The following is a 144,179-nucleotide window of genomic DNA, read 5'->3' as shown; positions in this document are numbered from 1 at the left end:
GCCCCATGTGTAGTAAAGTGACCCTGTACAAAGTGCCTAACGTAGCCCAGAATAACCCCACCTCGGGGTAGGCCTCCTGTGTGACCCACACTTGCTGCCCAATGAGTTAATGGGGAACATGGAGGACATGACAAACAATCACCATCCTACCCTTACAAGCCTACACTATATTAGGACTTTATCAGGAAGCATTGCATCTGTGTGATTAAGATTTGACAGAAGTATCTTTTCCCTGAATGATGGTCTGCAAGCTAGGCTAGTTAGGGACAGGGGTCTCAGTGAACAGATTTCACTTCTCTGCCCTGGAAGTAGTATGCAGCACCACAGTCAGGCAATAGCTGCTTCCATTGGAGCCTAATCATTTAAGTGTTTTCCTTTGTGTCAGATGGTTAGTATGTTATGGCAATACTCAGGAATTTCCCAGCAAAAGAATGCCATGTCAGACAGCTGAGCCTGTTACACATTCCCAGCAGAGGCATACCTCTGAAAAGTACCCAAAAAATTATAATGAAATAAACGAGGTTGTGTGTTTCTGATTAAAAAGGCCACATCCCTAATAAGGATAGAGAAAGAAATCTCCCCTCAGAAAAATTGGGACTTTTTAGGCTCAATGAATGTACAAAGGTCAAATATAATAGTATTAAATATTTTGTATTTGTTAGTATAAAAAAGGATTTAAAATGAAATAACAGTATAAAACATACATACAAAAGACATGAAAAATGTGGTCTGTGGCCACAAGGCAAAAAAAATCAAACACTAAATGTGGTCTGGTCTGTCTCCGCTCACTGTGCAGAGACAAACCCGTTGGATTCCCACTCTCCTCTATGGGAAGATTGGATGAAAACGGACCGCCTGTCAGTTTTCATCCAATCCACCAGATGAATGAAAAATAGGGTCATCATCTGTCTGGATTTCACAGATAGGATCGGATGGCAGCGGGAGTCAGCGGACATGTCACCACTGACATCCACCGATCCATATAAGTGAATGGAGGCTCCGATCAAGTCCGCCTGAGAAACTGACAGGCGGACCTGGTGAAAAAAGTGTAAATAAAAAAACAAAAAAACATTTTTTAAATAATTTATTAGACAGCTCCGGTGTTCTTCTCTTCTTCCGTCTTGGGGGGGTCTTCTCGCTGGACTCCTCCGCTATCTTCTGCTCTTTTACTAGCGGAGGAGCCCGGCTTTCTTCTTTCTCGTCGCCACCGCTGTCCGAGGATCTTCTTCTGACATGTGACATCACCCAGTGACCCCGCCCCTTGACCCTATATAAGCCGCCGCACAACGCATCCCTGCCATTGCAGCCAGAGAGAGCGTTGTGTCAACATCGCAAGGAAGAAGAAGAGAAGAAGGCGGCGGCGACAGGAGACCGGGCCAACGCTAGTAAAAGAGCTATAAGAAGATAGCGGAGGCCCGGCAGAAGAACCAAAGAGCAGGACAAAACCCCAGAAGAGCGGGACAAGACCCCGAAGTCAGAAGAAGACGGCGGTGGTGCCGACAACGAAGAAGAAAGCCGGGCTCCTCCGATAGTAAAAGAGCTAGTAAAAGAGCAAAAGATAGTGGAGAAGTCTGGAGAAGACCCCCCCAAGACGGAAGAAGAGAAGACCACCGGAGCTGTCTAATAAATTATTTTAAAAGCTTATGTTGTTTTTTTATTTACACTTTTTTCACCAGGTGAATGGGTAGGGGTACATTGTACTCCATACTCATTCACATAAGGTGGGGGGCGGGTATCTGGGGGCCCCCTTATTAAAGGGGCTCCCAGATTCTGATAAGCCCCGGCCCGCAGACCCCAACAACCAACGGCCAGGGTTGTCAGGAAGAGGCCCTTGTCCTCATTAACATGGGGACAAGTTGCTTTGGGGTAGGGGGGCCGCAGGGCCGCCCTTCCCCCAAAGCACCCCCCTATGTTGAGGGCATGCGGCCTGGTACTGCTCAGGAGGGGGGCGCTATCTCGTCCCCACCCCCTTTCCTGACCGGCCGGGCTGCGTGCTCGGATAAGGGTCTGCTATGGACTTTGGGGGGACCCCCACGACATTTTTTCGGCGCAGGGCTTCTCCTTTAAATCCATACCAGATGTCGGGGCTAGCAAGGTGTCAATCTCGCTGATGGAGGTGGCAACATTGATTTCCTTCGCTAGTCCCGGCTACCTGGAGCCACGTTCAAAATAAACAGACTTTTCTCCATGTGTAGGCAAGTCCGTTCATTTCAAAAGTCCGGCAGACTCCCGCCATAGTCCGCCGGGTTGTCCACCGGACCTAGCCCACCGGAAAAGTCCGGTCGTGTGTGGGCAGGTCCACTCATTCGAAAAGTCCAGCAGTCCTCAGCTGCAAAGTCCGCCGGATAGTCCGATCGTGTGTATACGGCATAAGTGTAACAATATGGTTGCATTTAATGAAGGTGCAACATTTTGCAGGGTAAACCTGTCCACATAGACCATCCTCCGCACCACTGTCTCTCACCGCCGTCAGTCTGCAATCGTTACCGGGAAGACTACACTGCAGTAGAGCGATCTGAAAGCAAGGTTTGAAGCTCTTGTGGACAAAAGCGTGGAAGGGATTACATTGATGGCGGTGCAAAGAACGGTCTATGTGGACAGCTTTACCCTGGATGCCTGCATACTTAGATGTGCCTCTTTTAATCATAAACCATGTGAGTTGCTAAATGTTGTATTAACCACTTTAAGACTTGGTTTATTTTTCAAACTTGTTGTTTACAAGTTAAAATCATTTTTTTTTGCTAGAAAATTACTTAGAACCCCCAAATATGGTGTCATACCATATTTGCGCAGCGGTCTTAAAAGCGCACCTTTTTTGTAAAAAATGCACTCCTTTGAATTAAAAAAAATAAGACAACAGGAAAGTTAGCCCAATTTTTTATATGGTGAAATATGATGTTACACCGAGTAAATTGATGCCCAACATGTCGCGCTTCAATGTTGCGCCCGCTCGTAGAATGGCAACAAACTTTTACCCTTAAAAATCTCCATATGCAACGTTTAACAAATTCTACAGGTTTCATGTTTTGAGTGACAGAGGAGGTCTATAGCTACAATTATTGTTCTCGCTCTAACGATCGTGGCGTTACCTCACATGTGTGGTTTGAACACCGTTTTCATATGTGGACACTACTCACGCGTGCATTCGCTTCTGCATGCGAGCTCGGCAGGAAGGGGTGCATTTAAAATTGTAAAAAAATGTTCTGGGGGGCGTGGCTAGCCGGCGCAGTGGATGGATGCTCACTGAGAGAGCTCCTCTCTGCCGCGGGGCATCGGAGGCAAAAACAGCGGAGGAAAGCCTTGTTTTTCGGCAAAAAGTGATCCAGGAGGTAGGGGAGCCCCTAAGGATGCCACAAAAGAAAAGAAAAGGAGGGGGTAAGCCGGCTAAATTACCAGATTATTTCTAGCACAACGGCGGGGCGCTGGGCAAGATGGTGGCGGCGCACGAGGGAGCAACACTCACAGCTCACGCGGCCAGACAGATCCAGCTGCAGCATGGCCATCTGTTCGCCCACATCATCCCTCTGAAAGAATCGCCAGCACCCCGCCGCCCTCTGCATCCTCCAGCCCTGCCAAAAGTAAGCCAAGACTGGACATTACAGATGGAGAAGAGTAGGAGGTAAGCCTCGATTCCTCACTGGAGGACACTAGGGAATTGCAGGACTCTCTGTCTGACTTTCCTACTGCCAATGCCCCGGTGATGGACACTACTTTAATTGACATGTTAATATCCCTCCGTTCTACACTACATGCTGATATACAAGCCCTGACTAAGCATTTTAAATCTGAACTCTCCACAGTAAATAGAGTGTCGCATGTGAAATCAAAAATGGGTGAATTTGCTGCCACATTCAATGATCTGGTTGATGCTCACAATGATAGGACAAAATTATGCAAATTAAACTGAAACTGGCACATTTGGAGGACAGATCTAAGAGGAACAATGTAAAAATCAGGGGAATTCCTGAATCAGTTAAACCTCCAGATCTAAAAAATCATTTCCTGCAAATTTTAAAAGCGGTCCTCCCTGATGCACCCCAGGAGGACCTTGTGGTGGATCGCATCCACAGGCTCCCAAAACCCAAACATGTGGCAGCGCATCTCCCCAGGGACACAATCGCTAGAATTCATTTCTATCAAATTAAGGACCAATTCATGGCGACAACCAGACGCAAAGATATGTTGCCCCAGGAACTGCAGGAGCTATCATTCTTTGCGGATCTGTCAGCTATCACCATGCAACAGCGCAGGCAGTTATCAACTATCACCAAGCTCCTAAATAATCATCGCATCACTTATCGCTGGATTTATCCAGCGAGATTACAAATCCTGAAAGATGATGACACCCATCTTGTTTCCACCTTAAGAGAAGGCCTACGTCTTATGCGGAATTGGCAACTTATCAGATGAATCAGATCAAGGATGAACATTGCATCTCATCTTATCCAGGCCGCAGATACGAGCAAGTTAGACTTACCAGTTTATGCAATTTTTTGCCTCTGATGTTCCTCCAGGGGAACGCATAGCCTCAAACCGTTTATTTTTGAAGTTTTTTGTTTCTACGTTTTCTAAAGTATTGTTAACCCCCACTATAAGAGCGGTAATTTTCACCTCACAGATTCAAGAAAGAATAGCTAGTGTTCTACGTTTCTGGATTACATCCGTATTTGTTTCACAACTTTCTTTTGGGTCTTGTTTTTCCTTTTTGTTTTCTACCCCCTCTGTGACCCCCTTGTACCTAACACAAAACAGTTGTCCTTTTTGAATAGAATTTGGAAAAAGATATCTAAAGTCAGACAAGTTATAATGTGTGGTGATTTCAATGCAGTTCCAGATGGGGAAATGGATCTATCCCACTAGGTGAAAAAGCAACAAGATGCCAGCACGCATCCGAAAAAGATTTTACGTTCTACTCTAACGCTCACCAGAGCTATTCTCGCATAGATATGTTTTTAGTGGATAAGTTTATTTTACAGCAGATAACTAGTTCAAAGGTACATTATATTACCTGGTCGGACCATGCTCCGGTTTCCATCAAGGTGGGGGATCGACACATGGAAACGAGAGCTAATAGATGGAGAAACGACGTTTATACGTTATCTCAACCTAGTAACAAAAAACTTATTGAAGAGGCCCTTAAAGAATTCTTTGCTCTCAATTCCTCATCGGTGAGCGATCCCTTCACTTTGTGGAACTCGCACAAGGCCTTTGTCAGAGGGTTACTCATACAAATGAGCAGTAAAATTAAAAAACAAAGGTCCGAAAAACTCAATAGTCTACTAGAGAGAATTAAACACCTAGAGTCCACTAACAAGCAAAAGTCCACTCAGTCCATTAGAGACTCTCTTTACGAAACAAGGCAGGAACTCAGGACCCACTTGATAATGCAGCATGATCGCCACATTAGATCCTTAAAAGCCCAATCCTATCGATACGGGAATAAGGCGGGGAAGCTCTTAGCTTAACTTAGCTTAGCTCTAACCTTTTCTATCCCAAGTATTTGACAAAGCCAAGTCCACAGCAAAGTTTCCTGAAGAAATGTTTAGCACAACGATCATTACCCTCCCTAAACCAGGCAAGAAGCTAACACCCCACAAAATTTTAGGCCAATTTCCCTCTTGAATGTTGACATGAAGTTACACGCTAAATTGATTGCAAATAGATTATCGATCCTACTCCCTAAATTGATAGATTTTGACCAGGTGGGTTTTGTGCTGGGCCAACAAACAACAGATGCTACCAGGAGGATGGTGAACCTTATGCATTTGGTGGAGCAGAGGAAAGAGCCTTCTCTGCTTCTTTCATTGGACACAGAGAAGGCTTTTGATAGGGTTCATTGGGGATATCTTCGGGGAGTATTGATGAAATTTGGTTTGGAGGGCCCAATACAGAACGCTATCCTGGCACTTTACTCGTCGCCATCAGCCTTAGTTTATACTGAAGTTTTATTTTCTAAATCATTCCGTATTACTAATGGAACCCAACAAGGGTGCCCCCTGTCCCCTATTATCTTTGCATTATTAATGGAGCCCCTGGCGGAAAAAATTTGAGAAGGTCCACATATAACAGGTATTAGGGTCAAAGAGGGCCATTATAAAATATCATTGTTTGCGGACAATGTTATTTTGTCAGTATCCAACCCAAGAACCTCCTTACAAGCCGTACATGAAGTACTAGGTCAATTCAGTAGGGTTTCTTACTATAAAATTAATACCACTAAATCAAACATCCTAGGAATGCATACAAATAAACAAACTGAATCATTGCTTAGAAGAGAATTTCCATACCCTTGGGCAATTTCCCATATTACCTACCTCAGAGTTAATCTAACCTTCCCCTTAACAAATTTATTTGAAAGTAATTACACTCCGTTGATACATAGACTCCAGCAGGACATCAAACTTAAAAAGTTCTATCTTTCTAGGTCGGGTCAAGCTGCAGCATATAAAATGTTTATAATTCCTAAAATTATCTATTATTTCAGGTCATTGCCTATCCTACTACCAAATTATTTTTTCTCTTCAGCACAAAAGCAACTAGCAAATTTCGTCTGGGCAGGGCAGAGACTGAGATACTCACCTACTATGCAGTACAGACGTAAGTCGACAGGTGGGCTGCGTCTGCCGGTAGTGAAAGACTATTATAAAGCGGTAATCCTGGACCAGCTAAACAATTGGTTTATTAAATCCACAGCTAAACCCTGGTGTCGAATGGAAATGGAATGGCTGAACTGCTCCCAACCCTTGGCATTCCTTATGGTAACCAGTCTAGTTAATCATAGTATATTTCAGGTGCATCCTACTATACAGGCGGCCGTCTGGGCGTGGAAAGAGCTTAGGGTTGATGGCAATGTCTTCTAACCAACGAAAAATATCCCTATACCTTTGGAGTCCATCAAATGGATAATTCCCAACATTAGGCTTAACAAATGGATAGATTACAATATTTTGACGCTAGCTGACATAGTTAAGGAGGACAGTATACACCCATTTGCAGTACTTCAACAAAAATGTAATATCCCAGACTCTGAATTCTTGACTTATACGCAACTGGCCTCATATTTTCTTGCTATTAAAATCCCAATCTGTGAAAAAGTATGAACGTTCATTCAATCATGCTCAACTACACTTAAGGGCATTTCATTAATTTACCAGACACTGAACTCAAAGGATGCTTTTATCAAGTCTAAACCACTTTTAAAATGGGAAACAGAGATTGGCAAGGTGTATACCGATCTTCAGTGGAAGACTGCAATTAAACACAACTACATCCACTCTAGATGTTCAAATTATGAAGAATTAATGCAAAAGATTTTATTGAAATGGTACTATACTCCATATATTACCTCTAAATTTTCCACTGAAAACTCCAACCTGTGTTGGAGAAGTTGCGGAAGAGTAGGAACTCTAATACACATGTTGTGGGCGTGTCCAAAATTGCAGTCTTTCTGGTCGGGGGTTTACCGGCTAATTGCGAAGGTTGTAGGCCAGGAAGTGCAACCCAGCTTGGAACAAGCTGTTTTGGGGTTGAACTTAGGCGAAATGTCAGCACAGTTTAGATCAGTGGTTTCACACATTCTATTAGCGGTGAGATCTTTGGTTGTAAGTAGATGGAAGTCCTCAGAGGTACCAGCAGTCAGGGATATTTTATTTAGACTGGATGTAATTACAGAATATGAACGAATTTTAGCTTACAGAGATGGTAATCTAATCAAGTACGAAAATAATTGGTCTCCATGGAAGCCAGGTTACAACTAGTGCCGCCAGTAGGCCACGAATCCCTTGCCTTTATTCCTTTAATTTTTTTTCTTTTATGTAATTATTGTTTGTTATTCTTATGTTTCACATTATTTCTTGACCCTATGGTTTCCGAGCCCCATTGGCTCAATTATATTTTCTGTTGGAAATCAGATTTCTACCTTGAATGTATCCAGCTAAAATTTAACTCATGCAGTTTATGATGGATGTAGGACAATGTGACCATGCATTGTAATTTGCTTTGTTCAATGTATTTAAACACCTCAGGTGGCACTGTATAGAAATTTCCATTATTCGCACGGGAATTGTATTGAAATATCATCTGGATACTTTTCTACTGTGTATTTTTGAATACTGTTTAATAAAAAAGATTGAAACATAAAAAAAATGTTCTTGTTTATTTTACCTTTTATTTAAAAATTTTACATTGTTCTTTTAAAAAGATAGGACCTCTTAAATATAATATTTTGGATCAAAAAGCCCTCAGATCTTATATTTACAATAAAATGCAATAAAAAATACTTTTTATGTCATTTGAAAAAAATAAAAATAAATGTTGCTTTAAGAGCTATGGATGGAAGTGATGTTTTGACGTTGCTTCTGCCCTGCAATGGTATGGAGATGGTTGGGGCCATCTTCCCCTCACTCAGCTCCATACCTAACAGGGAGAAGGACACAGGCAGTGGAGAGCTGCGGTTGGGGGGGCACTCCCGCCGCCAATGATCCGCCACTGAGACCACTTTTATTGGAAAGGTGACCGCCCACTGAAGAAGAGGATACCGGGGTGATGGTAGCTAGCTGCTGCCATAAAAATTATATCCCTTTTCAAGCAGCCGATGTATAACAACAGCAGGCGGTCTGGAAGTGGTTATATGTAACCATGTTGCTACACTCTCTTCTCTTTTATACTCAGTTGTGACATGAGGCTACTTGTATATCAAGACATCTCTTGTATATCAAGTCCAAATTTATTTTAAAAAAAACTTAGTGACAGTAGACTTACCGGTAACATTATTTCTAAGAGCCTTTCAGGACAGCCTTTGAGAAACCATAGCTCTTAAGGTTGCCACCTGTCCCGGATTCACCCGGACAATTCGAGTTTGGAATCGTGTTCGGGGTTTCAAACTGCCTGAAACCCGGACACATTATTCAGACTGGACTCTGGCCTCCCAAGCAGGGTTTCTGGCTGCAGTTGTCTAAGCTGAGAGTGTCTGTTACACTCTGTTTCACACTGCCCAAAGCCAGCACTAACAGTTCCCCCCACATACAGATGGGAGAGGAGAGAGGGCTCGATGTGCTCTTCTTCCTCCCGCCCCTACCCTTCTGTGTCTGCCCACACTTCAATCCCCAGGGCTATGCCTCAGAAAAGGGACGTGGGGGGCTGGAAATTTCAAGTCCAGCAGCCTCAGATACATCTGGGTAAGAGGTGCTGACTGCCAAGAGTGAGCTCACCATCCATCCCTGTCTGTGACTGAAGTCTGCCCCCTTCTCGCTCCTGCCTCTGAGTGAGTACACTAAGGTAATCAGGGTTCTTAGAGCAGCCCTGCATCAGAGTTCCCCTTTACACCGGAGGCCACAGTGTTCCCCCTTACATCAAAGTCCTCATCGTGCATTAGAGTACCCAGAATCCCCCCTTAAATCATGGTTCCCAGAGCATCCCTTATGTTAGAGTCCCCAGAGTTCTCCCTTACAACAGAGTCTGCAGTGTCCCACCTTACAGTGAAAGGGAACTCTGCAGATTCAGATGTAAAAGGGGAACTCTGAGGATTCAGTTGTAAAAGGGGAACTCTGCGGATTCAGATGTAAAAGGGGTACTCTGTGGACTCTGATGTAAAGGGGGACTTTTGTGATTAACTTCATATTATTAGAAATGTTATTTAATTGCAAATATATGTATAGTTTATACTATAAAAAAAATTCCTGTGCACCGCTAAAGTGTTTTTATTGGACTTGAAGAAAAGGTGGCAGCCTTAGTAGCTATGCCCATTTTCCAGGAAACACTTGCAGCCTTTAAAATCCCTCCTCTTCGACCATAGCCTCAGTTATTGCATGGCCTCCGACATGCTGGAAAACAAAGCACAGAAACCACCAAACAGCCATGACAGATGCTTAAGACACTTTTAAGAACAACAGGGAGGGTAATAACTTCTGTCCTGAAAGGCTCTTAGAAATACAGTCACCGGTAAGTCTAACTAAGGTTTTCCCAAATCGCCTTTCAGGACAGCCTTGGAGCGGATAACCGAGAAACTTACCCTAGGGTGGGACTACTGCCTGCAGTATCTTCCTACCAAAGGCCTGATCTGCAGATGACAATAGGTCCAGCCCATAGTCCTGGAGGAACGTAGAGAAGTTGGACCAGGTAGCAGCCTTGCATATTTGTTCAGGCGTAGCACCAGTCCTTTCGGCTCAGGAAACTGCAGTCGATCTTGTAAAGTGCGCCGCAATACCTGAAGGGGGCACTTCTCCCTTAACCGTGTAGGCTTCTATGATTGCCCATTTAAGCCACCTTCCCAGTGTGCTCTTAGAAGCATTTTGCCCTTTGCGGGGTCCCGAAAAGATTATAAAAAGTGCATTTGACTTCCTAAACGTTTTAGTCACGATTAGCTATTGTAACAGGCATCTTCTTACATCCAATCTATGGAAAGCTTCCTCTCTTGGATTGGCTGGTGCCGAAGAGAAGGTGGGTAATACTATCTCCTGTAAATAATGAAAAGGTGTAGCAACCTTGGGAAGGAACGCTGGGTCATTCTAAGGATCACCCAATCTAGGAATATCATTAAAGAGGGTTCCGTGACTGCAAAAGCCTGCAGCTCACTGATTCTTCGGGCTGACGTGATAGCCACCCAAAAAATTGTCTTTAGGAATAAATTCCTTAAGGACGCCTCCTGTAAGTGTTTGAAAGGAGCCTCCATGAATCCTTGCAACACAATAGACAAATCCTATCTGGGAAAAAACTTAAGGATCACCGGCCTGTTTCGTGTGAGGGCCCTGAAAAGTCTAGAAATTAAAATTTATTTTGATAAAGTTTATCATGCAACCCCTACTCCATTTCATCATGGAGGAATTCCAAAACTGAAATCATATTCTTGACCGGGAAACCCTTGTGCTCCGTACACATGATCAGATTTTCCGACAACAAATGTTGGATGTGAGGCTTGTTGGCAAAAATGCGACCGTGTGTATGCGCCATCAAACATTTGTTGGCAGACTTTCCGCCAACAAATTTTGGCTTGCAGGTTCTCAAATTTTCTGCCAACAAAACTTTGTTGTCCGACGCACAAAAGTTCACGCAAGCCCGAAATTAAGCAGACTGGCTACTGTACTGGCTATTGTACTTCCTCTTTCTTGGCATGTTGAACGTCTTGTCACTACATTCCCACGTTTGTAATTGTTGGCCAATATTTGTGTGCCTGTGTGTATGCAAGACAAGTTGGAGCCAACAACCTTCAAACAAAATTCCATGGTTTTGTTGTCGGAAAGTCCGATCGTGTGTACGGGGCATTAGAACAGCACCAGGAATTAAACGTCTTCCATACTTTCATATAGATACATGTCATTTCTTTCCTACAAGAGAGAAGGGTGGCCTACGTGCTTCTCTGACAACCCCTTGGCCCTTAGGAGATCCTCCTCAGAAACCAGGCTGTCAACTGTAGACGATCCGTTTCCAGGTGGCTCAGTGTCTCCTGTGTTAGCAAATCTTTCCTGGATGGTAGTTTCCAGGGGGGCTTTGCGGCTAAATTTAGCAGAGTTGCAAACCAGGGTCTCTTTGGCCAGAAGGTGTTGACCAGGATCAGATCCATGCTCTCTTCCCTGAATTTCTTGAGGACCAGTGCAATCAGTTGGAAAGGGGGGAAAGCGTAGCACAGCTGGTAGTCCCCAAGAATAGGCAAAAGCATCTAGCCCTATGGCCTGATCTTCCCTGTGAAGTGAGAAAAACTTTGGCACTTTTGCATTCTGCTGGTTTGCAAATAGGTCTACTTGAGGCTGACGCCATGCTTCTGTGACCATCAGGAAGACATTCTGGTTCAGACTCCATTCTGCTTCTAATACCTTCATTCTGCTTAGCAGATCTGCTAGAACAGTGATGGCGAACCTTGGCACCCCAGATGTTTTGGAACCACGTTTCCCATGATGCTCAACTATAGTGCAGAGTGCATGAGCATCATAGGAAATGTAGTTCCAAAACATGTGGGGTGACAAGGTTCGCCATCACTGTGCTAGAAGGTTCTGGAATCCCTTTAGGTGTATTGCTGTTAGCGAATCCATGTTCAGCTCTGCCCGGGTGAGTAACTGCCTGGCAAACTTGCTCCTTGTTCCTCCCTATTTCAATACATAGGCCTGTTTCAATACATAGGTTGTTGAAAATATAGGAGCCCTAGAAAGATGGCCTTCAGTTCCTGCCAGTTTGTTGACTTCCGGGCCTCTACTTTGGTCCAGGAATTCTGCGTGGTCTGGCCATCTGGGTGGGCTCCCCAGCCCCAAACACTTTCGTCCGTCATTAGACGTTTGTCCAGGGGAAAATCTCAGGAGAGACCTTTCCTTAGATTGGTTGGATCACACCACCAGAAAGCCCTCCTCATGTTTGAGGTGATCTTGATCTGTTTCTCTAGGCTTCTGGTATGACCATTGCTGAAGGATGTCCATCTGAAGTGGTCTAGATTGTAGCATGGTCCACTGTATAGCAGGTATAGACATGGTGAGCTTTCCTAGGGATGCCATTGCCATCCTTATGCGGCGTACACATGATCAAACAATCGGGTGGAAAAGTCTGGCAAACTCAAGTCCGCCAGACAATTCCCCCGTGTATAGCCTCCGGTGGACTTTTTTTACCCGAAAGTATTTTTGCACTCCAATCTTCCCGCCGGACTCGCATTTCGGCGGACAATCCGGCCGTTGGTATGCCAGTCTGCCGTACTTTTGAAATGAGTGGACTTTTCCTGCGCGGAGAAAAGTCCGCTCATTTTGAGCGTGTCTCCAGGTAGACGGGGCTAGCGAAGGAGGTGTCGCTGGCCCCGTCACCTGGTATGGACTTAAAGGGGAACCCCAACGCCGAAAAAATCGGCGTGGGGGTCCCCCCAGGTCCACATCAGACCCTTGTCCGAGCAAGCTACCCGGCCGGCCAGGAAAGGGGGGGATGAGCGAGCACCCCCCCTCCTGAGCCGTACCAGGCCGCGTGCCCTCAACATGGGGGGGTGCCGCGCAGCCCCCCCACCCCAAAGCACCTTGTCCCCGTGTTGATGAGAACAAGGGCCTCTTCCCAACAACCTCGGCCGTTGGTTGTCGGGGTCTGCGTGCGGGGGGGCTTATCGGAATCCAGGAGCCCCCTTTAATAAGGGGGCCCCCGGATACCGGCCCCCCACCCTATGTGAATGAGTATGGGTTAAAATAGTTTATTGCACAGCTCCAGGGGTCTTCCGTCTTCGGGGGGTCTTCTCAACGGACTCCTCCGCTATCTTCTGCTAGCTCTTTTGCTAGCAGAGGAGCCCGGCTTTCTTCTTCGTCGCCGCCCTCTTCTTCCGACTTCGGTGGTCTTGTCCCCCTCTTCGATTCTTCTTTCCGGGCCACCACGCCTTCTTCTAGCTCTTTTACAGGCGGTGGCCCGGTCGTCGCATTCTCCATCTTCTGTTCTTCTCTCTCTTCTCTTCTCTCTCTTCTCTTCTCATCCCTGATTCCGATAAGCCCCCTGCCCGCAGATCCCGACAACCAACGGCCAGGGTTGTCGGGAAGAGGCCCTTGTCCTCATCAACATGGGGACAAGGTGCTTTGGGGTGGGGGGCCACGCGGCCCCCCTTCCCCAAGGCACCCCCCCATGTTGAGGGCATGCGGCCTGGTATGGCTCAGGTGGGGGGCGTGCTCGCTCGTCCCCCCCTTTCCTGGCCGGCCGGGTAGCATGCTCGGACAAGGGTCTGATGTGGACCTGGGGGGGGGACCCCCACACCGATTTTTTCGGCGTTGGGGTTTCCCTTTAAGTCCATACCAGGTAGCGGGGCCAGCGACGTCTCCTTCGCGGGCCCCGCCTACCTGGAGATGCGCTCAAAATGAGCAGACTTTCCTCCGCGTGTGTGGGCGGGTCTGTTCATTTCAAAAGTACGGCAGATAGTCCGGTGGACTTAGTACGCCGTATTAGTCCGCTGAAAAAGTGCCGTGTATGGGCAAGTAGCCGTTCGGAAAGTCCGGTGGACAGTCCGCCGGATAGTCCGCTACGTGTGTACGTGGCATAACTGTCACTGAGAGGTTGGATTGGATCTTATCTACCTTCTCCTGTGGGAGGGAAAACTTCTGGAGCACTGAGTTTATTGTGTACCCCAAGAACTGCATTTCCTGTGCTGGGGACAAATTTTATTTTTCTAAGTAAGGAGCGAATCTAGGCTTCTGAGGTGAGTCTGAGTAACCTGTAGATTTGCCAACATCTGGCTCTTGGAGTCTGCAAAAAGTAACAGATCGTCTAGGTAAGGTACAATAGATATTGCCTTTCATTTCGGTGGTTCCAGTGCTTCTGTCATCACTTTTATAAAGATTCTGGGCAAGGATGATAGTCCGAATGGTAGAGCTCTGAACTGGAGATGCCATAGAGAACTCCCCAGATTGACAGCGAGTCAGAGAAATCGTTGGGAAGCTTGGGCTATCGTAATGTGCAGATAAGCATCCCTCAGGTCCAGAAATGCCACAAAGCACTTCGGGGGACAACAATTTTGTGATTGAATAAATTGTCTCTGTCCGAAAATGCTTGTATTGTACTGACTTGTTCAAAATCTTCAGATTTAGTATCAGTCAATACGTTCCAGAAGGTTTCTTCACTAAGAAGTGTGAGTAGAAACCCCATCCTTCTTGATGTTTGGGGACTTCAATAATGACTTCCTGCTGTATCAGGACCTTTCTCCTTGTCTTTTGGAAGATTGGTGACAAAATATCTGCTTGGAGGGGTTTCCAAGAATTGCAAGCTGTAACCCTGAGTGATGATACTGTTTATGAAGGGACTTGATGTTGTCCTCTCCCATTGTGGGAGGAAAGAAGAATACCTTCCCCCCACTAGAATGAGATTGTCACTTACTCTTGGCGGGCTGATCAGGGGGGTCTGAAGAGTACCCCACCCCTTCCCTTGCCCCTCTGAGAGTATCTGTTCTTCTGGTCCTGGTCTCTACCTTTGTGGGGCTGCTGAACAGCACGAAAATTCTTCTTAGGAGGCGGTTTCTTTTTTTTTTTTTAAACGGAAAATAGGCTGTTTCTTTTTAGAGGGAAAAGCTTTAATTTTGTTGGCCATCCTATCCAGAACTGTCTCAAGGTCTGGGCCAAAGAGTAAGTCGCCTGAGGAGCGTAAATCGCACAACTTTATTTTGGATGCCGTATCCCCTGTCCAAGTTTTTAGGCAGATAGCACGCCTAGCTGAGTTCACCAGTGCTGAAGACATCGTGGACATTTTTACTGACTCTGCAGATGCGTCAGCCATAAGCCGCGTACACACGGGCGGACTGTATGGCCAACTTAGTCCGTCGAAACACATTTCAGCGGACAGTCCGCTCGTGTGTGGGCTTCAGCGGACTTTTTCAGCGTGCAGTCTGGCGTACTAAGTATTTCGGAATTTCCGTAATACTGTCCGTCATACTTTGGTTTCAGCGGACAATCCGCTCGTCAGTAGGCTAGTTCGACGGACTAAGAATGGCGCATGCTCAGAAAGGATTTACACGGCGAAAGGTTGCATTGCTGTGTATTGGACTTCCTATTTCTAGTCCCGTCGTACGTGCTGTACACGTCATCGCGCAAGCTTTCGACGGACTGTTTGTGCATCCGTGTGTGGTCAAGTCCGTTCATTCGAAAGTATGACGGACTGTCCGTCAGATTGTATGACGGACTAAGTAGGCCATACAATCCGCCCGTGTGTACGCGGCTTCATACTTCACCACTTTCAACATGAGTGGAAAGGATTCTTGTAAGTCTTTTCTTGACGCACCAGCCTCCATGTGCCCCTTAAGCTTTTCTAACCAATATTCTAGGTTCCTGGCCACTACTGTGGAAGCCATAGCGGGTTTGAGGCTGATAAGGTGGAATCCCATGCTTTTTTCAGAGTGGAATCTGCCCTCTTGTCCATTGCATATATTAATATACCCATATCCTCGAATGCCAAATCCGTGCGACGAGATACTTTGAAAGCTGCGTTCACTCTGGGTTTCTTGTTCCACACCTCGGCCTCCTTTTGTTCAAAAGGGAACCTTCTTTTGAGGGTTTTAGAAAAAAAAAGAAGGACCCCTCTCTGGATCTTTCCACTCTTTTTTGATTGTGTCGGAAAGAACCCTGTGAACTGGAAACACCTTGTGTTGGATTCATCCAAACCTTGGTACATCTTGTCATGCACAGACAGTTGTACTTTCTCCTCTGGGATCTCAAGAGTAGTGTAGATTGCTTTAAGGAGATCATCTACATACACTTGTATCTGGATGCTTTGCTATCATCTTCCTCTTCTTCCTCATCCCAATCCTTGAGGGAAAGAAGCATACTTGCACCCTCTTCCTCTGAGTCATTAATCTCCGCTGCTTTAGAGGTGGACGCCCAAGGACTGGATGGGATGTATTGGGAGTCAGATTGGGTTGCTGGATTTTTGACTGAGACCTGACTGAACATAAAAGGAGTTATTTACTAAAGGCAAATCAACCTTGCACGACAAATGCACTTTGAAGTGCAGTCACTGTAGATCTGAGGGGGACATGTAAGGAAAATAAAAAAAAGCATTTTAGCTTGCACATGATTGGATGATAAAATCAGCATATTCCCCTCATTTCAGATCTTGCCCTCAGAACTACAGCGACTGCACTTCCAAGTGCACTTGTAGTACAGAGTAGACTTGCCTTTAGTAAATCAACCCCAACCTGGCTGCAAGTTCTCTTACAGAAGAAAACAGATCTTTACATTGTTGCAACATTTTTTTCCTCTACAAGATCTTCTGTGTAGGTTCTGCACATAGGCTTTGGCCAAGAATCTCTGAGGGGATTTTTGCACAAAGGGCACTTCTGAATTGGAGGGGGAGGTTTAGCTTTCGCTGATGTCTTAACTTATAATAAAGCATACAAACACACCCTATGCATCATCTACCTACAGGGAGATATACATAAATATATATATATATATATATATATATATATATATATATGAGTGTGACAACCCCCACACCTGACACAAATGGGGAAACCTGAAAAAGTGCACCAGACCAGCCGACAGACCCCTTGTCCAGACTGCATGGCCTGTGCGGAGTCACCTCTGGCCACAGGCTCCCCACCAGGGAAGGATAGAAGCAACAAACATATAGCCCATTAGGGGAGATAGGGGTACCACTGTACCCCTCTTACCTGGGCCTGGCCAGTGCTTGAGGCGTCTGCTTCCGCCAATGCTGCAAATCTCTCCTCCATCTTACAGAGAGCGCAGCAGGGTGCAGGAGATAGCCACCTGGCTTTTTAACTTCCTGGTTTCGGCATCTTCCCCGAGGGCCGGAACCGAAAGAGCATCGTCCTTTGGACCCGCCCCCTGACCTCTGCGTTCCCGGGAGACCGGAAACCACTATTGCCACACCCAAACAAGAAATGTCATTGTTGAGAAGGAATGTTTAGCTATCAACTATGCCTTAGATGCCCTGAAGTATTACCTGTTGGGGAGACCATTCAATCTAGGCACTGATGCCCCTCTCAAATAGATTTGTGATAACAAGGAGAGAAATAGTTGCGTGGCGAGGTGGTTCCTTGCCCTTCGAGTATTTAAGTTTACAGTGGAGCATAGAGCTGGGAAATTTCAGAATAATGCAGATGCACTTTCCCATATTCATTGTCTGGTGGGAATGTTTGCTCAGCCGCAGGGGCTGGGGGGGGGGGGGGGGGAGAGAGAATATGTGACATTATGAAAGGTGAGGTGATTGATGGACATTATGTTTCACCTCGCATGTGTTCATTTGCAGTGAACCAAGGTGGAATCCAGTCTGGGTTTTACCAGCCACCCTGGCAGGGTTGGTTCCAGACCAGATTTTGCGATCCACTTGTGCCCACCAACAGGGGGTATAAATTAAGGAGGACTGAAGCAAAGAATTGCTTAAAAAAAAATATATATATATATATATACACACTATACTGTAAAAAGTATTGGGGCGCCAGCCTTTACACGCACATGAACTTTAACAGCATCCCAGTCTTAATCTGTAGGGTTCAATATTGAGTTGGCCCACACTTTGCAGCTCTAACAGCTTCAACTCTTCTGGGAAGGCTGTCCACAAGGTTTAGGAGTGTGTCTATGGGAATGTCTGACCATTTTTCCAGAAGCGCATTTGTGGTGTCAGGCACTGATGTGGATGAGAAGGCCTGGCTCGCAGTCTCCACTCTAATTTATCCCAAAGGTGTTCTATTGTGTGCAGTCCAGTCAAGTTCCTCCACCCCAAATTCGCTCATCCATGTCTTCATGGACCTTGCTTCCTGCACTGGTCTGAATCATTTGGAGGGGGGGTTATGGTGTGGGGTGGTTTTTCAGGGGTTGACTTGGCCCCTTAAGTCCAGAGAAGGGAACTCTTAAGGTGTCAGCATACCAAGACATTTTGATGCTCCCACCTTTGTGGGGATGGTCCCTTCCTGTTCCAACATGACTGTGCACAAAGCAAGGTCCATAAAGACATAACCCTATAGAACACCTTTGGGATGAATTAGAGCAGAGACTGCAAACCAAGTCTTCTTGTCCATCAGTGCTTGATCTCGCAAATGCGCTTCTGGAAGAATGGTCAAACATTCCCATAGACACACTCCTCAATCCCATTAAGAAACATGTCGGGGCATGGCTACAGCGTGATCATTGAGGTAGAGACAGAATGCTGACCAATATACACCGAGTGGCCACTGAAGGGGGGTGGGACAAGGAGTGGTAAGCCTTACAGCTGTTATCTTGCTATCTCGTAAGCCCTGGCCATCCATTATCCAGCTACTTTGGTCTTGGAGTGCTGTGCCTTTGATATTCCACATGTGAGTGTAATGCAGTGAAATTTTATGAGATTAAAGTGTGTGAAGGTTTTACACTATCAGAGGCTGTGCTTTTTTTTCATTTACATGTGGAGTGTGTAAAGAGGATTAATCAGGAGCTGTGTATTTGCCTCTTACTGACACCTCAAGATCTGTCACTCTTCTTCCCTGTGAAAAGAGGGTTTAAGCATCTATAGCCAAACACAGCTGGAGAGTGTGTGCACTTAAGGGGATTGAAGTCACAGTCATGGTGGAGGAGTGTTTCCAGAAGTCTTTATGAATTATATATAGTCAAGAGCAGTGGTGATACACACATGTGAGGGCGGAAGTGTGTATTATTGTTTTTGACCTTGTGGACAGCCTTCACAGAAGAGTGGGCCAACTCATTATTGAACCCTATGGACTGAGACACCATTAAAGTTCATGAGCATGTAAAGGCAGGCATCTCAATACTTTTGACAATATAGTATAACACACATACACACCAGGTAAAATGTATTGAATGCATCACCATTTTTCTAGGTAAATATATTGACATGAAATTCTTTAGATCAGTAACAACCTATGCTATCCAAACATACCAAAAACAAAAAAAGTTCAGAAATTAAATGATGTGTAATAAAAATGGCATGACTCAGGGAAAAAGAATTTAACACATGAAAAAAGGGAGTGTAAAAAGGCATGGAAAGCCAAGACACCAGTTTAAATCTATCAGTAATTAGAAAGAAATCCCACCCCTTGTCAGTGCAAATTATTAGCTGGTTCAATCTCAACTGATGGTCTATAACAGTGGTCATCAACCCTGTCCTCAGGGCCCACTAACAGGTCTGGTTTGCAATATAACTGAAGTACATCACAGGTGATATAATTGCTGCTCGGTGATTGCAGTATTCTAGTCGGCATCTTCCCAAGCTAATACATAAAACCTGGCCTGTTGGTGGGCCCTGAGGACAGGGTTGATGACCACTGGTCTATAAAACTGTGTTACAGAAGAAACATCTCATGATGGGTAAACAAAGAGCTCTCTCAAGACCTTCACAACCTTATTGTTGCAAAACATACTGATGGCATTAGTTAAATTAGTTTATAAACTTCTGAATGTTCCAGTGAGCACTGTTGGGTCATAATCCGCAAGTGGAAAGAACACTATTTCACCATAAACTAGCCACGACCAGGTGCTCCTTGCAAGATTTCTGGCAGGAGCAAAATTAATTTTGAGAAGAGTTGTCCACGAGCCATGGACCACTTGTGGAAAGCTTCAGAAAGACCCGAAATTAGCAAGTACAATTGTTTTAAAGAAAATAAGTAATGCACTCAACCACCATGGCCTGTATGGACGCTCATTACACAAGACTCCATTGCTGAAGAAAAAGCATGTTAAATTTAAAGTTTGCTGCAGAACATTTAGACAAGCCTGTGAAATACTGGGAGAATATAGTCTGGTCAGATGAGACCAAAATGAAACTCTTTGGATGCCATAATACACATCATGTTTGGAGGTCAAATGGTACATCACCCCAAACACACCATACCAACTGTGAAATTTGGAGGCGGGAACATCATGGTGTGGGGCTATTTTCCTGGCAAACTTCATATCAGTGAAGGATGGAAAAATGTACCAAGACATTCTTGGTATAAATCTGCTGACATATACCAGGATGATGAAGATGAAACAAGAGTGGACATTTCAGGAAGTCAATGATGTCAAACAAAGCCAAGGAAACTCTTAATTGGTTTCAAAGAGAAGAAAAAGCTGATAGAATTGCCCAGCCAAACACCTGTCTTGAATCCAATAGAACCTTCAAGATTTGAAGACTGTAACTGAGCAATGCATGCCACTAGTTTCTCCATACAGGAGGAGTCTTGAAGCAGTCATTACCAACAAAGGTTTTTGTATTAAATACATTTCATTTAGCATGTTCAATGCTTTTACCCTGTGTCATTACACATAACTTCATTTCTGAACTTTTTGGTTTTGGTTTCTTTGTATGTATGGAGTGCATGGGTTGTTGCCGACTTGTGCTGAAAATTTCATGTCAAAAGCACCTTTAGAAATATATTTAACTAGAAAAAAATGGTTAAGTGCTCAATTTTGCCTGCTGTGTGTGGGATATATATAAAATCCCCTGACATTTTTTAAATATTTTATTCTATCTTTTCATGTGACAACACTGAAGAAATGACTTTCCTACAATGTAAAGTAGTGAGTGTACATTTGCTACCCCTCAAAATAACACACAGTCATTAATGTCTAAACCGTTGCCAACAAAAATGAGTACACCCCCTAAATGAAAATGTCCAAATTGGGCCCAATTAGCCATCTGACTCGTTAGTGTTGCAAGGTCTCAGGTGTGAATGGGGAGCAGGCGTGTTAAATTTGGTGTCATCACTCTTACTGGTCACTGGAATTTAAACATGACACCTCATGGCAAAGAACACAGAGGATCTGGGGAAAAAAAAAAAAAAAGTCAGCCATGCCTCTTGACCTGGGGAAATGCCTACTGACCTTTGGAGGAAGTCCCTATTCCAATCCCTGAGTCCTAACCTTGTTCAAGGGAAAACCCTAACCCCAACTAACCTTTGACCTAGGAACTTTAACTCTTAAGTGCAGCTTCACTTTATGACTCCCCCCCCCCCCCCCACCATAAAACTCCTACCTTTCCCGATCCTGCTCGGTTTGGTCAGAAAAAAGGGTAAAAAAATTAACTCGTCTCACTTACCCAGGAGAAACTTAGGACGCTCGGCAGCCTTATATAAAAAAACAAAACACAAAACAAAAAAAACATTTGCGCAAAACGCTCCCCCCCCCCCCCCCGACTTGTTCATTCCCCACATTAGTTGGGGTAGGCGGAACACTTTGGTGGGGGTGGGTCAGCCATGCCTCTTGACCTTTGAAGGAGGTCCCTATTCCAATCCCCGAGTCCTAACCTTGTTCTTAAAAAGGGGAAATCCTAACTTTTTGGGCGAAACAATGCATTGCAATTTCCTTTTTAATTACCTTCCCAAACTGCAGCCTACTCCAGCTTCTTACATCACACCATACAATCTGAGCAACAGATTTGATTTTTTTCCCTTGAAATCATACATTTCAATTTTGATAAAGATTTTAATGTGGCTTTTGGTTGTCCTGTTCAAATTGAGTGCAAAACAATTACATCTGGGATTTTCATATTGTTGTTTGAGAATAAATGATACTGTAATGGCAATTTAAAAATAGCTTTTAGCAGTACTGTTCAAATTGGGGCTTGAGCACAAACCAATTAAATAGGTTTGGTCATTTTTTACAGTTCTGTCCCCTATGGGACACAAGTACCGTACTTGCACTTTGTCCAATGTTATTGGGTGCTTTCTAAAGCTGGCCATACATTATACAATTTTCTTGTTCAATTTACTTTAGATTTTTTTCATTCAACTATGTAGTGCAAGAGTCTGCCCGATTGGATACAAATGGAAAGTGTTTAGGTTTGACCACATTTTATATGGTTTTGTTAAATCTAAAAAGGAAAATTGTAGAATGTATGGCCAGCCTAAATCTAGTTGAGGACTGACCTACTCTCCTCCCTTCCTGATGAGGCTCATCCAACAGATATGAAGGAGACAGCCGATTCATTACTGCAGCTTGCTTCACCTGTGAACACCTCTCGCAAGCAGCAGCAAGACAAATACAAAAAGGAGGGCTGCATTACCTGCAAAATGATGGCAAATCATGGTACCCAAAATTAAATAGAGCTTTACAGCTCATCTGTTGAGAGGTAACTGTAAATGCGGGAACCTAGAAATATTTCTCTTGCGCTGTCATACTCAATATGTAGTAGGTGCTTACATACACTTGTGGCCCCATGCACAGGCTTTTAACACTTTCATTTTTTTTCTTTCAACTTTATTGCCATCACAAAAGCAGATAACCCCCCTTTATGGGATAGCACCGAGTAGCTGAAAAGCCCCTCTTTATGGAGACATCAGGGGTCTATTAGACAACAAATCTCTCCCCTGCTCCAAATGACTGCACTGGCCTGTGCTTGACCCACTGTCTAGCTTTTCAGCAGCTGTGAAACAAAAAAGGATAGAGTTGGGCATTTTCAGGCTCACACTCTGCAGAGGAGATGGGGGGGGGAATGGATGTTTCTCAATGTCCTGCTTCTTGACAGCATCTGTTGTGGTTCCAGAAGCAGGAGAGTCCAGGAACGACTAAAGTGAAGGGGGGGTGTGGGAGGCGACACATAAGTCACCTAAAAGTGATCAGGTGGTTCTACAGCCCTCCAAATCATTTTTCAAAGCTGGAAGCTAAAAACAAGTTCTGGACACTGCTGCCAATCAAATTCTGTGATGAGAGAGCGGAGGGCATGGCTGAGCCACATTGTCCGTGTCTATAGACACAGAATGTCACCATAAAAAGCAGCTTTCGGCTGGTGGAGCCAGGAGTGCTGGCGGGGGACCCCAGAAGAGGATTGGGAAAGTATATTTTTATCATTTTAAAATAAAACAAAACCGTGAAGCTTTAGGATCACTTCAAAGCTTTGCAATGAAAGACCGAAATGGATTGGCTGCCATGCAGCCAAGAAAAAGCCTGCTCTAGATTCTGGCTGCTCCAGTTTTAGTACATTCTTCTCAATTTGTATAATATAAAAGCTCGCCCAGGCCAAAGATGGTAGCCCATCTCATCTGAAGAAAGCCAAAAATGATAAAAACCCATGTAAAAAAACATAGTGTTGTGTCCAAAACTGTTGCTGAAAGTCTGGACTCATCATGGCAGACTTCAATTCCAGGAGTAAAAGGAAAACATTGAAAAGAAAAAAACTGAAGAGATGCAGTGCAATAAGATGGAAACAAAAACTTTATTAAATACTCCTAAATTAACAAGTACATCAAGATGAGAATGTTTAGGTCTGGAGAACAAGGAGTTTTCTTTAGGAAGATGGATCATTAAAGTTGCAAGTACACTTTTCCATCCTGTTTGTAGAATGTACTTTTTCTGTTGGTAGGACTCAGGGAATTCTGACTCAATCCAGGAGATGACTATTTTTAAGCCCATGAATGCTGCTTTGATTGTCCATAGAATTTATGGGTTTGAGGATAACCTCTGACTGGCAGCATGGAAGAGAATAAGAAGTACATGAAATATTACATTTTAGCACTAAGAAAACAGTGTTGGGAGTGCCAGCCACAATCAGATAAGGACAGTAATTTAATCTGTCTTTGGGGGGGGGGGGCTTACTACTTTGGGCTTTATACAATAATATGCCATAGCACATAGCTACTTGGATTGCACCAATACCCTTTTTGCCAGCGAGTACCAATACCCTTGCGGTGCAGTTTGAGACCGTACAAAATGAATGGGTTCAAATCGCACTGCAAACAATTGCATGCGATTTGAACAGGAATGCCGTGCGATTCTTGTTCGAATCGCATGTAGCTTCCCCCACTGCTCCTGCATAAACCCTGGCTTGTCAGTGACTTCTTTGCAGTGCTATTTGAGGCCATGAATTTTTTTTTTGGGTTCAAATCGCACCGCAAAAGGTATTATTGCATTTGCACGAGTACTTGTGCAAATGTTCATTATCAGCACCAATATCAGTGCAACCCTAAAAGCTACCAATCAAATTAGTCAGATTACATTGAGAAGCTAAAAGCAAATATCTGCTGTCCTTAGGTTATGGCAACTTACTAAACTGAAAGACCTTTTTCACACAGGCTTCAGTTTGTATAAGAGCAATGTGAACAGCAAACTTTCAGCAAGCTTTGTTGGAGCTTTTTTCAAGCTCCAGCTTGTAAATATTGAATACTGATCCTAATGGGAGTGCTTATTGCCCCTTCTTGAAGCCTGCTAGCAGCTTGCTTAAATCAGCACTCCCATTGGGATCAGCGTGCAACATTTGTAAGCTTGAGCTAAAAGAAACCCAGATCCTAATGGGAGCGCGGCTTGCCATTTTAAGCATGCTGCTAGCAGGCTTCACAGGTTGTCAAACTGCAAGAAGTGCTGAAGCCTGTCAGACGCCTGTTTAAAGGTGCAATCAGCACTCCCATTAGGATCTGTAAGCAATATTTACAAGCTGGAGGTGAATGGTACTTTAAAAGCTTCAACAAAGCTGGCTAAAATCTCTGCAAATGTTTTATCAAATCTTGCCGTTCACACTGTTCTTATACAAACTGAAGCCTGTGTGAAACAGGCCAAAAAGGTAGCCATTATGTGCTCATGAATTGAGGCATTGCAGGAAATTATATACACAAAATGTACAACAAAAACACTCACAAAATATAAATAGGATCTTAAAGTATGTCAAGCCATAAACTTTTCTAGCTTTGGATCGAATAGGGAAGGGTGAAAACTCTTGTCAGATTTTTACCGCTGTCTGAGATTTCATTAGAGAGATTTATCATCACTTCCTGTCCTGTCAAAAAGGACACGACTTCAGTAACAGACAGAAAAAAAAAAAAAAACCCGTCAGGGGTTCTATCCCTCCCTACTCCACTAAAACATTTGCATTTCCTCTGTCCTTAGACTAGGATATACTTCTGTAAATGGGCAAACATTGGTCAGTCTTTACGCCTTACACCCAGGAAGAAGCCTGCTCAGCCTATGCACATACACTAATTCTACACTAGACATTACCAAAAATGCAAAAGTCACTCTTGTAGATCTTAGAAGCTGAATAAGAGATGTCTGTACAAATGTTCACATGTTGGCTGTTGTAGGTCCTAGAAGCACGCTGGTAGTACTAGACGATGGTTTTACTGGTCAATGGTATTCCTAGTGGTGGTATTTGTAGATAATGGTATTACACGATGCAAAATGTAATATACTCCACCTGCAGGACAACAGTGACAAATTAGACATAACAATAGCAGTCATACAGATAATTACAGTTTATAGCATTTTCTTACCCTCCCACTTTAATCACTTCAATACCAGGCACTTTCGCCCGACAATTTTCAGCTGTCGCACTTTGGGTACAGTGTTGTATGAGCACGCAATTCAAACTAAAGTTATCATGTTCCATCAACAATTAGAGCTTTCTTTTGGTGGTATTTGATCCCATCTGCGGTTTTTATGTTTTGCTAAACAAACTAAAAAAGGCCGACTTTTTTCAAAAAGTTTTAGTTTGCATTATAAAATAGTTTTCTCCTTCACTGATGGCCACCGATGGGGAAGCACCGATATGCAGCACTGACAGGCGCTTATAGGTAGGTGTAGGTTTGATGGACACGGATAGATGGTACTGATTGGGCAGGTACTATTGCCTTGTGACTTCACAGACAGGTTCTGCATGTACAAGGCATGCTGCAATTAGTTTATAAATAAAAAAATAAAAATAAATAAAAGGAGGGGGGGGAGGGGGGGGACGACTTTTGGGTGAAGTTCCACTTTAAACAGTTTTTTACTCAAAAATACCTATTGCTCTCACAATCCTTCAAATCTCCAAATTGCTTTTTTGGTGCCTCGATTGGACTTCCTGGTAGAGGGTGGCTACATTCATTCTCCATGGTCCCATTGTATGTAGGAAGGTAGCCACCCTCTTGCTAGGGGCTATGAACTATAGAATTTGTAGTGTACATAATGCAGCACACATGGCCGCAACTAACATGCACTGCTCATTCCAAACGAAAACGAGGGAGAAAGATTCAGGAGCTCACAGGGGACAGAAACCCAATAGCAAACAATTTAAATGGATTACAGGGCCAATAAGCAGTGGAAAAGCATGGATTATTTTTAAGAGAATAGGGATATCGTTTAGTCGTCAGGGCCAGGTTTTTATAGTGGAGTTTATGAATAAAGCTGCAGTCCTAGTAATTTTGTCTCATCTCAGTTTCACAATCTACATAACTAAATGACCACACAGAACACTGACTGCATTTTGGCTGAAGTAATCCGCAGTGAGGGCATGCCTTCATCTAATCACTGCAGAACACCTCCGGACTGCGTTGCCATGTGAACAGGGCACATAAAAAGCAATTGTTTTCTAGGTGTCCTAGTGGCGACTGCAAATTTTCCAGTGAATGAGCCCTTACGACTTACCGGATGGTTGGCTTGGTTGAAGAGCCATCCCTGAAGCTGATGAGGAGGATGATGAGGATGTTGAGGAGGTTGAATTTTGTGGCATCGAATTAGTTGAGGCTGCTGGTGGATCTTTAGAAGTTGGAATGGCGACATATACCGGAGAGGACGTTTTCCTGTGCTTAATATCAGGTCGAAATTCCCAGTCTAAAGAGAAAAAAAAAAAAAAAAAAAAAGGAAGAAGATTTAAAAAAGAAAAAAAAGAAAAAAAAAAAAAAAAGCAGAAACAGCTCAACAGTTACAGACACAATAAGCACACCCTACAGATTAGATTTGCACTGTACACTGCGGAGATGAATTTGGATTATCCAATGCTCAAGACTATGAATTCTCGGGTAATACCTATATCTTCAGATATGAAGATCTATAGATTTTGTACAATGTAAACTGGAACGTACACGTAGGAAGCAATCTAGAGAGTGCTGGGGAGGGCTGTGCCCCCCCCAGATTTCAGTGACACTTCAAATGGCAACACTGAAGAAATGACACCGTGCAGGTTTAGGAGATATTTGCCCCTCCACAGGTTCACCCCACAACCTCCGGGCCTCTGCCCTACCGATTCCTGTACCATTGCCCTTTTTTAAATGCATCCCATCAGACAGGCTAGATCCAGTCCCCCACCCCCCCCAACCCAAGATTAAGCCATTTTAGTACCAATCTACAGCTATACTTGCTACATGTATGTACACATTTAACCTCCCTGGCGGCTTTCCCCAAGTGTGGCTCGAGGTTAAGTTTGGGTACCATCAGGATTGCAGGATCCTGGTGCGGTATACTTACCCTGTCCCAAGGATCCTGCAATGTCCTCCCGCTGTGTCAGTGGGCCTCATCCACCACCCGATGCCTCTCTGCCAGGCTCTGTCCCCTGTGAGCGCCACGACACACGGAGGCGGAGCCTGGTGGCAATTTAAAAAAAAATTAAAAAAAATCATAATACATATAGTACACTGAAATCCTACAGATTACATTACTGTATGAAATTTCTCATCTCTTTTGTCCCCAGTGCTTTGTCCAGTGCCCTGCATGCAGTTTTATATTATATATATTGTTCTTTCTGCCTGGAAACTTGAGAACATCCAAAGTGTTCCTTTACTTCAAAAGTGGTTTTAGACCAGCTAGAAAACAGCGATTGTAAATTATAACACTTGCAGATTTGCAGTGATATTCTTTCTAAATATTATAGTGATTTTTTTAAATTATTTATTATATTATAATTTATGATTTAGTGTTTCAAACTTTATGATACCCGGTATGTCTACTAGACTCATGTTTGGACAGATTTAAGTGTTTCATTGCTAAGAATTACAGGCTTACAATATAGAAACGTCAAATTTCTATGCAAATTTGTACTGCTTTGAGATGCAAAAATCTGACAATCATACCGCCAGGGAGGTTAATTTAGACATACTTAGAAAACACTTTAAAATGTAAAATGAAGCAGGTTTGGATGCCACACTGGGTCGTTACAGCTCGGTGAATCTCCAGTGCGGGTATTTTCTTCTACTCTACACTTGACTGAACTCTGTTCTTCATTTAAGGCCGTCACTGACTGAAGCAACGTTTTTACACATTTCTAGGAGGATGCCCAACAGTGGATCCTCCATAGAGTAATCCGAAGGGGGACTTCTCCAATGAAACCAGAGGCTCAGCTAAAAAGCTAGCAGCAACTGCTAGGGCTTGTTAACACAAGCTTTGCACTCTGAACAATCTGGTGGATCACTTTTCCGAGGATCTTCGACAGGAGATGAGGGGATATTATGTTGCCTTCTCACCATCTGTTTCAGTCCCTTAAAAAACAGCAACTCTAGCAAGTTTACACCCCCTTTTGCTGCCTTTCCAGCTTAAAAGGGGAGGGGTTGCAGTGCAGTAAAAATGCAGTTCAGCCAAGCATTTTACCGTTAGAGTGAAATTTAGAAATGACAGTGAACCATAAAAAGTACAATAGTGGCACACACTGCTATAACGATATTACATATCCAAATCACAAAATGCAATATACATGTCATGCAGGGGAAAGTCCATCAGAGAAATAAACCTACTTTTCTATACCAATAGTAATAGTTTTAATCCATAGGAATATGAAATCTATAATGAAGGGCTTAGGGCCCTGAGAATTGTATCTCAACTACTTACCTGGATGTTCCCGAGTGTGTTTTCTTTTAATCCGTTCTGCCTCTTCATAATAGGGCTCTTTCTGTGCCTCGGTAAGTTTGCTCCATTCTTCGCCAAGCATCGCACTTATGAGTGCAAATTTAGTGTTTGGATTGGCTTTGGACAGAACTGGGCGGTTAATTCGGGCCCAGAGCATGTATGCATTCATCGGGCGTTTAAGTCGTCCTTTCCTGTTGACTTCCAATTCAGTCGTTTCTAGAAGAAGGAAGAATTTAGTTATACCTGGGCCAGTCACAATTTATAGACGGTTAGAAAAAAGGTATTAATATTTAAACCACATCTAAACCTAAAAAATACTGTAAATATTTTACAGCTCAAGCCTTGTACACATGATGAAAATATTGGACAAATTAACGTAATTTTTGAATACTAGTCTCCATATTGAAAATGAAGCAGTTGCTTAAAGCGGAGCTTCACCCAAAAGGGGAAGCTCCTCCCGTTTGATTTCTCCCACACTCTGCTGCCACATTTGGCAGGTACCCGACCCCACTTCTCTGGGACCTCGCCGCTGCAAGGTCCCTCAGATCTTGCCCGCCCTTTCCAAGCCATTCACAAAGCACAGCGCGCATAGGAAACCGGCTTCACTGATGGTTTCCCTTAGAAGAAATGGCAGCAGCAGCACCCGAGAGCTGACTGGAAAAATTGGCCGTGGTGCCAACATTGTGGGATGCCTGTACAAATAAAATGTCCTAATGAAAAGTCAGCAGCTACAGTATTTGTAGCGGACTTAATTTTTTGATGGGACGGGGCTGGAACTCCTAAGTTATGAAAATTCTTGCACAACAGAATACAACTTCGGAGGTGAAGTAATTAGTAATGCACCGAATTTTTGGGCGACAAAAAATTATCAGCTGAAAATAAGGTTTTCTGCGTTTTGCCAAAAAAGCATGATGGCTATAATGGCTGCTGAAAACACCACACACATTCAGTTCTATCCAGCTATACTATCCCAGCTGGGAACATCAGATTAAAACTGAAATCAGACCACCAGATGGCAGCAGAGCATCTAGCTTTCTTTTGCTACACACACACACACACACACACACACACACACACAGCGATTTACAAAAGCCGCAAGCATGGCGAGGTGCAGCACACATTTCCAAATGTACGAAATGGTGCACCGGCAACAGAGCTCAAATCCCCCATTTACTATAGCAATCTCGGCGCAGGGGGAATGCAATCTGTGCGCCACTATGGTGCATGGCATCTCCAATTCAATATTGACAGAAGATGAAGGCGCCGATATTATAGGGCGATGAAGACTTTTAGTAACAACTGCCCAATTAACAAATATACCCAAAATAGAATGAGAAATTAACTTTCAGAGAAAGCCTGCAAGTACATTTAGAACTATGAGAGATCAGTTTAAGCAGTGCGCATGTGCAAGCAGCTAAATGTTAAGGAACGTACATGCAATTGCACAGGTGCCCTTCTAATATTGACAATTTTTTTTACACTCTGGTTCACCTTTATTTATTTATTTTTAAGGAGCTTTGTACACGGGTCATGTTAGCATGTTATGTTGCCAACATGTGACATTCACCTTGTTAAAATTATGTAAAAAAAAAAAAATAAAAAAAAAAAAAAAAAAGACTAGCGCCTCCTAAAAGGGCACGTAACCTTCCCCCCTCTAATGCATATGATTACCTTGGGCTAGCTTTTGCTTTTAAAAAAAAAGGGACCGCTACACTCCAGTCTCTAAAGGCTGAGCTGCCTTCACCAATACGAAGCACATCTTTTCATAGCATACAACAGGACCAGCTAGGAACAGGGTGAGAACAGCGATCACCCAAACCCCTCCTGAACCATACAAGGTCACATGCACTCAACATAGCCGACTGCCTTTGGGGCATGTTGGGCTCAGACCAATACCAACCACAAAGCACCTTGTACCCACTAGTTTAAAGGGGCTTTCCACATTCTGTAAAGACCCATCTGCAGTACCCCACAACCCCAGCCTAGGGTTGTGTGGAAGAGTTCCTTGTCCCCCCTTAATATGGGAACAAGGTGGTTGACTTTTGGGGTGCCCGGGCCCCTTCTGCCCCCACAAGCATCCAACCCCCTTTCATGGGTTGCCTTGTTGTGCGTTTGGCTAGGGGTTTGTTAGTGAGTGGGAGGGGCACAATATTTTAAGTATGGGGTGGGGTTTTTTTTTTTTTTTCCCACAGGGCAGGGTTCTCATTTTAAGCCTCAACAGACCTAAATGGCTTGGTATGCATTGGGGAGGGCAGGTTATTTTTAACATTTTTATGGGATTAAAATCTTGCAGCTGCAATGTAGATTTGTAACTTCTCTAAAGCCGTACATCTTTGAAGCAACATTTTGGATACATGCTAGAGATGCACCACTTTACTGGCAGAGTGAAGCCAATACACATGCGCCCCCCCCCCCCCCCCCCCCCCAAGTTACTAGCTTTTAAGCAATTTTGCAAGGCACTTGTTTTGTTTTTGGGGTTGTCCAAATTGGTGACATTGATAGACGCCCCTTAAGGTGAGACCTGGGCCCCCATACCCATTTTAAAGGCCAATAACTAGAATATAAGCCAGCCAAGTGGGGACTCGCAAAATTAACAAGTTAGTTCCCATATACTGCAATGGTATTTGTTGTATAACTTTTGCCCATGTTAGGCTCCTTGTTTGCTCCCGGGAATGGCAGGTGTCCCATCTGTAATTTTGTAGCATGCTAGATGACGTGCTTAATTTTGGACAGGGGGGGTGGATTATTTTGGGCTAGATGCAATGGGTTGGTCTGGGCTGGGCATGCTCAGGAACTTTGGGGGGTTTTTTTTGTGTGCTTTTTGTATGTGAACAGCACTTTGATTTTTCTGGGCATGCTCAGTGTTTTTGGGTTAGTAATTTAAGGTGTACCCACTTTGAAGTTCTATCTCTACACTGGGTGAACTTGGATTTTTTTGCGTTTCATGGACTGTACATGTGTTTAATTGCCTCATTAGCATGCAAACCTATGTTATATAAAGCTTGCAGGTTTACTTTACCTTTACACCAGCAGATGACGTGGCTCCCCAAATCACTGACTGGACCTCATGCAACTTGGATTCTGTGCCTCTCCACTTTTCCAGACTCTGGGGTCTTTATTTCCAAATAAAATGCAAAATTTTCCACAGTCAATGATGATTTGGGGAGACATGTCATTTGCTGGTGTTGGTTCCACTGTGTTTTATAAAGTCCAAAGTCAGCACAGCCCTCTACCAGGAAATTCTAGAGCACTCCATGCTTCACTCTGCTGACCAGCTTTATGGAAATGCAGATTTCATTTTTCCAGCAGGACACGGCACCTGCCCACACTGCCAAAAGTACCAATACCGGGTTTAATGATCATGGTATCGCTGTGCTCAATTGGCCAGCAAGCTCGCCTGACAAACCCCAAAGAGAATCTGTGGGGTATTGTCAAAAGGAAGATGAGACACCAGGCCCAACAAAGCAGATGTGCTGAAGACCGCTATCAGCAACCTGGGCTTCCTTAACACCTCGGCAGTGCCACAGGCTGATCGCCTCCATGCTATGAAACATTGATGCAGTAATTCATGCAAAAGGAGCCCCAACCAAGTATTGAGTGTATACTATATTATATGTACGTTGACATCCCCTTCAGTAAGCCAACATTTCTATATTAAAAAATCATTTTTAATAGTCTTATGTAATATTCTAATTTTCTGAGATACAGAATTTGGGGTTTTCACTAGCTGTAAGCCATGCATCAAAATAAAAAAAAAATGCTAGAAATATCAGTGTGCAACATATCTATATACATACAAATACGAGTTTCAGTTTTTGAATTGAATTACTGAAAGAAATTAACTTTTTGATGATGCACCTGTGTGTAATTTTTTTTATATCTAGCTATCTCCAGGATACCAGTTTTTTTTTTTTTGTTTAAGACGGAACACATGTACCAATACTTCTGTTTGACACAAAAGTGCAACGGCCTAAATTTAGATAGAGTCTGATCTCACCAACTATGCTAGTTTTATTACCATTAAATGTACATTTGTATGCGTTACACCCTCCCCCCAGCCCCTCTTTTTTTCCACAAACAAAACACATTCTGCTAAAACTTGTGAATCTGTACTGCTTGGACCTTGATGAAAGTGACAAACCTCAAAAGCTTGTCCTGAAAAATTCAGAAATGTAAAGAATAGACTAGGTTTTTTTTTTAGACTGTTGTGTACATTTTCTCTCATGTGCACTTCTAAAGTTCTTGTCATCACCCTGCACTGTATATTGTAGTCCACATGGGCATCCTATTAGAGAAGTCACGTGTATTACTGCAAGTGATAAACATTGAACATTTGTAATCAAATTTGAATATTTTCGATTTGCTGTGGATATAAACTACAGTGTTTTTCTAGGTGGATACACCCCCCTACTACTGGGGAACACTGCCTCAACTAGATTCATCTGTAATTGAACATCTTCAGGAAGGTGGAGTGCAGGCCAGCTTCTGGTTTTGGGGCGGCAGAGGCCATCTTAATCATAAGCACTGTAAGTACTTGGTGCCAGTCCTTTTTCACCTTCACATGTGAGTGTGGTGTAATTGTAAGGTTATATATGGTTTAATAAAGTCAGCTGCTTTGCGCAATTAACCCTTTTCCAGATACAGATTTTGGAGTGGTGGTAATGAAAGGAATCGCATCCTGCTACATGTGGATGGTCACGTTGGTAACAAGATAAAAACAGTGGGTCCAAAAAAATAAAATAAAACCACAGCGAGACCCATCTAGTAATAGGTCCATCTATTGTGGTGAGTGTACATTCATGTGGGGTCACTTGGGGCACCTGGAAGTGATCATGCGTTTAATCAGTTACTAATGGCACCAACAGCTGTTCACTTTGTATTTTAAGCAACTATTGATTGAATGGGAGTTACCGATACGTTTTAACATTAGTTGTATTTTTTGAGTGCCATTTATATTTTTGTACTTCCATGTAAACTGTTTAGTAATCTTGATAACATACATACACTTATAGGGTTCAAGAATGTGAAAGTTAGACACATTCTGAAGACTGCAGCAGCCATAATCACATTCATCTGTGTTCCCTTCATTTTGGTTTCGCCTGTGGCACAGGGTTTTCACTGTTATTTAATGGTAGTGATGAAGCAAAAATGATACAAGACTCAAGGATTCAGTAATATCCAAGGAAATGGCAAGTCCTTCATTAGAAGGAAAACTGCAGCTACACGCCAGATGGAGTCAGGGGCAAATTCCAAGAAGAGAAGGTTTGAGTCTTCCACATTCTTTGATTTCTCAATAATCATGTTAGAGAGGCTATTCAATGGCCGGCAAACTCAAATATTTTCCTCATCTCAAAAAGACTCACACGTTTCCATTAATGGAAGAGATTAGGAGACCTTATTCTGGAGAAAAGAAGGTTTGATAATAAGCAGACGGCACAGAATCATTTTTGCAAGTTATATTCTTTCGGATTGTGATGCACAGCTCTTTGATGCTGCTTCAGCATTGGACACATCTGATAAGGATAGTCAGAAACACCACACCCTCTAGAAGTAAAAGTATCCATCAGGAATGTCCTGAATTACTGCAGGAGGGGCCAGTGCTACCGCTAGGCAAACTAGGCAGCCACAGGCGCTGAATCACATCATACAGGATCTCACAATGCCGTCCCCGGTCCCCCCCTACAAAGGAAGTGGACCTCGTCCGGTCTCAGGTTTTTCCCAGTGAAGTCTTCTGAATCCACACACCAGCTCCAGAGCAGGGGATCTCACTCCATCTTAGCAGCACAGAGACACCAACTTCTCCCCCAGCCAATCCCTGCTTAATGCAGAACACGGAGCCATGCACTGCACTCTGGGAGATGCAGTCCTCCATGGCCCTCATACTCCTGTGTAGGGGCAGCCGGCACAGTTCCAATCTACATTTCCAAGAATGCAATGGTTTGTATGGAGAAAACTTTACTCAAACACCAAAAATAAAAGAAAAACATTCGAAAACTTTGAGGGAGTTGTCAAGCAGAAGGGCAGGTGTGTCAGGTGGGTCACATGTCAGGGCAAAGCTACTACACATCCCAAATATCAGAGGATGAGGTACAGAATGGTATGTGTGGACAAAGCATGTAGAGACCCCAGAAAAGCCTAGGAGAATGGAGGACTGCTGAAAACATGGAGTGTGCTGTGAGTATAGGCAGTGTATGGGGAATGGACGGAGTGTGCTTATATTAGATAATTTTATGCCGTTTAAAATTGTGACGTGTTTTTTTGGGGTTGCAAGTAGCTGGTCTTGCCTAGGGCGCAGAATAGTCAAGCACCGGCCTGCAAGGCAGCCATAGCATTCACGTCAGTGTCCAGATCTGCCAGACCTTGGATTAAAAAAAACAAATAAAAATAGGCAAGTTAAAGCTGGCAGCAGAGGCCTCCATAGATATGTTAGGATCCATATCAAGGGCAATGTTCAATTCAATCCCCGCAAGGAGGGCCCTTTGACTTAAGCCATGGTAAGCAGATCATTCTTCAAAAAATGTTGCCACATTCCTTATGGTGGCAAGACTCTTCGGGGAGAAGTTAGAACAGCAACCAGTTGGGTTACTGGTGAAAAAGAGTGGCCCAATTCCCCAAGACAGAAAATAGAAAAAAGGAAGTTTGCTACAAAAGGTGCCAGCCAACAGAAATCAAGAGATAGGAGCTTTTCGCCCCGACAGGGATTTTAAAAGAGGTTGGAAGGACACGCAAGCTACTTTCGTAAAGGCAGCAAAGTCAAAAGCAGCATCCGCTGCTCAGAATTAACCAGAAGTCTTTAGAGTTTGTTAGGGGGGGTGGTTGACCGATATCTTTTTCAGGACAGATACTGATTTTTCAGCTGCCTTTCAGGCCGATATCAGGTGCTGATATGCTCTATGTCATCATAAAAGATTAAATCCAGCCTTTGCTGGTTGACAAGGTTCCAAAATCTTAAATATCACTTTCACCTTGGCCCCATCTGCTGGACTATTCTTACATCTAAAGCAAGTCAGCTAGGTTGAGATGGCCATTGCGGAGAAAAAAATTGTTCTGGGGAGATGGCACTTCGAGAATAGTATTCAACATTCTGAACTCTGTTCTTTTATAGCGTTAAAATAGTCCTGTAGGTTGGATGGTGGTAGAGCAACCAACCATGTGTATGCTTGCCAAGGATAGGCACCAGGAAAATTAGAAGTATTCAATTTTCCATGTTCGTAATATACAGGCAAGTTCAGGGGTACACTAGTGTGAAGGAAAATGTCAGTAGTTGCAATCGTGTTCTTGTAGTAAGCATTGTAATTATTGACAATGACTAATAGCCGATACAGTATATGAAATTATTAGTGTTGTGGAAACAAGAACATTCAGACAGGTGTAGAACACAACTCCTTCAATTGACATGACTTTCCTGCAGCAAAAAATAAAAATAAAAAAATAAAAAAAAAATAAAAAGCTCCTTTTTCAGAGATTAGCATTTATTGAATCCCAGAACAGATGACAAAATTCAGAGTACTTGCAAAATATACAATACATGGAAACCAAAGGGTTCCAATTATGCACTACAGTAATGCATACTATATCTTAGATCAGTGGTCTCCAAACCGTGGCCCTTTGGACACTATTTCTCCAAGTGATACAAGGAAGGATTCCTCCCACCGACACCAATGACGGGGCACTATTCCTCCAACTGATACGAGACATTATTCCCCCCGCTGACACCAACCACGGTGCACTGTCATTGCCAAAAACATTCTCCCCCCCCCCCCCACCACCAATAATGGGGCAATGTCTCCCCCCCCCCCCGCCACCAACAATAATGGGGCAATGTCTCCCCCCCCCACCGACACCAATAATGGGGCAACGTCCCCCGCCGACAGCAATAATGGGGCAATGTCTCCATCCCCCCCCGCCCGCCGACACCAATAATGGGGCAATGTCTCCCTCCCCCCGCCAACACCAATAATGGGGCAATCCCCCCCGCTGACACCAATAATGGGGCAACCCCCCCGCTGACACCAATAATGGGGCAACCCCCCCCCCGCTGACACCAATAATGGGGCAATGTCTCTCCCCCCCCCCCCCCCGCAGCCACCAATAATGGGGCAAAGTTTGGAGACCCTTGGTCTTAGATCATTCCTAGATCATAATCCCTTTCTTAAAGCTGTAATAAAAGCTCAAACCAAAAATATATTATTTTGCAGCTTACCAAACATTGGAAGAGGTTTCTGCATCAGTTTTCGTTTCGTTGGCTTTTTTTCCCCCTCTGTTTTTAGTTGGTCTTGGCCAATAACACACCTCCTGTATTAGAGTACCCACTCTGGATGAATGATCACAGGAGGCACAGCAGACAGCAGCACTGTCAGTCTGGGGGGAGGGTAGTGTTAAATGTATTAGCAGATTTAAATGCACTATTGAATTGAAGCCAAGCTCCAGCTCACACTTTATAATCAGTTACAACAAGCAGTGTTACTTTGGGATAAATGTTTTATATGCACACAAAACTGATCATTTTAAGCACCCCTGCTAGTGTTAAATGGTTTGTCTCATCCATGTAAACTGATACATTCTGCTGGGGAATGTGCGCTTTTGAAAACAAACTTACTGGCCGGATCACCAGATGAAAAATGGACGAAAAAGCCTAAGAAAAGAAAATGAATGCAGCTATCACAAAAGGAATGGTAAGCTGCAGAATAATAAAGGTTTGCATTTCAAATAACTAACACTTCCCCCTGAAATAGCAGTGACTAATCCTGGAGGGGTTTCCCATTGGCTGACCAAACATTTTCGATCTTATTGTTAAACAAGATCAAAAGACCCTACTTGCAGCTACTGAAAACAATTAGGCCTCATCCACCAGCGCACTAATATTGTTACTGATGTAATAACACGTGTTTTCTAGAAGAAAAGCTCCTGTGTAATCATTAGTAAAACACTTGTGTATAGAATAGATGCATTTAAACACAAAGATGCATATGCTTAGATAATTTGTCTTTATGCAAAGTATTTTTCCCTTTGTTTAGACATAATTTAAAGTGGTTCTAAAAAGTATGAATGTAAAAAATGTTTAGGCATCAAATGTAGCCCCTCACCACCCCTTCCCCCGCCTTATACTTACCCTGAGCCCTCATTCAATCCAGCACTGTGCACTTCTGCAGCTTTTCTGTCCCCTCACTTCCGAGTCTCACTGGCTTTGCTGGGGCACTGGGAGCCATTGGCTCCCACTGCTGTCAATCAATGCCAGTGACGAGGGAGCAAGGGGTGGAGCAGAGTCCATTGACACAGACAGAGGGGCTCAGGAACGAGCAGGCTAAAGTGCCCCCATGGGAAGCGGCTTCCCATGGGTGCACTTAACAGAGGTCTAGGAGCACCGGCTGAGGACCAGAGAAGAGGTTGCACCGATGGGTTTGTTATTTTTTAAGAGTCCTTAACCTCCCTGGCGGTATGATTAGTTCTGGTTTTAGATGCTGAAAGCGGTACAATTATTTTGCATAGAAATTTGGCGTTTTATATTGTAGTCCTGTAATTCTTAGGAATAACTCCCTTAAATCTGTTCAAACCAGAGTCTAGCAGACATCCCGGGTATAATAAAGTTTATAATATAATAAAGAATAATAAAAATTATTCAATAATGTAATCAAATCCCAAAACACTGAAAAAGGGACACTTTCTGGTTGCTATGGACAATCTCCAAATTTCAGGCAGAAAAAAACAGTATTTATAATATAAAAGTGCATGCAGGGCACTGCACAGACCACTAGGGACAAAGGGGGTGTGTCATTTCTTTAATACAGTACTGTAATCTGTAAGATTACAGTACTGTGTGTGTTTTGTGTCTTTTTACTTTTTTGAATTAGGCGCCGATCTCCGCTCCCGTGCGCCGTAATGTCGCAGGGAACGGAGCTCGGCGGCATTCGGCACTGTGAATCGAGCGGAGGACAGCTCGATCACACAGCACAGAGGACATCGCTGGATCCAGGGGACAAGGTAAGTAACTCTCCCCGTGTCCTCCCCTGTATCCAGCAATGCGATCCCGAGTCTGGCTGGGGGTTACCGCTTGTGATAGTAAAATCCCAACCCGAGCCAGACTCGGGATACCGCCAGGAAAGTTATCACTTTAACCACCTCAATACTGAGCACTTAAACACCTTCCTGCCCAGACCAAGTTTGAGCTTTCAGCGCTGTTGCACTTTTAAGGACAATTGCACGGTCATGCTACACTGTACCCAAATGATGCTAAACAAATAAAAAAAGACCAAACATTTTGAAAAAAAAAAAAAAAAAGTTTTTTGTTTCAGTTTCAAATCTTTGTAAATAAGAATGTTTTCTCCTTCACTGATGGGGCTGCACTGACGGGCACTGATAAGGTGGCACCAATGAAGTGGCACTGATGAGGTGGCATTGAGGGGCACTGATGGGAGACACGGTTGGACACTGAGTGCAAATTTGTGCCACCTGATAGCTGGCACAGATTGGCATGGATAGGCGGCACTGATAGGCGGCATTGTACTGATAGATGCCAATCAGTGCCAAACAATGCATGCCAATTTGTGATGCCCATTGTGGGCACTGATTGGCATACCTGGTGCTGGGCATCCTCGGGGGAGGGGGCTGCGCTGATAATCGATCAGCACAGACCCCCCCCCCCCCCGTCAGAGGAGCAGCCGATCGGCTCTCCTCTACGCGTGTCTGACAGACTGACACACTGCTAAAAACCAATCGTCGCGATGCGCGCCCCCGGGGGTGCGCTGCGGCTCAAAATCCTGAGGACGTCATGACGCCCAGTCAGGGTTTTGAAAGCACTTTGCAGCCGTCATTTGCCTATAGGGCGGGCAGCAAGTGGTTAAACACGTGTATATACATATTTAAAAATGTGCAAGCCTATAAAGTGCATGTTCTTAGACACAGATTTTTGGATTCTGTGTTACGGATCTGAAAGTAGTTCATGTTTATGAACCTGTGCGAATGGCTCCATTGAACGCAACGCTGCTGCATTCAGATTTGTAATCAAAAGCACTTGTATGTGCATTTTTTATGGCAGTGGGAATGAAGCCTTTAATATAAGTGGAACTTTAGTCAGAAAATTAAGTTATCCTGGATCACCTCAGGCTGGCCCCTTTTGCAAGTATAGCTACGTAAAACATTAAAATAAGTACCTATACTGTATAAAATCCAGTAGTACGCCATCTCACCCTGCCCACGCCTAGTTGCTCTCCATTTTAGGCACTGCCGAGATTGTAGAGGCTGATCTGCTGACAGCCTTAAAGCAGAGCGCCACCCAAAAGGGGAAACTCTGACCCTCCATTGCCTTTTTTTTGGGGGGGGGGGGGGGGGGGGGGAGTACCTGCTCCCACTTCCAGGTAAGATATCTAAACAGAGATCATGGCAATCTAAGAAGTTTCTTGCCCCTGCTCCTTCCCCTCGCTGCCTTCTGGGAGACAAATCAAAGCGCAGCATGATGCATGCATGGGCAATAGGAAACAGACTGAAGCTGCAAGGTTCACTTCCAGTGTAACTTAGTGACGATTACAGCGCCTCCACCTGATGGATGTATCAGTTAAGGGCACCGACACTGCTGGATTCGTGGACAGGCAAGTGACCTGATATTCAAAGACAGCAGCTACAGTTTTTTTTTTTTTTTTAAACAGCCTGGAACTCCACTAGGGCCCTTTTTACACTGCTGTGACTTGAAAGTTGCACAATTTCACAGCCACAATTTGAATGCGATTTCAGGGAATGCCTGTGTAAACTTGGTTTATAAACTTCGACTCGCATCAAAGTTGGACCAAAGTAGCACAGGGACTATGAAGTCGCACAGATATGAATAGTTATCATTGGGAATCATGGGGTACGACTTGTCATGCGACTCTGATGTCCAAAGTCACAGGAAAAGTCTCACAAGTGTAAAAGGAGCCTAAAGAGAAATCAAACCCTCCTATCATTTACAGCCAAGGAAGCTGCATCTGTTTGAGCTTCAACTGCCATGGTGTTGCACATGTGATCAGTTATGACACCAACCACATAAAGGTTTGACAGTTTGGTTGAGGACACAAACAAATGTGACAGTTATCAATCCCAGCATTCCAGGAATGGAACAGTTTGAGATGGCTAAATGGATGGGTTTGGTTATGCTTTACGGCTTGCTCAGGGGCTCTGGGCTTTAGCAAATTGGCCGCCTCCAGAAAGAAGAAACGAGCAATGCTGGAGGTAATTTACAGCACACACATTTTGGAAGCTAATATAGACTGTAAAAAAATTAAATAAATAAAAAAAAACACATAACTTATGACTAAAGTTCTACTTTAAGGTGATTAAGGTAAAGACAGTTGACCCTTTAAAATGCTGTTTACCATAAACAAGTAACCTATGAATATTTAAAGTGACACTAAATCTTTATTATATGGGAAAAAAAAAAAACCAAACCTCATACTTGCCTCCACTGTGCAGCTTGCTTTGCATTGAGTGGCCCTGAACACCCTCTTCTGGGGTCCCTTGGCGGCTCCTCCTTCTCCTCCTCCCCACATTAGATAACCCTCTAGGAGAAGCGCTCTCCTGAGGGGGTTACCTTGCAGGCACACTCCCGAGCCATTCATTCTGCAACCATAGAAGCCAAAGGTATGACTCTGCCCCGCCTCCCTGGTCACTGGATTTGATAACAGCGCAGCCATTGGCTCCCGCTGCTGTCTATCAATCCATCCAATCAGGATCCGAGACACCGGCTTCTGCTGGTGTCTTGGGGACGAGCACAAGATAGAGGGGGTACAGGCAAGTAAACGGGGGCTGCAGCATTGCAGGAGATTTTTCACTTCAATGCACTGAGGTGAAAAAAAAAACACATGAAGGTTTACAACCCCTTTCAGGTCCGGTTCATACTTGTGCGATGCGAGAACCCTGCGAATCAACTGCGGATTCCCACATCGCACCCACGGCAGTTCACACTGCCATATGCAAACTGCTGGGGAGTGTCATTATATGTTAACGACACCCCCATTTCAGCTCGCATATCGCACTGCGAACTGACAGTTCGGCACATGAATTGGATCGCTTAGGTGTGATCCGAACAGAAAAAAAGGGTCCTGTGCGTACTTGCACCGAATACGGCACAATATTAGCCATATGCTATCTGTATGGCTGACATTTCACCGCACAGACATCGCATGTAATGTGAACAGCAGTGCGCTGCAAATTACATGCGATGTCTGGCATCGCAATAGTGTGAAGCGGCCCTAAGACCCCTCCTGTCTATTTGCCATATTAATAGAGTCGGAGTTTTAGAACCCTTATACATACATACACATATATATATATATATATATATATATATATATATATATATATATATATATATATATATATATATATAGTGTGTGAGTGTGTACGTACACACACACACACACACACACACACACACACACGGTGGGTGAAGACCCCCCAGCAGCTGGTGGCAGCCATTTGTGGAGTTGCTACAGTGCTCAGGGTGGAGGGGACACTAATAATATAGGAATGGGACGTTCTGGTCACGATTATATAATGATATCAGTATTGTAGGATTACTAATATTTGGTGTTACTGTTCTACAGAAGAAATAAAGTTAGCACTTGGTGTGAATTGTGTCACATTCGGATATCATTGTATAAATACACATTTGAAGCATACATTCACCGTCATCAACAGACATCGAACGCCTTCCCATAGCACCGCTAACATAGAGGACAATATTCATGTGTAGAATCATTTCGGTGTATAAATCAGCTTACCTCGGTTTTCTGATGATCTCATTTTTCTGACTTGTTTTCAAAATACCTCAGCGCTTCTCTTCCTGTTTCCGGCTTCCGCCTGACAACGTCCCTTTGCTATTGTAGTTCACGGAGCTAAATAGACACTACAATTCCCATGAATCATTGCGGTCCCTGTGTGTTTTTCAGTCCTTCCGCTGTGTGGGACTGGGGGGGGGGACAGAGCTGGGGAAAAGGCAGTTGTCTCCTAGTAACACAATAACTACAATAAAATGGAGGCTTACAAGAGCAAAAATACACTGCAAAGTCCTACTGTATACTGTACATATATATGTCTATATATCACAGAACCAAGGTCTTCTCACTCCCTCTCTGTTTATTGCTATATTTCAGCATTTCTCTTTATATATACAGTATCTCACAAAAGAAAGCACACCCCTCACATTTTAGTAAATATTTTATCATATGTTTTCATGTGACAACACTGAAGAAATGACACTTTGCTACAATGTAAAGTAGTGAGTGTACAGCTTGTATAACAGTGGAAATTTGCTGTCCCCTCAAAATTACTCAACAAAGCCAATAAAGAGGAAAAGAAGAAAAACACCCTGCCAGACAAAGGCATAATGTGCTAGCACAGCACACTAGCTCATTATGAATTGCTTACCTGGGATTGACGCCCCCGCAGCGGTCCCCTCCACCATCGATGCCATGATACCCGGAGTGACTTCCGTGGCCAGTCACAGTGCTGGACTATATATATATATATATATATATATATATATATATATATATATATATATATATATATATATATCTCACTCTCTCTTAGGGTTGCCACCTTTTCTTCAAGCCAAACCCGAACACTTTAGCCTCTGCATTTTTATTAAGTATACACTATAAGATTGTAAAAGACTTGGGACACTTTTGGTGGCCTGAATGAGTAGTAATGCAGTGCGTATAACTGTGTGTGACTGAATTGTGAGTTTTCTGCATGAAATGTGGGGGTGAGAAATATTTAATATACAAAATGCAGGGGGTCAGATATGTGCTGGGGAGAGGGCTAGTGCTAGCAGGGGGTTAGAGTTAAGCCTCATACACACAATAATATATTTCACAGACAAAACCTCTGACTCGAAGGCGTGTGCCTGGATTTTGTCTTGCATACAAAATGGCAAGGAATTGTCAGCCAACAAACATGAACGTAATGACGTACTACGTGTTTTTTCAGCTTTTCATTCATTCATTCATTCATGATTCATGCTTTTCATTCAGAGCTTTTCAGTGCGTTTCTGAACGGCCGTTCATCAACCAGACATGTTGCGGAATCAGAGGAGATAACGTGTTATTTATTATTGGCCTTGGAGTTATTGCTTTGGCCCAAGTACAGTCCAGAAACAGGATTTCTTGGACCAAAATTAGTTTGCTTTATTAAAATCGTGACTAATTATGTCATATGCCTTTGCTGCGGGAGCTCCAGCAGAATAATCCGGATGATTTTCGAAATTATCTCCGGATGACAGATCCCTGCTTCCACCAACTCTTGGAATTGTTGACTCCCTATAATAAGAAATAGGACACATACATATTTTTGGTTGAATAATAATGATTTGATTTGTTATATTTTCTATATTTTTAGATGCATAGAATGCACTTTTGGTTAAGTTCTTTTGGCAGATAGCATGTCTAATTGTATTTGTTTTCTTTTTAATGCACAACAAAAAAAAGCATAATAATATTATTCTTGATATCACTAGAAGAAAAAAAAGCCTTTGAAAATTTGTTTGCAATAACTCTTCTGCATTACGAGCGATAGTTTACAAGACCGATGGCTTGTTCTTGCTTTCGAGCATTTGTGTTTGTACTTTGGACTTTTGCCCAATAGACTTGTGTACACACGCTCTGAAAATACGACAACAGACATTTGTCCGCGGAAAATTTATAAACCTGCCATCCAACATTTGTCTACGGAAAATTGGCCAACAGTTGGCTGATGGAACATGGTCAGATTTTCTGCCAATAGCCTGTCATCACACAATTCCCATCGAAAAATCCAATCGTGTATATGAGGCCTAAGATATGTGCTGGGGGAACTCTTAGGGAGGGAAGAGGGCTAATGTTGGGGGGGGGGGGGGGTAAGATATGTGCTTGGTGGTTCTTCTGAAGGGGAGAAAGCTAGTGCTTACAGGAGGAGGGGTGGATGTGTGCTGGGGGGACACTTTGGGAGGGGAGAGGGTTGGTGCTGGAAGGGGGATCAGATATGTGCTATATGGATTTTTAGGAGGGGAGAGAGATAGAGCTAGAAAGGGGAGGCACTTTGGTAGGGTAGACAGCTAGCAGGGGGGGGCTTTAATATGTGCTGGGGGTGCTTTGGGAGGGGAGAGGACTTGTGCTAGCAGTGGGGGTCAAATATGTGCTAGGGGGATGCTTTGGTAGGGGAGAAAGCTAGAACTAGCAGGGGAGGGTAGGATATGTGCTACTGGGTTGTCGGATATGTGCTGGGAGGTGCTTTAAGAGGGGAGAGGGCTAGTGCAGGGGGGGGGGAGCGTTATGTGCTGGGGGGATGCTTTGAGAGGGTTGAAAGATAGTGCAAAGGGGGGGTCGGGGGTTGGATATGTGCTGGGGGTTGCTTTTAAAGGGGAGAGGGATAGTACAGGATGGGGGGTAAGGGGTTGGATATGTGCTGGGCGGGTGCTTTAAGAGGGGAGAGGAATAGTGTTAAAGGGGGTCGTCAAATTTCAAAGCCAACCCACACTTTTAGCATAAGTCCCTTCCCCTACTTCCCCAGCACATATCCTCTTAACCCCCCAATATTTACACATTTTTTAAGGATGTTCTCCTTCCCAGCCACTCTCTGCCCCTCCGTTTACAAATCAGATAGTGAGCAGACTCCTCACTCCTGGTGCAGTCTGGTGTTAATGATGTGTCCGGGTCTAGGGCAGATGAAAACCCAAACACATAATTCAAAACCGGACTCTCCGGGAGAAAACCGGACAGGTGGCAACCCTACTCTCTCTGTATCTCTCTCGCGCTCTCTCTCTCTCTCTCTCTCTCTCTCTCTCTCTCTCTCTCTCTCTATCTATCTATCTACACACACACACACACACACACACACACACACACTATATTACCAAAAGTATTGGGACCCCTGCATTTACACACACATGAACTTTAACCACTTCAGCCCCGAAAGTTTTTACCCCCTTAACCACTTAAGGACCGCCGTATTGCCATTGTACGTCATCGCAACGGCACAGGCAGGCACAAGCACGTACATGTACGTGCCTGCCTTCCAGCGGGTGGGGGGTCCGATCGGACCCCCTCCCGCTGGATACGGCAGTCCGGTTCGCTTCAGGAGCGATCCGTGATGAGGGGATGGCCGTTGGTTTCTGGCCACCCCCTCTGGATCGCTCCTGGCCAATGAGAAGCTTCCTCCCACTGTGTATTGTATACACAGGAAGGAGGAAGTGATGTCATTCTCCTCGGGGCGGTCTTTTTGACCGGACTACGAGGAGAAGACTAAAAGTAAGTGCACCAAAACACTACTCTAACACATAGGTACACATAGGTACACAAACCCTCCCCCGATCGCCCCCCGATCTCCCCCGCCCCCCCCCCCAGTCACAGTGTCACTGATTGCATTGATCATTTATTTACTGATCACTGCATTCAGTGTCAGTTGTAACAGTAAAAACTGTCAGGGCAGTTAGTGTTAGGTCCAGGGTAGCCCCCTACCCCCCCAATAAAGGTTTAACCCCCTGATTGCCCGTAGAGTTAACCCTTTCACCCCCTTTTGCCAGTGTCACTAAGCGATCATTTTTCTGATCGCTGCATTAGTGTCGCTACTGTCGCTAGGTAGCTAGTTCTTTTTTTAGGTTCACCGCCAGGTTTTTATAGCGCTAGGTACCCCGATATACTACCCAATAATGGTTTTAACCCCCTGATTGCCCCTAGTTAACCATTTCACCCCCTTTTGCCAGTGTCACTAAGCGATCATTTTTCTGATCGCTGCATTAGTGTCGCTAGGTAGCTAGTTTTTTTTTAGGTTCACCGCCAGGTTTTTATAGCGCTAGGTACCCTGATATACTACCCAATAATAGTTTTAACCCCCTGATTGCCCCTAGTTAACCCTTTCACCCCCTTTTGCCAGTGTCACTAAGCGATCATTTTTCTGATCGCTGCATTAGTGTCGCTAGTGTCGCTAGGTAGCTAGTTATTTTTTTAGGTTCACCGCCAGGTTTTTATAGCGCTAGGTACCCCGATATACTACCCAATAATGGTTTTAACCCCCTGATTGCCCCTAGTTAACCCTTTCACCCCCTTTTGCCAGTGTCACTAAGCGATCATTTTTCTGATCGCTGCATTAGTGTCGCTAATGTCGCTAGGTAGCTAGTTTTTTTTTTTAGGTTCACCGCCAGGTTTTTATAGCGCTAAGTACCCTGATATACTACCCAATAATAGTTTTAACCCCCTAATTGCCCCTAGTTAACCCTTTCACCCCCTTTTGCCAGTGTCACTAAGCGATCATTTTTCTGATCGCTGCATTAGTGTCGCTAGGTAGCTAGTTATTTTTTTAGGTTCACCGCCAGGTTTTTATAGTGCTAGGTACCCCGATATACTACCCAATAATGGTTTTAACCCCCTGATTGCCCCTAGTTAACCCTTTAACCCCCTTTTGCCAGTGTCACTAAGCGATCGTTTTTCTGATCGCTGCATTAGTGTCACTAGTGCCGCTAGGTAGCTAGTTATTTTTTTAGGTTCACCGCCAGGTTTTTATAGCGTTAGGTACCCCCATATACTACCCAATAATGGTTTAAACCCCCTGATTGCCCCTAGTTAACCCTTTCACCAGCGATCACAGTATAAGTGTCACTGGTGACGCTGGTTAGCCAGCTAGTTATTTAGGTTCCCCGTCAGGTTTTTATATAGCGCCAGGGACCCCCATATACTACCTAATAAAAATTTGAACCCCCTGATTGCCCCTAGTTAACCCTTTCACCACTGATCACCGTATAAGTGTTACGGGTTAGTTTGCTTTTTATAGCATCAGGGCACCCACCATTTATTACCCAATAAAGGTTTAACCTCCTGATCACCCGGCGGGTGATATCAATTAGGTTTTAGGGTCAGGGTCTGCGTCGCCCCAGGCAGCGCTAGGTTAGTGCCAGTACGGCTAACACCCACACGCAAAGCATAAACCTCCCGTAGTGGTATAGAATCTGAACAGATCAATATCTGATCTGATCAGATCTATACTAGCGTCCCCAGCAGTTTAGGGTTCCAAAAAAACGCATTGTTAGCGGGATCAGCCCAGATACCTGCTAGCACCTGCGTTTTGCCCCTCTGCCCAGCCCACCCAAGTGCAGTATCGATCGATCACTGTCACTTACAAAACACTAAACACATAACTGCAGCGATCGCAGAGTCAGGCCTGATCCCTGCGATCGCTAACAGTTTTTTTGGTAGCATTTTATATTTAAATCCGGAAAGCAGTGCTTGGTTTTCGGGGTCCCGTACGTGGCTAGGCTCCCAAAAAGTCCCCCACATGTGGTATCCCCGTACTCGGGAGAAGCAGCAGAATTTATTTTGGGGTGTAATTTGACTTATGCCCATAGCATGTGTGAGCAATATATCATTTAGTGACAACTTTGTGCAAAAAAAAAAAGTTTGTAATATTCCCGCAACTTGTGGCAAAATATAAAATATTCCATGGACTCAACATGCCTCTCAGTAAATAGCTTGGGGTGTCTACTTTCCAAAATGGGGTCATTTTGGGGGGTTTTGTGCCATCTTGGCATTTTATGGCCTTCAAAACTGTGATAGGTAGTGATAGGTAGTGAGGAGTAAAATAAAAAATGTATCCCCTTAGAAATCCTGAAGGCGGTGCTTGGATTTCGGGGTCCCGTACGCGGCTAGGCTCCCAAAAAGTCCCACACATGTGGTATCCCTGTACTCAGGAGAAGCAGCAGAATGTATTTTGGGGTGTCATTTCACATATGCCCATAGCATGTGTGAGCAATATATCATTTAGTGACAACATTGTGCAAAAAAGAAAAGTTTGTAATATTCCCGCAACTTGTGGCAAAATATAAAATATTCCATGGACTCAACATGCCTCTCAGTAAATAGCTTGGGGTGTCTACTTTCCAAAATGGGGTCATTTTGGGGGGTTTTGTGCTATTTTGGCATTTTATGGCCTTCGAAACTGTGATAGGTAGTGAGGAGTGAAATCAAAAATTTGCACCCTTAGAAATCCTGAAGGTGGTGATTGGATTTCGGGGTGCCGTGCGCGACTAGACTCCCAAAAAGTCCCACACATGTGGTATCCCCATACTCGGGAGAAGTAGCGGAATATATTTTGGGGTGCAATTCCACATATAACCATGGCATGTGTGAGCAATATATCATTTAGTGACAACTTTTTGTAAAAATGTTTATTTTTTTTTGTCATTATTCAATCCCTTAGGACAAAAAAAATAAATATTCAATTGGCTCAACATACCCATCAGCAATTTCCTTGGGGTGTCTACTTTCCAAAATGGGGTCATTTGGGGGGGGGGGGGTTGTACTGCCCTGCCATTTTAGCACCTCAAGAAATGAGATAGGCAGTCATAAATTAAAAGCTGTGTAAATTCCAGAAAATGTACTCTAGTTTGTAGACGCTATAACTTTTGCGCAAACCAAAAAATATAAGCTTATTGACATTTTTTTTTACTAAAGACATGTGGCTGAATACATTTTGCCCTCAATGTATGACTAAAATTTTGTTTATTCGATTTTTCTTATAACAAAAAGAAGAAAATATCTTTTTTTTTCAAAATTTTCGCTCTTTTTCCATTTATATCGCAAAAAATAAAAATCGCAGAGGCAATCAAATACCATCAAAAGAAAGCTCTATTTGTGGGAAAAAAAGGACGCAAATTTCGTTTGGGTGCAATATTGCATGACCGCGCAATTACCAGTTAAAGCAGCGCAGTGCGAAATTGGAAAAAGACCTCTGGTCCTTAAGGTGTTTATTGGTCCGGGGCTGAAGTGGTTAATGACCAGGCTACTTTTTGCAATATGGCACTGGGTCGCTTTAACTAACAATTGAGCGGTTGTGCAACGCTGTACCCAAATAAAATTGATGTCCTTTTTTTCCCCCACAAATAGAGCTTTCTTTTGGTGGTATTTGATTACCTCTGTGTTCTTTTAAACAAAAAAAGACAGACAATTAAAAAAAAACTACATTTTTTACTTTCTGCTATAAAAAACATCCGATAAAAAATGTAAAAAAAAATCTAATTTCTTCATCAATTTAGGCCAATTTGTATTCTGCTACATATTTTTAGTAAAAAAAACTTCCTATAACCGTAAATTGATGGGTTTGCGCAAAAGTTATTGCATGTACAAACTATGATTAATATAGAGTTCTAGCATTTTTATTTTTCACTAGTAATGGTGGCGATCAGCAATTTTTAGCGGGACTGCGACATTGCGGCAGACAAAATGGACACTAATGCTGACCATACACTATACGAAAAATAGGCCGAACCCATTTTCGAAAAACGAACATTTGGCCGTGATCGCAAACGATAGTGCCATTATGTAAATCGTTCAGTGGACAGAAATGAATGCATTTTTTGTTCTTTTTTTACATATACCTAGTGCAGACAGTTCAGACGGGAAACACATTAACCTTTCAATATGTCGTTTGTTCAGTACATGTTAGTCAAATAAAATCATTTTAGTCAACTAAAATCTAATGTCTTTAGTTAAATTTCCAAACTCAATATATACTTCTGGAGTAAAAAAATCAAATATGTGATTATTTATAGTATTAAGGTTTGAACAAACTCACAGGTTTAGCCACTCTGGACGGTAGTCGGAGGAGGCCTGTAATGCTGTACAGTGCTCTAGACGATGGTTTGATTAGGCCTGCAATACCCAGTGCTCTAGACAGTGGTCTGATTAGGCCTGTAATGCACAGTGCTCTGGACGGTCGTCTAAGGAGGCTGGTAATGCACAGTGCTCTAGACGGTGGTCTAAGGAGTCCTATAATGCACAGTGCTCTGGATAGTCATCTAAGGAGGCCTGAAATGCTGCGTACAGTGCTGGATGGTGGTCTGAGGTCTGAGGGATTGCTTGTAATTAGGGTTGCCACCTGTCCAGGATTCACCCGGACAGTTCGGGTTTGGAAGCATGCGTCCAGGTTTCAGACTGCCTGAAACCCGGACACATTATTCAGACTAGACCATGGCTTCCCAGCAGGGTTACTGGCTGCAGTTATCTAAGCTGAGAGTGTCTGTTACACCCTCTTTCACACTGCCTAAAGCCAGCACTCCCCCCCCCCCCCCCCAAACACACAGACAGGAAAGGAGAGAGGGCTTGATCTGTATCTCTTACTCTCTTAATTACAAGTCCAGCAGCCTCAGCTACATCTGGATGAGAGGTGCTGACTGCCAAGGGGTGAGTGAGCTCACCATCCCTCCCTGTCTGTGACTGAAGTCTCCCCCCTTCTCTCTCCTGCCTCTGAGAGAGTACACTAAGGTATATTAGGGTTCTCAGAGCACCCTTTACATCAGAGTTCCCCTTTACACCAAAGAGCACAGTGTCCCCTCTTACATCAAAGTCCTCTCCTTACATCAGAGTTCTTAGTCTTCCCCCTTAAATCAGGGTTCCCAGAGCATCCCTTATGTTAGAGTCCCCAGAATTCTCCCATACAGTGAAAGGGAACTCTGCAAGTTCAGATGTAAAAGGGGAACTCTGTGAACTCTGATGTAAAGGGGAACTCTTGTTATTAATGTCATATGATTAGAAATGTTATTTAATAGCAAAATATATGTATAGTTTATAAAAAAAAAAAAAAAATTGCTGTGCGCTGATAAAGTGTTTGGGTTTGACTTGAAGAAAAGGTGGCAACCCTACTTGTAATGCTCAGTGCCCTGGATGCCAGTGGTCAGAGGAGGCCTGTAATGCCCACACAGTACTCTGGATGGATGGTGGTCTTAGGGGAGGCCTCAGGCCTGTAACTGTAATGTACTACACTCGCAGTGGGTGCTCTCTGCTCTGGATGGTTGTCATCGTAACTCGTGTGTCGGGAGTGAGACTCTCGTCGGGACTCTGTAAGACTGTAATTCACAGTGCTGCTCTGGACGGTCGTCTGAGACCTCGGAGGCCTGTAATGCTGGCTGCACAGTCGCTTGCTTGCTGGGAGCGGAAGCAGGCAGAGCTCCATGGAAACCAGAAGTAAGTTCACAAGGATAAACGTCCCTGCCTCACTATTTTGTTTAGTTCATTAACGAAAACAGAATTGATTTTCATCACGGTTTTATAATTATCAATCAGATGCAGCACCTGAAGGGCACTAATGAGAAAAGCTGCAGGGTCTGCATCCTTTTATATGTGATTTCCTACTGGGAGTATCTCACCAAAAATGAAATTTTTTTCGGAAATCGGACTTGTATCTTAGGGCAGACTTTTGGGAAAATCAGTGAGAGAATCACACAAGCAGGAAATTATGTTTCTGGGAGGTGTGTGCTGTACACCTCCAGGTAGCCATATTGCATTGCACTTTACAGATAATTGCAGAGCTGCAGATTGAAAAGGAAAAGTAATTTTTAATAGCATTCGATCACAATATGTGTAATGCCACGTACACACAACTGGACTTTTTCGACAGACTAGGTCCGACGGTCTTTTGGCGGAGTTCCGACAGACTTTCCGAATGGAAAAAGGAAGAGCGCCACAAGATGGACTATAATGGTACCTAAACAGGATTTACACCAAAGGTTAATTTCTAATAATTGTATTATTAATCAAAACATATATTAAATACGTATCAAAGTTAAAACTGCAGACGTATGTTCATTTACAGCTGAATGATCACAGTTGTACTTCATGCCATATACAATGGTTGACGCGTTTCGCAGTTAGCTTCTTCAGAACCACACATGTATGACCAAAGAACCTTAAATGTAGGAAAAATATGGGAGAAACAGAAAGTAAGCAAGAAAAGTCATTAAACAGCATAATATGCCTTATTGTACAGACACAAATTTCCAAATGAACTGACTTGTTTTCACACAATCACACCAAAGTCAGACGGATTCGAATGTGATAACGTAGGACCGGACTAGAATAAGGAAGTTCATAGCTAGTAGCCAATAGCTGCCCTAGCGTCAGTTTTCGTCCGTCAGACTAGCATACACAAGAGCGGATTTCTCGATAGGAACTGGGTCTGGTGGAGTTTCGGGGAAAAAATTTGAAACATGTTCTATTTCTAAAGTCCGTCAGATTTTTGGACAGCGAAGGTCCGATGGAGCCCACACACGATCGAATTGCTGCCGAAAAGTCCGGTCGTGTGTACGCGGCTGTCACATACCTGCTGATGGAGCCTGATATGCAGAGGATGGCCTTTCCTACAATTCTGACTTGGAGCCTCTGATAGAGCTGACAGGAAGCACTGAGATGCAGAGTCACACGAGTGCCTGGCAGGATCGCAGAACCTGGAGCTGGATTGGAGCACTCAGCGGGCTGTAGAGGTGTCTGCAGGAATCCAAGAGCAGTGGTAGGCAGGTAGCTGGAACAAGTAGACAACTGGTCCCCACAAGCAGGAGTGCAGATGCAGCAGAAGGGATGGTGGCACCCTCAAGGCTGAAGAGAAGGCAGGTAGAGGCAGGCCGGGTCATACACAATGGGCACATCAGGAACAGGGGCTAAAGCAGAAGCGGAATCAGATTACAGGCCGGGTCGTCAACAGGCTGGGAGAGGAGTGGCAGAAGGAGCAGGCAGGTGCGGAGTGGGGGACAAGCCGGGGTTGGACGCAGGCAGGAAACAGGAACATCAGGAAGCAAGCCGGGTCACAACAGGAACAGAAGGCAGGTAAGTAATTGCAGGTTACACAGGGAACGCTGTAGAGCAGACAGCACTGAGCCTGGAAACTGTCTGAGTTTAAATAGCCTGTTTGGGCGGCAAAAACTGTCACATGGTGCGTGGCATCCTGACAGAGGCAGAGGTAACAGGTCATCTTCTTCTGCAGCTATCTTTGGTGCTGGCATGCCCTTCCTGACATGAAGAGGTAACAGGTTGTATTCTTCGGCAGCCATCTTGGGTGCTGGCATGCCCTTCATGACAGCGGCATAAGACTTTTTTTACAGCCTAGCAACATAGATACTGCAAAAATCGAGGAATTCAAGTGTTCCATGGTTAATATAATAACGCATCTGAGTTCCTAATTACCGATCTAACATCCCCTAACATTCAGTCCTTAGGCTGGCTGTACACGGTTCGCATCTCGGCCAGATCAGCAGAAACCAGCTGAGATTCAATCCATTAATGGGAAGGCTGATTGATCGATCAACTTAGGTACAACCAGCCTTGTGATTATCTCCAGTGGCTGTTATAGCAATAATCACTGGATTCCCCGCACAACCCGTGGTTGCAGGAAAGAAATTTGCACCTTGTATGGCCTGACTTTCAGACAGTCATAAGAACATTCAACTATGAGAGCAAACAGCAGTCAGTACCTCTCATATTTTTTCTCCTGCTGGTCGAATGTTCCTAGCCCAGGGGAAAAAATATGAGAGGTACTGATGTACTACCGTATATACTCGAGTATAAGCCGAGATTTTCAGCCTCTTTTTTGAGGCTGAAAGTGCCCCCTCGGCTTATACTCGAGTCGCCGCTGTCTGACTGCTCGATCAGCGTATCGAGCAGACAGACGGCGGACATTAATTTTCAAAAGCCGCGCCTCCTTCTCCGCCTCCGCCTGTGATAGGCGGAACACTGAATTTCCCAGCAGTCAGTGTTCCGCCTATCACGGACATCCGCTCATTCTCATACTACGGACGAGTATGAGAGGATGTCCGTGATAGGCGGAACACAGGCTGCTGGGAAATTGAGTGTTCCGCCTATCACAGGCGGAGGCGGAATTTTGAATTGTAGAATGGCTGCCGAGAAGAGCGGCGATCCATCGGCACGGGACGGAGGAGGCACGGGACGGAGGAGGCACGGCACGGGACGGAGGAGACACGGGACGGAGGAGGCACGGCACGGGACGGAGGAGGCACGGGACGGAGGAGGCACGGCACGGGACGGAGGAGGCTCGGGACGACGGCGGCTCGGGACGACGGCGGCTCGGGACGACGGCGGCTCGGGACGGAGGCTTGGGACACAGGTAGGCTGGACACACACACAAGGCTGCACGGACACACACACACACACACACACACACACACACACACACACACACACACACACACACACACACACACACACACACAGGGATGGATGGATGGATGGATGGATACACACACACACACACACACACACACACACACACAGGGATGGATGGATGGATGGATGGATACACACACACACACACACACACACAGGGATGGATGGATGGATGGATGGATACACACACACACACACACACACACACACACAGGGATGGATGGATGGATGGATACACACACAGGGATGGATGGATGGATGGACACACACACAGGGATGGATGGACGGACACACACACAGGGATGGACGGACACACAGGGATGGACAGCCATGTCTCACCCTCGGCTTATACACGAGTCAATAAGTTTTCCAGTTTTTTGGGGGTAAATTGGGGGCCTCGGCTTATACTCGGGTCGGCCTATACTCGAGTATATACGGTATGTAGAGTCTATAGAGATTCCTTTTGGGAATGGTCAAAAAAATTAGTGTTCAGCCTAGAGGCATTTCATCACACAGCTGCAGTGTGAAACGTTTAGACCCCATTCACACCTGAGCGTTTTGTAGCTTGAAGCCTGAAGCTACAAAACGCTGGAGGGGAAAAAATGTATTATTCTCAATGGAGATGGTTCACATCCACTCCACTCATTTGGGCGTTTTTCTTCTTTTAACATTGGTGACCTTTTGCCCTGCACAAAATCGCGGTAAAAAATGCCGCAAATCGCGGTAAAAAATGCTGCAAAATCGCACAATTTTCTGCTTGAAAACGTAGCGTTTTCAAGCAGAAAATTGTGTGATTTTGCAGCATTTTTTACCGCGATTTGCGGTAAAAGGTAGCGGTCAGGTGTGAATGCAGCCTTTTTACCGCAATTTTGTGCAGGGCAAAAGGTCACCAATGTTAAAAGAAGAAAAACGCCCAAATCTGCTCAATTCGAGCGACAAAAAAGGGTCCGGAACTTGTTTGATCTTCAGGCGTTCGGCTTCAGACGACATGGAGTGGAGATGTGAACCATCTCCATTGAGAATAATACATTTTTTCCCCTCCAGCGTTTTGTAGCTTCAGGCTTCAAGCTACAAAATGCTCAGGTGTGAATGGGGTCTTAGCAGCAGTATTATTACTACTATTAAATGACAGCTTCCTCTTGGTAGTCACCCTCTGAAGTCCAAAAAAAAAGTGACTCATCCCAGCGTGACACATTCAGCTGTCACAGAGGATTTCCAACTGACACGTGAATGTAAAAAAAAAACTGTGGTGGTAACCAAAAAAACATTTAAAATGGGTAATGATGAGCCAAACTGCCCTGGGGGGTTGGTTCAAGCAGACTTTGGCAAACGTAACCACTTCAGCCCCGGAAGGATTTGTCCCTTTAATGAACATGTCATTTTTTGCAATACGGCACTGCATTGCATTAACTGACAATTGCGCGGCCGTGCGATGCTGTATCCAAACAAAACTGATGTCCTTTTTTTTCCCCACAAATAGAGATTTCTTTTGGTGGTATTTGAATATGTTTGCGGTTTCTATTTTTTGCGCTATAAACAGAAAAAGAGACAGTTTTGAAAAAAAAAAATATTTTTTCTTACTTTATGCTATAATATATATCCAAAAAAATAAATAAAATGTATTCATCGGTTTAGGCCAATATGTATTCTTCTACATATTATTGGTAAAAAATATAGATTGGTTTGCACAAATGTGAATATTGATTGGTTTGCACAAAAGTCATAGTGTCTATAAAATAGGGGATAGATTTAGGGACTTTTCATTTTTTTTATTGTTTTTACTGGTAATGGCAGTGATCTGCGATTTTTAGCAGGGCTGTGACATTGCAGCGGACAAATCTGACCCTGAGTGACACTTTTTGTGGACCAGTGATACCAATACAGTGATAAGTGATTAAAAAAAACTTACTGATCAATGTTACTCTAACGGGAGTGACTAACTAGGTTTAGTTAATTATTAGTTAATTGACAGCGCCTCACTACTTTCTAACCTAATCATCGCTCATTCACACTGTATAGGCCAGAGAACCCATGTGAATGAGCCCTTCATAATTATTATTTTTTTCAAAACTCTGTTGTGGGGGTGGGGGCATTGCTTAACCACTTCCCTACCCACCCATAGTCATATGACGCCCACAGATGGGATCTCCCAGCCTGGGTGGGCGTCATATGACGTCCTCCCATTCCCGGCGTCGCTCGGGACCCGGTCGCTCGAGATGTCCGCCGGGCACCCGCGACTGTCCGGGAACACAGCAGGACCGTGGATCTATGTATGTAAACACACAGATCCACGTCCTGTCAGTGGAGAGGAGACCGATGGTGTGTTCCCAGTACAAAGGAACACCGATCTGTCTCCTCCCCTTGTGAGTCCCCTCCCCCCAGAGTTAGAATCACTCCCATAGGGAACATATTAACACCTGCAGTGCCCCCTGGTGTTAACCCCTTCCCTGCCAGTCACATTTACACAGTAATCAGTGCAATTTTATAAAACCGATCGCTGTGTAAATGTGAATGGTTCCAAAAATGTGTCAAAAGTGTCCGATATGTCTGTCACAATGTCGCAGTCATGAAAAAAAATCGCAGATCGCCGCCATTACTAGTAAAAAAAAGCCATAAATATATCCCCTATTTTGTAGACGCTATAACTTTGCGCAAACCAATCTATATACGCTTATTGCGATTTTTTTTTTTTTTAAATGGGATATTTATTATAGCAAAAAGTAAAAAATATTGTGTTTTTTTCAACGTTGTCGCTCTTCTTTTGTTTATTTCGTGCAAAAAATGAAAACCGCAGAGGTAATCAAATACCACCAAATGAAAGCTCTATTTGTGGGGAAAAAAATGACGTCAATTTTGTTTGGGTGCAACGTCGCACGACCGCGCAATTGTCAGTTAAAGTAAAGTGGTAAGGAAGGGGGTAAAATCGTCCGGGGATGAAGTGGTTAAATACCATTGGTGAAATGTCCCACTTTTGAGACAAAAAAATGGACTGAGGATATAAACTCTTCAATCCCTTTCTCTATAGGCTCAGCTGCACTATACAGTGAATGAATGGGAAGTGGCCTGTACAGAGGCTTCTGTTCATTTAGAAACGGAAGAATAGTAAAGTTTATTATGCTTCAGTGATGAATGAACATAGTGAGCGATTCGGTTCTGATCACTCACTGTGTTCATTCGGGAAAGGAAGGGGCAGGTAAATAAAACATATTTACTAGTCATTTCCCCTGTTCTCCATCTTGAAACCTCCCCTACTGTGCCAGCAACAGCAAATTATACTGTTCTCTTTTGGGATTACTTTAGCTGATGACAGCACTTAGTGGAGGACTTCTTTAATTTCTACTATACAAGTAGACAGGTTCTTTTGCCTTTCATCATGAGAGGAGAGGTGGGAAGCCAGCAGTGCTACCGAGGGGTGGGGGATGATGGACTGGGTGAAGAGGATGGTGCATACGGAGGGTGATTGAGATGGCAGGGCAGCAATTACAGATCTAATCCACTGTGTGGCTCTCTCTGCAGCAGCTGAAAGCCAGAGAGAGGGAGAGGAGGAGAAGCTAACTTTCACCTGCTGCAGAGAGCCACACAGAGGATTGGTTTTGTAATTGCCACCACCTCCCTGTGCACATATGATATTGGTGTCCCTGGAACGGAAAACCTCAGTGTCCAAGGTGGAGAGGGGAGGGTGGGGGTCTTTGGGGTTGGGGGGGGCAACTGAAATCTGTGTGCACCCCCCTAGAGCCAGCCATATATATTTGTATGGTTAATGTTACAGTTTTTGCTGTAGTACGTATATATGCAACAGTTCCTCTGCTCCCAATTACTTGAATTAGATTACTGGTTAATTTCCCCTCTGTCCTGGGTGGAGGCACTGCCAACTTTATTATCAACCCCACTCCACCCAGCTCCATTTACTAAAGGTTCTGGTTATCCTATTTACCTACAGGTGTAGAGCAATATTCTGTTTGAGGAGGGACATTTCTCATGACCCACCCACAAGAGGACTACAAGAAAAAAAATGTTTTTATTTTATTTTTTACACATTTTTATAGCAATAGTAAAGTAACATTTTATAGCAATAGTAAAGTTCATTGTTTTAAAATAACAAAACATGTTATACTTACCTGATCTGTGGAATGGTTTTGCACAGAGCAGCCCCGATCCTCCTCTTCTTGGGTCCACCGTTGTAGCTCCTGGCTCCAACCCCTTGTCGAGTGCCCCCATAGCAAGCCACTTTCTATGGGTGCACGTGTGTGTATGTGTGTTTGTTCGCTCTCGACCCCCGTTCTGAGTGTCCATAAGACACACAGAGCAGGACTTGACCCAACCCCTCGCTCCTTCCCCACTGGCTCTGATTGACAGCAGCAGATGCCAATGGCTTCTGTTGCTGTATCTAAGCCAAGCAGGAGTGAGGGACCCAAGAGAGCCTTGTCCCTTGTGCACATTGCTCAATCGAGATTGGGCTCAGTATGTATTAACCGCTTCGCTGGATTTTCGGTGGTTATACCGAGATGATGCCGTTAGCTGCAGGTATCATCCCGGTACCGTTTTTTACAGCCGGCGGTTGGCTTTCTCGAACAAAGCAACCAGAGTGGCTCACCAGCAGCCCAGCTGTAATAACAAGCAGTGGGAGAGGACATCCCCCCTCCTCCTCCCAGTACCATCCACTGCTCTCTTGGTCGTCCCATCAGGAGACCCGAGCAACCATGACATCACCTCCTGGTTTACTCAAACTATGGGTGCCAGTTTTTGGGGAAGAAAAACATTCAGAAACACCAATCTTGGTGTTTTGACTTCTTTTAGGTACAGTGGAGGGATTTGGGGTCCTAAAGAGGACCTGTCACATGCCTATTACTGTCACAAGGATGTTTACATTCCTTGTGACAGCAATAAAAGTGATAAAAAAAATAAAAATAAAGCAACAGTGTAAAAAGAAAATAAATAAATGCTGCCTAGGGGACGCAGCCACGGTGCTGACTTCCCCATTAGACTCTCTGGGGAACAAGAGGGGCTCTACACAGGGCTGGGGCGCTGACTGATTTTGCAGAGAAAGCAGCAGCCTTGGAGGTCAGCAGCAGCTCAGCCTGTGAAGAGGGCGATAGTGGAGGAGGTGGGCATGAGGTCAGTGGAAGGGGCGATCACTAGGTCAGAGGAGGAGGCGAAGGAGGCAGGCATGAGGTCAGTGGAGGAGGCAGGCACAAGGTGAATGAAGTAGGAGGTGGGCACAAGGATAGCGGAAGAGGTGGGCACCATGTCTCTGATCGAAGCTGGTCAGTCAGGTGAGCCTGCTCTCTGATCCTGTCACTCACGTGGCCATAGGCAAGACTAACTACAACCTGCGCCCCCCCGCCCAATCATGTTATACATATCTGCTCTCTGCAGTGGTTTTGCCCATACAGCCCGGATCCTCCTTCTCGGGGCCCTCATTGGTGCTCCTGGTCCCTCCCTCCTGATGAGTGCCCCCACAGCAAGCAGCTTGCTATGGGGGCACCCGAGCTGAGCCGCAGATGCACATAATACATTAAAGAAGAACTGCAGTCTGCTCACATAATTTATAATAAAAACATCTTTGCCACTCTGAGGCTTCCCTCCAACCACTTTGCATATTATTTTATATATACTGTGATTCTGTACTTGCCAAATATGCTGCAGAAACCTCCCTCCACTGAGTCTGGCTGCATCCATTTTAACTGTGGGCAGCTGAAGCTGCTGCCTGTTCACTTCCTGGATTTAGATAGACACACAGAGGCACACCTCCAGCTCTCATTGGTCCTTTTATGACTTATCCACCCCCACCTCGGCAAATCTCACAAATGAGAGAGAGAGAGACAGCTGTGCATGATGTCATACGTCTAGGCCTTTTACCAGACAGGGATCAGGAAGTGGGCTTCTTTATAAAAAAAGTTTTATTATCCAAAGTTAAAACAACAAGGGCAGAGGATTTAATAGATGAAAAAATGACGGAAGGTCCATTTTAACATAGAAAACCTTGTGCCTTTACAATTCCTATAAGCACTTGTGCCTTTACAATCACTTTATGAAGGCCACCTTCATAAAAACAGTTTTACAGCTTCCTATAAAACTTTATGGAACCTCAGATGTGTATTTTTTGTGCTTTATTATGGTGTAGGTGGACTCGGATGACTGACGCTAGCTCTCTATTTATTCAGATGGCATCTGCACCCAAGGCTCTTCTTTTTTTTTTTTTTTTACAGGTGTTAGCAGTGACATTACATATATAAAACTGATTTATATTAAAACAAATCATTTTTGTGAGTTTCTTAGTGACTGTAATCAATCAGCATACTATATCCCACCGCCATAGTGTTTAGAAATAGGAGGACATGGAGGGAGTCGGGCTGCCAACTTTTCTTCAAGTCAAACCCGAACACTTTAGCGGCGGACAGCAAATTTTTACTTTTTTTTTTAAATAGTATAAATTATACATATATGTATTTTGCAATTCAATAACATTTCTAATCATATTAATCACAAGAGTCCCCCTTTACATCAGAATCCACAGAGTTCCCTTTTTACATCTGAACTCGCAGAGTACCCTCTGGGGGACTCTGCAGACTCTGGAAACCCTGATTTAGGGGGAACACTGAGAGCTCTGATGTAAGGGGTGCTCTGAGAAGCCTGATTTACCTTAGTGTACTCACTCAGAGGTAGGAGAGAGAAGGGACTTCAGTCATACAGAGATGGATGGTGAGCTCACTCACCCCTTGGCAGTCAGCACCTCTCATCCAGATGTATCTGATGCTGCTCCGCTTTCCTTTTCTGAGGCACAGCCCTGGGGATTGGAGTGTGGGCAGACACAGAGGGGTAGAGGTGGGAGGAAGAGGAGTAGATTGAACCCTCTCCCCTCTTGTGTCTGTGGGGCGGGGGGGGGGGGGGGATTGTTAGTGCTGGCTTTGGGAAGTGTGAAAGAGAGTGTAACAGACACTCTTGGCTTACACAACTGTAGCCAGCAACCCTGCTGGAAAACCATAATCCTGTCTGAATAATTTGTCTGGGTCTCAGGCGGTCTAAAACCCAAACGCCTGATTTTAAACCCGAACACTCCAGGTGAATCCAGGACAGGTGGCAACCCTTGGAGAGAGCGGAGGGTCATTTATCACTGTGTACTGTATACATCCACATGTGTGACTCTTTAGTCACATGGGCTGCACAGATCAGAAAAATTAGGAAATTAAGAGCTTAGAAGGAAACTGAAATTGGGCATGCTCGGTAGAGGACACAATCCCAGGCTGCAGTGGGGGCACACTCTGTTATACAGCATGTAATTCCTTTTTCATAGTCTGTGTTTAATGACATTTTAAATGCCACACTTCCCAAATGCACAATAATAGATAGTTAGACAGCTGGTGAACAAATTGCACAAAAGAATGTGCACTTTTTTTTTTTTTTTTAGCTGCAGAAAAACGCATAGTATTCTGTTACCATGTGTCTTGGCGCACAATTTTTCATGCACATTAGTGCACCATGGGGTGCCATCAAGAAGTAACCGCTCTGTTTTGTGCCTGCAAAAAATAAAAAATTGTGTGTTTTTGTGTGCTGTTGGGTGGTGTGCAATTTTTGCTTGCGTTCCTTTCAACCCCTAGCATTCGCAAGCTCCATTTTATGCATTTATTTTAGCTTTGTAAAAACGGTAAGACAATCAATATTCTGCACACAGATGTGTGAGTGTGTCTGCTCTGTGTGTACACAGATGTGTGTGTGTCTGCTCTGTGTGTACACAGATGTGTGAGTGTGTCTGCTCTGTGTGTACACAGATGTGTGAGTGTGTCTGCTCTGTGTGTACACAGATGTGTGAGTGTGTCTGCTCTGTGTGTACACAGATGTGAGTGTGTCTGCTCTGTGTGTACACAGATGTGTGAGTGTGTCTGCTCTGTGTGTACACAGATGTGTGAGTGTGTCTGCTCTGTGTGTACACAGATGTGTGAGTGTGTCTGCTCTGTCTGTACACAGATGTGTGAGTGTGTCTGCTCTGTGTATACACAGATGTGTGAGTGTGTCTGCTCTGTGTGTACACAGATGTGTGTGTGTCTGCTCTGTGTGCACACAGATGTGTGAGTGTGTCTGCTCTGTGTGTACACAGATGTGTGAGTGTGTCTGCTCTGTGTGTACACAGATGTGTGAGTGTGTCTGCTCTGTGTGCACACAGATGTGTGAGTGTGTCTGCTCTGTGTGTACACCGATGTGAATGTGTCTGCTCTGTGTGTACACAGATGTGTGAGTGTGTCTGCTCTGTGTGCACACAGATGTGTGAGTGTGTCTGCTCTGTGTGTACACAGATGTGAGTGTGTCTGCTCTGTGTGTACACAGATGTGAGTGTGTCTGCTCTGTGTGTACACAGATGTGTGAGTGTGTCTGCTCTGTCTGTACACAGATGTGTGTGTGTGTCTGCTCTGTGTGCACACAGATGTGTGAGTGTGTCTGCTCTGTCTGTACACAGATGTGTGTGTGTCTGCTCTGTGTGTACACAGATGTGTGAGTGTGTCTGCTATGTCTGTACACAGATGTGTGAGTGTGTCTGCTCTGTCTGTACACAGATGTGAGTGTGTCTGCTCTGTGTGTACACAGATGTGTGAGTGTGTCTGCTCTGTGTGTACACAGATGTGTGAGTGTGTCTGCTCTGTGTGTACACAGATGTGTGAGTGTGTCTGCTCTGTGTGTACACAGATGTGTGAGTGTGTCTGCTCTGTGTGTACACAGATGTGTGTGTGTCTGCTCTGTGTACACAGATGTGTGAGTGTGTCTGCTCTGTCTGTACACAGATGTGAGTGTGTCTGCTCTGTGTGTACACAGATGTGTGAGTGTGTCTGCTCTGTCTGTACACAGATGTGTGTGTGTGTCTGCTATGTCTGTACACAGATGTGTGAGTGTGTCTGCTCTGTCTGTACACAGATGTGAGTGTGTCTGCTCTGTCTGTACACAGATGTGAGTGTGTCTGCTCTGTCTGTACACAGATGTGAGTGTGTCTGCTCTGTGTGTACACAGATGTGTGAGTGTGTCTGCTCTGTCTGTACACAGATGTGAGTGTGTCTGCTCTGTGTGTAAAGGTGACAGTCACACTGCCAGCGATCCCAATGTCTCCGCTGTGGCTCCAGGCAATGTCACTGTCTAGCTCCGCCCCGTTCTTCATGACTGCTCTCTGCTGCCACCTGTGGCCGGTCATAAAACGCACACATTACCGGTGTGATCAGATCCCCGGGCCGCCATGGGCAGTGAGGATTGGGATGTCAGCGAGGAGGATCCGGGGGTACTGGAACTGGAAAGACTGGGCCGGACCCCCCCTCTGGAGACGAATGGATGCCTCCAGAACTCCACATGGGATGTGGACAGGCAGAGCGGCGCACTCAGGGCAGAGGGGGAGACGGGGGTTCCAGGTGATTTTACCATTGTCACCTCTGACTGTCCCCGAGCTGGGGTCACTCCGGGGGAGAAGAGCCGCTGTCCACACATGTTCTGTGTCCGGTTCATGGTGACCAAGGAGGAGAGCGGTAAGAAGTTTTATCCTTTATAAACTCTCATCATATCTATTCCACTGACTCCTGGTGATGATGGTGATGATGTAACAAAGCATTATACAATGTAATAACACACTATACAATATAAACCAAAATACTATACTATGTAATAAAACACAATACAATGTAATAAAGCACAGAACAATATACAAAACCCTATACAATGTAATTAAAGTGGAAGTAAACCCACTTTTTTAACTTTTACCTACAGGAAAGCCTATAATAAGGCTTACCTGTAGGTAAAAAAAATATCTCCTAAACCTGTACGGTTTAGGAGATATTCCCCTCGGTATGCGCCGCTGACTGCAGCGGCGCATGCGCACAAGGGGGTTCTCTCCGTGAAAATCCGGCAGCGCTCGCCCGGCCGGATTTAAATCTCCCGCGCGCATGCGCGGGAGTGACGATATCGCGGCTCCGGCCACTCACAGCGCCGGAGCCGCGATACCCGGAAGAGACGCCGAGGGAGCATGTCGGCTTCCTCGGCGTGGATCGGGCGAGATGTCGGGGCCTCGTTCTAAGGTAAGTATTTCATAATGAGCTAGTATGCGGTGCATACTAGCTCATTATGCCTTTTGCTTTGCAGGTTTAAAAAAAAAAAAAAAAAAAATGCGGGTTTACTACCGCTTTAAACACTATACAATGTAATAAAGCACAATACAATATACAAAACAATATACAATGCAATAAAACACTGTACAATATAAAACAAAAACTATACAATGTAATAAAACACAGTGCACTATAAACAAAGCACTATACAATGTAATAAAACACTGTACAATAAAATAACACACTGTACAATATAAAACAAAACACTATACAATGTAGTAAAATACTTTACAATGTAATAAAACATCGTCCAATATAAACAAAGCACTATACTGTACAATCTAGAAAACATGCATTAACAAAACTATACAACATAAAAAACAAAACGATACAATATAACTTGTTCCTGGGCGAACTGGATACATAGAGGTTTGGCTGATGATCCACCAATGGAAATGCATCTTTGGTTATTGAAGCCTGGTTCACACCTATCGGTTTGCAGTTTGCATATTCCAGGTGCATTTTATTTATTTATTTCAGTTACTTATATAGCGTCATCAATTTACGTAGCGTTTACATATACATTGTACATTCACATCAGTCCCTACCCTCAAGGAGCTTACAATCTAAGGTCCCTAGCTCACATGCATACTAGCTACAATTTAGACAGGATCCAATTAACCTACCAGCATGTCTTTGGAGTGATTTTTTTTTATTTATTTTTTTTTTTTTTTTAAATACACATTTTTGATACATTGAAGTGTCTATGGAACCAAAAAAACTGAAAAAAAGTCCCTGGCCCTTTCCATAAAATGCACAGATGTGAATATGACCCATAGGAAACCATGTTAAATGGACTGTAGTGTGTGTCTGCAAAACTAAAAAAAATAAATAAAAAAAATGCATAAGTGTAAACCAGGCCGTATTGGGCGTATTTTGAGTATTTGTACAGGCTTTTTTTCACGTGCATTTTAGGCTTCAGCATTTCTTTATAAACTGTTTTTAAACAATAGAAAACGAATTACCAGGCAAGATAACGCCTTTTTACGTGTGCTCATTTCTTTTAGTTGCCAAAACACAAGCTTCATGTGACAATACACTCAGGGCTAAATATATCTGTTTGTTTATCAGGCTTTTTGTGAGCATCATTCATAAGGTTTCAGGTTTGAGGGTTTTTTTTTTTGCTTTTTTTTTTTTTTTAGCCAATGAAAATCTAGGAGAGAAAATGCCCCCAAAAATTAGTGTTTTTTTTTTCCTCTTTTTGTAATTTTTTTTTTTTTTCAGGTTCTATTGAAGCCTCTTAGGCCACATTCACATCTAGCTATTTGAGATGCGTGGTTATTCCCACGAGTCGCATAGGGCAGCTCATTGATTTCAATGTGCTACCCTACACGTGACATGGAACATTTTACTGCGTTCTAGTGTGCAGTTTTTACCATCAGTTTTTGTACGTGGCAAAAATGCGCATCCGTGTTTGGGTTTCCATTAACAATTATTGACACCTTAACCTGCATTTTTTTTTTGTGCATTCTCAAAACGCATACATTCCTGGAATGCACATATGTGAATGAAAGCTTATTTTATTACAGATATTTATATAGTACTGACATTATACACCAGGGTTGCCCAACCTTTTGAAGAGCGAGGGCCACTTTAGTGAATTGGTAAATGGTCGCGAGCCACAATGAGTGGAGCCGGAGGATGACAGGTCTGTGTCCACGGACACAGTCCACTCTACTCTATGGGCCCTCTGATCCAATCCGATTCACCCAGATAGAAGGGGCAGATCCCTTTCTATTTTTTTTAGGTAGGCGGGTGTAAACAGACACAAGTCTGTTTTTACATCTGCTGCTCCATAGAGGTGAATAGTAAGTCTGATTGGGTCAGACCAATCATGTGAAAGGGGCCTAAGGCTGCTTTCACACTGATGCGCTGCGATTTGCCCAAACCGCAGGTGCAGCGCAGTGAACCTGTGGATTTTCTGCAGGTTAGCTGCACTTTGCCGTAAACTTCTATTTAAAGCGGGAGTCCACCGGGACTCCGCGTTTTTTTTTTTTTTTAAAAGCCAGCAGCTACAAATACTGCAGCTGCTGACTTTTAAAATAGTGACACTTACCTGTCCAGCGCGCCCGCGATGTCGGCACCCGAAGCCGATCGCTAGGTCGTCTGTCGGGTCCTGCCGCCGCCATCTTGGGTATGGGAATCAGGAAATGGAGCCTTTCGGCTTCATTTCCCGGTTCCCTACTGCGCATGCGCGAGCCGCGCGGCGCAATCCGGACGGTCCCCGCTGCCTCTGGGAACTGTGTGTTTCCCAGCAGGCAGCGGGGCACTTGCGCAAAGGGGCGGGCAGTTGCGGAAAGGGGCGTAATCTACGCCCCTTTCCGCAGACAGCTATCCCGGAAGTGGGTGCAGTTACCTGGATTATCCAGGTAACTGCACCCCCCTCCCCCCTGAAAGGTGCCAATTGTGGCACCGGAGGGGGGGGGATTCCGATGAGCGGGGGTCCATTTTAGGGTGGACCTCCGCTTTAACTTCTACTCCTGCAGGTGTAGCGCACTTTCTGAAGGTGCAACAAACCCGCAGGTAATAACATGTCTATGGCTCAATGCAGGTAACCTGCAGCTGCTCTGCACCTGCGGATCAGTTTGAAAGCAGCCCAGTAATCACTGCAAAACGGATATATCCATATATGCTGTGAATTTAGTAGTTAACTTGCCTTTTAAATTGGTGTTGCCACCGAAAAATAAAAAATAGTTTAAAATTCTTTAAAAATAAATAAATAAATAATCGGAAATTTTTTATTTATTTTTTACTCACCTCTAAATGCCTGTCGCTAGGGGGTCCCTCGTAGTCTGCTTTCTTCATTGCCCGGGCTGGTGACATCACTTCCCCTCGCACCGCACGGTCATCTGGAACCTGTCACGTGTCCCAGATGACTGTGCAGCGCATCACAGCCGGGTGCCCACAGTAAGAATGACAGCACCGCGAACGTAGCGGGGAATGAGGGGGGATTCGTTCCCCCGCATTTCTGGACCCTGGGACAGGAAAGTGTCCGATTATTAAAAGTCAGCAGCTGCAGTCTTTGTAGCTGCTGACTTTTAATTTTTTTTTTTTTTAGGGGGCACCCTACCTTTCTGGTATCACTGGCTGTTGCTGTCTCAGGCGGAGTGCATTTGGTATCACTCCGCCTGTGACAGGAGCGGGCACTATACAGAAAGCATTGGCTTATGTAGCTCTGCTCCACAGCCACTTGCTTCCACTACCAGTGGCTTCATTCACAAAACTGCTCTGGGATGGCTGGTTGGCAACCCGTGATCTGGGCTTGCCAACCTGCCATCTTAGAGCAGGAGGTCGAGGGCCACATCAGAGGGCTCCGCAGGCCACATGTGGCCCCCAGGCCACTGGTTGGGAACCCCTGTTATACACAGTGCGTTACATACTGTACATATACACATCAGTCTCTGTCCTCAAACCTCCAATCTAAGGTCCCTGCCTCACATACATACACAATTAACCTACCAGACTGTCTCTGGGGTGTGTGGGGTATCCGACACAAGCACAGGTGGAACATGCAGATAGTGTCCTGATTGGGATTCAAACCTAAGACCCCACTGCTCCAAGGCATAGGTGCCACCAGCTAAGCCACTTTGTGTCTTTAAATGCTATTGTGCTCATTTCAAGAGTGACTGTTTTTTTTTAACTAATGGAAAAACTAGTTACTGTGCGAGAAAACATCTGAAAAAATTGTGGGTGTGGTGTGTGTGTGTTTTTTTTTTTTTGTATTTTTGTTGCACCAATACCAATACTAGTATGGATATTGGTGCCGATACTGAGCATTTGCACAAGTACTTGTACTCGTACAAATGCTCTGATACTGGGGCAGGAAGGGGCAATTAGTGTGGCGGTGGAGGCTCTTACAAGTTATAATCTCCCTGTATAGATTTCAATAAAGCAGCTGACAGCCACTTCTTTTTATGTTCTTTTAAATCCCCCCTTTTATTTTTTATTTTTATTTTTTTAATTGGGTTTTGTAGGGAAAAAAATGAGTACAAAATATGTACAGATAGGTAATCTGGAGCTTTTTAAAATTATCTTTATCCAATGGACAGCTACTAAGCAAGAAAACACCCCACCCAAAAAAAACCAAAAAAAAAACCCTGTTTTATTTTTATTTTTTTAATTGTTTTTTTTTTTTTCAGGCATTTCCATTGAGGCTGGGTTCTGGGTTATGTGCGGCCGCAGGGGACAGCAGGGGGTCCGGTGCGTGTCTGTTCACCATTTTAGATTCAAATTGGGTCTGAATTTTTGCCTCAATTCGGACCTGAAAGATGCACAGGACCCTTCTGTTGTGTGCCAGTGTTGCCAACTATCAGTATTTTTACTCGCAGCCAGTAAAAAGCGGGCACTTTTCTCCTGCCAGTGACAGGAAACAGTTACAAGTAATAAATATGGCTGTGACGGTCAGTGGCCTCAATGCTGTGAGCTCCGCGGCTGCTTCGGAGATGTGTGAGCCGGCTCCATTGAAAGCCAGTCACACATTCCTGTCATGTGAATTGGATGTGGAGAAACCCGCATCCAATTTGCATAAGTGTGAACCCAGCCTAAAGTCTACTGGGGGCAAAAATATGTGACTCTGCCCCAAAAGAAGCTCATCTACTTTTAAGTGGTAAGCTATGGCCAATAAGATATTTACTTGTGAACAGGCTCAATTAAATATAATGAATCGCACAGAATCCCTGTTCAAATCAAATGCGATTCTTTGTGGGGCGATTTAAGCCCATTCATTTTGTATGGGCACAAATCGCACTGTAAAGGTATTGCATTCAGGAATCGAGTACTCATGCAAATGCTTAGCATTGGCACTGATATCGGTGTCAGCGAAACTCTAATGAAGTATATAACATATTTAGCCGCCAAGAGTTCTACTATTATTATTATTATTATAATACAGGATTTATATAGCGCAGACAGTTTACGCAGCGCTTTACAATGTTGGGGTAGACAATACAATACAATTTAAGACAAAGGGAATCAGAGGGCCCTGCTCCTTAGAGCTTACAATCTAGGAGGGAGGGTCAAGTTATACAAAGGGTAATAGCTGTGGGGGATGAGCTAATGGAGACAATAGTGAAGTTGTTAGATGGAGGCAGGATAGGCTTCTCTGAAGAGGAAATTTTTCAGGGATCGCCTAAAAGTGGATAAATAGTGGGACTATTATTATTATTATTATAATACAGGATTTATATATCGCCAACAGTTTGTACAGCGCTTTACCTATTTGCATTACTTGGGGGGATAATGGAGTAAACATTAACAGCTGCTCTGTATTAAAGCAGATTTTTACCTCCCAAACACCAAAAACCAGTCCTACGTGAGTGTATTCAGACGATTTAGAGGCCATTTTTATTTTTTATTTTTTGCCTGTTTCTGAGCAAAATTTTTTTTTTTTTTTTGCATTTTTGACCCCATAGTTTTTTTTAACTGGGAGCACCTGAAAAATGCACATGAACTCCCAAGCATTTTTATGGCTTTCCCATTAAAGTCTGCGGGATTAAAAGTGTAAATTTTCCTTAAAGAAGAGGTTCACTCTCCCGTTAAAAAATAAATAAAAGTCAAATACTGTAGCTGCTGACTTTTGATATAAGGACACTTACCTGTCCGGGGATCCCTCAATGTCGGCACCTTGAGCCAATTCATCAATCGTCTTCAGGTACAGGAAAACAAAGTGAGTAAAATATTTCTTAGGTTTAATGCTGCTGAATAATGCAATTTAATTTTATGGGTGGAATTCCACTTTAATGGGAAGTGCACAACACAGTTTCACACAGTTTTTGCTGGTTCTCCTCTGTTCTCAAAAAACAAAACAAAAAAAAAAAACCCTAAGCTGGCACGCACATGGAAAAACTCTTGAAAAATACTTTTAAAAAAATGTGCAAAAGAACTAATAAACCAAAAACAAAAAAAATTGCTTCCAAATCACCAAGAAAAACGCTCAGCTCAGTTGCGAATGAGAGGGTTGATTGACTTTTCTGAATGGGGTTTAAACATCATTCTCTTTTTTTTTTTTTTTCTGTATAATCAGATTTTATACTGAAAATTACTTTATTTTTTTTTTTTTTTTCCCCCTACTACTGCAGAGTTTTCAATAGAACTTGGCCTGACGGCTGCCATGGAGATCTCACCCAATTGCCATACATCATCTGGCAAGATTTGTTATTCTTTGATACCACATTGTGCCAGATCTTGTACAGCACACACATGTGAGATCAGGAGCAGACGTCACCAGTGGGCCAGCTCCAGGGTGGATTTGATTCAATCACTAGTAAAAAGGCTTGATTTAATTCAACCTCTATTTAAATCCTAATTTTTAAAGAGAAACTGTCCCACAGCGGCTCCTCCTCTGACCCGCTATTGACTCGCTGACTGTCCCATTCACTTTAATGACACAATAAGGTGAGGCACGCGGTGGCAGATGCCCGATAACAGGCGCTATCATGATGAATCTGAAATGACAGGTGCTCTTTAAATGTAAGAACTTATTGTTGCTGGTAGTTAGAATCTTTCAATATTTGCAAACAAAATTAAGGTTTCATATTTAGAATAATGAGCTGTCAGGTTAGTAAAACAGCCATATCTGAACCTATTCAGTCATACGGTTTGTAGTGCACATAGATTTACAAAGCAATAGGATAAATGAATATTCCTGAACTTAGGTTTATCTGATGGTTACTGTGAAAATGTGTGAATGCATCATGTGTTATTTTGGATTCATTAAATGAGTTTACTAAAAATGGAAATCTTGCAGAATATACAGCCTCTTGCTACATAACTAAGCTCCATTTTATGCTGAATAAACTAAATTATTAATGTATCTTAAATAGATAATTGTTTTTGAACAGCAGACAGTCCAACGTATTTAGTAAGAGGCATGGTGAGTTTTTTATTTTTTTAAGTTTTAATTTTTTTCCACAAGTCTTGGGAAATTTTAAGAATTATTATTTATTTATTTTCTTTCACGAAATTGTCATCATTTATTTCTCACACACCGCATATGCATACTTCCACTTGCACCCCAAAATACATTCCCCTATTACATTTGTAAAGGTCCTGGAGCATCAGGACAATGGAATTGCACACAAAATGACCCCATTTTGGAAAACAAACACCCCAACTTATATTCTTTGAGGCATAATGAGTCTTTTAAACTGTTCATTTTTTTTTTTTTTACACAATTCTTCAGAAAATGTGGAAAGAAAATGAAAACCTTGTTAAAGTTGTCAATTTCTAAGATATATCTAACACATAGCATGTATATAGCAAAAATTGCACCCCAAAGTATGTTCTGCTACTCCTCCTGAGCATGGCAATACTGCATCTATGAGACTTTTACACAGCCTGTCCACATACAGAGGCCCAACATTGAAGTAGTACCTTCAGGCATTCTTGGAGCATAAATTACACCTGATTTCATTCCTACCTATCACACTTTTGAAGGTCCTTGAGCACCAGGACAGTGGAGTTATCCACATAAATTACCCCATTTTGGAAAGCAAACACCCCAACGTATATTCTATGAGGCCTGCAGATGGGTACTCAGGTACTCTGATGGGCTGGTGACAGGTACTTGGGTACTCTGATGGGCTGCAGATTAGGTACTCGGGTGGGCTGTGACTGGTAATGAGATGGACTGTGACTGGTACTGAGGTGGGCTGTGACTGGTACTGAGGTGGGCTGTGACTGGTACTGAGGTGGGCTGTGACTGGTACTGAGGTGGGCTGTGACTGGTACTGAGGTGGGCTGTGACCGGTACTGAGGTGGGCTGTGACCGGTACTGAGGTGGGCTGTGACCGGTACTGAGGTGGGCTGTGACCGGTACTGAGGTGGGCTGTGACCGGTACTGAGGTGGGCTGTGACCGGTACTGGGGTGGGCTGTGACCGGTACTGAGGTGGGCTGTGACCGGTACTGAGGTGGGCTGTGACCGGTACTGAGGTGGGCTGTGACCGGTACTGGGGTGGGCTGTGACCGGTACTGGGGTGGGCTGTGGCCGGTACTGGGGGTGGCTGTGGCCGGTACTGGGATGGGTAGTGACAGGTCCTCTTTATTTGGGGGGAGGGGCAATCAGTGTGTGTTGGTGTACACTGTAAGTGGTAACAAGATGTTACCGCAATCTCACACACGATCGGTGTGTGAGGAGGAGAGCCCAGTAACATCTCAATACTGCTGTTTGTTTATTTCATTGGCTCTTTATTGCGATCAGGGTTGGGCTGTGTCAGTGTGACGAGCCTCGTCCCTGATCACTGCTCTGAGCGTGCATGAGCGCTGTGCGTGTGGACAGTACATGTGACCAGCTGTGATTGGACACAGCCGATCACGTGGTAAAGAGCCATTTTTTTATTGGCTCTTCACAGGGATCTGGGATGGGCTGTGTGCAAGGGACATGCCTTATCCCTGATTGCGGTGCTGCGGGCCCTCTGGAGCTGCGAGAAGCCGACGGCGCCTGACCAGGGTGGAAGATCCCATCTGCGGACGCCATTTGACTATGGCCTGGTATTGAAGTGGTTAAGGACATGCATTCCGGTGATTTTTTTAATGCGTTTTGCTATGTTCCATATGCTTTCCATACAGAAAAAAATGCAGCATTTCTACTTTTGTTGACTGCAATGGAAGGCAGTACACTTTTGTGAACTAGGGCCATTGGAATCCATGTTAAACTTTGTCAATGCATTTCTGATGCAGAATAAAAATGCACTGGACTGCATCTGTTGTGAACCAGCCCTTAAAGAGGAAGAAAGAAGGGGGGGAAGGAAGGTAGGTCTGCTTTAAAGTGGTTGTAAAACCACCAAAAAAAACCCTGCAAGACAAAGGCATAATGAGCTAGTATCCATAGCATACTAGCTCATTATGAAATACTCACCTTAGATCGAAGCCCCCTGCAGCAGTCCCAGTACACAGCTCTGGCTGGCGACATCGCTCCCAGAGTTACGTCTGGATATCACTGGCTCCAGCTCTGTGATTGGTCCGGAGCAGCGATGACGTCACTCTGACGCATTTGTGTGGGAGCTGATGGTAACGGCACACTAGCTGAAGGGTTTACAACCACTTTAACATCATTAACAATATTCATGGTTGCTCAGAGGTGATTATAGCCATGGTTGCTTACAGTACAAAGAGTTGTCAGGCGTAGGCATGATGCTCAAAATTGATGAATAATTTACATTCATGCAAAGCGTGTGTTACTGTAACACATATTTTGTGTTTGTTACCCCCAACAATTTATTTACTTGTATGAGAAAGTATCTTGTTATCTTTGTATTGCTTCCTTTGTGTGAAATCTCTGGTGATCCTGCTAGTCCCTATGCTTTCCTATTAAAAACTGACTACACTAAGCAGGAGTGCTCACAGTGGTCGGTTCTCTAGCTGTGCTGGGAACTCCGTATGCTCTACTCCAATGATCACACTTGCCCTGACATGGGACATGCTTTCTTCATATTTCATATCTGAGGTTTACAACCACCTTAAAGTAGAGCTCCACCCAAAAGGGGAAGCCTGCTTGTCTTCCTCCTCCCTGTCTCCGGTGCCACATTTGGCATCTTGTGAAGGAGGGGGGCAGGAAATCAGACAGAAGCTCGGCCCTCGGCTAGCCCAAGATGGCAGCACCATCACCCAAGAGCCGATTCAAGAATGGTGAGGGCACTGTGGGATCCCTGAAGAGGTAAGTGCCCTAATAGTAAAAGTCAGCAGCTGACATTTCATTGGGGGGGGGGGGGGGTGTTGAAGCTCCTCTTAAATGCAGAACTAAAGGCAAAAAGAAGATGGCAGCACCATCACCCAAGAGCCGATTCAAGAATGGTGAGGGCACTGTGGGATCCCTGAAGAGGTAAGTGCCCTAATAGTAAAAGTCAGCAGCTGAAATTTCATTGGGGGGGGGGGGGGGGGGTGTTGAAGCTCCTCTTAAATGCAGAACTAAAGGCAAAAAGATCTTGGTCCCTATTGGCAGTATGCAACCGTTCCTTGGGGGGGATTCCCCAGTTCTGTCCTCACAATGGGGGACATTATTCTACCTGCATGGGGTGGGAGAGGATGCCTCTTGGGAGAAGAGGGTCAGGTTTTTGTGGTTGAAAAGGCACAAAAACAAAAGATGACCCTCTATATCAAGGATATGCAATTAGCAGGCCTCCCACTGTTGCAGAACTACAATTCCCATGAGGCATAGCAAGACTCTGACAGCAACAAGCATGACACGCAGAGGCATGATGGGATTTGTAATTTTGCAACAGCTGGAGGTCCGCTAATTGCATATCCCTGCTCTATATGCAAGTCCTATAAAAACACCAGATCAGTACTATGGACAGCACAAACATTGCCATTCTTATTCTCGTTTGGCAGGTAAAATGGCTCTTATAGCATTGTATATCTGTATAAATGAGTTTGCCTGACATTCAGTTTTTTGTTTATAAACTATTTTCATTGGGTGCAAAAAAAGTGATATCATATGTCAAGGAAAATGCATTACATAAGGTTTACAAGTGAGGAAAATTATGTTAAAGTGAAGTTCCAGGCTTATTCAAGTCCAGTGATGCGGTCGAACGGGGTTTCGCTCCTCTGGGAGGGGCACCTAAGGCGAAAGGAGGAGTCGCCTTGGCGGTCCTTGGGTGGAAGGAGGAAGTGGGACAGGAAGTCCCCCTCTAATGAGGCCCCCCCCAAAAAAATTACATGCCAAATGTGGCATGTAAGGGGGCGAGGAGTGCTTAAAGCGGAAGTTCCACTTTTGGGTGGAACTCCGCTTTAAAGTATACAGTAGTTTATAGATGTACATGGTTATGGTTGACTAACTTCAAACTAACATTAGTATCCTTGAACTTCATAAACAACTTATATCTTTCAATGATCTCTAATGAAAAGTGTTGTTATTCAGGGTTTAAACCCTTGTACACACGGTCAGACATTCCGACAACAAAATTTTGTCCGACGGATTTTGTCCGAAACTTGTGTTGCATACACATGGTCGGACAAAGTTGTCAGAAAATCCGATCGTTCGGATAGTGATGACGTTATTTAGTTACGATGGGACTACGTTTAGGCTAGTAGCCAATAGCTTTGGTCTAGGAATTTGATCTGAGCATGCGTGGCACTTTGTCCGATCGGAATTCTCTACAAACGATCGGACGAAGTCCGATTGGATCATGTTGTCGGAAAATTTTTATATCCAGCTCTCAAACTTTGTTGGTCGGACATTTCGACGGAAAAAGTCAGATGAAGCCCACACACGGTATCCGACAACACGGTCCGATCGGACATTTTCAGTCGGAATGTCCGACCGTGTGTACAAGGGCTTAGACGTGTTTAGAATGATTGAACCAGGGATCCCATTTTTTTTTTATCATATAAATGATTTGTATTATGTAAGGTGTGAAATATTTTTTCCATGAGGTTAATATTGATAATTCTTATTTTCAATTGGGCTAGAGGTACCTATGGGGATTTCCAATGATATGGAATGGCCATATAATGGCCAGTGTATTGCAACACATATTGTGTGGATCAGTCTCAATACGGCCTGGCATTGTTTTAACAATTCACCAGGTTTTTCTCCAGTGAGTGCTTCCATTACAAAATGTTTATTTCTAATGCATGTGAACTGAGGCAGAAAATACTTAGAGATAAGCTGGTTCAGGCTGGTTTGGGGAGATTAGATGACACACTAAATGGCAGATGTGTCTGTCCGATGAGTAGAATATTGACTATTTGTAAACTGGCTGAACATTGACCAGCTAAGGGCAAGAGAATAGAACTAGTATGAGAATGCCTGGGTTTTTTTTTGGGAGGGGGGGCTCATGAACATGTGTATATGATGTTGCGTACATGCATGCATATAGCTCTCCTGCCACCTTAAGAACTTTGTTGCTAGGATGCAGGTGGCTCCTGCCGCATAGCATTGTTCCTTACTAGGGTGCCATCGGCTCTTGCTGCCTAATGTCCTTTTTGCTGCTAGGATGCAGGCAGCTCTTGCTGCTTAGCTCCCTTCACTGCTAGGACACAAGATCAGATCCACATGTGTTTAGCTAACTTAGGGCTCATTCACAGGTGAGGTTGGGAGGCAAAAAAAACAGGTGGTTGAGCCGCCGTTTTACCGCCCCCTGACTGCCCGCTTGAACACTAACATACAGCCACTCACAGCTTTACACATGGCTACTTAGACAACATATCGCTTTCAGTGGGGAGTGCTACTGCAAAATGAGACTCGTGTAGTTCTTTGTGGCTACACCACGACAGCATCACAGCCGCGTATAATGCATGCGATTTGCAGTGGTTTGGCAATTATAGGAACAAATCTTGGGGCGAGGAGGCAACATATCATCTCCTCACCACTTGTCATACACCTCTGAAAAACGATCTGAGCGTGGATTGCTTTTTAAATGAGTCCCTGCCGCCCATGTGAACGGGCCCTTAGTGCAATTGTAGAATGCCTATCGCTTTTCGCACTCACTTTGTGTACTAGTTGGAAAGGTTAGAGCGGTAGTAAACCCTGCTTGCTCACCTGTAGCTATAGGTCAGCTTATAATAAAGCTTAGCTGTAGATACAAGAAATATATCCTAAACGTGTACTGTTTAGGAGATATTCACTACTTCTGCAGCCGATGACGCCACGCATGTGCACTGTGCTGTGAAGGGATGGTATCCTCTCCATTCATAGTGCTGTGCCATTGCCCTAGCTCCAAGACACATGCACTGGACTCACGTCATCGTGCCATGGCCATTTAACCCTTTCGCTGCCAGGCCCTGTGCTCCACATTTAAACTTAGCTGGCCAGGCCATTTTTGCTATTTGTTTTCCATTGCTTTTTTATTTTTCCCTTTTACAGCTTTCAGAGTTTGTTAAAAAAAAAACAAAAACAATATTTTCTGAAAGCACAGGACCAGTAGAATACAAATAAGGTGCTACTAACAAATATTTGTAAATTTAAAATTTCACCTTTTTGCGAAATAGTGAAAACAACATACACAAAACTATAAATAACCAGATTTTGCTTAAAACCTTTAGATTTTCATTTTTCACATTCAATGTTTTTAAAAGTTACCCCCCTAAACTATAAATTTTCTAAAAGCATAGGACCAGCAGAATAAATGGGAAGGTGCTACTGATTTTTAAGGCCCTGCGATATTTGCACAAATGTTTACCAATCAGTATTTTAATTAATATTAGCAGATACAGATACAGCAAATTTTACAAAATTCCTGCTAAGTTCCATCTAAATATAAAAGCTAAACCTGTATTGAGTTAATAAATAATAAATATTAGTACATTTTAAATTGCACCTTTTTGGGAAATGGTGAAAATCGGACGTAAGCAAAAATTTTATCTAAAAATCTGGAGGTTTTCCTTTTTTAATTTACAGCTTTCAGACCAAACCATATAATTTCTGAAAGCACATGGCCAGTAGAATAAAAAGAAGGTGCTACTGATTTTTACATCGCAATATTTGCGCAGATTTTTATCAAAACAATATTTTCACAAAAAATACACTAAAATCATTAATAGTGGCTTCATACATGGCAAAATGTACAAAATGACTGCTAATTTCCTAGTAAATATAAAAGTTAAAACTGTATTGAGTTAATAAATAACAAATATTTGTACATTTTAAATTGTGCCTTTTTTTGTAAAAACGAAAGGCACGCAAAACGGTAAATAAAAACAATTTACTCAAAAAATCTGGAGGTTACCATTTTTCACTTACAGCTTTCAGAATTTTGAAAAGACCCCATAATCTCGACATTTTCTGAAAGCACATGGCCTGTAGAATAAAATAAGTGCTACTAATATTTTGGGCCCTGCAAAACTTGCGCAAATGTTCATGTAGCACTGACCCCCAAAGGAGCTGCTGGTTTTCTTGGGCTTACCGTTTACCTCCTCCGCCTTGTAACTCGCCGTTCTTGTCTAGCGGTTCCCGAGGTTGATAGTCCAAAAACTGCAGAGACCTACACTGGAATTCCTTTAGGAATTTTTATTTGCTTAAACAGTTGGGAATAGAGGGTATAGGTATAGAAGCTCAGGCACTTTGAAACTGCTGACACTTAATAAATGTCTCTCTCTAGGTAATCTAGGGAATAGCCCCTCGCAACTGGATATTTCCATTGTCGGATAAATCCTGGTTTATGGACTTAGCAGCTGATAAATGGCTCAAACTTAGCAAAGTCTCTGCCACAGGCTTGGTTGCAAACTTTTAGATGAACAGAAAAAGTCTCTCACAGAAACTTGGTTGTAACCGAAGGATGAAAATAGGAACCTTCTTACGGTACCAGTATCTTGCGTCCGGTCTGGCCATACCATAAGAAATGTGGATTCAATTAGTGTCCATACAGCTCAGCATCCAGGCTCCTACTGAGCAGCCAGCCTCGTGCGTGGCCCTCTTCCAAAGAGTCCTCTCCTGGTTGCATGACGAGTTGCTGGGTCTCTCCAAAACCCAAGACGCCACCGCACCACTTTAGAATCCTCCTTCCAGTTACTGAGCCTCGGACCAGCCAGTTCCGAGACTCGGAAATGGATGGATCCGCACCCCAGGCCATGAGGGCCCCCGGGGGCTGGTCAGGACCATGGAGTCAGAACATGCTTCTGGACCGGAACCCAGAACCCCGTGACTTCAGCACCTCAAGTACCCTCTCCCGGAATACACAGCGAGACAGCACACCCACTAATTGGCTCAGAGAGAGAGATTGGTACCCAATGCGTCCAACCAGACTGCGTTCCAATGCCTGTCAGAGGTGCTACCTACACCTATGACCAGGCATAACATAGTACAGCCCAGCCAAACTGATGCCAAAACCACAATTTAGAACCAATTAACCCCAAGACTCAAATATAGTCTTGGGGAAAAAAACTAAATCTACACACACTGCACGTACTCTTCAGGAGTACCGGCGCTACATTCATTATATCGCTATTTTCACCAAAAATATAAAAATTATTAAAAGTGCACATAAACGCAACATAACTTACACAATTCCTGCTAAATTACTACTAAAGCATTGTTCACATGTGGCAGACTAAAGTGTACGCCCATGGGGTGCCATGTATACCCGCACAGAAATGCACAAGTGTTCCATGCATCCCCATACAGGCCGTCCCATTTATGTCAGTTGGTGTGCAATGGCTGCACAGGCATAGCTTCTGTTCCCAATCTCTCATCCCATGTGCCCGAACGCAGACCGTGTATACTCAGGGACATGTATGTGGACCTACATGGATGTAAAGCACACCGATCGGGTCTGCCTGTTTGTTTTTTTTGTTTTTTTTAAGCGGGCCCAATTGGACCACCCATTGTTCTTTATGGAGAGGCTGCTGTAAATGTACATTTGTTCATTTACACCCGTCTGCATGCGATTTGGTCTGCTACAGGTGGTCCGTTTCCATCCGACCGTCCCATAGAGAACAGTGTCTGTGTCTGTGTCCGCTCTGCATCAGAAGACAGATCCCCGCTGAGCAGGCAGATATGCTTGACAGTCCGCTCCATGTGAAAGGGGGCTTACTAGGAACAGCCGGTCCATTAGGGACGTGCCCCCCTGCAGGGCGCTGGACTCGTACGTTGTGTCTTTTTTTTTCAAGCCACATGATTTAGAGCCTGAAGCTCTAATTGGATTGAAAAAGGTGTGTCTGCGCCCTGAACCCACCCACTTGTGGAGATGGCAAATTAATGAAGAAGGGGATAGGAAAGGAGAGTGCGGGAGCAATTATAGATGAAAGGGTTCATATTTGAGCTTATCCACTGATCATAGTTATAAAATTGTACAGCAGACTCTGCTGAACAATTCTGCTATAAGTTCTATGGTCATTGAAGTGACCATGAGCTTATAGGAGAAGGAGAAATGAGGTCCGTACGTCGTACACTAGTGCATTATAACATTATCTTGCAAGAGGAACATTTTTTTTTTTTTTTTTTACACATTCTACTACTGCTTAAACAGATGCACTCAATCATCACATGTCGTCGTCGTCGTCGTCATCATCACATGCAGCGATCACTCTGGTCTGCAGATCCTGTTCTTCCTATGAATGGTTATTATATTGTACAGACACGGCTGTTTGTGGGTGAAACTCATAATAGTTCTAGGGAAAGTACTATCACAATGACTTTGCATAGAGGTCTGATGCAATCACAGCTCAATCCCCATGAAAAGTACACATGGTATGATTCAGAAATCTCTTCTGCATTCCAGAGCTGAGATTATTATGGCAGTTTAATATAGCTTGTTGATTAATTTCTGATCTCAGGTAGCAGTGCTGCCAGTATAACCCGGCTGTGATCAGTACAGTAGGTACGAGGACACACATGGGCAAGGACAGCTTATTGCTTGGACTCTGAGCTCTTGGAAACAACACCAGGACCTAATTTCCTTGTATGGCAGAAAAGGGATGCTGGATTTTACTAAATATAATTTACCCTCTTTCCTGATTGATTATTTATTTATTTGTTTGTTTGTAATGCACTAAGTATAACTAGAGGTAATTTTTTTTTTGGGATAGGATGGAGAGGGATTAGAACCCCTGTAAGGTTTTTAGTGCTGTTTGTGCGCCCATTATATTTGTCCTGTTTTATTATTATCACTGAGGCTGAAAGTGAAAGAATACCCCAAATGTTGGGTTGTCACTAGAACAGAAATAGGGGGAACTCTTCCATTGATTACATTAGTTCTGGTGACCCTAGTGCAGTGATGGCGAACCTTTTTTAAACTGGAGTGCCCGAACGGCAACACAAAGCCAACTTATTTAGTTCAGAGTGCCAACACTGCATTTACACATCGCATATGGGCAGTCCTTTGGATGATAGACACGTTCTCAAAAGTCTATATGGCTATATACAAGTCTGTAGCTCAGGGAAAGGTTGAATCAGTCTCCAGGTAACATACAAGAGATAAGGATATAGAGGTGCCTCTAAGCACATATTGATAAAAAAAAAAGTATTTATTAAACACAAAATTGAAGGAGAGCAATTCACATTTTTGTAGACAGATATAGGCATATAATATAGTCCAATGTCCTGTGGAACAATAAGGTGCTCTGTGCCGCTGGTGACACCGCTCTGCTGGGTCTGAAAGCTGGCTGTGAGTGTAGAAGGATCCCGGAGAGAGGGCTGAAATGCTGTTGGAGCGTGGCGACCGGCGAAATTACGTCACTGGACGAGCCGCATCGCGTTTCCGAGCATGCGCACTGGCGATGCCCAGTGCGTGTGCATTCCTTTGTCAAGCTAGTGATCTGGTGTGGGGTAGTGATCTGGTGAATTATAGCTCGCATGACCACAGAGGGTGCTCTGATTGCCAGCTCTGGCACGCGTGGGAAGTGCCACGATCTGAATGTAGATTGTTAGATGCAATTTCAGACAAAGATATGTGTAAAATTTGCACTCCCGTTTATTTGGAGATTAAAAACATGAAGACATGCAGCTCAGCAGGGTCGTGGCTGGGTCAGCAGGATCAGGCTTGGAAGATAGATGATGTTCAGCTGTGAAGACCGCTAATGGCGGCAGATCAGCCATGAGACAGCCAATGGTTTGACTGAGGGGAGGTTTCTTGTTGGCCCAAAACGCGTAGCCACGCCACCATGATCTCAACGTCATCCTTTGGATCCTCTCTGAATCATTGTCTTGACACCGGCTGGTTACTGTCATCCACCTCCACACCGCTCCACCTCACTACTTCAATTTCAAACTTTGGCCGCCTTGTGACTGACCCGCCGCCATTAGCGATGTCTTCAAAACCTGACTGACATCATCCTCCGGCCTTTCCGAAGCCCGGTCCTGCAACCCTGCTGAGCTCTGCAGTTGCTCCATCTGGGTGCATTCATGGTTTTTATTCTCCAAATAAATATGCGTGGAAGTTTTACACGTATCTTTGAACTTGCATCTAACAATTTACACTATATAAAGAAAGTTAGATGCTATTTTTTATTTTTTTTTGGATCTAAATGTTTTGGTGCAGTTTTTTTCCTAACTCTAACTCTTTACTTTTATAAGGGTTTATTGCTGTGTTTTTTTTTTTTTTTTTTTATGCTCATCAGTGAGCTTTCTTCTGACTTCCTGTTCCTGTGACACAAAGACAAGAAATGAGGGGAACACGGTCATCAGGACAGTAAGGCCACATTCACACTTGTGAATGGGCCCAACATCGATTATATGCGAGAACCCCAGTGAGGGGTTCCTGACAATTAGCAGCAGGAGGCAGCCCCATTGAAAACAATAGGAGACTGCCGGCTCTCGCAGCTAATCGCAGTCGCTTGCATGTAATTGCTCATTCAGTGATTACGTGCGACTGATCAGCACTGGGCGCAGACTGTCTGCATGGTGTGGTGGGACGTGGATTTTCACAGCATCATGCTGTTTACAATTTTTTTTCTTTTTTTTAAAAACTCTATTGAAGTGTCACAAAATGACCCTTCATTAAAGCGGAACTATACTCACCTTTTCGCCAGCGCTGCCATGTCCTTAATTTGCTGACATCTTCAGCCTGGCGGCTTCTGGGAATTGGTCTCTTCCATTGGCTGGGCCAAGATAACATCCCGTCCACGCATGCACAGACGCACAGTCATCTCAGCATTGCTGAAATTCTGAAATTCTTACACTGAGCATGCGCAGGTGACAGAGTAACTTTAATGCAGAAGAGACGCGGAATGTCTCTTCTGCATTAAAAATCTTGCCTGTAGGCATTATTTTTTTCAGGCAAAGTTGCACTCTGCAGCTGTGCTGAGCAGTCTGGTGACAAGCAGTGACGCACATGTGCATTTGACCGCATTGCGATGTGAACCCTGGATCAGAGTCATGCGTTGCCATGGTGCAAAAAAAAGGCAGCTGCCATCACCATAGCAATGAATGATACAGTGCATCCTGACCCTAGAGCATCAGTGGTTGTTATAGTACTGGCAGTCCACCTGCCCATGACATAGCAACCCATGATGTTGAGCCAGAGTAAACTGGGGCTCACGCTCGTGGGTACTCAGGCGGCACCCTGGTTGAGAGACATTGCTCTAGTATACAATTATAGGTTATCTATGCTTCTCACTTCTCCTCTTTTTGACTTTCAGGTTTTTCCTCCTACATTTGGAAATGCATTCCCATGGCAGGTTTAGTCAGTGTCAGGAGTCGCCATGTGACCAGAATGTCTGATAGGTCACTACAGCTGCTGGGTGTGAAGGATACAGTCTCTGCTTACTCAGCATTTTCAGTAATAATTAACGTCTGTTTGTTCATTCCTCTAGATGGACATTGATTGTAAATCATTTGTATTAGTATCGTATTAATGCCACTTATTACTGCCATTGTGTAGAACAGGTTGTGTATTTGGAACGATACATGAATCATGATAATTGCTCTACTGTTTAGTAAAACTATTATTTCAGTAAAAAACTACACTAAGATTTAAAGTGATTGTAAAGGCTTAAAAAAAAAAAAAATGACACATATACTTACCTGCTCTGTACAATGGTTTTGCACAGAGCAGGCCCAAAACCTCCCCTGTTGGCGCTACCCAGCTCCTCCTGTTCTTCAAGTGCTCCCATAGCTTGCTATGGGGGCACACCTGCGGGCTTGCTCCTGAACCGGGCTGTGTGTATCTATAGACACACACAGCATGGCTTGACCCTGCTTCCTCATTACAGGCTTTGACTGACAGCTGCAGGAGCTCCCTCTGTTGCCGAGTCTCCTGTGAGTAGAGAGAGCAGAGAAGAGCTGCTGCAGAGGGGCACAGCGCTGGATTGAAATCAGGCTCACACAAGGTGGGGCTGAGGGAAGAGAAGCTGTTGAAAGAGTTTTTTTTTTTTACCTTAATGCAGAGGTGGTAGGGAACTCTCTCCCCCCTCCAACAATGGCTACAGCACTAGGCACCAGCCCCGTTGTCAACCCTGTATATTACACAGAGGAGGCAAGGCTTTGGGGTCACATGACTGCAAAGAGAAAAGGGTATTCATGCTAAAATGTATTCAGCGCTATAGGGAGGCAGCATTTTTAAAAGGTGGGGTATTGTATAGCATAAACTTTTTCTGTTGTAACTTTAGTGGAGGTTAGAAGAGGTTGCGTCAAGTAATAGATACCAAATATGTCAAGCCTCAAAATTCTGTACACCAGAAATCTACAGTACCCAAAATTGTCAATTGGTGATGCTAGAAAAGCCCTTACAGGTCATCAGTTTAGAGGTAACTGTGAATAATGGCCCTAGAATTATTGCCCTCACTCTAGCATGAATGGCAATACTTAAAGCGGAGTTCACCCATTTTTGCGTTTTATTAAAAGTCCGCTACAAAAGGAGTAGCGGAATACAAATGCACGCCACACTTTTTAGATGTATTTGTAAAAAAAAATTGGAAAACCATTTATCATTTTCCTTCCACTTCACAATAATGTGTCACTTTGTGTTGGTCTATCACATACAATCCCAATAAAATACATTTATGTTTTTGGTTGTAACTTGACAAAATGTGGAAAATGTCAAGGGTATGAATACTTTTTCAAGGCACTGTATATGTGTGTAAACATGGAGGGGTAGGAGGCTTTTACATTTTTTATTTACTTTAAATCAGGGGTCTATTAGAGCTCCAAGGTCACCTCTGCACTCTGTTGAAGCTGTTCAAGCACAGATTGTACTCAATCAACTTCTTCTTCTGCCAGAGCAACCAGGCATTGACAGCTCTTAATCCAAAAGTGCTCAGAGCTGAGTGCTTCCAGGTTCATACTATCAAGGGGAGATCAGTGAACAGACATTCTGACAATCTCCCTTCTGACACCATGGCACCCACACAAGAGAAATCTAGTTGCTGCACTACTAATGTTACTTCAAAAAGATGGCAGTCGCAGTCACATCACATAGACGTACTATCTGAGGTCAATTTACAGTACTTTATCAGTCACATATAGTGGATGATCCACAGCAGTCACATGTGAAAGCAGTATACAACACTTCACCCTTAAGCCATCTCCTCTTTACAGTCTCTCTCCTTCTGGGGTCATTGGTACTCACTCAGTGGGCTCTGGCTTGTCTTAAGCTATATGTCCAGCTCATGAATCTCTACTTGTTCCATAGACAGGATCATTGCAGCTGCACCTCTAGCTCCCAGGTACCCTGGGGGGATAGAATCGCTACAGAGAACAGTCGGCCTGGCCTGACCTGAAAGGTCTTTTGCAACCTGCACTAGTTTCCACCTTCATAACAGACAGGAAGTCTACAGCCGGCTCTTCTGGGTGCAAAACTATCTCACCCTGTCCTCCAGCCATCTCCAGAGCCTCTACACTAGCTAACTACATCTGCTAGTGTATCTGCTCCCATGCCCCAGCTTCCCTAAAGCTCCACCCAACCTGTCTTATAGTGTATATGGGCAACGACTCACCCATAACATCACTACAGAAGGCTCTACGTAAAAGGGACCTAGTGACTGATTGCACTGTTCTCTATGACCACACACTATTCTGGGACACCTAGTGGCAGACTAGCTAACTGCATCTGCCTACATACAGCACCATAGCTTAGTACCAAAAGGGCCCTTAAATAAGACCAATGGCTTGGGTTCAGCAGTTCTCCACAAAGCGGGCTCCTCTCCAGGGACAGGGGGTCACCCAAATGCAAAAGTCTAAATGTAGTTTAACCAGAAGAAGTGCTAAAAAAATGTTTTAAGCATTCATAAGTATTTTATTGATTCTGTAATTGAGAGAAGGCAGCCGATGACATGCTAGGAACTGCCAGGCTACTGGTTTCTCTATATTTACATTGATTTGTTTGTAGAGAACCTTGTGACAAGACACAGAGGTAATGAGTATGCTCCACTGTTAGCATAGTCACTCTAGTCTACTTATATCAACATCGCACCCACGTGTTTTCACTGTAGCCAATGAGAAGATCTATAAGTGTCTTATTGATACAATGTGTAATCATTAATCTGTATACGGGTCACCCTCTTACAAGCATAACATAATGGAGATGCTGAACATGAGATGTGTATAAATTTCCTGTCACGTTGCCTTTACCTTATTAAATTTCATTTAAAAGATAGGCTTTATGTGTTATTAGGTATTTAATAATAAAGTGATAGTCACTGCTTTAAAAGCACATGCATTGTCTGGATAACATTTATATCCACTTGAGGCCCGTACACGTGATCAGAAAATTGTACGAAAAATACCGCTTTCTAAGCCATTGTACGATAATCTGATCATTAGTACACCGCTTTCGAGAGCTGATCACAACAATTCATGTGAAATTATCTGATGGGACAAGCACGAACATTTTTCTTGGACCATTTTCATGCAATCAGTACAGTTGTCATCTAAAAATACAATACAAATACAATATATTACATCGCTTCCGATTTTTTTATTTTTTTTTGTCGTAGGAGACTTTTCGGAACGTTAATAAAATCTTTTGTTTTTTAATATGAGATGCATACAAAAAAAAAAGACGATCATTTGTCCAATAATCTCATCGTGTGTGTAGCACTGACCCCCGAAGGAGTTGCTGTTTTTTGTTGGGCTTACCGTTACCTCACCTGTTCACTGTGTCCGTCCTAGGGGTCCCGTTGTAGCGTGGATTAAAGCGGAGGTCCACCCTAAAGTGGACCTTCCACTCATTGGAATCCTCCCCCCCTCCGGCGCCACAATTGGCACCTTTCAGGGGGGAGGGGGGTGCAGGTACCTGTACAGTACAGGTATCTGCACCCACTTCTAAGGTTAGCTCTCTGCGGGAAGGGGCGTAGATTACGCCCCTTTCCGAAAGTCCCCCGCTGCCTGCTGGGAAACACACAGATCCCAGAGGCAGTGGGGACCGTCCTTATTGCGCAGCGCGACTCGCGCATGCGCAGTAGAGAACCGGGAAATGAAGCCGGAAGGCTCCACTTCCTGATTCCCATACCCAAGATGGCGGCGGCAGCACCCGAGAGACGATCGAGAGATCGGCTTCGGGTGCCGACATCGCGGAAGCGCTGGACAGGTAAGTGTCACTATTTTAAAAGTCAGCAGCTGCAGTATTTGTAGCTGCTGGCTTTTAAAAAAAATAAAAAAACGCGGACTCCCGCTTTAAAGAATGTTGGCTCTGACATTTAGTCCCTTTTCCAAAGTTTTCTTTGAAAGAACATGAATTTTGCAATAGAGAGTTAAGGGGGACCAGGTTCAGGTACCTTGTAATTGCGGATTAGAGGTATTTCCTTGACCCAGAGGACAAACAGCTTCCACAGACTGGATCTAGCAACCACCGGATAGGCCTCTCTCCCTGACCTAGCAGCCAATGTGATGCTCGGTCATAGTCTCTGCCACAGACTTTAAGATTTGGTGTAACCGTTACACAATCCTCTGCCACAGGATTGGGTAATTAGCGACTTTTTGCAATGTCAAGGCTTGATCACATAGTACCAGTTCCCTTCTTCCAACCTACGGTACTGCGTGGTAAGTGACTCAGAATACATCCTCCAACTGAGTCTCCAGGCTTTTCTAGAGGCTTGTTACGCGGTCCTCTCCTGAAAAGTCATCCTCTGGATCCTCCAGTCGCTCGGCTTCTTCCCGCAGGCAAGACAGCACAGAAGCATCCCTGGATCGGTAAGTCCCAAGACTTTTGGGCCTACCTTCAGTAACAACGCCTTGAGCCAACTGGCCCTGAGACAATTTAGCGGCAGCAACACACCTGAGGCCAGGAGGGCCATGAGGTCAGAACTCCACCCGGTCATGGGGTCGGTCCCCTAAGTAACCTCTCCCAGAATGCACAGCGGGTAGCCCACACCCACTGACTGTTTCTGGGCAAAGAGGCACTCAATACACCCAGCTTGTTGCAATCTCCAACCTTGGCAGAATAGTAGGGCACCATCCCTAGGCCAAGGGGGAAACCACAGAACCAGAATTTACAATAATGGCAGTCAGAGCTAAACTACAGCTTCAGACAAACTACATTTTTATTTATAGCGCCTGTATTGAAAATACCAGCTCTACATGTGTATCGAGCATTAGGCCGTACAGGTAGTAAAGGTAATCTTGGTCACCTGAGGTAAAATGGTACACACCAGGTAGGATCTGATAAGGAAGAACAATTATAAAGGGATATAAAATGTAATAAAAGAAAAACGTTGGTAATACTGAGTGCTTAAACATGCCAGGAGAGGTCAAAGGCCTACTAAGGCTGCTTGAGAATAATTCTGTGCTATTATCTGTGGCTGTTTTAACCTTTTGAGGTAAACTTTAAAGCCCAACAGGCAGAAGTAACGTATCAGTTACAGCAGTTTTATATTATGCTGGCAGTAAAGAATCCCCCACCATACTGCATTCATTCCACATGTGTATACAGGCATGTGGTGTTTGTGTTTTTTATTGTTACAGCTCCAGCTGTACTTTTATGCCTGCTTGGATGCAAGCTGTGCAGGCCTTGTAGACCCCAGAGCTATGGCCACATTTCTGCCGCCTCTCTACCAGGTAGTTCAGAAAAGCGTGGTGCCATATGTTTTGTGAATGGCCTGGAGAAGGGGGGGTTTGTCTGTATTGCTGGTGACTTTGAGGCGTGCACCGCTTACATTGGAGCAGGCACAGAACTACAGTGGGAGCTGTACTCCTGAGCCTCATGTGCCTGGATGCTGTGGATTAGATGTTAATAAACACTATTCAAAGATCTGTCCAGGAGTTCTGATGATTTTCCATACACAGTGTTTATCGCCATAAGCCTGTGTTTGACTTAAGAGGTAGAAGCCCCTTTAAGTCCATTACTTCTGGTAAGCCTTCATGCTATTGGTGTCTTCTACAAGCTTCTCCTCACCGAGTCTCTTCACATGTGATGTCACTTACCTTATCGATGCTTTTTAGGTGTTTATTTTTCTAATATTATTCACTGATCCCAGGACTAATATTAACCACTTAAAGCGGAGGTCCACCCTAAAATGGACCTTCCGCTCATCGGATTCCTCCCCCCCTCCGGCGCCACAATTGGCACCTTTCAGGGGGGAGGGGGGTGCAGTTACCTGGATAATCCAGGTAACTGCACCCACTTCCGGGCTAGCTCTCTGCGGAAAGGGGCGTACATTACGCCCCTTTCCGCAAGTGCCCGCCCCTTTCCGCAAGTGCCCCGCTGCCTGCTGGGAAACACACAGATCCCAGAGGCAGCGGGGACCGTCCTCATTGCGCAGCGCGGCTCGCGCATGCGCAGTAGGGAACCGGGAAATGAAGCCGAAAGGCTCCATTTCCTGATTCCCATACCCAAGATGGCGGCGGCAGCACTCGAGTGTCGATCTAGAGATCGGCTTCGGGTGCCGACATTGCGGGCACACTGGACAGGTAAGTGTCACTATTTTAAAAGTCAGCAGCTGCAGTATTTGTAGCTGCTGACTTTAAAAAAAAAAAAAACGCGGAGTCCCGGCGGACTCCCGCTTTAAGGACCAGGCCTCTTTTTCAGATTTGGTTTTTACATGTTTAAAACCGTTTATTTTGCTAGAAAATTACTTAGAACCCCCAAACATTACATTTTTTTTTTTTTTCTAATACCCTAGAGAATAAAATGGCGGTCATTGCAATACCTTTTTTCACACCGTATTTAAGCAGCGGTCTTACAAGCACACTTTTTTGGGAAAAAATTCACTTTTTTGAATAAAAAAAATAAGACAACAGTAAAATTAGCCCAATTTATTTTTATATTGTGAAATATAATGTTACGCAGAGTAAATTGATACCCAACATGTCATATGCTTCAAAATTGCGCCCGCTCGTGGAATGGCGTCAAACTTTTACTCTCAAAAATCTCCATAAGCGACATTTAAAAAATTCTACAGGTTGCATGTTTTGCGTTACAGAGGAGGTCTAGGGCTAGAATCATTGCTCTCGCTCTACCGATCATGGCGATACCCCACATGTGTGGTTTGAATACCTTTTTCCTATTCGGGCGCTACTCACGTATGCGTTCGCTTCTGTGCGCAAGCTCGTCAGGACGGGGGTTTTTAAAAAAAAAAAAATCTTATTTATTTTACTTGATTTTATTTATTTTTACACTTTAAAAAAAAAAAGTAATGGATCACTTTTATTCCTATTACAAGGAATGTAAACATTCCTTGTAATAGAAAAAAGCATGACAGGTCCTCTTAAATATGAGATCTGGGGTCAAAAAGTCTTCAGATCTCATATTTGGACTTAAATGCAATAAAAAAAGAAAAAAAAGAAATGTCATTTTAAAAAATGACATTGAAAAAAATATACCTTTTTAAGAGGTATGGGCAGAAGTGACGTTTTGACGTCGCTTCCGCCCTCCTATGGTATAGAGACGAGTGGGGGCCATCTTAGCCTCACTTGTCTCCCATACCCAGCCATCGGTAGGACCCAATCGCTACCGACGGCTCCGATAAGCGGTGGAGAGCGGCTGGAGGGGGGGGTGGCACCTCTGCCGCCACCGATACCGCCACGGAGACCACCGTTATCGCACACATGACCGGCGCCTGAAGAGATGGATAGCTTGTTTGTGGCAGCAGCTGCTGCCGTTACCGAGATATCCCTCTTCAAAAATAGGACGTACATCGGCGTGAGCTGGTCGTTAAGTGGTTAAGGGGAAACATGTAAATTTGTTGGAATGGCCTAGTCAGAGCCCAGACCTCAATCCAATAGAAAATCTGTGGTCAGACTTAGATTGCTGTTCACAAGCACAAACCATCCAACTTCAAGGAGCTGGAGAAGTTTTGCAAGAAGGAATGGGAAAAAATCCCAGTGGTGAGATGTGGCAAGCTCATAGAGACTTATCCAAAGCGACTTGGAGCTGTGATAGCCGCAAAAGGTGGCTCCACAAAGTATTTTTAGGGGGGTGAATAGTTATGCACATTGACCTTTTCTGTTATTTTGTCCTATTTGTTTGCTTCACATAAAAAAAAAAAAATCTTCAAAGTTGTGGACATGTTCTGTAAATTAAATGATGCAAATCCTCAAACAATCCATGTTTAATTCCAGGTTGTGAACCAACAAAACAGGGTTATTTTTTTTTTTTTTCCTTTCAGATACTGGGTTAAAATAAAAATCCACACACGAGGTAAATGGAGAAGTCCCCCCCCACCTAGACATTGCATTCTGATAGCGGCACCCTCCGCTGCCAGAATACACGGATGTCCCATCCACTGAAGTCAATCAAACAACTGACTTCTGCTAAGCGGGAACAGCCACACACTGATCAAAATGTGAGCAATATATACTCATGACAATCAATAGTGAGCCAAATATTAGAGCGATAACATGCAAAAAAAAAAAAAAAAAAGTGTCCTTCAAAAATTCCTGACCTCTAACTGTTGTTGAGCAAATATGAGCAAGGTGTGCCCAAGAAAAGTTTTTCCCCAAGGGTGGCACTTATACAGAACAGCTAGAAATCAGGAGCTGAGTAGCTTCATCTACATTTATGAAATAAAAAAATAAGTACAGATCATAAAAATATATCTAATTTGTTAACTATAACATACAACTCTAAACAGAGCAAGGCTACCCACTAAGTCAATGAGGATGCATAGTTTAGCACAAATCAGTATATTAAAGTGTTACTAAAACCACAACGGTAAAATCAATCTGTATATGCAGCATAGCATGCTTGTTATACTCACTGTGGAACTTAAGGGGTTAATCCTCTGCATTGTGTAAAAAGGCTGTTTTATCCTGTATGCACAGATCCTTCCTTCCTGTACTGTCTATCTGGGGAAGGCTAGTTAACATGGGCAGAGTAGCCAACCTGCACATGCTCAGTTGTGTCTTTTATGCTGGAGAGAACAGTATTTTGTTCTCAGAGATAGCCAGGTCACATGGTATTGGTGGGTGTGTATACAGGGTGTAGTGGAAATCTCCTCCTTCCTGAACTCTCAGCACTGGAGAAACTGTGCAGTTTATCCTGTAACCGTGGTATACAGATCATCCAAAAAGGTATATATTGGCAGTATTTTAATGTAAAAAGAAGATTTATAATTTTCATATTACTGGGTTTAGTAACACTTTAATATACACAGTATAGTCAAAATAATAACTTCACCAACATAATTCACTGCAACATAGGGTTTCAGTCACATGAATGATCCATGTATTCATGCAACTTGAGCCAACAGGTACTGCATGCAGGCAGCCCATGCCAGTGTATGGGGACTCAGCAGCTGCACAGATACAGCCACACATCCCAATATGACAGACATGTGAGAGTGGGTGAATGGCCCTGAACATGCACTGTCTGCATCCGGGGCACATCTCACAGCAGGTGTGCTGTCACAACCACTTACCTCCATACGCCTACATAGGCTGCCCTTACCTCATTTGCCATGTAGTTTCCCACCCCATTAATTTGTTCAGATCTTTTTGCAAGGTTTCCACATTCTGCGGAGAAGTTATTTACCTGCTTAGCTTAGTATCATCTTCAAATAGAGAGATTGAACTGTTTACCCCATCCCCCAGCTTGTTTATGAAAAAAATGTCAGAAACCATGAACCAGACCGAGACAGAAGTACAATTAAATCACACTTGTTTATTAATAAAAAGGTAAATAGAGTAAGCGTAGTCCAAAGCATAGCCAGAGTACAGTAACCGGATTGCGTAGTCAGCCAGTCCAGAGTTCAATAACCAGATCGGGTAATCAGCCAGGCCAGAAGTCAGGGATCCAAGTGGAGCAACAGCAAGCAGGGTAAGGAGCCAGAAGGGATGTCAGCAAGCCAGTCTTTAAACAGAACCGCAGGAGATGGTTTCTTGTGATGTGACCAAGGCGAAGGCAGAGGCGAAGTGAGCTGGACAGCTTTAAGTAAGCAGGTCAAATGAGTATGATCAGGAACAGCTGGGTGACTGTAGAGAGAGATGAGAGCTGGCAATCAGCCGACAGCTGAGCAGCCAGCCCAGAGAAGGAAGGGCTAAGCCAGCCCTGCCACAAAATTAAATAGGATTGGTCCCAGCACAGAACCATGGGGGACCCCACTACCCACCTCTGACCATTCGAGTACTCCCTATTTATCACCACCCTCTGAAATCGCCCTTGTAGTCAGCTTTCAATCTATGTGCTCCCCCTAGGGTCCACGCCAATGATAAACGTTTATGGGGAACTGTGTCAAATGCTTTTGCAAAATCCAGATACACCACGTCTACGAGCCTTCCTTTATCTAGATGGCAACTCACCTCCTCATAGAAGGTCAATAAATTGGTTTGGCAAGAACGTTTCTTCATGAATCCATGATGATTACTGCTAATGCTACTGCTACTGTTCTTTGTACTAAAACCTTGTATATAGTCCCTTATCATCCCCTCCAAGAGCTTGCATACTATTGATGTTAGGCTAACTGGTCTGTAATTCCCAGGGATGTATTTTGGGCCCTTTTTAAATATTAGTACTACATTGGCTTTTCTCCAATCACCTGGTACCATTCCAGTCAGTAGATTGTCAGTAATAATAGGGAACAATGGTCTGGCAATTACTTGACTGAGTTCCCCAAGTAGCCTTGGATGCAAGCCATCTGGTCCCAGTGAAGAATAAATTCAATACCTTCCCCATCTCCCCTTCCTTTGTAACCAGATGTCCTTCCTCATATGGTCTGTTCTCCTTTTTTACTGTTTACATACTTAAAGAATTTCTTGGGATTTTGTGTCTTTCGTGTTGCATTCTTTATAAGGTCTGAATGCTGATGATGATCCCTCCTTTTTCAAGGCCTTCTCCTTTGCTTTGCTATACATTTTTACATTGGAGTTAAGCCATCCAGGACTTTTGTTCACTCTTTTAAATGTATTACCCAATGGGATGCATTGGCTAATGCCCTTATTTAATATGCTCTTAAAGCAAACCCATCTCTCCTCCGTGTTCTTTGTTCCTAAGATTTTATCCTAGTTCATGCCTTTTAACAAGGTTCATAGTTTAGGGAAGTTGGCTCTTTTGAAATTCAGTGTCTTTGTATTCCCCTTATGTTTCCCTTATGTGACCTGTGATTGCTGTTTCCTAAATTGCCACGTATTTCCACATCCGTGATCAGGTCTGTATTGTTAGTAATAAGTAGATCCAGTAACACTTTATTTCTAGTTGGTGCGTCTACCATCTGAAGATGAAATTGTCCTGCAGGACATTTAGGAACTGGTGAGCCTTAGACAAATGCGTGGTTCCCTCCTCCCAGTCTATGCCTGGATAATTAAGCTCCCCCCATTATGATAACACTTCCCATCCTTGCTGCTAATCCAATGTGTGATAGGAGATCTGTCTCCCCCTCCTCCCTCAGGTTAGGGGGCCTTTAGCATACTCCCAGTAATATTTCCCTCTTAGCTTCATCCCTTTGGCGCTCTACCCATAAGGATTCCGCCTCCTCCCTAGCTCCCTTAAGGGATGTCATCTCTCACATTCACATTATTCTTGATATAGGCATACCCCTCCCCCCTTTTTTTTACCCTCAATCCCTGCAATAAAGGGTATACCCTTGAATAGTTGCCAGCCAATCATGAGAGCTGTTGAACCAGGTCTCTGAAATTCCCACAAAATCCACATCCTCCTTTTACAACAGTATCTCTAGTTCACCCATCTTGTCCTCCAGGCATTGGTGAACATGCCACATAGTTTAGACCGTTCGCATACTATCCTCTTATTGGGTGTTCCGAGATTTAAACTAGGACTTGTTACTATACTTGCCTTGGGTTTATGTGCTTTAGTCAACCTACCACTAATGCCCCCAATACTACCTTCTGGAATATGTTCCGTGGTGACTGTCTCTACCTCTGGGCCCCCCCCCTCCCCCATCACCTAGCTTAAAAACCCCTATAACTTTTTGGCCATCTTTACTGCCAGCTGATCTGCACCCTCCTCATTTAGGTGAAGTCCGTCCCTTCTATAGTACTGGTGATCTACTGAGTAGTCTGCCCAGTCCTCCAGGAGCCCACACCCCTCCTTACTACACCAGCTCATTTAGCCACTTGTTTACTTCCCTAATCTCCCTCTGCCTTTCTGGTGTGGCTCGATGTATAGGTAGTATTACTGGGAATACTACCTTGGAGGTCCTTTTTCCTCAATTTAGCTCTCAAGTCCCTAAAATCATTCTTTAGGACACTCCCTCTGCCCCTGAATTACATTCAGGACTGTAGTTTACTGGTATTTCAAACACCAAATGCTTGTAACCATGTATAAACATGGTGACCTGTATTTATAAGCGTTTTTAAAGAGGAAAACATTCTGATAATTTTGGAACATGTGAAAGGTAGGAAAAGAAACACAATTTTCACCACATGCTGTTGCAGAGCGCGAGAGAGACTCTCAGCCATTCCTTCTCTGTCAGGTGTGGGCTAATTGCCAGCTCCTATCTCTCCATAGTAGGGATGAGCCGAGCACCCCCCGGTTCGGTACGCACCAGAACTTTTGAACGGACCGAAAATTTGTACGAACTTTAGAACCCCATTGAAGTCTATGGGACTCGAACGTTCGAAATTAAAAGTGCTAATTTTAATGGCTAATATGCAAGATACTGTCATAAAAAGGGTTTGGGGACCTGGCTCCTGCCCCAGGGGACATGGGTCAATGCCCAAAATGTTTTTAAAAATGGCAGTTTTGGCGGGAGCACTGATTTTAATGACGATTAAAGTGGAGAAAAAAAAGTGAAATATTCCTTTAAATATCGTGCCTGGGGGGTGTCTATAGTATGCCTGTGAAGTGCCACGTGTTTCCCGTGTCTAGAACAGTCCCTGCACAAAATGACATTTAACGGAAATAACGTCATTTAAAACTGCTTGCGGTTTTAGGCTGGGTTCACACTGCTGCGGGGGGAGATCCGGATGTGATTCGCACAGCAAATCACATCCGATCTCCGTAGCACTGCGAGTTCAGCCATACAGATAGTATGGCTGAACTCGCAGCTGTCCCGCAGCAAACTCGCACAGGACCCTTTTTTGGGTCCGCAACGGAATCGGATCGCATGGGGGTTCACACCATGCGATCCGATTCCTGTGCGAGTCGGCAGATCGCACTGCGATATGCCGACGGATCTGGGGGTGTCATTAACATAACATTGACACCCCCAGCCGTCCGCATAGGGCAGTGTGAACTGCCGGCGGGAGGTGAGCGATGCGGGAAAACGCCGCGGATTCGCGGCGTTCCCGCATCGCAATAGTGTGAACCTAGCCTTAATGTTATATCTGGTTCCTGCAATATGGATGAAAATCATTGAGAAAAATGGCATGGGTAGCCCCCCCCTGCCCATTACCAGCCCCTTTGGGTCTTGTACGGATATTAAGGGGAACCCCGTACCCATATTAAAAAAAGGAAATACGTGTGGCCCCCAGGCCCTATATACTCAGAACAGCAGTATACAGGCGGTGCAAACAAGACAGGGACTGTGTAGGTTTGTTGTGTTAAGTAGAATCTGTTTGTAATTTTCAACTGGTACATTTTTAAAGTGTGGTTCCAGTCAAAAAATCTATTTTTAAGCTTTTTGGAAAACATAGGGAAGGGTTATCACCCCTGTTTAATTTGTTTTGCCGTCCGTCTTTTTTCATCTCACTTCCTGTTGTCTCCTTCCGTTTGCAAGTAGGAGACGTTTGTAAGTTGGATGTTTGAAAGTAGGGGCCTGCCGTATATGCTCTGCAGAAATGGCGGAACAAGGTGTTGGTGTTGCCACAACATTGTAAGCTCTCAAAGTGACTCTTGGTGGGTGCTGGAGCGCCCTGCTGTGAACGATTATATCAAGAATTGTAATTACATGCCATTGTTGAACAGTGGTAGAAAAATTGGGCCTTTGGTGGTTGTGGTGCTGATGCCACAACACTATAAGTCCTCACAGTTACTCTGGGTGGGCACAGGAACGGGCCCTGCTGTGAAATATTATATCAAGAATTGTAATTACATGCCCCTGTTAAACAGTGGCTGAAAAATTGGGCCTTAGGCACTGGTGCTGGTGCCACGACACTGCAACCTCTCCCATATACTCTAGTTGTGGTGCAGGAATGAGCCCTGCTACAAAGCATTGCATCAAAAATTGTAATTAAACACCCCTGTTAAACAGGGGCTGAAAAATTGGGCTGGTGGCATCACCCAGAACCAAAAATGTTCTTCCAACATATCAGCGGAGGAGGAAGAGGATAGACAATCAACATAACAGGACAGTCACTCAGCATCAGCATAGGCAGTCTTGAAGTTTGTAACCTCCCAGTCTCTGGGAACGCGTTGCACAGACCTTTCTGCAAGGCCTCCCAGAGATGTCTCATCCTCTGCTTCCTCTGCGACGGCAAAATAAGGTCGGCAACCTTACCCTTGTACCGTGGATCAAGGAGAGTGGCCAGCCAGTAATGGTCCCACTCCTTGATCCGAAGAATACGAGGATCCTTCCGCAGGCTTTGCAGGATCAGGGAGTCCATGCAGCGTAGGTTAGCTGAGGCATTCGGTCTGGAGTCCTCTGGGTCACTAAGGACAACGTGATCTGCAGCTACCTCCTCCCAGCCACGTACAAGTCCACGGGTTTCTTGGGACTGTAAATCATCCCTACAAGACTGCTGCTGATGCTGAGTGCCAGCCTCCACCTCCATGCTGACACAATCATTTTCCTCCTCATCCTCTTCCTGTGTGATGGGTGGCACAGCAGGAACACTGTCTGGATAAAGGGGGCCTTGAGAGGCAAGGAAGTCCTCCTCTTCCTGCCTCTGTTCTGCCTCAAGTGCCCTGTCCGTTATTCCACGCAGCGTATGCTCCAAGTGGTGGACAAGAGGTACAGTGTCACTGATGCATGCACTGTCACTGCTCACCATCCTTGTGGCCTCCTCAAATGGTGACAGGACAGTGCATGCATCCCTGATCATGCCCCACTGGCGTGAGAAAAAACCGAGCTCCCCTGACCCTGTCCTGGTGCCGTAGTCGCACAGGTACTCATTGATGGCCCTCTGCTGCGTGTGCAGCCGCTGCAGCATGGCCAACGTTGAGTTCCACCTGGTGGTCATGTCACATATAAGGCGGTTCTTGGGCAGGTTCAACTCCTTTTTGGAGCTCAGCCAGCCGAGCACAGGCATTAAATGATCGGCGGAAATGCTCACAGACTTTCCTGGCCTGCTTCAGGACATCCTGTAAGCCCGGGTACCTGCCCAAGAACCACTGCACCACCAGGTTAAGGACATGAGCCACACAGGGCACATGGGTCAGTTGTCCCTGTCGGAGGGAGGAGAGGAGGTTGGTGCCATTGTCGCAAACCACAATTCCTGGCTTAAGTTAGCGTGGCGTCAACCACCTCTCGGCCTTCCCCTGCAGAGCTGACAAAACAACTGCCCCAGTGTGGGTCCTGTCCCCCAAACAAACCAGCGCAAGCACGGCATGGCATCGTTTTGCCTGCGTACTTGCGTAGCCCCTGGAACGCCTACGGAGCACCGCTGGTTCTGAGGACAGAGCACTGGAAGAGGCCATGGAGGAAGAAGAAGAGGGGGTGGAGGAGAGAGGTGTGTCACAACCAATAGTAGCATTTTGGAGGCGTGGTGGCGGATCAGCTTACAACACTACTGCACCTTGTCCTGCTTCCTTCCCAGCTGCCAGAAGAGTGACCCAATGGGCCGTGAAAGACAGGTAACGTCCCTGTCCATGCCTGCTGGACCATAAGTCAGCGGTAATATGCACCTTACCGCTGACCGCCCTGTCCAGCGAGGCAAGGACATTGCCTTCCACATGCCGGTAGAGAGCCGGAATCGCCTTCCGTGAGAAAGTGGAGTTTGGGGACCTGCCACTGAGGAACCGCACATTGTACAAACTCACGGAAGGGGGCTGAGTCTACCAACTGAAAAGGCAGCAGTTGAAGTGCTAGCAATTTAGCCAAGCTAGCATTCAACCGCTGGGCATGTGGATGGCTGGGAGTGAACTTCTTTCGGTGGTCCAGCAGCTGGGGCAGGGACATTTGCCTGCTATAATCGGACGTGGGTGTACTGTTAGCAGAGTGCCCGGAAGCACTTGGCTGTGACACACCTAATTCTATACCTTCATTCCTCTAAGAGCAGGTTTCAGAGAGGACTGAAGGTCTAGTGGGTTTGGAGATCCCAGCTGATGAGGAGCAAGGAGAGGTCCGCTTTGTTCTTTGGTGTGGGTCTTTGAGGTACGCTTGCCAACGAGCTGCATGGCAGGTCAACATATGTCTGGTCAAGCATGTGGTGCCCAAGCGGCTGATGTTTTGGCCACGCGAGATACGCTTGAGACATATGTTGCAAATAGCAGCGGTGCGATCTGATGCACTCGTCTCAAAAAAGGCCCACACCAAAGAACTTTTGAAATAACGTGCAGAGGCAGCACCCTGCACAGGCGGAGCTCTGCGGTGTGATTCAGTCGGTGTGCTGCCCCTAAGCTGGCCCCCGGAGGGCATCCTGCCTCATTGGACATGTGCCTCCTCCTCCTCCTCCTCCTCCTCTCTCCTACCAGGCACCCACGTGGAGTCAGTCCCCTCATCATCCCCTCCCTCTTCATCGCTGGAGCAAACCTGGCAGTATGCTGCAGCTTGTGGAACATGACTGCCAGATTGCTGTCCTTCTTGAGGATCCCCTCTCTCTGCGCTCACGCTACTGCCTTCCTCTAGCTGAGTATCATCATCAGAGCCTACAAAACACTGGGCATCCTCCTGGAGCATGTACCCAACACTGTGCTCAAAGAGCTCAGGAGACTTATCAGGAGGATGTGGTGGGTCTAGGGAAGGAGTCACTGATGATGACATTGAGAGGAGGGAAGACGATGCGTTGGCAGCTGCTTTGCTAGTACCCTGAGCCTGGGTGAGAGAGGATGAGGAGGATGAAGAGGGCTTGGTCATCCACTCTACCAAGTCTTCGGCATGTTGCGGCTCAACATGTCCAGCTGCCGAAAAGAAGGACAAGCGTGTCCCATGGCCTCGTGCTGATGATGACGATGCACCGCGTCCATGACCAGCACTGTTGTCTCTAGACACAGAGCCTGCTTGCCATCTTTTATCAGCTCGCGCCTGTCTGCCTCTCCTTGCTGGCCTTCCAGACATGGTAATGGCCTGAAGGGAGATGGGAAAACCAGCAATTGGGTAGTGTATATTGTGCTGGAGGCACACACAACACCCACTCCTGCAGATGGCAGATGGCTCAATTAGAGAAGAGCTATGTAGGTGGATATAACTGTGTATTCTGCGGTCAGGGCACGCAGACAGCACGCACAATCTCCTACAGCTGACTGCAAGCTCTATTTAAAAAGAGCAAGATAGCTAGCAATATAGGTGGAGATAATGGTGTATACTGCACTACAGAAGAGCAAGAATGCAAAATCGGCCGATAACGAACGGTGTATACTGTGTTGAAGGTACACAGAACACCCACTAACTCCTACAGACGCCAACACACTACACAAGGCCGCCGCGCTGGCGGCCTTATATAGTGTGGGGCGTGTACTACACAACCTGAGCTATGATTGGCCACATGCATCCTGCCTGTGGCCAATCATGGCTCTCCTCGCTGCCGGCGCTGTGATTGGCCAAGCATGCGGGGGTCACAGTGCATGCTTGGCCAATCATGAGCCAGCAATGCACTGCGATGGCGCAGTGCATTGTGGGTCGTGAGCGCCACACGAATTTGGCGCGAACGGCCCATAACATTCGGTATTCGCTGAACGGGCGAACAGCCGATGTTCGAGTTGAACGTATGTTCGACTCGAACACGAAAGCTCATCCCTACTCCACAGTTACTCAGCTGTTGATAATATCCTGCTCATCAGTCCTGCCTACTTAAGCCGTTCAGTCCAGAGGAGCTCGGCCTTCGCATTGGTCACATCACAAAAACTCCTGCTGTCCTGTTCAAGACTTGCCTTGCTGACATCCCTTCTGGCTCCAGATCCTGCTTGCTGTTCCACTACATTGATCCCTGAGGTTTGGCTTGTCTGACTATCCGTTCTGATTCCTGAACTCTGGCTATGTTTTGACTGTTTGTTCTTTTTATTATTAAACCAGTGTGATGAGAGAGAGATGCTGAAATAGTTCATTGTTTTTGTGGGCATTTAGGAGGGTCTCCTAAGGTTATCTGTAAAAAAAATAAAAAAAAACTCCTCTAAAAGCAAACGCTCATAACTGCCGAGAGACGTGCATAAACGCGGTATGTAAAAGCAACAAAATTACCGATTTTAACCGCCGGTTACTAACTGTCAAGTTTTCAGCGTTCAGAAGAGGTTTTTAAACGTCCTGCGTACATGAAGCCTAAGCTCCTGTACACACGGTCAGAGATTTCGACAACCAAATCCGTTGGATTTTGTCCGTCGGATCTTGTCCGAAACAGTTGCATACACACGGTTGGACTAAGTTGTCAAAAAATCCGATCATTCAGAATGTGATGACGTAATTTCGTTACGATGGGACTACGTTCAGGCTAGTAGCCAATAGCTTTGATGTGGGAATTTGATCTGAGCATGCGTGGCACTTGGTCCGATCAAAATTCTCTACATATGATCGAAGTATGTCCGATCGAACCAGTTGGTCGGAAAATATTTCCAACAAGTTGGAATATTGGGTCCAACGGATATTCCGACTGAATCAGTCTGATGCATACCACACACAGTCGGATTATCCGACAACACGGTCCGATAGGACACATTCCGACGGATTCTCCGACCGTGTGCACAAGGGCTAAGACATTCCATGTCCCCTCTTCATTGGCTGGCAACCTTTCAAGTTCATTGTCACATCTTTCCAATATCTAGTAGGGCAGAAGACCTGATAATTCTATGGTGGTAAGTAACACTTATCTCCACAGATATTACAAAATTTCCAGCCTGTGATTGGGCAGTGAAATGAAAAAGGAGAAGACCAACAAGCTCATCTTTCTGCTGATATGCTTATAAATCCATGCGTCTAAAGATGATTAACAGGTGTTGAAGATTGTATCTTCATCAGGGGAAATTGATGAAGATATGATTACCCTGTATCGAACACGTGTAGGGGAGGGGCCAGGACGGTACGACAGGCAGTCTATATGCCTAGGAGGAAGCATACACCATTCCAAAACCAGCTGCTGTAATATTTCATGCCATACACAGATTGGTGCACTGACGCAACTGGTACATGTGAGTACCCCATTGGGGGGGTTGTTCTTATTTCTTATTAAAGGGCTATCACACTATTGAGGCTTATTCCCGAGATACTGCGTGGGAAGCCCAGGATCCTGTTACCATTATAGATCCCAGGGGTGGTTCACAAGCGTGTAGTGACTGAGCGTAATTAAGTCACACTCTCAAAGGTGAGCATTTAATACCTAGGGGGTCACTGGAATAAGAACGCCAATACATGATCTGCAACACCTGTCAATCATCTTTAGACGCATGGATTTATAAGCATGTCAACATTTTACTATGATTGGATACCATGCATATGCACTTTTTTCATAAGGACTGTCGCAGTATTGTTTTATAAAAAGACTTGTTTTTTCACACTAGCACTTTTTTTGCTACTATTTAAAGTCAGACAAGTGTTGTGCACATGAGCACTGCTATTATTAATGTTTTAATTGACATATTTATTGTTTTTATTTTGGTCATATCACATTTATGTCACATTAAGGCTTCATGCACACAAGACGCAGATGTAAACGCTGCTGGACACATGTTGAAACCGGCGTTTAGAAACGCGCGTTTTGCCGCGATTTTTACCGCGATCTAGCGGCGTTTTACCGCGTTTTACCGCGTTTGCGTCTAGAAGCGTTTAGTTAAGCTAACATCATAGACCCTCCCCAGCTCAAAAAAACAGTATTATTAACTATTTCAGCAATTTTGTGAGACCAGAGTGAGTAGCAGCAGCTGTGAGAGCTGCAGTGTACTTGTATTTAGCGTGTCACTTGCCACGGCACCTGCCACAAGTTGTGGATTGTCCACTTGCCACGTCACTTGCCACGTCACTTGCCACGTCATCTGCCACAAGTTGTGGATTGTCCAACTGCCACGTCACCTGCCACAAGTTGTGGATTGTCCACTTGCCACGTGACTTGCCACATAACCTGCCACGTCACTTGCCACGTCACCTGCCACAAGTTTTGGATTGTCCACTTGCCACGTCACTTGCCACGTCACTTGCCACAAGTTGGGGATTGTCCACTTGCCACATCACCTGCCACGTCACCTGCCACAAGTTGTGGATTGTCCACTTGCCACGTCACTTGCCACATCACCTGCCACGTCACTTGCCACGAGATGTGGATTGTCCACTTTCCACGTCATCTGCCATGCCACCTGCCACAAGCTGTGGATTGTCCACTTGCCACATCACCAGCCACATCACCTGCCACAAGTTGTGGATTGTCCACTTGCCACACCACTTTCCACGTCACCTGCCACGTCACCTGCCACAAGATGTGGATTGTCCACTTGCCATGTCACCAGCCACATCACCTGCCACAAGTTGTGGATTGTCCACTTGCCACATCACTTTCCACATCACCTGCCACGTCACCTGCCACAAGTTGTGGATTGTCCACTTGCCACTCCCTTGCCACGTCCCCTGCCACGTCACCTGCCACAAGTGGATTGTCCACTTGCCACATCACTTGCCACATCACCTGCCACAAGCTGTGGAATGTCCACTTGCCACATCACCTGCCACGTCACCTGCCACAAGTTGTGGATTGTCCACTTGCCACGTCACTTGCCACATCACCTGCCACGTCACTTGCCACGAGATGTGGATTGTCCACTTTCCACGTCATCTGCCATGCCACCTGCCACAAGCTGTGGATTGTCCACTTGCCACGTCACCAGCCACATCACCTGCCACAAGTTGTGGATTGTCCACTTGCCATGTCACTTGCCACATCACCTGCCACGTCACTTGCCACATCACCTGCCACAAGTTGTGGATTGTCTACTTGCCACGTCACTTGCCACATCACCTGCCACGTCACTTGCCACGTCACCTGCCACAAGTTGTGGATTGTCCACTTGCCACGTCACCTGCCACGTCACCTGCCACAAGTTGTGGATTGTCCACTTGCCACGTCACTTGCCACGTCACCTGCCACAAGTTGGGGATTGTCCACATCACCTGCCACGTCACTTGCCACATCACCTGCCACAAGTTGTGGATTGTCCACTTGCCACGTCACTTGCCACATCACCTGCCATGTCACTTGCCACAAGATGTGGATTGTCCACTTTCCATGTCACCTGCCATGCCACCTGCCACAAGTTGTGGATTGTCCACTTGCCACGTCACCAGCCACATCACCTGCCACAAGTTGTGGATTTCCACTTGCCACGTGACTTGCCACATCACCTGCCACATCACTTGCCATGTCACCTGTCACAAGTTGTGGATTGTCCACTTGCCACATCACTTGCCACCTGCCATGTCACTTGCCACAAGCTGTGGATTGTCCACTTGCCACGTCACCTGCCACGTCACTTGCCACGTCACCTGCCACAAGTTTTGGATTGTCCACTTGCCACGTCACTTGCCACGTCAGCTGCCACGTCACTTGCCACAAGATGTGGATTGTCCACTTGTCACATCACCTGCCACATCACTTGCCACATCACCTGCCACGTCACCTGCCACAAGTTGTGGATTGTCCACTTGCCACGTCACTTGCCACATCACCTGCCACGTCACTTGCCACGAGATGTGGATTGTCCACTTGCCACGTCACCAGCCACATCACCTTCCACAAGTTGTGGATTGTCCACTTGCCACGTCACTTGCCACATCACCTGCCACGTCACTTGCCACATCACCTGCCACAAGTTGTGGATTGTCTACTTGCCACGTCACTTGCCACATCACCTGCCATGTCACTTGCCACAAGATGTGGATTGTCCACTTTCCACGTCACCTGCCATGCCACCTGCCACAAGTTGTGGATTGTCCACTTGCCACGTCACCAGCCACATCACCTGCCACAAGTTGTGGATTGTCCACTTGCCACACCACTTTCCACATCACCTGCCACGTCACCTGCCACAAGATGTGGATTGTCCACTTGCCACGTCACCAGCCACATCACCTGCCACAAGTTGTGGATTGTCCACTTGCCACATCACTTTCCACATCACCTGCCACGTCACCTGCCACAAGTTGTGGATTGTCCACTTGCCACGTCCCTTGCCACGTCCCCTGCCACGTCACCTGCCACAAGTGGATTGTCCACTTGCCACATCACTTGCCACATCACCTGCCACAAGCTGTGGATTGTCCACTTGCCACGTCACCAGCCACATCACCTGCCACAAGTTGTGGATTGTCCACTTGCCACGTGACTTGCCACATCATCTGCCACGTCACTTGCCACATCATCTGCCACAAGTTGTGGATTGTCTACTTGCCACGTCACTTGCCACATCACCTGCCACGTCACTTGCCACAAGATGTGGATTGTCCACTTTCCACGTCACCTGCCATGCCACCTGCCACAAGTTGTGGATTGTCCACTTGCCACGTCACCAGTCACATCACCTGCCACAAGTTGTGGATTGTCCACTTGCCACACCACTTTCCACGTCACCAGCCACATCACCTGCCACAAGTTGTGGATTGTCCACTTGCCACATCACTTTCCACATCACCTGCCACGTCACCTGCCACAAGTTGTGGATTGTCCACTTGCCACGTCCCTTGCCACGTCCCCTGCCACGTCACCTGCCACAAGTGGATTGTCCACTTGCCACATCACCTGCCACAAGCTGTGGATTGTCCACTTGCCACGTCACCAGCCACATCACCTGCCACAAGTTGTGGATTGTCCACTTGCCACGTGACTTGCCACATCACCTGCCACGTCACTTGCCACATCACCTGCCACAAGTTGTGGATTGTCTACTTGCCACGTCACTTGCCACATCACTTGCCACATCACCTGCCACAAGCTGTGGATTGTCCACTTGCCACGTCACCAGCCACATCACCTGCCACAAGTTGTGGATTGTCCACTTGCCACGTGACTTGCCACATCACCTGCCACGTCACTTGCCACATCACCTGCCACAAGTTGTGGATTGTCTACTTGCCACGTCACTTGCCACATCACCTGCCACGTCACTTGCCACAAGATGTGGATTGTCCACTTTCCACGTCACCTGCCATGCCACCTGCCACAAGTTGTGGATTGTCCACTTGCCACGTCACCAGCCACATCACCTGCCACAAGTTGTGGATTGTCCACTTGCCACACCACTTTCCACGTCACCTGCCACGTCACCTGCCACAAGATGTGGATTGTCCACTTGCCACGTCACCAGCCACATCACCTGCCACAAGTTGTGGATTGTCCACTTTCCACGTCACTTTCCACGTCACCTGCCACGTCACCTGCCACGTCACCTGCCACGTCACCTGCCACAAGTTGTAGATTGTCCACTTGCCACGTCCCTTGCCACGTCCCCTGCCACGTCACCTGCCACAAGTGGATTGTCCACTTGCCACATCACTTGCCACATCACCTGCCACAAGTTGTGGATTGTCCACTTGCCACGTCACCTGACACAAGTTGTGGATTGTCCACTCGCCACGTCACTTGCCACATCCCCTGCCACAAGTGGATTGTCCACTTGCCACGTCACTTGCCACGTCCCCTGCCACAAGTGGATTGTTCACTTGCCACGTCACTTGCCACGTCACCTGCCACAAGTTATGGATTGTCCACTTGCCACGTCACATGCCAGTCACCTGCCACAAGTTGTTGATTTTCCACTTGCCACGTCACCTGCCAGGTCACTTGCCGTGTCACCTGCCAGGTCACTTGCCACGTCACCTGCCACAAGTTGTGGATTGTCCACTTTCCACGTCACTTTCCACTTCACCTGCCACGTCACTTGCCACAAGTTGTGGATTGTCCACTTGCCACATCACTTGCCACCTGCCATGTCACTTGCCACAAGTTGTGGATTGTCCACTTGCCACGTCACTTGCCACCTGCCATGTCACTTGCCACAAGTTGTGGATTGTCCACTTGCAATTGCAATTGTTTAAAATATTTTTCTAATGGTTTTTCATCATTTGCAATCATTTTTGAGATTTTTAATGTAAAAAAAAAAGGTAACCTTTAAAAACGCATATAAACGCAAACGCGGCTAAACGCGGTAGCGGCGTTTTGCCGCGTTTTACAGCGTTTTGCGTCTGAAACGTGGAAATTTTTGCTTCTGAACGCATTTTTTTGCTTCTGGAAAAACGAGATTAAACGCAACTGCATAAAAACTGAAAAAAACGAGACTGTGTGCATGGACACATAGGATAACATTGAATGAGTTCAGGGGCAGTTGAAAAAACTGTCCAACTGCATCTGAACGCGCGTTTAACTGCGTCTCGTGTGCATGAGGCCTAACACTACACGTGTTTGTTTTAATCTTCAGCATGCATTTATTGTGTAATATTCTAAAGCGCAGTGTATAATTTTACTATTTTTTGTCTAAGTGCACAAGCTTATGAGATGTATGTAACGCTTGCAGCTGGTTAGTGATATCTATTAGGCTTTGGGTTGATTGAGGCTCGCAGGAATCTTATTACTTTCCTAAGCTCCTGTTTCTGCCACTCTGCTCTCTTCCTTTATCAGCATGCCCCCTGTTAGCACATGAACAGGGCTCATGTATAAAAGACTACATAGTTGCATTAACATGAGTATTTTACATAGGCCTTGCGTGAAATCCTAATAAGATGACACATTAGCTGTATAATACGGATACATATTCTGTTTACCAAATTGCATTTTATAGTTTATGTATTGCTTTTATTTATGCTTTATTTGTCAAATGTGTTACTGCCCAACTAAGCTGATGTTCTGTTCTGCCATCACAGGAAAGAAGAAATGCATCTGCCCTGGGCTTGGAATCTTCTACACCATCCTGTCCACCTTATTTTTCTCATCAAGCGCATTGTTGGTAAAGAAGATTGAAGACATGCATTCTGTGCAGATCAGTGCTTTCCGCTGTATTTTCCAGATGTTATTTGTGCTTCCTGGCCTCATTTATTTCAAGTAAGTTTTAAACACTAGAAATTCTGTAGCAATTTACTTAGCGACGGCCCTATAGTAGATTTACTGCTGCAGGGCGGCCTTTCTGCGCCGAATCACATACACAGGTGCAGCTCATAAAATTATCCTATCATCAAAAAGTTCATTTATTTCAGTAATTCAATTCAAAAAGTGAAACTCATATATTATATCACTCCGCATTTAATGCATCTATATATATAGATTTCAAGCATTTCTTTCTTTTAATTTTGATCATTATGGCTTACAGCTAGTGAAAACCCAAAATTCAGTAACTCAGAAAATTTGAATATTACATAAGACCAATAAAAAAATTATCTTTAATACAGAAATGGTGGCTTACTAAAGTGTCCATGTACTGTATTGTATGTATGTAGTATTCAATACATGCTTGCAGCCTCTTTTGCACGAATTACTGCATCAATGCAGCATGGCATGGAGGCGATTAGCCTGTGACACTGCTGGGGTGTTATGAAAGCCCAGGTTGCTTTGATGGTGGCTTTCATCTCATCTGCATTTTTGGGTCCAGTGTCTCTCCTTCCTTTTGACAATACCCCACAGATTCTCTATGGGGTTTAGGTCAGCCGCATTTTCTGGCCAATCAAGCACAGTGATACCATGATCCTTAAACCGGGTATTGGTACCTTTGGCAGTGTGGGTAGGTGCCAAGTCCTTCTTGAAAATGAAATCAGCATCTCCATGAAGCTGGTCAGCAGAGGGAAGCATGAAGTTCTCTAGAATTTCCTGGTAGAGGGCTTTAGACTTTAGACTTGATAAAACACAGTGGGCCAACACCAGCAGATGACATGGCTTCCTAAATCATATTTTCTGAAGTTTAAGATACATAACATTAAAATAGACTCCTTAAAGATGGATAGCTCGTCATCTAGTGGTGATTATATATCTTGGATGGTTTTTCCAACAGAATTTCACTCAAACTTGGCTTGCATACACACGGGCACACAAGTTCTCTGAACTTTCGACCGCCAAGAACACGGTGACGTACAACACTACGATGAGCCGAGAAAATGAAGTTCGATGCTTCCGAGCATGAATAGGAATTTTGCGAGTCGGAATTGGTAGAGACTATCGGAATTTCCGATCGTAACTTTTGCCGACCTAGAGAACCTGCTCTCGATCTTTTGCTGGTGGGAATTCCGCCAGCAAAAGTCCGATGGAACATACACATGGTCGGAATTTACGACCAAAAGCTCACATCGGACTTTTGCTGGCGGAATTTCTGGTTATGTTTACGGGGCATTATGGGCACAATTTCTTCTAAAGCTGGCTAGTGGCTACGCATTAGGGCTGCACAATTCTGGCTAAAATGACAATCACTATTTTTTTTGCTTGGAATAAAGATCATGATTCTCGTGACGTAACATCATCTTTCACATTATACAAACAAATTGGGCTAACTTTTTTTAAATTCATTAACCATTTAAGGACCGCCTCACGCCGATGTACGTCGGCAGAATGGCATGTCTGGGCACAGGCACGTACAGGTACTTTGCCCTTTATAAGGCCAGCCGTGGGACCCGCGGACACGATCGCCGCCGGTGTCCCGCGATCGGGTCACAGAGCTGAAGAACGAGGAGAGGTAAGTGTAAACAAACCTCTCCTCGTGCTTCCTAGTGTGGCTGTCACTGATCATCTGTTCCCTGTTATAGGGAAAGACGATCAGTGACGTCGCATGCCCAGCCACGCTTCCCAACAGTAAAACAACACACACACTCACACTAAACTCCTACACTGCCCCCTAGTGGTTAACCCCTTCACTGCCAGTGACATTTTTACAGTAATCGGTGCATTTTTAATCGCACTGATCGCTGTATTAATGCCAATGGTCCCAAAAATGTGTCAAAATTGTCCGACGTGTCCATAATGTCGCAGTCGCAATAAAAATTGCCGCCATTACTAGGAAAAAAAAAATCTCAATAAAAATGCCATAAAACTATCCCCTATTTTGTAAACGCTATAACTTTTGCACAAACCAATCAATAAACGCTTATTGCGATATTTTTGGAAAAAAAAAATGTAGAAGAATATGTATCGGCCTAAACTGAGGAAAAAAAATGTTTTTTTATATAATTTTTTGGGGGATATTTATTATAGCAAAAAGTAAAAAATATTGAATTTTTTTTCAAAATTGTCTCTCTATTTTTGTTTATAGCACAGAAAATAAAAAAACGCAGAGGTGATCAAATACCACCAAAAGAAAGCTCTATTTGTGGGGGGAAAAAAGGACACCAATTTTGTTTGGGAGCCACGTCGTACGACTGCGCAATTGTCCGTTAAAGCGAAGCAGTGCCGAATCGCAAAAAGGGGCCTGGTCCTTTAGCTGAAAAATGGTCCGGGGCTTAAGTGGTTAAGGACCAAGCCTCTTTCTGAAATGTGTCGTTTACAAGTTAAAAACAGTTTTTTTATTTTTTATTTTTTTGCTAGAAAATTACTTAGAGCCTCCAAACATTACAAATGTCTTTTTCTAACACCCTAGAGAATAAAATGGCAGCCGTTGCAATACTTTCTGTCACACCGTATTAGCGCAGCGGTCTTACAAGCACAATTTTTTTTTGCAAAAAAATTTTTTTTGTTTTTTTTATAAAAAAATAGGACAAACGTAAAGTTAGCCCAATTTTTTTTTTCATATGCAGGCGCTAATCACGTGTGCGTTCACTTCTGCACGCGAGCTTGGTGGGACGGGGCGCATTTGAAAGGAAAAAATGTTTTTCTTATTTAGTTTTACCTTTTTTTTTTTTACACAAAAAAAATCCCTTGTTATAGAAAAAAAACATGACAGGACCTCTTAAATATGAGATCTGGGGTCGAAAAGACCTCAAATCTCAAATTTACACTAAAATGAATAAAAAAATAGTCATTTTGAAAAAAAAAAAACCCTTTAAAAGCTATGGGCGGAAGTGGCGTTTTGACGTCGCTTCCGCCCTGCAATGGTTTAGCGACGGGTGGGGGCACCATCTTCCCCTCACTCGTCTCCATACCCAGGAAGGAGAAGCATCCGATCGGTGCGACGGAGGGAGGGGGGGACCCTCTCCCACCACCGATAAAAGTGATCTTACACGAATCCGGCACAGAGACCACTATTATCAGAAAGCAAAGAGGACATACATCAACGGGCGGCATACGTTTGAAAGACCGCTGCACAAATACAGTGTCACATAAAATATTGCAACAACAATCATTTTATTCTCTAGGGTCTCTGCAAAAAAAAATGGTTGGGTTTCTAATTTTCTAGCAAAAAAATACTGTCAAAGGTTTAGTCTTTAAGTGGTTAAACTGACCTCATTTACAGACCGAAGTTCATCCATTTGATCTAAGACCCCTTTCACGCTGAGGCAGTTTTCAAGCATTTTAGTGCTAGAAATAGTGCCTGTAAAGCGCCTTCAATTATCTGCAATGGGTGCTTTCACACCCAGGCGATGCGCTTGCAGGATGTTTGCAAAAGTCCTGTAAGTAGCATCTTTGCGGCAGGTTGGGAGCGATGTATACAGCGCTCCCAAAATGCCCCTGCCCATTGCCTGAAAAGCGATTCATAAGCACCGCAACATGAAAGTTTTTAACCCCTTTGAGGTTAAAAGCACTCTGCTGGTGGCCAAAAAGCGCTGCTAAAACGAGCAGCGCTTTACCGCGAACGGCCCCAGTGTGAAAGGGGTCTAAAAGAACTATATCTTACATTGTTTCTCTTTAGCAATGTTGTGAGAAACTTGGCAGTTGGCAGGCTGCCTGTTTTTTTTTTTTTTCTTAGTTGGTTTAAATAGAGAACTCTCGGCACTGAATCGAATAAATGCTTTTTTAAGATTGGGAGGGGGGTAGAATCGCAATCTCGATTCTTTAGCGACTAATCGTGCAGGTCTAAATAAATAAAAAGGTGAGCTGCGCTCAAAAAACAAAAACAAAAGCTAAAATCAATAAATTCAACTCAAAATGAAAAACTCAAGCACCACATATATTGAAGGGTCAGCAACCCCAAAGTGAAGGGGAATAGTGAAGAAAAATACTAAATGACGTGAAAAATATGAAATGATGAATAATCTAATGAAGAAGAATATAATATTATAAAAATTATATAAGTGAATAGAGTCTTAAAAAAATAAGTAAAAATTTATCACAGTGTCAAATCACATATGGGGATCTTAACCAGAGTCCACCAGTATTAATAATTACAAACCGGAATTTTTTTTTTTTGATATCATAGAGTGTATATATCCCTCATGTATCAAAAACCCATAAAGAATTGAAAAATACAAAACAAAAACCACCTCTAATAAATATACAATAAAAGTAGGAAAAAATTTATAAAAATAAGTAAAAATAAAGTCAATTAGAGTCCCAAAGAAAACAATCAGCAGATGGTGATGATTCGTCCAGAGTGAAGGCATAAAGCTGGCACCCACAATACTTTGTGTCTAAAAAAGTCAGAGAAGCCACCTCCACCAGTGAAAAAAGGCCGCTTACCAGAGTTTAAGATCTCACTATCAGTGAGATCAACAGGGCAGATGTACAGGAGTTCTGGATGAACCGTCACAGGAGCCACACCGAACTTGTCCTTAATGCCAGCCCCCAGCACTTGTTTTGTCTAGGGGTGCTCCGAAAAGGCTTTACCAACCCAATACTTCGATCCTCCAGAAAACCGAAATTAAATACATTTTGAAACAGGATTCTACATTTAAGCATGTCTTTATTCTCCAAAAACATTCTATACACATATACTACTTTAACCAAGGGCGGCACAGTGGTGTAGTGGATAGCACTGTCACCTAGCAGTAAGAAGGGTCACTACCTGCCTGGAGTTTGCATGTTCTCCCTGTGCCTGCGTGGGTTTCCTCCGGGTACTCCGGTTTCCTCCCACACTCCAAAGACATGCTGGTAGGTTAATTGGATCCTGTCTAAATTGTCCCTAGTATGCATGAATGTGAGTTAGGGACCTTAGATTGTAAGCTCCTTGAGGGTAGGGACTGATGTGAATGTACAATGTATATGTAAAGCGCTGCGTAAATTGAAAGCGCTATATAAGTACCTGAAATAAATATAAATAAAAATAAACCACTTGCCTACTGGGCACTTTTAGCCCCTTCCTGCCCAGGCTAATTTTAAGCTTTCAGCGCTGTCGCACTTTGAATGACAATTGGGCGATCATGCAACACACCAATGACATTTGTATCATTTTGTATCATTTTGTTTTCACATAGAGCTTTCTTTTGGTGGTACTTGATCACTATTGTTTTTTTTTTTTTTTATTTCTTTTTGTTTGCTAAATAAATTAAAATAAAGGCTGGAAATGTTGAAAAAAAAGTTTTTCATTTTGTTATACAATTTTGCAAACAGGTAATTTTTCTCCTTCACTGATGTGTGCTAATGAGGTGGCACTGACGGGCACTTATAGGCTGCATTGATGGGCACTGCTGAGGCAAAACTGATGAGGCTGCACTGATATGTGGCACTGATTGGTGGCACAGATGGACACTGGTAGGCAGCACTGATATGTTACACTGATTGGGAGGCACTGGTGGGCAGTAATTGGCAGCACTGATGGGCACTGTTAGGACTGCATTGACAATCGGGACACTGATCATCAGTGCCCTGATTATCAGTGTAGATGTCCCTTTAACACAAGATGGTTACCAGCTCTCCTCTCTTCTCGTGAGGGAAGAAATGCCGGTAACCAGCTTGTGTTTACATAGTGATCAGCTGTGATTGGACACAGCTGATCAAATGGTAAGGGGCCACTGTGATTGTCTCTTTACCCCAATCTGCAAACAACTTTGTCCGAAGGACACAGCAATCACAGAACTTGCCGCCCTCATGATGCCCTCTCAGAACTGGCCGACTGTAGCTGTCATTCGGCTATAGCGCAGTCGGAAAGTTGTTAATGGCATGTAATTTTTTCTTCATGAAAGAATTTCTTATGTCTTCCATCTCCTTGAAACATCCTCCATCAGCTCCTGAAACTCTCCTTTTCCCATTACTTGCATTTGTTGGGAACAAATACTGGTTAGTTGTGGCCATGTGCACTGGTCTATACCCACTACAAATCCCATAGTCTGTCCCATCTTGGTAGGGAACATTAATTAATAATTTTTTTTTTCACTAGTAATGGCAGCGATCAGCTATTTTTATTGTGACTGCAACATTAGGGCGGACACATCGGACATTTTTGACACATTTTTGGGACCATTGTCATTTATACAGCAATCACTGTTATACAAATGCAGTGATTCCTATGTAAATGACACTGGCAGTGAAGGGGTTAACCAGGGGGTGGCAGTGTAGGGGTTAAGTGTTCCTAGGGGCATGTTACTAACTGTGCGGGGCTGGGCTTTGTTTTAGTGAACACTGATCTGTGATCAGTCACATGGAGCAGAGATCAGCGTCACTTGTTGCTAGGCAGAACGGGGAGATGCTGTTTACAACAGCATCTCCTCGTTCAGCCGCCCCGTGAGACGATCGCGGGTATGCCCGCGGTGATCGAGTCCGCGGGAACTGCGACCGGGCTCACGGGGGTCCCGACCGGCACGCGAGCACGCCGCCAGCGGCGCGCTCGCAATGGCAGGACGGCATTTAAAATTGGACGTACCTGTACGCCAATATGCCTGCTCGTGCCATTCTGCCGACGTGCATCGCGTGTACCAGTTGGGAAGTGATTAAACTATGTGCAAGTAACATTTTCAGTAACTGCAAACAGGGAAAAGGATCATTCCAGAGGCTGCATATCCAACAAAACATATGGATAGTGATAGTAAGAGCATCCAGGCCAGACCCCGACGTGTTTCGTCCTGCCGGCTTGGTCATGGAGGATTTAGAGTAACGTGTTTTTTTGTTTGTTTTTTTTACCTAGCAACATATATTACAAATAAGTAGTGTGACTGTTTATCCTGTTTGAAAAAATCATTGTGTATTCCCCTATACAATTATATTTTCTTGTTCTTATAGGACTGGTTTTCTAGGTCCCAAAGATCAAAGGATTTTCCTTTTCCTGCGCGGATTCCTTGGCTCTGGTGCGATGATTCTCCTGTACTATGCTGTCCAGTCCATGCCGCTGGCGGATGCCACAGTCATCACTTTCAGCAGTCCCGCCTTCACCTGCATATTTGCCTGCATATGCCTGAAGGAGAAATGCACTTTGTGGGATATAGTCTTTATCGCCCTCACTATAACTGGCGTCATCCTTATAGCTCGTCCACCATTTCTGTTTGGGTCGTACAACAATGACCTTGAGGAAGATTACTCTGGGCATGTTAAAGGGACTATTGCTGCATTAACAAGTGCAATCTGTGCCTCATTAACCCTGGTGGTGTTAAGAAAAATGGGCAAGTCTGTGCATTACCTGCTTTCCATTTGGTATTATGCTGTGATCGGTCTCATTGAGTGCATTATTGCCCTGTCAATTCTTGGTGAATGGAGTTTGCCTTATTGTGGAATAGACAGGTGGTTTCTGATACTTATTGGAATTCTAGGTTTGGGAGGCCAAGCGTTTCTTGTAAAAGCTTTACAGATCGAGAAAGCTGGATTGGTAGCCATCATGAGGACAATGGATGTGGTCTTTGCTTTTATTTTCCAGGCCTTGTTCCTCCACAACACTCCAACGTGGTGGACAATTGGCGGGGCCCTGTGCATTGTGGCCAGTACAGCTGGTGCTGCTGTTCTCAAATGGTACACAAGCTCACAAAAGGCAAGAGAAAGTGTGTTATAGGCTGGAAATGGGACAAATGCCATTTAGACTGTTTTCGTCTAAAAGGTTAAAAGGCCTTGATTATTATGCAGAAGGTTGAATCCACTGAACTACAATGAATAGCTCTGCATTCTTTACAGAAGTGGAGGATTATTCAGAAAATGGCACTGGTGCTGCTGCTTTTCTTTGATTGTCCTATTGTTCATGATTATAGTCCAGTGGGTGAAGACCAGCTAATTATTAAAGACCAACTCCAGGCTCAGCCCCTGCAGCTCCCTTCCCTGGAGATTCCCCCAGCAGTATGCTTTGATTTTTTTTTTTTTATTAAATACTTTACTTTCCTTTTTAAAATTCACCAGGCTGGTCCTGTTTCTTCCTGGGTCCTTATTTTCAGTCTTACTCCAGCAATGCGTGGTGGCCTGATGATGCAAAGTGTTCTGAGTTGGGTGATGCTAGGGGCCAATCAACTCCAAAGACTGAGAGCATCTGCTAGTGATAAGGAAGTACTGTGAGGGACTCCTCCAGGTTGAAGGTGAATATTACAGCCTGCAATGGTTTTAAATTTTAAGCTGCAGGTGAGGGACTATTTAAACCCCAAACCAAAAATGTAACATATTGCAGCTCACCAATCATTAGATGGGGTGGCTGCATTTGTGTTTCTTTTCTTTTTCTTTTCACCTGGTGATCTGGCCAGTAACACACCACTTGTATTGAATGTAGGAGCACAGGGGTCACCTTTGGACAAAAGTGTTGTCAGTCTGGGGGGAGGGGAGTGTTAGATGTACTAGCTGATTTAGATACTCTAACAAATTGAATTCAAACTCCAACTAATTCTTTATAAGCAGTTACAGCAAACAGTTTTTGTTCTTTTGGGATAAAAGTTTACACCAATAAATAAAATCTGAGCACTGTAAGCACCCCTGCTAGAGGTAAATGGTTTGTCTCCTCTCTGTAACTAATACATTCTGCTGGAGAGTTTGTTCATTTGAAAAACAACACACTTACTGGCTGGATCCCCAGATCAAATTAGAGAAAAAAAACAAAAACGAATGCAGCTATCGCATATAAGAATTGGTAAGCTGCAAGATTATAAATCTTTGCTATTGGGTTTAATAGCGCTTTAAGTTAAAAAAAAAAAAAAAAAAAAAAAAGTTGGGCTTTACATAGCAGAAGCACAAATATATACTGAGAGCAAAATAAAAGTGGAAACAAACAGAGACTTGAGATATTTTATTGGAATATAATATAGTTTTGTAATTCTTTATTGAGTTATAATTGCAATAATTATACTTGCAAAAGTGTTGAAACTGTAACCAAGCAATTTCCATAGACTTTTGATCTTAGCTACAGTATATACATACTGTATATTTATATGATGCCCTTTTAAGCTATATTTATAATAACATGGTTCCTTATCTGATAGCTCTTAAAGTGGTTGTACACCCTGTACAAACACTTTTACCTACAGGTAAGTCTATATTAAGGCTTACCTGTAGGTGCTAGAAATATCTCCATGCGAACTTTAGACAGGGCAAATCGTGCTGTTTCTAAAGGGGAACATGCCCAGACTTGTGGTTCGCACGCGCATGTTCGAAGTTACGTGACTGCGGCCAGTCACAGAGCCGGAATTCGCAGAAGGAAGAGGGGTGGAGATGGCCTCTCGCTGCTAGTGGGGACAGCGGTGACCTCGCAGGCTTTGTTTTCAGGTAAGCGGCACACAATGGGCTACTATGCGGTGCATAATAGCCCATTATGCTTTAACTTTGCAGGGAGATAAAGAGGAAGTAAAACACCATCAGGGTTTATTTCCTCTTTAATCAGGAGAATAATGTACAGTCAGTTTACATTTCATTACCAATTACACTGTGGGGTCATTAATTACCGTATATAATTCAAAGAACAGGGAAGTACAAAGCGATGCCGGCTATAGATGGAGTGATTTTTTTTTTTTTTTCGAGATCCCTCCATCAACACAGTCCGTGTTGATAGGGGAATCCATTCCACGAGCCATTGTGTTATCAGGGTGGGGTCACTGTCCCTGCAGGGAGAACACAATGATTACTGCTAGTGGCTATAATAGCTGCTAGCATTAATCACATGTAAAATCAGACAGGCTGAATGTACACAAGTTGAACGATTGATCAACTTGGGTACATTAAGCCTGTTCATACATGGTTTGACTGTCTGTGGCTGGCTTTCAGCTGGCCATATATTATACAATAATAATAAACATTTTCTTTTTCAATTTACTTTTAGCGTTACTTTCAACTATGTAGTACAAGGGCCTGCCTGATTGCATACAGATTGAAAGGTTTTAGGTTTGACCCTTATATTATATAGTTTGGTAGATCTAAAGGAAAATTGTATAAATGTGTGCCCAGCCTTAAGCCCACCATACATGGATCGAAATTCAGACAGTTCAGCAGGGAACAGCCAAATTTCGATTATGGGTACACTGGTTCTACACAAGTCGATCTATCAATTGACTTGTGTACAACCAGCCTGTTGGGTTTCTCCTGAATGATTAGTGCTGCCGGCTATAGCTGGTAACACTTTTAGTTCTGTTCTGCTGGCAGGGAAGGCTGCCCACCAGCAGAACACAATAGTGCTGGGGGAATAATTCCCCCATCAACACTGACTGTGGTGCAATCTAGCAATTTTCTTTTCTTCCATGGTGGAACGAAAAAAGATTGTATAATTTATGGCTTGCCTTGGAGCACCCAGTAAGATGTCAGCTTTTACAGACAATATCTTGGTTGTTATGGATTACGGCACATTACTGTTCTTGGAATGTCTGTTTAAATATGCCCTAATATATTATCTTCATTGTCCAATGTGCTCCGGATCATGACGGGCATTGGTGCAACTACAAATGTAAGCACAGCAAATAATCATTTTCATATACTCCAAATATCTAGCTGCTGTTTGTTACAATTACTCTGTTGATTAGTTTATTAATAGGTTTTATCCATTTAATTTAGACATTGATTTTCAATTGTTACTTTATTTTTTATCGTTTTTGATGTTAAAATAGTTGGATATGACCTGTTGTGTACAGTATAATATACTGTATATAAAACTTGTATATATTTATTTATATACACTATATTGTCAAAAGTATTGACACCTACCTTTACACGCACATGAACTTTAATGGCATCCCAGTCTTAGTCCGCAGGGTTCAATATTGAGTTGGTCCACCCTTTGCAGTTATAACAGCTTCAACTTTTGTGGAAAGGGTGTCCACAAGATTTAGGAGTGTGTCTATGGGAATATTTTAACATTCTTCCTGAAGTGCATTTGTGAGGTCAGGCACTGATGTTGGACGACAAGGCCTAGCTTGCAGTCTTCTCTCCAATTTTATCGAAAAGGTGTTCTATCAGGTTGAGGTCAGGACTCTGTGCAGGCCAGTCAAGTTCCTCCATCCCATCCATCTTTATGGATCTTGCTTTGTGCACTGGTGTGCAGTCATGTTGGAACAGGAAGAGGCTATCCCCAAACTGCTCCCACAAAGTTGGGAGCAAGACATTGTCCAAAATATCTTGGTATGCTGACATCCCAAGAGTTCCCTTCACTGGAATTAAGGCAAAATCCTGAAGCCAAAATCCTGAAAAACAACCCCACATCATAATTCCCCATCCAATGAATTTGGACCAGTGCACAAAGAAAGGTCCATAAAGACACGGATGAGTGAGTTTTAGGGTGGAGGAACTTGACGGGCCTGCACAGAGTTCCCACCTCAACTCGATAGATCACCTTTGGGATGAATTAGAACGGAGACTGCAAGCCAGGTGTTTTCATCTAATATCAGTGCCTGACCTCACAAATGCACTTCTGGAAGAATGGTCAAACATTCCCATAGACACACTCCTAAACCTTGTGGACACCCTTTCCAGAAGAGTTAAAGCTGTTCTAACTGCAACGGGTGGGCCAACTCCATACAAGTACACCACTTTTTTTTTTTCCCAGACAGAGCTCTGCTTTAAAAACCATCGGGTGCAACTTTGATTCCTAAGTAAATAGTTTAATTTGCTGTGTACCAGGGGTGTAGTAAATGGGTACGTTAAAACCCTTACTAGTGTACTCAAGGATGCCTGGCTCCATCCCGGTAGGCAAGCTCTCCACCCCTCTCCTATAGATATCCAATCTGGAAAATTTTTTGGAGATTAAGGGGTTCCTTCCCTGTATATACAGGCATTGGGTTATGGGAGATCGATTTATATAGGATTTTCACTTTCTTTATGGAAGAAAAAATGCACTTTAGCAAGATTTTTCCAGGCTGGGACTTGCTGCCTGGCAGTCCTGGTGTTGGCCTTAAGTTACGAGTGGACGTTTTTGTGTCATAATGTGTGGCTCCAGAAGTTGTACTCGACAATGAATGTGTTTTTATGTGTCCATTTTGGAGACATTTTCCTAAACTCACCAGTAGGAACAGAGATGGCACTTGCTCTTTCCTCCAGTATCCAAAATAAAAAGTTTTGGCTGGGTTGTCATTTGTTTTTTATGTGTAAGGCCCTTAAGAGAATGTCTCACTCTTTGGATTTGTAGATCATCACAAATCGTTTGGCAATTTAGAACACTGACCTCTGCATAGGAATGTTTTGCCCTACAGGTCCTCATGGGGCTGGTAGTTTTGGGACCTCTGTGAAGCCCCAGCCCCTAGCGGGTGATCTCTAACAGGCTAAAAAAAAAAAAATTCTCTCTACAAGTAGATTTAGAAGAGGCAATGTGATGCCGTAAAACCGAATGTGTGGGACATTCACTTATAGTCCTTCCATGTAAGAATAGCATTCATCTTGAAATAATTTTTTCCTTTGGGAGAGGTGTAATTGTATACCTTTCCTGGGGAGTATTGCACTATTTGTTCATAGCACTTAGTGCTATGAAGTGGTAGTAAACCAAACCTTTAAACAACAAACAAAAAAAAAAATCCTGCAAGACAAAGTTATAATGTACTAGTATGCATAGCATACTAGCACATTATGAAATGCCTACCTTTAGAACAAAGCCCTCCACTTCAGCGGGGCACTGTCACCGTTGACAGGGCTTCCATCTTCACCCGGTCTTCCTTCCTGGTTCGTGGCTTCGGCCATGTGATTGGCCGAGCCGTGATGATGACGTCAAGGCTGTGGCATGGAGCTCTGAAGGGACGATGTGGGTATGCTGTTTCTTCAGAGCCCATGCCTCGGGGACATCACCGGCTGCATGCAGTGTGAATATCTTCTAAACGATACAAGTTTAGGAATATTCACTGTACCTACAGTTAAAGCGGGATTTCACTGTGGAAAAAAAATATTAAAAGCCAGCAGCTACAAATACTGCAGCTGCTGACTTTTAATAAATGGACACTTACCTGTCCCGGGGTCCAGCGATGCTGAGGCCGATCGATCTCTCGGCTGCTGCCGCCACCATTCTAGGTGAGGGAATCAGGAAGTGAAGCGATGCGGCTTCCCTTTCCGGTTCCCTACTGCGCATGCGCGAGTCGCGCAGCGCAATAGGAATTGTCCGCGCTGTCTCTGGGACCCGTGTGTGTCCCAACAGACAGCGCGCAGGGACAGGAAGAGGCATAGACTCCCGTGGGAGTCTATGCCCGGAAGTGGGTGTAAATACCTGTCTTTGACAGGTATCTGCACCCCCCTCCCCCCTGAAAGGTGCCATTTGTGACACCGGAGGGGGGGAGGGTTCCGATGAGCGGAAGTTCAACTTTAGGGTGGAACCCCGCTTTAAGCCTTACTATAGGTTTACCTTTTTCAAGTAAAAAATAAAAATAAATAAATAAAGACTTTACCACCACTTGAAAGCTCAATTTAATTAAGACACTTTGTAAAAAGTGAAAGCGCACTATGAGTTAAGTCCAAGGAGTTGAACTTATCTCTATTTGTTATATCTGGCAGGTTTATAGCTTTGCTGGAGCATACACTGACACTCTGGGCTGTGAGGGAGGAGAGAGAGGCACAACAGAGCAGCTATGTCTGCCTTTCCCCTCTGCTGCCCATTGGGAGAAGCCTCTGTATTTTGTGAATGAGTTCATATAATACAAAGGCTTCTGTGAGTGGGCAGGAGGGGAGGGGCAGGCATAGCAGCTGCTCTGAACTTAATGTTGAAGATGCTTAGACCTGAAACATCAGCGCCGGGCTCCCAGTAATACATTGATAGCTGTCTTGGGGGTGTGCAATAAAACTGTCAGATGTAAATAAAATAACTAAGCACGGTAGATGTCATGCACCTCGTTGGACTTAACTCATAGTGTGCCTTGACTTTTTACAAAGGAGCTGAATACCTAGAATTCATCTTTAAGTGAAATTTGTTGCCTGTACTGGGTCTGTGAGCTAAGCATTACATAAGAAACTATTAGTGGGCTATACCATTTTCTAGAGGTATTGATTTGGGACACAGAACATCTGCCACTAAACTATAAGAGGTTACATTTACAGTTGGTAAAACCTTGAAATGAGAGCCATAACTTTCATACAGGGTGAAGTGTATGAGTGCCACCATTCCCCTGTCCTAATAGAACCCAGCTGCATTCCACCCAAAACGAAAAAAAAAAAAAATTTTTTTAGCTTTATTCTTACTAACCTTCGGGCCCTAAATTTCATTTTGTGAGTGCTAGCTCCAGAGCTTATTCATCTGTGCCATCCTTTGTCTGAAGGAACGGTGTAGCTGGTTAAATCGGCTATGGATTTAAACTGTATAGTGTTGGAATCATGACGGTCTACTTGGCACTTACTCTATCAATTTGCGTCCCTATCTCTTTGTTCCTATTATCTTCTCAGGACGTCACCAGGGCCAGTAAACCTAACTCTTTCTGAACCTAATTTTCTAGACCTGTCATACAGGATTGTTTTCTGGCTAGTGTTCCAGCCTTTTCTTGAACTTTGCTATACCTTTTAAGGGCCAATTTATACTTCCTTGCTTTTGTCATATTTTTCTGAAGCTGCATGTACACCAGCTAGGTCTAAATAATTATTTACTGGTACATTTTTTACCTGTGTGTTTTGATGTGGCATGGTATTGGCATGCTGGTGTGGTATTGACATTCTTGCTCCAGGTCAGTGGCTTAAATGTTTAAAGCCAAAGGATTAGCATGAAAGCTAAGCAACTATCATTTTCAGAATTAGACATTTGTAAAGCTTTTCTTTACTGCAGATGTGTTTTTTGAGCACAGACATGTAAATCTGCCCTTGGAAATGTAAATAAACACATATTTGAATATTTTTTTACTGCTTTTAAAATATGTTTTATGAATAGAGACTGTAAAGCTCTAGTCACAACTTTCCATGTGCAATGTGTTATTTTTTTGCGTTGATTGATTCAAGTTCCGTTAAGGTAGCCTATTATCTTTGAATAGGCCAAAAAAATGTAAGTGAATTGCTTTGGAGCAATGCACTTTACATTCACATCGGGTGCTTGTGGTGTGCTATAGCACAGGTGTATTACAATGGGTATGTGCACTAGGTGCCAATTCAGAATACCTGACAATGCCCGCCAAAGCACAGTGTGCTGTAGCAAGGATTTAAAACAGGGGTTTCAATACATGTCACAAAAAGGTCTGACTCCAGTCTTGGGTATTGATTTACTAAAGGCAAATAGACTGCGCACTTTACAAGTACAGTTGCTCCAGAGCTTAGTAAATGAGCAGAAGCTCTGCTGATGTCCATCATCCATTCATGGGCAAGCAAAAATGCTGTGGGTTTTTTGTTTTTTTCCCCCTCCTTGCACGTGATTGGGTACTCTTTGCAAAGTGAAGCTTTACCTCATTTACTAAGCTCTGGAGAAAGTGCACTTTGCAAAGTTGCCTTTAGTAAATCAACCCCTAAGTGTCAAGATTTAACATTTTCTCTGCCACTTGAACATGCATACATGTCACTGAAATTTTAACAACTGTAAGGCCTCATGCACACAGCCATATACAATTGACGTGGGATCTTGTTGCTAACATGATCCCGCAGAAAAAGTTATGCATATATTGCTTACATACAGTCTGTATCAGCAAAGATGCATACAGGCAGCTTGTACAGCTACTTCTCTGTCTAGTGAATGGCTCAAAATTACCCTTTCTATAGTCAGCCACTGCACTGTGCAATCAGCGGGAGCTGCCTGCCACTGCCCTGAATCAGTCATTCAGTAGTGGTGCATACATAGAATGACCTTGGACTTTTATAAGTGAAATCCACTGATTATACACTATTGTTTACATGTCAGCCCTGAGCAATGACAGCAGAGTCCAATACACTGTATGCATGTAAAAGTTGGAAATTCTACTTATATGTGTACAGTGTAAAAAATACAGCCAAACCCTTAAACCAGACACAGGTTTTTATAGTTGTTTTTTTCGCAGCTAAATAATATGGACCAGTGTGCATGAACCCATAGGATACAATACAATGATACACGATACAATGCTGCACTCAAATCTGTAGATATTATACATATGAATGCCGCAAATTTTACGCCTGTGTGCACGAGCGCTAATCTGAAACAAGAACAGTGTCAGTCCCTTCCTTGGTTCTCCTTTAAAGCAGTGGTCATCAACCCTGTCCTCAGGGCCCACTAACAGGCCAGGTTTACAAGATAACTGAAATACATGACAGGTGATATCATTTGCTGCTCAGTGATTGCAGTATTCTAGTCTGCTTCTCCCCAAGGTAATACATAAAACCTGGCCTGTTAGTGAGCCCTGAGGACAGGGTTGATGACCACTGCTTTAAAGCAATGTGCTTCATATTCAGTAAATCAGTGCAGGGAACAATGACGTGCAAAGTCCACTAACCTATTGCTAATAATCATCTATTAAAATTGAAATGCAACCAGTTGATAAGCACATTTGTGTTTGCACATCCTCAGTTTTCCCGGCACTGCTTTATTAGTTGAGCCTTTAAAGAAGATCTATCATCAATGGTTTTTACTTGTTCTGTCCCCTTTGGAATAAAGTACATACAATCACTTGTCCCATGTTTCTTCATGCGGGTGGGGCGGGGCAGGTTCTGCATTTCCTTTATAGCATTGCTTGCTATGAATCAGCTGTTGATAACCCTCATAGATAGGGTTAGAGAACATAAGGGACTGTATGTACATCATCCCATAGGTTACAGAACTGTCAAATAAAAACTCTAATAATTGAAAGATCGTCTTTAAAGTGCATTTAAACCCAATAATAAAATATGTGATCTATTGCAGCTTAGTGGCCCTTAGAAGTGGTAGCTGCTCAGTATCCATTTCTTTTAAGCTATTCTTTATTTTCTAATTGGTAATCCTGACCGTTCCTGTCTTGCGGTGCCAACACTCAGTCATCCCTAGAACAGAAATCATCTTAGAATGTGTCTATTATAAGGCTGGGTGTTCCGTAATGCCACAGAGATGGCTTTGAACAACACTAACTGATAGTAGGGCAGCACCAGGATTTCCAGCAGTATCAGGAGGTAGTTTTTGCACTTATTGAACAGATAGAACAATACACTTTCAATGGTATATTTAACAAACCAAAGGGAGCAAAAAAACGAGAAGTTCACTGTTTGGGTTTACATTACACAGTTTCAACTACAAAGTAATAGGTCATCTTTAACATCCAGTACTGTTCACAGATGTTGGCAGCCTTTAACTCAGGCCGTTATGTTGCCAGTGTGGCCATATACACTACATCAGGCCTAGAAAATTTGTAGTTTTTTTTAGCATACAGGGTATTTTCGCTGATAATACACCAGCTGGCTTGAAATACGCTCTTAGATCCCAACTAGGAGAGTTCATTTTGTCCTCTCAATGAGAGTTAATTGTTTTTATGGTTCACTCCCTTTTCTATGCTCAATGGCCAAGAGGTAGGCCTAGTACTGTATTCTATATTTTACCTAGAACACTATTTTTCTCAGTTTAATTTAAAAGATGTGCAAAATTAAATGTTTGTATTTTTAATGTTTAATTTGTGTTGTAATGTATTCAAACTGCTTTTATTATTCTGCAAAAATTTCTTATGCCTATTTTCTTATGTCTAGATACTTTTAATAAAACACTCAATTTCACCTTGGTTTTTTGTGTTCTTTGTATTTGCCTTTCATTTTGTATGCCTGTGCAAGCCCTTGGAAAAGTAGGAATTGTGTCCATGCACCACATAACGCCTCCTTTTACTACTGGTAGCCAAAAAATCTTCCTTTCGGGATTCCTCTGTTAGTTGCATATTAACTAATACATTGATTTTCCTGAATTCAAGTGCATCACCCTCTACCTTAGGTAGATAGGTGCTAGAGTAGTGGGTTTGTTTTGTACTGTCGGCACAGGTAGATTTAGGCAGGCCTATACTGTGAGCTAGGCCTGTTTGTTTTGATATGGGGGCAGGGGAGTGGTTTAGTGTAGCAGCAGATGACTGACATGTGCTTCAGCTCTTGGGTGCCTCCCCTGGTTTTCAGAAGGTTCTGGAAAAAAGGCAGGGCAGAGAGCTGGAGTGACATGGGGTGTATACGGGAGTCCTGGCCAATCCCCAACTAGGATTGGCAGGCAGGCAGGCCTCCTGTATATACCCATGGTCAGCCTGCTGGGGGAGGAGTTGGGTGGAAGAACTGAATTATGCAGAGTTAGACTGTCATAGTCTGAAGGAACCCCCTTTTTGGGGGGGTGAACTTAGGCCTGGAGCGCGGGAGCTAGGAGGGAGCTTCTCTCTACATGGTCATTGAGAGGTGTCCTGGAACAGGAGCAGAAAAGAGGACAGTTGGGAGCACTGCCAGGCAAGTCATTCAGGAGGGATCCATGCCGGGGTCGGTGCATGAGAAGCACAGTGTGAAGCTCTGGGAGTGACATGCCAGTATTTGGATGTGGAGCCAGAGGGAGAGACTGTGGTGGTTTGTAGTCAATTTGTTGCAACCATAAGGGCTGGCAGGATTTGCATTTGACGTACTGGGATCAGTAGTCCACCAAGTGTCAGCACATTTATTCTACTAAAAACGGTTGCTACCTCAGCGTGGTCTGCAGACCCATGTCTGTAATGGGTTTTTAGTCATGTGCTAACAGTGATAGGAACCTAGATTTGGACAGTGACTTGAAGCAGGTGATCTCAAGTAGTGTGCTAGAGGAGATATGCAGACCAAGAGACTGTCAAATCTAGACTCAACCAACATAGATTTAATTTAGAATTATTAATTAACTGGGCATTCCATGTCCCTTTTCCCGATCCAAGTTTAATCCCCTAATAAAAACAACAAAAACAAGTAAGAGACTGTTCATTGTCTGGGAAAGTATGCCAAAATGGATGTCTGACCAGCAGGGTGAAATGTGTGGATGCAAAAATACGCAGCCACCCCACGGGGTCACTGCTACACAAGATAGACTTGCCTAATCCTACCCCTTATTGGCCACTGAAACACTTTCATTGCTATGGGAAATTGCAGAAGGCATTTGATTAAGAACCCAAATCCGGGCACAACAAAAAATGAACCATTGCAGTGGGCCACACCAAGCTGCAAGGGTTAAATCCTCAAGTCTGGGGGGGTCTTTTCCCCTGCTCTAGCAGGCTCCAGGCACTATACATGATGATCTCAAGGATTTTCCTGCAGACTGGAGTAGGTAGAGGAAAACAGCTTCAGGAGAACACTTAAGCTGGGTTCACACATGTCCTGCTGAGGTTTGCAGTCTAGAGTCCGGTTCAGGTGCGATACAGGTGTGAATTTTTGCCTGAATTCACAGCTGACCCAAATCCAAAAATGCACAGGACCCTTTTGAAAACCATACAGAGGCCACCCCGGACATCGGTAAACTGGCTCTATTGAAAGCTGGTCACATTCACATGTTATGTAAATTAGATGCAGTTAAAACACATCCAATTCACATATATGTTAACCCAGTCTTAGACTTAATGAGCATTAAACCTTTGAAGTGTGTGTGTGTGTGTGTGGGGGGGGGGGGGGCACTGCAAGATGTTCTCTTTGTTTTTGTTTTCTGTGCACGGAAATGGACTGTAAATGTCAGGAAAATAAAGCCCTTACTAAAAAGTAACTAACATTGGACAGGAACATAGAACAGGGTTTGCTTAATGAGCGTTAATTCCACCATGCAACTGGAATTCTGTGCAGCATTCGGTAAGCCTCATCAGGGGTTTAAACCAATCAGTGGCAGATATACTAAGTAAATGGCCCCTGTGCAAGAAAATATTTGGACCCCTCAAATCAGTAAGGGCAAACCATTAGTCTATATGCAGAATTTTTCCAGTTTCTCACCAAAAAAGTGTCCAGCCTACCAAAATTTTGGGTTTCTAAATCTGAGAGCCCTAGTGCTTTTAAACAGTCTGCACAAATGGTGTATCTGACCCTGCATCAATCAATCACCCACTGTCCTGGGTCTGAGATTCCCACACACTACAATGAGGTGTAACCCCTGTGCTACAAAATCTTGCAGAAAGGACTGTGGCTCTATCTTTAATGTCTAGATGGTGCCATGTCTCTCACCATTACCACAGAACTGCTCCAGCAAGGCTGCTTTCCATCTATTATGCCACCCTGCACAGAGAGAAAGCAGGGGAAATAACAGCAACATTCAGAAGCTATGGAATATATTTGGAAGAGAGTACACTGAGTTCCCAGCATAGCTAGAGGACTGATCACAGTGGGCTCTCCTGATTAGTGTGGTCAATTTTTAATAGGAAAGCAGAGGGACTGTCAAGAACACCAGGGATTTCACACAAAGGAAGCAATACAAATAACATACTTTCTGATACAAGTACATGGTCCAAAAGGCACATATCAGGAATATGAAGTTTTGGGGTAACAAATGCTTTAAAACAGAACTAAAAGCAAAGTCTTTTTTTTTTTTCATGTTGGAATGAGTAAGGGAGGGTTATAACCCGTCAGGTTTTTTGCCATCTGTGTCCCCATTGGGAAGATTTCCCTTCACTTTCTGTCCCATAGCCAAAACAGGAAGTGAGAGGAAATCCATCCAAAAAGATAGAATTCATGGTTGTCACTAGAACTAGTATCCCCATTGAAAGATTTCCTCTTTGCTCCTGTTCTGGTGACAACCCCAAAATTTGGCATTTTCTTCACTTTTTGTGGTAATGCTAAAAGTGAAAAATTGAGAGGGTGAATTTCCCCAAAGGGGGCACTGACAGCAATAAAAAAATGACAAGCATACTGCATCCGAAACAAAAAAATTGGCAGTGAAAGGGTAAAGAAAAAAAAATGGTTTGGGAGTGGTAGGGTTGAAATAAAATTTTTTTTTTGTGAAAGGGTTAAAATTTTGGGAAAATAATTTTGCCAGTAACAGGGTTAATAATGATTAAAAATGGGCTTTGCGGTGAAAGGGTTAAAAAATAAACTCAGTTTGGCAGTTAAAGGGTTGAAAAAAATTAAGGGGAAAGGTTTGGCAGTGAAAGGGCTATTAAAACAAAAAAAAGTCACTGTGATGTCATTACCTGCCCCAATACAAGGAAGCTCAGGAGCCTCTGGCCAGCAGTAGCTGAATATTTACTGACCAGTGAAGACCTCTTATTTTTTTCTGTCTAGTGTTTTTGTTGCAGCTTCATTGGATCCGATTTTAATCGATTCAGTTTTATTGCAATTTCATTCTCGCAGGCTTAAAGAGTGTTTTATTATTATTCATTATGAAACAATTTGAACATGAACAGATGGTTTCTCAATGTTTTTTTTTTTTTTGGAGAAGCAAAGAGAAGGAAGCCCAGCTATGGAAGGTATCAATAAACAGCTTGCAGATCCCCCAACCAAAAAGCCATCAAAATGAGGAGGTTCAGAGCCATAGTTGGATGTTTTGGTGCCGGCTGTAAAACCAATGGACCACGCCGGAAAGCAGAACACTGGATTGGTAAGTATTGTGGATATTGATAGATACAAACTCTTTCATTGTATCCATTTTTTCCAATTGATGACAGGTCACACCCCCTCCCCATATGTACACATGTATGGGGATGGCCATAGACATTGCTGGCTATAAACACCAATCTGCAGATTTATTTTTAAACCAAGAGATACAAACTGCTATTTTTAGAATTGTTTATACTGAGCCAGGCCCCCATCCCCTCTCTTTTTCCATCTTTTAGCTGCTGACTTTTTTTTAACAAGCCTTGCAATGTCCCATATTATAGGCTGGGCTGATGACCTCAGTGCCAACCAACATGATGATGCCAACTAGCTGGCAGACATTTACAACATGGAAAGAAATGAAAAGCCCCACATACATGTTTAACCCCTAGCTACCCACTTAACACATATACATGCTCACGTTCAAACTCCAGCAGAGTGGGACCTCCATGTTCAGACTCCAGCAGAATGGATGACTCATGTTCAGATTACATCAGAATGGGATGCTCACATTCAGACTCCAGCAGAGTGGGACAATCATGTTCACACTCCAGCAGAGTGGACCACTCTCCTTCACACTCCAGCAGAGTGGGCTGCTCATATTCAGACTCCAGCAAAGTGTGCCACTCAGGTTTGCACTCCAGCAGAGTGGGCCACTCACCTTCGCACTCCAGCAGAGTGGGCCACTCACCTTCACACTCCAGCAGAGTGGGCAGCTCACCTTCACACTCCAGCAAAGTGGGCAGCTCACCTTCACACTCCAGCAGAGTGGACCGCCCACCTTTACACTCTAGCAGAGTGTGAGGCTCAACCCCACGCTCCAGCAGAGTGGGGTGCTCACATACACATTCTAGCAGAGTGAACCTCTCATGTTCAGACACCAGCAGAGTGTGAGGCTCACATTCAGACACCAGCAGAGTGTGATGCTGATGTTCAGACTCCAGCAGAGTGTGATGCTCATGTTCAGACTCCAGCAGAGTGTGATGCTCATGTTCAGACTCCAGCAGAGTGTGATGCTCATGTTCAGATTCCAGCAGAGTGTGATTCTCATGTTCAGTCTCCAGCAGAGTGTGATGGTCATGTTCAGACTCCAGCAGAGTGTGATGCTGAAGTTCACACTCTAGCAGAGTGTGACACACATGTTTAGACTCTAGCAGAGTATGACACTCAAATTCAAACTCCAGCAGAGTGTGATGCTCACTTTCAGACTCCAGTAGAGTGTGACGCTCACTTTCAGACTCGAGCAGAGTGTGACGCTCACTTTCAGACTCGAGCAGAGTGTGACTGTCAGACTTCCACTTACCAGACCGATGAGTCCGCTTGGGCAGAGGGTGGTCTCCCGGGCGTGTCCGACTCACAACCCCTGGTAGAGTAGACAGGAGGCTGGGAGTGTAGAGTGGTATGAGAGCCTATGAAGAGGGTCCAGGAGCTGGAAGTAGGATGAACCCCGAAGCAGCAGGTGAGTAGGCTGAAACACAGGCAGTCGGGTGCGGAGCAGGAGCTGAGCAGTCGGGTCCAGGTACAGGCAGGATTCGGCAACAGGCGGGCAGCAATGGTACAAATAGGAACAGGCAGGAGCGAGCTCAAAACAGGCCGAGGTCAGGTGCAAGCGGAAATCAGGGGTGTCCAAAAGGCAAGCCGGGTCGTCAGGAGATCGGAGACACAGGAATGCAGATACAGGCAACGGAGCTGGGAACGGGGAGCTGATGATCAAGCAGCACTTGAACGGAGTATGCGGCAGACCTAAATAGGCCGATTAGTGCCAAACGCCGTGCACGTGCACACCCCAAGGCGCCCGCATAAGCGCACCAGCATGCACTCGAGCACCAGCTCACACACACCAGTGCCACCAGAAGTGCACACAACAGCACGCACATCAGCACGCACCAGCGCCAGCAGGGGCGCGCACCACAGCACGCACAGGAACATGCGCGCCAGCGCGCACAATCACACATCGACGCACACGAGCACGGCCAGCACCGCGACCAACCATGTAACTTCTCTGACAGTGACACTCACTATCAGGCTCCAGCAGAGTGTGACGCTCACTTTCAGACTTCAGCAGAGTGTGACACTCACTTTCAGACTCCAGCAGTGTGTGAAGCTCACATTCAAACTCCAGCAGAGTGTGATTTGCACATTAAGACTGCACCAGATGTTGAGACTTCACCAAAATGCCAGGGGAACCAAAGGAACATCTCCTCCAGTAAAGATGGGGGCAAGGTTACAGGAAAGGATAGGGAAATACTCGTGGTAGGGGACTAATTTATTAGAGGTGTTAAATCAGGTTTCAGAGTCTCCAAACAAGATATTCAGATGAGATAGTAGATCCAGATAGGTTAAATTTTATTCATACACTGCAGTGAAGAAATGCAACATAGTTCTCGGCTACTATAAAGAGTAAAAGTGAAAGTGTTTCTAAGGTTACATCTACAGACTACAATTTTATAAGTATGAATATTCATAAGGTCTAGGCGTGTTATAGGTGTGATCGTATAGTTTAGTCCAATCAGCATTCATATCTTTTTAGTAGCAAGGGAACAGTTAAATGGGTGGTTACATCATGTATCTGGTCAGTTTAGACAGTTTAGTTTGAGCAGTCTTTATCAGTAGTGCGTTTCGTCACAGGCGTTCTTTAGTTTCATTTCTCGGGAAACAAGCCATCTAAGAAGGAAAAAAAAAACAAGTGTATTACAAACATTATCAGACCCCTATAATTCTACTCAGAAGGACAGAGAGGGCATAAGACCGTGAACTCCGAACAGTATGTTTACTGGGCGCTCGGGTTTTGGGACATTGCAGATCGGATGGACAGATTGTTGCGTAGGGCTGGGGAGGACCCAGCTTTCATGGTACATATACCCATGACGAAGTTATAGGAAGATGGAGCATCCTACAAAATGATTTCAGGGACTTAGGGGCTATATTGAAGAAAATGACCTGCAAGGCAGTGCTTTCAGAAATACTGCCTGTACCTCAAATCACATCAGCAAGGCAGCAGGAGCTTTGGGAGCTTAACAAGTGGCTGAAGAACCGGTGCAGGGAGGAGTTTGGCTTCATGGAAAAATGTGGTGACTTTGTGGTCAGTTAACAGCTCTATAGCAGGGATGAACTGCAATTAAATGGGAGGGGTGCAGCTGTTTTTGGGAGTGAAGATGGCCAACAAGTTGGAAGAAATGTTAAATTAGGTGGTGGGGAGGAGGGATCAGAGGAATACAAGGAACACAAGATAAAGGATTTCTGAGTCAAGCCATCATCACTGGAGCATCCTCTAAGTAATCGCTCTGTGGAAGGATTTTCATCAGCACTGTACTCAAAGAGAGCAATATCACATGCTCTCTTCACAAACAGGAGTGCGAGAGTGTTTTTTTGCAGGTGTGTGTTAGACCAGCTATGAAGGGAGGTTGGAGGCTGGTAGTCTTTTCTGCAGGCATGTGTTTAACCAGCTAGGAGGGGATGTTGGAGGCTAGTAGTCTTTTCTGCAGGCATGTGTTGAACCAGCTAGGAGGGGAGGTTGGAGGCTGGTAGTCTGTTTTGCAGGCGTGTGTTGAACCAGCTAGGAGGGGAGGTTGGAGGCTGGTAGTCTTTTTTGCAGGCGTGTTTTGGACCAGCTAGGAGGGGAGGTTGGAGGCTGGTAGTCTTTTCTGCAGGCATGTGTTTTACCAGCTATGAGAGGAGGTTGAAAGTTGGTAGTCTGCTGCAGGCATGCGTTGGACCAGCTATGAGTAGAAGTCGGAGGCCGGTAGACTTTGCTGCAGGCATGCGGCTATGAAGGAAGGTTAGAGGTCAGTAGTCTGTTTTGCAGGCGTGTATTGGACTGGCTGTGGGGGAAGATTACAGGTTGGTAGTCTTTATTGCAGGTGTTCATTGGAGCAGCTGTGAGAGGAGGTTGGTAGTCTATTTTGAAGGTGTGTTTTGGACCAGCTGTGAGGAGAGGTTGGAGGTTGGTAGTCTCTTTTGTAGGTGTGCGTTGGATCGGCTATGAGGGGAGGCTGGAGGCCGATACTTTCTTTAGGCAGGCATGCATTGGACTCACTGGGGGGTGGTTGGAGGCGGGTAGTCTTTTTTACAGGTGTGAGTTGGACTGTTTGTAAGGGGAGGTTGGAGGCTGGTAGTCTCTTTTGCAGGTGTGCGTTGGATCGGCTATGAGGGGAGGCTGGAGGCCGATACTTTCTTTAGGCAGGCATGCATTGGACTCACTGGGGGGTGGTTGGAGGCGGGTAGTCTTTTTTACAGGTGTGAGTTGGACTGTTTGTAAGGGGAGGTTAGAGGGTGGTAGTCTTTTCTGCAGGTGTGAGTGGCTGCAGGTGTGAACGGCTGTGAGGGGAAGTTGGAGGCCGGAAGTCTATTCTGAAGATGTGCATTGGACTGGCTATGAGGGGAGGTTGGAAGTCAGTAGGTTCTTCTGCAGGCACACAGTTAACAAGCGTTTTGCAATACGAGCAGTTTTTTTTTAAATCATGACTCGGTTTGTAAGTGTTGTCTAACATAACTAGCAGGATTCAAGCCTCTGCAGTGTGCAGTACCGCATTTGGCCAGAGGTGCGGGGGCAGTTCGGAGGCATTCGAAAATACAAGGAAATACTCAGTTCCTGAGGGTTTCTAAGTGTAGCCGAGCGCCGAGCATTTACGATTGCATTGCATGCGATAGAAGTCAATGAGGAACAAATTTTATATATGCGAGCGCTTTAGATTATAAGCATTCTCCTGGAACGGATTATGCTCGTAATTCAAGGTTCAACTGTATTTTGGACCGGCAATGAGGGGAGATTGTTGGCTGGTGGTCTTTTCTGCAAGTGTGTGTTGTGCTGTGAGGGGAGGTTAGAGGTGGGTAGTCTTTTTTGCAGGCCAGAGTTGGACCAGCTGTAAGGGGAGGTTAGAGGCGGGTAGTCTGTTTTGTAGGCGTACGTTGGGCTGGCTGTGAAGCGAGGCTGGAGCCTGTTACTTTTTGTTGCAGGCTTTCATTGGACTGGCTATGAGGGGAGGTCAAAGGACGTTAGTCTATTCTGCAGGCATACAATGGACCAGCTATGAGGGGAGGTTGGAGGCCGGTAGTCTCTATTTTTACAGGTGTAAGTTGGACAGGCTGTGAAGGGAGGCTAGAGGCAGTTATTTTTCTTTTGGTAGGCTTGCATTGGACCAGCTGTGAGTGGAGGTCGATAGTCTTTTTTGCAGGTGTGCATTAGACTGGCTACAATGGAAGGTGATTTCACATGTGATTGCTAATATATGCAACCAAAACCTCTGTTATTTTAATTATTTTTTTAAACTAGTTTAGACTCTCAATGAATCTCTTGCTATGTCACAATTTGCAAACAATGTTAGAGTAGAGTTAGGGACCGCACTGTACAGAGGGGCCTTGGCGTGGCAGTACAGCTTCACATATATTTGAAAATGTATTTAACCACTTCCCACCCGGCCAATGCACATATACGGCCGGGTGGGAGCCGTCTACTCCTGATAGGACGTTCAGGAACGTACATCAGGAGGAGCGGGATCGCGCGCGCGTGTGCCCACGCAGCGGCGCGATCCCGATGCGCCCGTGTCACCGGGACACGGCGCATCTCAGATCGGCAGGAGGGCTCTGTGATTGGCCCTCCTGATCACATGACGGCCGTGTCCAATCACGGCCATCATGTGATGTAAACAAACAGCCGGTTGCTAGGCAATCGGCTCCTCCTCTCCTCACACAGAAGTCATCGCTGAGGAGAGGAGAGCAGATTGCTGCAGCCGGCTGATGATCAGTGAGTATGAGCTGTTTTTTACAGCTTTTTACTCACTGATCTTCAGTCTAGTGTAAACACACAACACACCACACAGTGTAAACACAGTCCCCACATATGTCCCCATAACACACATGTCCCCAAAACATACATGTCCCCAAAAAATAAAAACACATGTCCCTAATAATAAAAACATGTCCCCCACATATGTCCCACTAAAATCACTTGTCCCAATGATTATGTGCACACATATGTACGTGATCACCTGCACACATATGTACATGATCATTTGCGTACATATGTCCGTGATCACACAAACCAATTATTATACACTTAACGGAATTTTTTTTACCAAAAACATGTAGCAGAATACATTTTGGCTTAAATTTATGACAAAATTTGATTTTATTGGATTTCTTTTAAAATAGAAAAAAGAAAATATAGTTTTTTTTCCAAATTTCCGCTTTTTTGCGCTTATATCGCAAAAAATAAAAAACGGAGTCGTGAATAAATACCACCAAAATAAATCTCTATTTGTGCGAACAAAATGATAAAAATGTAATTTGGGTACAGTGTAGCATGACCGCGCAATTGTCACTGAAAGCGCTAGAGCAATGAAAGCTGAAAATTGGGCTGGGAAGGAAGGGGGCGAAAGTGCCTTGTATTGTAGTGGTTAACATAAATCGAACAACAAGCTGTTCAAACAATTTAGACTTTTTTCGTTTTACTGGCTAGCTGGTAAGTGTTCTGGAGGATTTTGTGTATTGTGTTGTTCTGTGAACTACCATGCTTAAGCACCGAATCACACTTTTGTGCTGTATTATAATGAATGTTAACACATGTTACACGCATTAGTGTGATGCAGTGCCATCCATTGTCAATGGTACCCTATCACGCTGACCCAACGCACTTCCAATGCACATGTGTTAAAGCACACCAAAGTGCACATCAGTGAACTGCCATGCGATTATAAAAATTGCTGTGTGTCTGATTTTTTTTTGGTTGTTCTGAACACAACACAGTGAAATGGCCAGCTGTAGCATCATACATTATTCTTGTCTAGCTTCTGTTTAACAATTGATTAAAGTGGTTAATTGTTAAACCACTATAATATGATCATGCCATCCTGTCTGCTATATAATGCTATGTGCCCTTGTGCCTGTGCTGTAGGAACAAAATGCCCATTATACCGTATATCAGAGTGGCTCCAGGCACTTATGTGACTCCTCGGCTCTCTCCTCGGCCCATCTGACAGCTATAGTGGGCCAGGCTGAGGAGGGGAGGTGAAAGGAGAGAGATCCAGGCGTCACGGGAGCACTGGGAGCTTTTTTAAACAGCACAGATACAGGGACACATACCATTAATTAACCAGGGGGGGGGGGGGGGCGTGCTTATATTATAGATTTGATTTCCCCAAGAGGGGAGGATCATGGAGAGGACAGAGCTGACAGGCAGGGAGGGGAGGGGAAGGAGGACACAGGTGACACAGGAGAGCAGGGAGCAGGCAGCAGATGACAGAGGCATGTAAACTGACCACAGTGTCAGGGCTCAGCCGCCATGATAAACCGTAGTTAGTTTACAGGGGGATGGGTATAGCCAGGCAGGTATTTTAGGTGATACAGAGGACCAAATGACACAGCACAAACACTGTGCTGTATAACAGGCTGTAAGGGAACATGATCCATTTTTTAGGTTAACAAACACTTTAAGTTTGCTCCGGACAGATTTAAATGGCCTCTATAGTCACAGCACAGGTCCACTTTAACCCCTGACCTTAAAGCCAAACTGAACATTTATTTTAAATCAGCATAATACAAACCAGATGCATAAAAACAAAAGGTTTTAAGGTCAGACAGGTTGTTATCCTTAAAAATCAGTCACAGCCTGAATAGAAAAGCCTGTGCCCTGCCAGCATGCTGCAGGGAAGGTCAATTGCTCTCTATGAGGAAGCAGCCATCTCTCTGCAGAGGTTCAACTTACTCCCTGAAGGGTCAGGACTAAAGATATGCAGTCAACAGGGAGCTTGGGTTTTACTGATTGCAATGCTATAGGTCAGACTCAACAAGGGGCATGTCAGATCTCTGCTGAGAGATGATTGCTTCTACAGAGAAAGCAAGGGCCCCACTCTGCAGCTGCTGGCAAGTGGTGGCTGTTTTTCAAATTGCAGTACATTGAATGTCTTTTTTTTGTCATGATGCACCTAGAACATACAGTATTAAGCTGATTTAAATTAAAGGTTAATTTTGGGCTTTAATGGAGTGGCAGGAGAGTGAAAGGAAAGGGAGTTTATGCACCTGAAGAGGACAGCAGTAAAAATGTACTATATTATAATTTACCAGTTATTAGATGTGGTAGCTGCATTTGTTTTCTTTTTTTTTGTTTGTTTGTTTTCATCTGATGACCCTGTCAGTAAGATGAATCCCTATTCTACAGTGGCAAATCTCATTCGCAATGTTCTATGTATGGAAGAGCATAGAGCATAGTCACCAAGTGTATTAGCACTATAGGAATCCTCATAAGGGGCAGGTGTTCTATAGTGCACAGAGGAGAATCAGCAGAACTGATAATACTGCTTGAGGTTTCAGTGCAACAAAGGCATAGAGCACAAGAACTTAAAAGCTTATTGGATTTCTGGCAGGCATTTTTTAATGGGACCAATACGGGAAGTTCAGTATTAGGGTTTACACCCACTAACCAAACCCCCCTCCCCCCCCAAAAAAACCCTGCACAGATTCTTCCAGATTCTGATAAGCCCCCCGCTAGCAGAACCCCACAACCACCGGGCAAGGGTTGTGCGGATGAGGCCCTTGTCCCCATCAACATGGAGACAAGGTGCTTTGGGGATCTACCCCAAAGCACCCTCCGCATGTTGAAGGCATGTGGCCTGGCACGGTTCAGGAGGGGGGGCTCTCTTGCCCCCCCTTTTCCTGCAGCCTGCCAAGTTGCATGCTCGGATAAGGGTCGGGTATGGATTTTTGTGGGACCTCCACGCCTTTTAAAAAAAAAAATTGCTGTGGGGTTCCCCTTAAAATCCATACCAGACCTAAAGGGATTTTGTTTTTACGCCATTTTTTAAAAATTTGGTGCAGGGTTCCCCTTAATATCCATACCAGACCTGAATGGCCTGGTATGGAATTTGGGAAGAACCCCACGCAATTTTTTTAAAATTTTGGTTTGGGGTTCCCCTTAATATTATATAGGATTTTTGGGGGACCTCATGCCATTTTTTTGACTTTTATTTGTATTGCCCGACAATTCATTATTGCCGCGAGTGGTTTTAAATTTCTTTTTTTTCTTTAGAAATGTAATTTTGTGCAGGGACTGTTCTAAACACGGGAAAAGCATTAGTAAAATCACTGCTCCTGAAAAAACTTCAGTTTTTAAAACTTTTTTTGCATTGATACATGTCTCCTGGGGCAGGACCCAGGTCCCCAAACACTTTTTATGACAATATCATGTATATAAGCCTTTAAAAATAGCACTTTTGATTTCATTTCTCCCATAGACAATTCATTATAGCTGCGAGTAGTTTTAAATGACTTTTTTTTCCTTTAGAAATGTAATTTTGTGCAGGGACTCTTCTAAACACGGGAAAAATGCGCCACTACAGGCATATTATAGACACCCCCCCCCCCCCCCTCCCCGTACCAAATTTAAAGGAATATTTCACTTTTATTGTTTCACTTTAAGCATTAATAAAATCACTTCTCCCGAAAAAATGACAGTTTTTAAAACTTTTTCTTGCATTGATAAATGTCCCCTGGGGCAGAACCCAGGTCCCCAAATACTTTTTATGAAAATAACTTGCATATTAACCCTTAAAATTAGCAATTTAACGGTGTTCGCATTTTCAAATACATTTTTTGAATGTTCGCATGTTCTGCTGTGAACCGGGGGGGGGGGGGGGGGTGTTCCCTAGTTGGAAGTCCATTTAAATAAATGGAATATCGACCCCGTTCTGAAAGGCTTAGTGCCTGACCTATATGCCTCATTTATGGACACTTTGGGCCACTCTCCTATGTATCGAAATGAGATGCTATCTTGGACACACCCTGTGACGGAACATTCAGCACCCAGCTTGGGTGCTTACATCAAGATACAGCTTCCTCCGGTCTGGACCCAGGAAGCAAGTATTATGGCTGAGTACCCAAGGACTATACGCACTAGCTTAGGTGCAAACTGGAACTGAAAAACTTACACAGAATATATAGCACATGTCTACACACAGCAGGTCTTGTTCTCATGTGCGGCTCCCGGGATCTTCTGCTCTCATCTGTCGAGATTATCTAGCACCCAGGGTGAAGATAGTAAACTGCGCCCCTCAAGTGAAGGGGGTGGAGCTAATAATGGCACAGTGGTGGCCTGCAGAAAACTGAAGAGTTTAAATGCTGCAGAATCGAAAGGGTCTCTGTCATGAGAGCTAATGAGTGTTGCTACTGCTGAACTCCTTTTGATATTCCTAGTTTCCTGGCATTTATTGTGGTGGTGCTGGAATAATGTACACATGCATTTGCGCATGGTGTATTTCCCCATACATCTTATGTTTGGGGTAATACGCCGTACGTGCATGCACAGGTAATGCTAATGCACAAGCAACGCCTGTAGCCATTTATGTTTATGGACGGCTGTATGAGGCACCTAGGGTGCGGAAAGCGCCAGGGATTTTACGCATAGGACTTTGCAGTGTTTAGACATCCGTGTAACTTGAGGCCTAAATGATATATTTTAGTCCACTTTAGTATATATTTTAGATAGAATGATTGTTTTGTATCTGCATATGTTTTACTGCGTTCCCTCCTGTTTGCTACAAGTTAGCCACTCCCAGACTTACCACTGAGCTCAAGTCGTTTTTGTGTGTTAGTAGAGTACAATGTTTGGGAAAGGATTGCCTTTTTACCACAGAAAAAAAACAAAACTTAAAACTTCCTATGTATCTATGTGCCAAGCTTGAATAATCACATTGAGGTCTATTCCTGAGTCTCCTTGATGAGTTGTGACCTCATTATTTATGCCATGTGCCAATATTAGGTCATTAATCTCATAAGCATAACCGCCCTTTTGTAACGTCATCATTGCATCATAAATGACAGCTGGCTTTTGGGTTAAGGACCAACTCCATTCCAATGTGGCCCACTCATTAGGGGAACAGGGGTGCTACCTCCCTAATACCATGTGCCCAACCCCTAATCTCCATGCAGGGCACCAGACGCATGGATTTTAACTACTTCAGCCCCGGAAGATTTTCCCACTTCCTGATTGGGCCATTTTTTAGCGATATGGCACTGCGTTGCTTTAACTGACAATTGCACGGTCGTGAGACACTGTACCCAAACAAAATTGACATCATTTTTTCCCCACAAATAGAGCTTTCTTTTGGTGGTATTTGATCACCTCTGCGGTTTTTATTTTTTACGCTATAAAAACAATTTTTTTATACATTTTGCTATAATAAATAGCCCCCCAAAAACATGTCAAAAAATGAATTTCTTCATCAGTTTAGGCCGATATATTATATTCTTCTACATATTTTTGGTGAAAAAAAATCGCAATAAGCGTATATTGATTGGTTGCGCAAAAGTTATAGTGATAGATTTATGGCATACAGCGATCAGTGCTATAAAAATGCACTGATTACTGTGTAAATGTCACTAACTGTGGGGGGATGGGACTGACTAGAGGAGGAGACTGATCTATGTTCCTAATTAGTAGGAACAGCTGATCTATCTCTCCTCTCCTGTCAGAACGGGAAAATCTGTGTTTACATACACACATCCCTGTTCTCGCTCTCGTGCCCACGATCACAGGTATCCGGTTGGCATCGCAAACGCCGGTGCTAAGATAGAGTAATTACAATATATAATAAATCAAGGCACTTAAAGGTGAACAGTGCAATAAAAATTAAATACAATTAATTGGCATCAAATATGTAAATAAATTAATTGAGTTCATAAAAATCCATATGATAAATAAAGTGCAAATAGTGGCAACAATGGAGCAATAAACAAATAATATAGTGCAAATGTAGTGATAAAGTGCTAGGTAGCATAAATAAAGTGATAATGGTGACTTAGAACCCTCAGCCAGCTGGAGTCCAAGTGGATTTTTATTTTAGATACTTTCACGCCCGGGGGCCTTAACATAGAATTTGATCTCAATTGTTTTATCAGCGACTTTTAGGCTGCGATTATACCAATCGTGATCTTTTATATGAGTATTTTTAGCATAATCATTGTTTTTATCTCTCTTTTTTAAATTTATGATCTTATTATTAATTTCATTGTCCAGACACCTTATCGATGCCTGACATCATTTCCGGAACCATATGTCATGCTATTATAGTATTTAGGCACACATAGCCTCGTCCTCTGCCATACATATCTTATGTATATATTTTTTACACTTTCCCATTTAAATGTTAACCAATATATAATATATTAATTTATTTTTTCTTTTTGTCCGATTCCATATATCCATGTCTATTCCTTGTCTTATATGTAATTTAATTGAAACTAGCGGCATTTTATATTTGCAACTCTGGACATTTTGATGCCCATCTGAGCACTCTTTTAGTTTGCTCACTGCTTCACTATTTTTTTTTTAGAAATGCCTAGTATGTTTACATCGTCCCATTCATTCCCCTGACGCTCTTGACAATTATTAATCTCATTTACTGTCCTCAATAGACCATTGCAAAATGGCCGCAGTTGTAGCCTTATAAGAAGTCTTATGGAAAATGGCTGCCCCTATATTATCAATGGATGGTCCTTGACAAAATGGCCAACCGGCATTTTAACATTAGCTATTTAAAGACACTTCCACGTGCCGTCACGACACGCGTTGGATAGACAGTACCTGGAAGTGAAGGCTGTGAGCTTGGCGCTCGTTTTTACTTTGTACATGTTTTAATTTGTTTTAAATGTGAGTACCCCTACGTTTTTTTATATAAAAATAAATAGTCCAAACCTACTACACTAGAGGTTCCTTCCTTCCTGAATTTTTTCCACACATACCCGGTCTATTTCCCTGAGTGAATCCGTACCGACTGACCTCGCCCCAGGAGATGGGATGTTAGAGGAAGCAAACACCGGGCTATAAATACACCAGGAACCCTGTTTGGAAAGGAATATGGAGAAAACCCCCACTCTTTGAGCGATCACCCAGTTTTGACATTCTGATTACCTTATAACAGTGAGGTAAGAAGGTAGCACACCTGCGGGTGTTTCTCACACTGAAGATTCCACTCACTGAAGTCACTGAAGATTTCAAAATTCCACTAAAGTCACTTTATATATGCTACCTAGTAGAGCTGCGCGATTAATCGTTAAAAAAACGCGATCTCGATTCTCTCCTCTGACGATCTCTCCCACTGAGAGTAGGTGATTCTTTCATATGAACAAGTGGAGAGATTATCTGCTCTCTCAGCTGTCAAAATAAAGCATCCCCGGCAATCTGCCAAGTTTAGAACTTGCATGAAACATTGTAACTAACTTCTTATGCAGGCCATACACGGTCGAATTTCGAACGAATTTTCTTTTCAAAATCAGAAAATTCGTTTTTTTTGTGATCCGATGATGCCACCATTGATTTTCGAAATTCGGCCGACCAAGCCTTCAATTTCACCTCATGTTGCTACAGAAAAGAATTTTCTTGGCTGGGAATCTTCTTTTCTCTCCGTACATTTTCTTTTATCTCCGTACATTTTCTTTTATCTCCGTACATTTTCTTTTATCTCCGTACATTTTCTTACGTTTCTCGCACGATTCTCCCATCATTGATTAGAAAATCGTTCGTTTTTCTAAAAATTTCCAACATGTCCGATTCCTCAAATTTTATTTCTGCACGAAAATCGGCTGTTGCTGCAGCCCACTAATGGTGCGAAATTCATACGAAAATTCTTAGATACGATTTTCGAAAGAAAATTCTTTCGAAATTCGAACCGTGTATGGCCGGCATTAGATCTAAGGCATAGAACTTCTTGTGTAAACAAATAATCTGGGCAGTCTGCCAAGCTTTCAAGCACATGTAAATGCAGGAAGTTTAACCACTTAAAGAGGAAGTAAACCCTTCCAAACAACTTGGACCTACAGGTAAGCCTAGATTAAGGCTTACCTGTAGGTCCAAGCAATATCTCCTAAACC

At 44.1% G+C, this 144,179-nt stretch overlaps 2 protein-coding genes across 3 annotated transcripts; one reads left to right on the top strand and one right to left on the bottom strand.

The window, feature by feature from the left end:
* Positions 1-23,552: 23,552 nt before the first annotated feature.
* LOC143930673 (transcription factor SOX-30-like) lies at positions 23,553-42,836 on the bottom strand. Of its 2 annotated transcripts, XM_077455183.1 has the most exons (5): positions 42,692-42,827; positions 37,144-37,301; positions 28,923-29,156; positions 26,751-26,936; positions 23,553-25,542 (listed from the first exon to the last, which is right to left on the bottom strand). In XM_077455183.1, the coding sequence occupies exons 2-5, from the start codon at positions 37,166-37,168 to the stop codon at positions 25,466-25,468; spliced, it is 522 nt and encodes a 173-aa protein (XP_077311309.1). In that variant the 5' UTR covers positions 37,169-37,301; positions 42,692-42,827; the 3' UTR covers positions 23,553-25,465. The 2 variants fall into 2 exon arrangements, with proteins under 2 accessions (XP_077311309.1, XP_077311310.1); XM_077455184.1 differs by lacking the exon at positions 37,144-37,301 and having other exon boundaries at positions 42,692-42,836.
* Positions 42,837-64,060: 21,224 nt separating this feature from the next.
* On the top strand, positions 64,061-120,336 carry SLC35G1 (solute carrier family 35 member G1). The gene is made up of 3 exons (XM_077455182.1): positions 64,061-64,386; positions 108,647-108,824; positions 115,788-120,336. The coding sequence occupies exons 1-3, from the start codon at positions 64,104-64,106 to the stop codon at positions 116,545-116,547; spliced, it is 1,221 nt and encodes a 406-aa protein (XP_077311308.1). The 5' UTR covers positions 64,061-64,103; the 3' UTR covers positions 116,548-120,336.
* Positions 120,337-144,179: the final 23,843 nt, after the last annotated feature.

The sequence above is a fragment of the Lithobates pipiens genome, unplaced genomic scaffold (genome assembly GCF_037356315.1).
Source record: "Lithobates pipiens isolate NorthernLeopardFrog02 unplaced genomic scaffold, aLitPip1_a1.2 Scaffold_25, whole genome shotgun sequence".
NCBI classification, from domain to species: domain Eukaryota; kingdom Metazoa; phylum Chordata; class Amphibia; order Anura; family Ranidae; genus Lithobates; species Lithobates pipiens.
This window is presented reverse-complemented; position numbering and strand designations above follow the sequence as displayed.

Coding starts and splice junctions, on each gene's coding strand:
- LOC143930673 (XM_077455183.1), bottom strand. CDS start 37,168: ATGCAGAAACCTCTTCCAATGTTTG. Junction 29,157..37,143: donor GAAACCTCTTCCAATGTTTG/GTAAGCTGCAAA, acceptor TCCTTCTTCTAG/AAACGACTGAATTGGAAGTC. Junction 26,937..28,922: donor ACACACTCGGGAACATCCAG/GTAAGTAGTTGA, acceptor TTTTCTCTTTAG/ACTGGGAATTTCGACCTGAT.
- SLC35G1 (XM_077455182.1), top strand. CDS start 64,104: ATGGGCAGTGAGGATTGGGATGTCAGCGAGGAGGATCCGGGGGTACTG. Junction 64,387..108,646: donor GGTGACCAAGGAGGAGAGCG/GTAAGAAGTTTT, acceptor CTGCCATCACAG/GAAAGAAGAAATGCATCTGC. Junction 108,825..115,787: donor CCTGGCCTCATTTATTTCAA/GTAAGTTTTAAA, acceptor TTGTTCTTATAG/GACTGGTTTTCTAGGTCCCA.